Consider the following 121905-nt stretch of genomic DNA (forward strand, 5'->3'; position numbering starts at 1 on the left):
CCAAAACGCCCCCATCTTTTCAATCATACATATTTCAATCTCATACAAGTTATTGGAAAACCATTGCCTACTTGATTGTTTAAAGTCATATTATGAATCAGAGGATGCCGAGTATCGTTGTTTTTTTTTGGTTTCACGCTAAAACAATTTTTGAGGGTTAACAGCGAAACTTAAAATCCTTCCCTTGAAATAAAAATTTCAAGATTCACTCATTCGATTCCTTCAAAAAAAGTGCATAAGAAAAAATTTGCATGTATTTTTTTAAGGCTAAAATAATTTTTTTTCTTCTCCCATTGATTTTTAAGCTAAAAAAAATTGCATATTTTTTTTAAAGAAAACAATTGTAAAATTTAATGAATTGCATATTTATTCCTCTCCTGTTACTATTTTTTATACGACATATTTTATTTGGTTTCTTCATTATAATTCTGATATTTTCTTATATTTTTTGTAAACACACATTTTTCTACTAATCTGTCACAAAAAAAAAAGAGGATAGAGGAAGTAACCCTGGTCTTTTCTTATATCCAATTCATTTACAATAATTGCATAAAAAATAAATAAATTTGTGTATTTTCTTATATAAATAACGACAAATTAAAATAATCATCTCCATTTTAATTAGTTTTTGTTGTCATGGACATACATAGATGATGATGTTATTTGAGAAAGAGCTCAAGAATTCAACATAACATAACAGAACATGTGAATCCAACATAACATAAAGAAACCATATAAAAGTTTGATTCAAGAAAAGTTTTTTCCATACATTGCCTCAAGAAAAATTCTTTTAGTGTAGAAAAAAATATATGCAAATTTTTTCTTATGCAATTTTTTTGAAGGAGTAGAATGAGTGAATCTTGAAATTTTTATTTTAAGGAAAGGATTTTAAGTTTTGCTGTTAACCACTCTCATAAATTATTTTAGCATGAAACCAAAAAAAAGCGATGGGAGAAGAAGAAAAATCAATCAATTAAAACACATTTATTGTTTTATTATTTTGTGGTGATAAGTGTTGACTACAATAGAAAATGGAATTAAAGCCTACCATATCAATTAATCTAAGTCATTAATCAAAATTAGTATTAAAAGTCAAGATTTGGAGTAAGTTATTACACTTACTGTTGGAGTCAAAATATCCTCCCTCATAATGATATATATAATTAAGTGAATCATATTGGTCAATGGTCTCTTAGTAAGAAAAATGATTTTTCAAATAAATTAGTATTAACATGTGTTAATTGCGTTTTTTATAATTATTGACTATATGAAATAAACGACCATTAAGATGAGTCAACACATCCTATTTGATTGTAGTGTGTATGAGTTATAAATAGATCTTAAGTGATTTGATCACAAAACAAAATACCAAATACAAATTGCTCTAGTTCTCTTGTTCCACTACTCAAAAGTCGAGGGTCATAATTGATCTCGGTTTGGATACGTGTAGAGTCTTCACATCTTTGAATAATTTTTATGTTTCAAGAATTGATACAAAGGTACACTTTTAGTATCTGAATATTATTTTTATAATTTATGCACAAAATAGATCTATGAACATTATTTCTTACTACAAGATAGACCCAAGCAAGGAACCCTAAGCTCTAAGGAGAGTTCAAATTCAGGATTAACGTAACAAAGTAAAAGGAAAAATTATGAGGAATGGATACCCATTTAAGTTAAGAGAAAATTGCTATTGACACATTGCATAAGGAAAACGGCTGCAGTTAACTACCGAGGAAAACTTCGGCAGTTAACTCCCGAGGAAAATTGAAAACTTCGGCAGTTAACTGTCGAGGAATCCTCAAACCCCCTTTTTTTTTTTTTTTACAAAAACCATTAATTCTTTTTATTCTTTAAACTTAAATTTTCCTTAATTAAATTTAATTCATATGAATTTTGTTGCCATTAAATACACGATTCTTTTTATAAAGTTGCTGATTTCATTCATATGATTTTGTTGCCATAAATTAAAAAATATGAGATCATAGAATTACTACATATTCAATCACGTTTATTAATTAAAAAAATGTTTTTTTTAAGAATAGAAAAGTGGTTTTATTTGTACAAAAAAAAGGTATTATTGATAGAATAATTACAAATATAATTATTTGAAAAAGAGATGAATAATATCTGAAATATTATAATTTGTGAACAACAAAAAAATATCTTTAAAAAAAACATCATTTTAGGTCCATTAACTATTATAATTAATTACTAATAATTACAAATATAATTATTCTATCATTTGTAACGTTTTTTGTTGTTGCATTTTTTTTATTGAATTATCATTTTAGGTCCATTAACTACCGAATATTATTCATCTCTCATATTTCTTCATTTATGGCAACAAAATCACATGAATGAAATCATAAAAAAATTGTGTTTAATTTCTTAAAATGATTAAAGAATTAAATTTAATTAAGGAAAATTTAGGTTTAAAGAATAAAAAAAATTTATGGATTTTGTAAAAAAAAAAAAGGGGTTTAAGGATTCCTCGGTAGTTAACTGCCGAAGTTTTCAATTTTCCTCGGTAGTTAACTGCCGAAGTTTTCCTCGGTAGTTAACTGCAGCCGGTTTCATAATTCGGCAGTTAACTGCCGAGGGGGCAAAATCGTATTTTACATGTGTGTCACAGCCTTATGCAATGTGTCAACAGCAATTTTCAAGTTAAGAACTATCCCTATAAGTTCATACTAACTCATGCATTGAACAGTCATTATAGAAAATTCAATTAATCTAACACAGAGGTATAAAAATTAACTTCAATTCTTCAAACACAAATTAGATGTAAAATATATATCATCATGGAAAAAATGACTTTTATTTCTATTAATTATTTAATAAATCGCCACAGTCAAGCATAAATTCACCCCTTGGTGCAATCTGTTGGCTTAAAGGAGATAATATTCTTTTGGAGGTCAAAGCCAACCAAAAAGTTTTGTTGTTGTACATTACCAAAGATTGCATCAGGATAATTACCACCTGAAACAAAAGCAAAACAAACAACCTTGTTATCAATTGGATAGAAGGTATTCTGAGCATTCAAATGGACATCTACTCCACTAAAATGTGCAGTGATTATCGAAACATTCAACGTTTTTGATGTTGTTTCGTAGCAAAGGTTGAATTGTTGAGTTGGATCCTTAACACGCTTTAACTTAACCATAGATGCTACTACATATTCTAACTTAGAATAAACATCCTCTGGCAAAATAGTGAAAGTTGTTCCTGAATCAATAAGGGTATATACTTTGCTACCATTACTAGAGGAGGAGCTCTCAAGTTTTATAATGTGGTCTCCCACACTAAATGCTTCCAAAGTTACGAAATACCCAAATTTATATACTATGGGAGTTGAGACGGTCCCAAGACCAGAAACCACTGATTTATCTCCAAAGTGAAGCTTGCTTGAGATGTCTTTCTTTGAAAAAAATGGCACCAAACAATATGAAAATTTTCCACCTATTGAAGAACCTAATTGGGATATAAAAGACAAAGGTCCTTGTCCAAGACCGATATTTCCGGATACATAACCCTCAAGTGGCCCCTTATTTTTGTGCCCACATCCTATTACAATGTTTTCAAATGAGGTAGAAGAGTCATTATTAGAGTTCAAAGTAAGAGTGTCTATACTAAGATCTCCTTGGGAATATGATCCACCACCATATGTAAAACTATATTCACATATTTTTTTGTCATCGGAAGAGCAATGCACATTTTCTACATTTTTGCATTTGGGAGAAGAGCAAGGAATGGTTTTGTAGGTTGAAGATTTTGAAGGGTCAAACATTGATGAGGTTGTGTTGAAACATGGTTTACACGGTTTACATTGAAACCAAATATTATCATTGCCTGTATCAATAAGACCATAAAGTTGAAATGGTGGGGTACCAATTGAATAGCTTATCACATATAATTCACCCATAAATGGTGATATAGTGGTTTCTGGAATTTTATTTGCAGCCAAAGAAAACACATGGTTGAAATAACGGGCACGATTGATGGAATGATTTACAGTATTTGAAGTTTTTTGGAATTGAGTTTTTGTGGCATCGTAGAATGGTGATCTTGAAGAAGTGGAATGGATTAGTTCCACACTGAAGCTATTCTTTAGGCTCTGTTTGGTAAAAATAGCGGATAGCTGATAAGCTAGCTGATAGCTTTTAGCTGATAAGCTAGCTGATGACTGATGACTGATAAGCTAGTTGAAGTGTTTGGTAAAATAGCGGTTGAACTAGCTGATAAATGTAAAATTACATAAAAGGACATTATTAATTCATATAAAATTTATACTAAGATATTTGATAATTTAAATATTTTAAATTTAATAAATGTTTGTATTTTATTAAATTATTGTTTTTCGGTAAAAATTTATTTTCAATTTATTTCAATTCAGTTTTCAGTTATTATACATTAATAAAAAAACTAAAGTTTACGAATTTATTTTAAGAATAAAATAAAAAATAATCAATTCATAAGATTAAAAAATTGTTAAAAAAACGAAGGATAAAACCAAAAAAAAATAATAATCTATCAATAGGATTAAAAATGATAAAACAAATAAGTTTTAAAAGAATAGCAACAAAAACATAAAATACGTAATCTCTATCAATAGGATTCAAAATGATAAAAGAAATAAGTGTTAAAAGAATAGCACCAGAAACATAAAATACGTAAAAAAAAAAAAGTTGACGGGAAAATACGCAATCTATAATATATGCATACCTATAAAAATCATAGGTCATTTTTTTTTTAGGAAAATCATATGTCACTAGCGTTGTTGTGATACTGAACATGTTAAAGAGAAGCATGTACGCCGTCCAGCAGCAGTTGTTTTTAAGTATAATAAATAAATGATAAAGGGCAAATATGAATTTTAGTTAAAATAATAAGGGTAAAAATGGAACAAAAGATAAAAAGCTAAAAGTTATAAGCTCAAACGCTACTTGAAGTAGCTTCTGAAAAATAGCTTATAAGCTCGTGGAAATTCGTGAAATAAGCTATAAGCTCGTGGTAAAAGATCGTTACCAAACAGAGCTTTTTTTGTCAAACGAGCTTATAAGCTATAAGCTCATTTGGTGGGCTTACCAAACAGGGCGTGTCTCAATGAGAGAGACTCTCCAAAAGCAAAAAAGTAAAAGAACAAGAGTTGAATAAAGTCCCATTGTTGTAATCACACCAACTGGAATCAATTTTTTTTCGTTAGTGACCACCAATGCGTTGTTAGGTAGTATTTATAGGATGGTCATTCAACATATATATTATAGTTAAATTTTATTTTTTGAGGGATATATTATAGTTAAATATTTTTTTCCCTAAAAAAATAATTTTTTTAAGAGATTCTAGTTAAATATAATTAAATTGTAACCATAACCAATATAAAAGTTCTGACATAATATAGAACACTCTAAAATCATTTTTTAATGATTTTTCTATATTCTGATATTAGAAATACTAAATGTGAATATTTCATACAAGGATACATATCGATTTCTTTAATAATTTGGGATTTGATAAATCCTTTTTTAAAAACTTAAATAATTTTTTCATAAATATATCTCTTTATTAGATATGTCATACAAGGATACATATCGATTTCTTTAATAATTTGGGATTTGATAAATCTTTTTCTAAAATTAATTTAAATAATTTTTTCATAAATAGATCTCTCTATAAGATATTTCATACAATATTGACTTATTTTATTTTAAATGGAAGTTTTTCAAGAAACATACCTATATTTGTTATTTGCGTTTTTGAGAGGATATATTTCTTATGGGAGGGACAAACATTTGTTTATTCTTTGAAGGGGCAAACATTTGTTATCATTAATAAAAAAAAAAAATTAAGGCTTAAACGTACTTTTGGCCTCCTATATTTGTCATTGTAGCAATTTTGGTCTCCTAACAAAATAAATGCAATTTTGATCCTATAATTTTGCCATGTTTAGGGAAATATGCTCTTTTGCCCCCTTATTTTACAAAAAAGTTGCGATTATGACCCCCTTTTTGGGACACGTGGCGGCTTCTCAGCATAGTTGGGAAATTAGTGGGTCAAAATTGCATTGTTTTTGTTAGGGGGCCAAAATTGCTACGGTGGCAAACATAGGGGGCCAAAAGTGTGTTTAAGCCAAAAATTATTAATTAATTAAAAGCTTAAACACACTATTTTAAGTTTGCAAAAGTAGCGATTTTGGCCCCCTTTTAAAAAATGGCAAAAAGAACCCCTCATGTTTAGTCTCTTTTCCAAAACACCAATTTTGACCCGGTCAACGCTGAATGACATGCCACATGTGTAAATTTTTAATTAAAAATATTAAAATTATCACGCGCGTGTATATTTTGAATTAAAAGAAAAAAGAAAAAAAGAAAAAAAAAGGGAGAGTCACGTGGCACGGAGTCTCTACACTCTCTTCTTTCCTTCCCTCAAGCGTTGCCAATTCTTTCTTCCTCTTCCTTCCCTTTTTTCCGGCCACTTTGTCAAAAAAAAAAAAAAATACTTTGTCAAAAAAAAAAATACATAATATTTATTCTCTATTCCTTCTCTATCTCATCATAATTTTTCTTCGATTGACGAAATCGCTAGAGAGAACTTTAATCTTTTTCTTAACGATGACTAACTACACAAGGTGTTCCAATTTGTTTTCCATCCCTACAATTCTTGCTCCATAAATGTGTCTGTTCCACCAAGATGAACGTTGTCTTGTTCTAGAACTTTGTTTCAAGGTATTATAGATTTTATTTGGATTCACACTCACAGTCACACTCCAACTCAAAGTTCTCAACTCGAACTTCGAAACTGCACTCTGAGGATTTCATTTCTCCTTCTTCGGCAATTGATTTTGGAACCAATAACAGTTGCTCCAAATTATTAATAAAAGAATCCAGTTGGTCTCCATATTTAACCACTTACTATCCATTAGATCTCTATATGTTAACAACTATCAATCAATCTGGTCTCTATCTTTAACTATTTACTTTCAATTAGTCCCAAACATGTTTTCATCAGGACTAATATGAGTGAGATTTGACAGAGTTAAGGACCATTTTGAAATATTCATAAGAGAAACTTATTTTATAGTGGTGTATTTTAGAAAATTACATCATAATCTAAAAACTTAAAGTAAACATTTTTTAACAACCAATGCGATACTGGACTTCAGACAAACAGTTCAGCCGGATTTGTCTGGAATCTACAATCTGGTTGCTATCTTGATGAAAATTTATAAATTTTATCTTCTGCGTCTTTCTCATAAAATAGAAGTTTTTTAATATTTGATTATTTCAACTCAAATAGTATATGAAAGGATATACACTGAACTTAAGTTTACACTGTTATCCTATAAATAAAATTTAGCTACATCAACATGCTATATTTTAAAAATATTGACTAAATATTCAAAGTGGACCTACACAATTTTCTCATGGCCTAATTTAGTTACTAACAAAAAATAATACCTAAATAACTTGTATGAGATTTAACCCTCAAATTGAGTGATACGTTAGTGTAAGACTTAATTGAGCACTCGCCCAAAAGAAAACACCATTTTTTTAATCATACATGTTTCAATCTCATACAAGTTATTTGGAAAACCAATGCCTACTTGCTTGTTTTTAGCCATGCAATGATTTTGGTAAACGCACACCTGATTCTATGATGAATGTAGAATATCTAAGAGGTAGACTCATGTAAACTTCTTCATGTAAATCAGAAAAATCAGCACTAGCACAATTATTATTAACACAGATAGAAGCATCATCTTGTCCAGTTTTATGAAACATGAAAGGAAATATGAACATGGCATTTTTCTAGAAAAAAAAAAAAATGGTCTTTTTGGAAAAGTAGCGAAAATAACATACATTGTGAGTATTATATTTCACATTGGAAGTTGGAACAGTTTTTACAAATGCAATCAAAGACATCATTAGATGGATGACCAAATAGAAAATGCCATAAGTCAAAATATAAATTTTGAGTCTTAACATTTAAGACATAAAAACCATAACTACATGAAATAGTGACCTTAGGGAATTTGAAGAGGATATATACAGTCCACCAAGGAGATCAGAATGCCTAATCATCTGCAAGGTACTGTACTTTCCTTGGCATTGGCTTAAAATCCAGACTAGAGGTATCTTTCTGTCTGCTCTAATACTGTTGGCATTACCACACACATGCAAAAATGTTACAGCATTCATAGTTAACACAAAACTGAAGTTTTATTCACACTACTTGCTTCTGTATATAAATTACTCTATTTATAGTTTCACATTTCCCATTGGAAAGAAATATCAAGATCAAGCCATAATTCTATTCACACTACTTGCTTCGAATTCTGCTATATTCTTCAAATTTCCCTTTGGAAATATGAAGCCATAATTCTTTGTGCCTTTTAGATACCTCAATATCCTTTTGGTTGTTCCCATGTGTGAGATTCACGGACATCACCTTATAACAATATGAAAGTTAAATTGAGCAGTTGGAGTAGGTTGGTTTAATGCTTGCTTATTTTATAATATTAAGGTTAAATTGTTTGCACGGTATTATTGTGGTTCATATTTGATCTCAGAAAAATGGTTGTGATTCATATTCAAACCATAGTTGAAAATGGATTATGGTTTTACCATTTTATAGCATCATATTCAAACTGGTTGTGGTTCGGTGTCTGTCATAGTCTACGGGGATCACAACAAACTGGCTTATCCCGATTTAGCACTAAATTGTAAGTGGATTATGGCCCTTTTAGATAAATAGATTAAAATACTCGATATGATTATGTAGTTATTTTTCAAGAAAATTTACAGCTAATTTTGCATTAGTATACCGTGGAATTTAAGAATAGCTAGCTAGGAAACCTCTTGAACTATTTTGTGCTGTATAAGCCTTATTCACACATAAATAAGGTGTAGAGCTCACGGCCCAACTTTCTCCTGTTTTATCGAACGGATAAGAGTTGGATATCAAAGAACTCGATAACTAAAGAGGAGTACAATAAAGGGGTTTTAAGTTTTCTCAATTTTGCATTTGCTAACTCATCGGAAAATGGAAGAAAAAAAAATATTGTCCCTGCAAAAAATGTGTCAATTATTGTTACGAGCGTTCTCGGATGGAGGTCTATGAACACATAATCAATCATGGATTTCTAAGAGGTTATAGCCATTGGATCTTTCATGGTGAGAGAGATAACATCTTCTAACCCTCTATGTACATCTAAAGTAGAACACAAGTATGATCATGACATGGATGCATTGATTCATGATGCATTTCCAATGCATACAAATTGTGATAATGATGATGATGCATATACAAATATAAAGGATTGGGATTCTGAAGCATTCACAAACGAACATAATGTTCAACAATCTAAAAAGGGTGATAATTCAGATAAGTTCCTTAAGTTATTGAAAGAGGCAGAGCAAAATTGTATCCCGGTTGTAAAAAGTTCACAAAACTATCCTTCATCTTACACCTGTACCACTTAAGGTGCATGAATGGATGGACTGACAAAAGCTTTTCAATGTTGCTAGAATTGTTAAGTGATGCATTCCTGAAGAAAATACTTTGCCTAAGTCATTTTATGAGACAAAAAAATGTTGGTTTTAAAGGGATATGAGAGAAACAATATTATGGAAATGATATATTAGAAGAATGAAATATGTTTATAACATCAAGCACACATTACAAACACTTTAGTACTCTATAAATAAAGTTGAAACATAACTTAAAACAAAAAGAAACTCCCTAAAATTATTGTCTTTAAAACAAAACATAGCTGAAAAACAACTCACTAATGTTTCATAAAAAACCTATTAATATCATAACTGAAAATACTAAGGCATACTAAGGCCGTCTCTACAATTCTCCTCCTTGCCTTAGTTGTTGCAAAGTCCCGACTTGTCATTTAATATGTCAAATCTTGCTTTTGGTAAAGCTTTTGTTAGCACATCAACCTCTTGATCATCAGCTTTGAACTCTTTCACTAAAATCTCATTGTTTCTTCTAATTGGAACATCCTCTATGTCATCATCAGAATATTCATAAGTTTTTGGCTGCGCCTTCTTTTTTAGTTGATTTATAGCATAACCTTTAGTTTTCATTTTCATCTTAAATACATCTTTGCCTTTGACATCTTTGATCAAACACACATTCTCTACAAATATGACTTTGAAGCCCTTTTCAACAAGTTATGGGACACTAAGCAAATTTTGATCAATGTCAGGCACAAATAAAACATCAGAAATATTTTTCATACCGGATAAGCTTTCAATAGCAACCATCCCTTTTCCCTTGACCGAGATGAAATCACCATTTCCAATTTTTACTTTGGAAACAACCGTTTTGTCAAGCTCTTTAAACAGCTTATGATCATCGGTCATATAATTTGTGCAGCCATTGTCAATTAACCACGAGTAACATGAATTATTTCTTGTAGTAAAACATGTTGCAACAAAAAGTTGATCTTTTTCTTGCTTATCCATGGATATCTTTGTCTAATCTGATTTTGATTTTTTTTGTGATAAATGATTCAATATTTAAATGTAAATGTCGTATGTAGATTAAATGTTTAGATGTTTGCATGTTTATATTGTAGTTTTTAGTTTTAGGGTTTATGTATATTTTGCACTGCAAGTGCTTGTTCAAATGTTTGAATGAGTTTTTCATTGATTGGTTTTTAGGCTGAATTGATCCTTTGGTCCCTAACTTATTTCCATCGTAGATCTTATTAATTTTTTAATTTCAACCATTTGATATTTTTTTTCTTATAAAAAGGGGATGGCTAGATTATGTATGTCTATTGTATCTAACGGTGTATCATCAACATCTAATTTTTTTTAACATTTCTTCATCTTCTCCCCTCCTCATCTTCATCATCATCTTCATACATTCATCAAAAAGTACAAATAAACCCAATTTTTTTTCTCTCCAGAAAATATGATAATCCAAAAACAACAATAATAACTTCAACTTGTCAGGAATTCAATCAACCACTACAACAACTTTTTCATAATTCAACTTTCTCAAAAAAATCCATATATTAAATTGAATAATTGCTACAATGTAAATTTTAATAAATCTCTAATTTCCTTCTTTCATTCCATTCCCAGCAACACCAATTTTAACCCTAAGTAAGATTCAACAATTGTGCAAGGTTTTCACATGTTCAAAAGGATTCCAAAATCATTCTCTATCAACTTCCTATGACTTCTGAGAGAACTTATCAGGTTGTCCAAACTTAGCTTATCAAAGTATTTTGCCTTTTGTATGGCAACGACCTTTGGCCTAAACCTTGCAGGAAGACTCCTGAGAATCTTGTTTACGTGGTCTGGTTCATCATAACTTTTCTTTAGAACCTGAAGTCCAGACACAAGAGTTTGAAACCTTGAATCCATGGTTTCAATATCTACATCATCTTTCATCTTGAAAAGCTCAAACTGGTAAACCAGTTGGTTTGCCTTAACTTCCTTTACCTGCCGATATCATTAGAAAATGGCTTTTGTAGTAGATCTATCCTCAATCTTCATGTATTCAGCATGAGGTAAAACATCCACTAGAATCCCTCTCACTTTGTGGTGCTTTTTACAGATCTTCTTTTGAGTGGAAGTCAGCTTCTTCCTGTTTGTCACCATTCCTTCGTCTTCAACCTCAAAGTCAGGTTCATCTTCAATAACATTTCAGAGTTCATAATCAATCTCTATGATGTAACTATACATTTTTCTCTTCCACCAATAGAACTAAGTAGCATCTCCATTGAAGAATGGAGATTTAGCAGAATAACGGTTTTTCTCAGTCATGTAGGTATTATTGACTTCAGGATTGGAGGCTTCGCTAACAGAAGACATGTTTTTTGCACTGGATCTCTATCCGTGGCACGGTTGAGTGACATAGTACTAACCATGCTCTGATACCAACTGAAGGTGAGTAAAACATACAAGAAGGGAGGTTGAATTGTGTGGGTCTTTTGACGAATTATTTTTCTAAGTGTTTATAAAAACTGGTCAAAATCCGATGCTGCTGATTCTTACTCAAAGTCTGAATGCAACTGAATATAGAACATAAAGATAAAAGATAAAGAGTCATAGAGAGAGAAGACAAACACAGAGCAATTTATACTGGTCCCCCCCCCCCCCCACACACACACACACACACAACACATGAGTAGTCCATTCCCCTGATATTTCCAATGGATTTCACTACAATCACGCTGGATTACAACTTGCTTAAGGACACACTAAGAGACTTCTCAATGCTCAAGCACATCTACAAGAGAATTTTATGCTCTAGGACTCTCTACCTAAAGACTTCTTTGCTCAATCAGACCTGCAAGAGAATTCCCTTGCTTAATCACACAACTGCTTAAGACTTTACCCTGCTCAATCACAATGGACTGGGACTCCTAGGTGCGCAAGGTTTCACTAAGAGACTTTCTAAAATGTTTTCCCTAAGTGCAGACAAGTTAATTTGTTCTTACACTATTTCTAACAAGTTAGTGTAAACTGAACAAATGAATATACTCACTCCTTAGGATTTTTAAGATATAACCTTTATAATAAATCCTAAGTATTTCGCGCTATTAGATTTGACATAGTAATGACACAGTAAAATAACAGAGTATTGTTGCTTCTTTAGGTCTTCAGCTCCTTTTATAGGTAGTGATTTGAGAGACGTAGGAGAAGAGTCCTAACAGAAATAGATTCGTTGAGAAGCTTTGATCAAGAATGTTGGCCCTTTTCCTTATATGGATAATCTCGTTGAAAAGTCCTTTGAGTTTTCTTTGTTGAAAGAAGAATTATTCGTCGCTCTCTTCGTTCCTGATGTCCTTTGTCTGGTTGTATACGTAGGCAGAAGAAGACAAAATGACCGCTTTATCAGATATTAACATAGAGACAACTCACCAAATAAGATAAAAGCTTAAGTGGATTTTTTGTCCCTCAGATCCAAGTAGCCAGTCGGATTATGTGTCTGATGTCTTTCACATAATCTGTTGAGATCACTCTCCAGCTTCTGTGAAGCATACATCCTTTAAAAACGTTGACTTCTGGTTTACATTCAAGTAGATCTTCCACCATAGTCTTATACGCTTCCCAGTCCCTTTCTGATGCTCTTCATATGTCCTTTCTTGATGATAAACAAATTGTGCACACTTGAACATATGTTAGCATTCTAATTGTTCTTCAATACTTTGTTATCATCAAAACCCAAGAGAACTTGTATGAACCATTCTTGTTCTAACAAAATAAACTAGAATAACAATCATAATAATTCAGAGTTACAAATTACTAGTCAACAAGCTAAAATAGAATCATTTATGACCTAATCTCAAAGAACTTATCTACTACTGACTAAAGCTCAAATAACTATTACAAAAGTAGAGCTCATTACATGAATTTGATGACTGGCTATGAGTTTTGATGGTCTCCCACCTATTCTCCAGATCTCCAACTACAAAAAATAATACTATTAACCTATACAATTCTCACTCTGTTAGTAACTTGTTGGTCTATATGGCAAGATAGAATATGCACTGGGGGGGGGGGGGGGGGGGGGGGGGGTCAGCGTTTTAAATTTTTTATCAAGTTTTTAGTGAAAGCGAGTTTGAAAACAATTTAACCAATTGAATTTGTGCTCGAAACAATAATAATGACAACGAGGTTAAGACAATGTAATACACAATAAGATTTACTATTGAATTGAGAAATTCAAAAGCTAAATCTTAATACAATCAATGGTTAATAATTCTCACATAATATACAAAACTAGAAAATTCTCAAACCAAACATAAGAGCAATTAAATGATCTATAACTAATGAACACAATATATCTGTGTTTGAGGGATTGATATTAGATTGAATTCAAATGTGATCGATATGAATTCAAATAAAATATAATTCAAAAGAATTAAGCACAGGAATGTTGGCGCTATAAAAATTCATTACTTTAAAGACTTTTTTTTTCAAATATTTTTTCTACAAAATAATAATCTTTTATTAAACATTTACCACGTTGTGAAACAATAAAAAACCATATGGGTATATACTTTTTCAAGCTCTACAATTTCAAAATCTCTCGAATATATATTTACCACGTTGTATTAATGTATTAATTATATGAATAAATTATGTAGTGATAGTATATACTTTTTAATTTAATATTTTGTTTTTAAAATTAATTAAAAAATATTTTATAAATATCATTAACACGATTATCATTAAGAAAAAGAAAAAGAATATAACAAAAGGAGCTAGAAACTTTTTATATAAGAAAAAGGAGGTAGATATTATTAGAAAATAAAATCAATATGAATTAGAATGATGTTGAATTGTCGAAGAGGCACCATTCCTTTTGCCTATTTGGGACTGCCTATCGGAGGTGATTCTAGGAAACTCTCTTTTTGGAAACCTGTTGTCGATCGCGTTGTTTCTCGCTTGGCGTCGTGGAACCACAAGTTTCTATCTTTTGGTGGCCGTCTGGTCCTTCTCAAATCAGTCCTGTCCTCTCTTCCGGTTTACTTTCTTTCCTTTTTCAAAGCCCCTGCAGGTATAATTTCTTCTATTGAATCTGTTTTTAAAAATTTTTTTTGGGGGGGTGGTGAGGATTTTAGGAAAATTGCTTGGATAAGATGGGAGTCCATTTGCACTCCAAAGGAGGAAGGAGGGTTGGGGGTTAGGAGGATGGGTGTTTTCAATTTATCTTTATTGGGTAAATGGTGTTGGAGGATGTTGGTGGACAAGGAAGGATTGTGGTACCGTGTTCTAAAAGCTCGGTACGGTGAGGAGGGGGGTCGGCTGAAAGAGGGTGGTAGCCATTGTTCGGCTTGGTGGCGGTGTTTAAATAGGATTCGCGATGGGGTGGGTGAGGGAGTTGGAAACTGGTTTGATAATAATATTCGAAGGGTTGTTGGTAATGGTAGGAGTACTTCTTTTTGGCATGACATTTGGGTCGGGGAATTTCCTTTAAAATATAAATTTCCCCGCCTTTTTGAGTTATCTGTTGATAAGGAGTGTTCGGTGGAGGGGATGTGGAGAGTTTTAGGGGCGGTTGATGGGAGGGAGAGGGTGTGGCGTCGCCGTTTATTCGTGTGGGAAGAGGAGAGCGTGAGGGAGTGTCTTGTGTTACTTCATAACATTGTTTTACAGGAAAATGTCGAAGATTATTGGAGATGGATGCTAGACCCTATTCATGGCTACTCGGTGCGAGGGGCATACCGTTTCCTTACTACCTCGGCTGACGTGATGGACAGGTCACAAATTGTTGACATTTGGCATCAACATATCCCTTTGAAGGTGTCGGTGTTCGCTTGGCGCCTGTTCCGCAATAGACTTCCAACTAAAGATAATTTGGTGCGGCGAAGGGTTCTCTCTCAGGTAGACGCCACCTGTGTGACGGGTTGTGGGAGTCAGGAAACGGTAACACATTTATTTTTGGGATGTGACATTTTCGGATCCCTTTGGTCCCTGGTTTGCCTTTGGCTGGGTATATCTTTTGTTTCACCTAGTGATCTTCATCAACATTTCACCCAATTTATTGTTATGCCTGGATTGCCTAGATGTACGCATATGTTCTTCAAGATTATTTGGTTTACTTCGGTATGGGTTCTATGGAAGGAAAGGAATGACCGTGTGTTTAAAAATACGACATCAGCACTGTCACTGCTTATAGAGAAGGTCAAATTGACATCTTTTTCTTGGTTAAAGTCAAAACAGGCAAATTTTACATATAGCTATCATGATTGGTGGAATCAACCGCTCCTTTGTATGGGCGTCCACTAGTATTTTTGCTTGTTTTGTTGTTATAGCGGTGTTCTGGCTTGTTTAGCACCTTGTTGTTATTGTAAATACTTTTGGGTGGTTTCTCTTTTGCACGCCTTGTGCGGGGGAAACCATTGTGGTTAATATAATCCATTTTTGTTTGTTCAAAAAAAAAAAACATTTCCACAAAAAATGTTAGTGAGGGGATCGATAACAAATTTTTAGGAATTAAAAGAATATAACAAAAGGAGCTAGAAACTTTTTATATAAGAAAAAGGAGGTAGATATTATTAGAAAATAAAATCAATATGAATTAGAATGATTTTAACATTTCCACAAAAAATGTTAGTGAGGGGATCGATAACAAATTTTTAGGAATTATTTGATTGCCAAATTGCCAAATTTTCTATATTAATGTTGATGGTGTTGAAATTTGGGGCCTAACTCAATCTTACAAAACCGGCTTGTAAGGTGAGCATCGTCTCCTCTTTATCTCCTCTTTATAATAAAATCAATATGAATTAGAATGATTTTAACATTTCCACAAAAAATGTTAGTGAGGGGATCGATAACAAATTTTTAGGAATTATTTGATTGCCAAATTGCCAAATTTTCTATATTAATGTTGATGGTGTTGAAATTTGGGGCCTAACTCAATCTTACAAAACCGGCTTGTAAGGTGAGCATTGTCTCCTCTTTATAAGTCTCATCTATCCGATTTGGGACTTGGGTTTTTCCCAATACACCCCCCTCACGCCCAGCACTCTTTGGGGCTTGGTGCGTGAATAGGTAGGTGGCCCTTGAATTCGACAAGTTCTGATACCATGTTGAAATTTGGGGCATAACACAATTTGGGGCATAACACAATATCACAAAACCGACTTATAAGGTGAGCATTGTCTCCTCTTTATAAACTCTTCTCAAGAGTCTCATCTATCCGATGTGGGACTTGGGTTTTTCCCAATAGATAGGTCCTATATAATCCATTTTAATAGTTTTGAGTGCAAAGGTTTGGACTTCGAACTAATTGTTGATATGATTTACTTAAATAACACTCAAGCTGTTTTTCTTCAACCTTTTTCACAAGGGATTGTTTCTTTTCTTAATTTTTCTTCAAGGAGAATTTCTATCTTACACATCTATGTAGAAATTAATAAATACGTGAATCTTCTATCTAATAAGGGGTATTGCTTTATGATGTAAAAGATGGTCGATGTCTCACCACGTTCGGTGACATACAGAAAAGGTTAATTATATGTATTACTTTGAGTTTAACTCAATAATGAATTTTCAATTGTATATATTTAAGTTTTTATTTATGTTAATGTTTTAATTAATAATCTTATTTAATGGCAAGGTTATATGTTTCCCCCCACTTGCAAAATTGACTGAGATAATCAATATCTCACCCCATGTTTTCATTTATTTACAGTTATTCAAAGAACTTTAAAGTCAGTTCACACTTTGTCACACACTAATAATCTTTGAAGCCAAATACTGATTTTATATTTTATTTGTAAATATTAATTTAACTTTGAAAGTTTTATATAATATTTTAAGTGTATTAAAGAAAAGTCCATCAACATGTTTCCATTCCTTCAAAAGAAATCAACATGTTTCCACATCTACTAACTAATTATAAAAAATCTACCAACTGGTTTTCCAATTTTACCCTTTGAAGGACAGTTTTGTAATTTGATAAGTGTTTGAGGTTTGGTGTCAGCCACGCAATACACTTATTTGTATATATTGAAGTTCCAAAACCTTCTCACCAAACAACTTAAACACACAAATTTTATTTGTTTCAAAAAGGAATCGTAAAAACAAAATCTACCAACTAGTTTTCCAATTTTACCCTTTGAAGGACAGTTTTGTAATTTGATAAGTGTTTGAGGTTTGGTGTCAGCCACGCAATACACTTATTGGTATATATTGAAGTTCCAAAACCTTCTCACCAAACAACTGAAACACACAAATTTTATTTGTTTCAAAAAGGAATCGTAAAAACACCTTCGTCGGAGTCGTTTAAGTAATCTCACCGGTGATGACAGAGATTCATCTTCTCCAATTGGGAATTCCATCACAATTCCGTTTTTACATTTTTCGTTTTCTTCTTCCTCAAATTTTCGTTTTTGGTTTCATCAAAGGTAATTTCCTCTTCCTTTGATCAATTGAAAATCATGATCAGATTAATTTTGTGTTTTCTGTTTCATGGTTGTTATGTATGTTCGATTGCATGTCGAAGTTTTTCTTTTTCCAGCAATCTGATAATTTTTTTATTTTAATTGAGGGTTTGATTCCTTGGTTTTGTGTTGTTGTTTATTGATTCCGTTTTGTATACATTAAATATAAGTGTAAAAATTTGAGAGAAGAAATACGTTTGGTGTGAGAGAGAATTTTTTTTTGTTTTGTTTTCCTTAGAATAAAAAAGAAATAATTTGCTCATCTTTAATGCCAATTTGGACCATTTTTTATAAGTTGAAGAAATTTTTATTTTTGATGGGTTGAGGAAGTGCATGCGTGTGCGTACATAAATTTGTTTTTGTAACATCCAAATTTTAGTATTGAGAATTTAAAAATATTTTGGTCTAAATTTGAGTATTATGAAATTGATGAATTTGAGGAAGTGGAAAGCGGTGAGGTGTTGTCTGAAAGGCAACATATGCTTAATGTCAATTGATGGTTTTGGTCTAGATTATTGAGTTTTTTAAGCATCTCTAGTTTATTTTGATGTAGGTTGATGAACACCTTTATAACCTTAACTAGTTTTTTTTTTTTGGTTGATTTGGATCTAAAAGAATTTGATCAATCTAGTTTGTGATACTTTGTTGACTATAAGCACTTCATAACTTAGTTGTATGTTGGTTTTACTTCATTCAAGAGTTAAATATAATTTTAATTATGTTATTATAATTGTTTATTTTATTTAGATTCATGTATTGTATGCATGAATGCCTCTTTATATTTTAATTAATATTATTGTGTGGGAAAATTTTCCTAACTATTGTAAAAAAAATTAAATTGAACCCATTTTAAATATATGATAAATTCGTCCGAAATACATTTGAATTATATTTTGGATCGGTCTGAAATTGGTTTGAAAGCAACTCAAAATAACAAAAAAAAAAAAATGACATATTCAATTTGCAACGAGTGTTTTGAAGACGGGATCTGTCACAAATCCATTCAAAATTCGTGTGAAGTTTGTCTTTTATAGACATTCAACAATTTTTACCTTTGTCGAAAAAAATTAAATTTTTACCGCGCAATTTTTTTACCATAACTAAATTATCAACGACTCTTTCTGGTTGTTGTCCTCGGCTATATTTGAACATATTTTCTCTCCTTCTGCTTTCCGAGAGACATACCGCAAAAAAAGCACATGAATTTTGGCGCTATAAAAATTCATTACTTTAATGACTTTTAATTTTCAAATATTTTTTCTACAAAATTATAATCTTTTATTAAAAAATTACCACGTTGTGAAATAGTAAAAGCCATGGGTATATACTTTTTCAAGCTCTACAATTTCAAAATCTCTGGAATATATATTTACCACGTTGTATTAATTATATGAAGAAATTATGTAGTGATAGTATATACTTTTTATTTTAATATTTTGTTTATAAAATTAATTAAAAAAAATATTTTATAAACATCATTAACACGATTATCATTAAGAAAAAGAAAAAGAATATAACAAAAGGAGCTAGAAACTTTTTTATATAAGAAAAAGGAGGTAGATATTATTAGAAAAAAAATCAATATGAATTAGAATGATTTTAACATTTCCACAAAAATGTTAGTGATGGGGATCGATAACAAATTCTTAGCAATTCTTTGATTGCCAAATTCTCGATTTTAATGTTGACGACGGGTCCTATATAATCCGTTTTAATAATTTTGAGTGCAAAGGTTTGGTGAGAGATTCTCGTGGTAAGTTTAATGTGTTTTATAACAATGTAAAATCTTGAAATTCTGTTTGGGTGATCTCTTTGTGTTCAATAACACTCAAGTTGTTTTTCTTCAACCTTTTTCACAGGGGATTGTTTTTCTTCTTAACTTTTCTTCATGGAGAATTTCTATCTTACACATCTAAGTAGAAATTAATAAATACGTGAATTTTCTAACTTATAAGGGGTATTGCTTTATGATGCGAAAGATGGTCGATGTCTCACCTTGTTTCGCAATTTATGTGTCTATCTCTTTTTTTTTAAATTAATAAAATCATTTTGAAATGTTAATAACATAAAAATAAAATTTCCCTCAAAAAAACATAAAAATAAAATATAATTAAAATACATAACCCACATTTAAAAAATGAAAAAGAAAAGAAAGAAGTGAGTTAAATTAAATTACCTTTTAATACAATTTTCCTTGCTAAAAATAAATTAAAGATAATAGGTAACTTGTTTTTCTAGTGTGAATCCTTATAATTTGGGTTTGCGTGAGTCAGTAGATTTGCCATTATAGCTAGGTGAAAACGTGGTTTAATAATAATTGCTTAATATCTAAACAAGAACTTCTTCGTTTCTCTATATAATTCTTCTCATAGGCCTCCTGGTGGTGGTGGTGGCAACTATGAACTGAATAAGAATGCTGCTCCTGATATAATAATAAATAAATAACTTGATTTACTACTACTATTTGTAAACAAGTTGAGATGGAGTATTATGCATATTAAATAAAATTATCATATTATTACTCTCTTTCTCTCTTCTATGTTTATTTATTTATATTTATATTGTTTCACAAACTTGATTTATTATAACTAGTATGGAGCCCGTGCCAAGCACGGGTTAATAAATCGATGTTAATATATATATATATATACACACACACATGTGTATGGACGTGCGCGTGCGTGCGCGCGCGGGCATGCGTGCGCACGCTGGCATGCGTGTGGGTGTCTGTATGTATGCAACAGTAGTTTAGTTTTATATTTTTTACACATGCATCAGATCAAAGGGTTTGCTATAATTTATGAATGAATGTATTTTTTGTAATGGAGAATTATTTTTGAAAACTCACAAACATATTGGGAGCCGACAAAGATTGAATTCAAATCATGACGTTCGACTTTATTATAGGATATTTTCTAGTTCGGATAGGATAGGTGGACTTAGTTATTAATTATATATCGTAACAAATAATTTAGAATTTATTAAATAATGATGTATAAATCAGACAATCATTAGGATGATAATTCAATCTATTTCTAATATATTTGTTGTCCTTCTAAACATATAAACATTCATGTTGAATGTGTATAGAAAAACTAATTAAAAATTTGGTCCTTACGGAGAATCACTTGAACCTTTTTGGGTTTGTTTGTTGGTGTTGATTTGAGACGTTGGAGTATGATTTTGTTCCTCTCAATTATATTTTTATCAATTTTGATATGTTAGTTTGATTTTCTATTATGAAAAAATCATTTTGAGTCGAGACTTTGTCTGAAATCACCGCCTAAAACCACAAAAACACCTCCAAATAGTTTGTCTGTATTATCGACACCATCATAATTTATTTTGTTAGTTTTCAATTGTCAATTGTTTATTTATTTTTTATCTTAAACTTTAGTTATTGGATGTCATTCTCTTTCATGCTATATTTTTTTTAGGCAAATGTTAATTTGTGCCCTCAATTTGATTGGATGATAAGAAAACATTAAATGAGATGTAGAATGTGAAAATGCCACATGCACTTATGAAACGAGTCATGATCTATTTTGATTGGTTAATACAAAAATTATGAGTCATGATTCATTCTAATTGGTTGATAGAAAAACATTAAATGTACCTTTCAGTATAAGCTTCCCACGTGTACTATCAAAATAAAATAAGGGAAATGTTTATAATAGAGATAGAGATTTGATTTGGTTTTACCACGATTGCGACGGTTGTTACAATTTGTTGTTAAAATGTTCATGAAAATTGTTGTTCACACATATGCAAAGGCTGAGAAACACCAGTAATTTACCCAAATGCCCCTCGGCAGTTAACTGCGTTAACTGCCGAGTTTCTTCAAAACCGGTTGCAGTTAACTATCGAGGAAAATCTCGATAGTTAACTGCCGATGATCTTCTGCTACAAATCTGTCAGAAGCTCTCTCATCCATTATTCATCTCATCTTACAAATTTTTTTCCAAATCTCTCTCAAAAATCTCTCTAAAAAACCCAACCAAATTAATTCAACAAAATCACAAGTAATTATAATGCTATTAACTTACATTTGAGTTGTTATAAATGTTTTTATTTTTTAGTTTTTGAGTAGATTTATTTTATTTTAGTTTTTGAGTAGATTTACATAGTATAATTCATTTTTAGAGTAAATATTAGTTGATTAATTTAGTTAAAATGTTTGTATGATGTTTATGTTATAGTTTAAAATTTTAGGGTTATTTTTTATTTTGGTGTTTTATATTTATTGATTGCAATAGTTGTGGGAATTGCAATGTTTATGAACGCTAGTGTCGAGGGTGCAGCTGTATACACAACCACCACCACTACTATGGTGATCATATGGTCAGTATATAAACATGTATTAGTGTATAACACATCCAACGACTAAAAAGATCCAAAGAAATCCTAAACCTCAATTTCATAAAGAATTTACCGTTTCTCTCTCAAAAGACCCAAAGAAATACTAACCCCCAGATCCATAAAGATTTTACCGTCTCTCTCAATTTGTCAAGGCTAGTGTAATTTTTTTTATCCTCGAGAATCAAGAGGAGATTTTTTTTCATTTTCGTAAATACATCCTTTTTGCATTTCCGTAAACAAGTCCATTTTAATTTTTGAGGAATCTTGAATTTTTACTTGAGGACGTTTTTTAAGGGAGTTGAAGACAATGTTGGTGTGGATCTGAGACATTGTTGGGGAGTTTGACCGTCTTAATTTTTTTTATGATTTATGAGTTTTAATTTTCTAAGCAAGTTTATGAATATGAACGAAGATGGTGATGAAGATGAAGAAAAATGAAAGGGAAAAATAGTAGAGTTTTAACTTTATATATGAGGGTAAAGTAGGTATTTCATGTCAAATATAGGGGCCGGTGTGTGTAAAAGTAGGGGTGTAGGGTAAAACATTCCGTACATAAACCTCAATGTGTCTATGTTTGGGAAATTAGGTTTAGATTGAGAAATTGGGTTGGGATGATATTAAAAATAGTTATGGTATGAAACAATCTTACAGGTGCATGGGTTCGAAATACGGGTAAATACATGTACATAAAGCAAAATCCGATGTCCAGACAAAATCACATGGGTTTCAAAGATTAGGTTGGGTTGGATCTGTATAACTGATCAGATTTATGTAAGTTTTGGTTTGGTTTGGTTTAGATGTCCGGGTTCGTGGGCTTACCCGTACCTATGTTCACCTCTAGTATAGATAATTAGATATAGATTAATGGTGTGTTCTTAAGGAGTTTTTTTCCTCACACAATGATTCTTAAAAAATTTTCTTAGATTTTATTCAAATTTATCCGTTATAACGCGATAAAAAGAACTGTGTTTTTCCTTGTATAAATCTGAGGGGTTGTAAGTTTTAAGAATTGAGTGGATGGTTACAAATTAAAATAGCTCGTGTTTCAAAACACATGACTCATTTGTCATTAGTCAAGCTTTAACGAGAATGGCCAACGCGAATTTGATGATCCTATAGCTTAGTCTTGCAATATTTTCATAATCTATATATATTACACAGTAAAGATAACAAGGATATTAAACATGAAGATAACAATATGACTTGCAGTTCAAGTTACAAACTGATGCAGTACAATAGCTTAGTTTTAGTAGTACATTCAGATTTTATACAGTACAATAAACATTGTATATATACTTGATGTACCTCTCTTTACAAGTTAATGAATCATTTGTACTCTTTCACTAGATTCTTAATAATATATGAAGGAAAAAAAACACACAATTCTGTTTAAGCTAGTTTAATTAAAAAAACTGTTATAATTAAATTAAGACTAAATGTCATCTTTTGGATAATGTTATATATGTGCCCTAAAGACACATATGTTAATGATTTCATAAATGGTAACTATTTAATGAAAAACATTAATTTTAAACTGTTTGAGAATTAAATTGGCATAATTTCTAAGACATAATTTCTATTTAAGTTTCTTAACATGCCCTAACATATTTCCCTTTGTTTGGATGTATACATACACTTTGTTATATACAACTTTTTCAAACTCCAATTGAAGTCTGGGTTCTTTTAACTATCATTATGAGTGAATGCTAGCCAAACATTTCTTGATTTGAAATCATTAAATTAATAGGGAATAACTTGACACAGTCGAATATGAATATAATCAGCAACGATAAATATTCTCTAATTCACTGCACTTTGGATAATATTCTACGTGGTAGTTTCATGAAGTTCACATTGCAATCTATCTTTACGGTCAAATAACAAATAATCTAACACTAGCACAATCACTTATATAATTTGTTAAAGTAGGGTATCAAAGTGAAATTATAAGGTGTTCTAGATTTTTTTATTTTTTTTTAAGGAATGTATGTTCTTATTGTGTATTTACATATGAACCAGCAGACAAACAAATAAACCAGCAGCATATGTGCAGCAACCCTCTCATTTCTTTGTTTAATTACTTTCATGACCAACTTCAAATATGATATACATTCTTTTTGAACGATGCCTACTGTATAGAAAATATAATATACATTTTTACATCTTTGAATCACCAACAATATGAAAAAAATTGTTAAGAGATATAATTAAAATAATTAAAAAGTTATCATAAATTTATACTTCTCTTTGTATATAGTATAGATATAGATTAGTGTTACTAAGGAGATTCTTTCCTCACCCAATGATTCTTAAAAATCACTCTTGGATTTTATTCAAATTTACCCGTTATAACATGATAAAAAGAACTGTGTTTTTTCTTAGGGTTAAATATGTTTTTGGCCTCTATAAATATACCAACTTTTCATTTTAGTCCCTTTAAAAGATTTCTTTGATTTTTGGTCCCTATAATATTTTCAATAATCATTTTTGGTCCCTTTTAAGTCAATTCATGTGTAGCATTTGTATTTTTTTTAACGAAATTGCGTAGAATATTATAAAAATCTCTCTCAAAAAACAGGAATTAAATATGAATTTTTAACCACCAAATATATAAAAATTCATATTTACTTTATGTTATGTTAAAAGATTCTAACTTTTTTGGAGAGAGATTTTTATAATATTATAAATTTTTCTACAAAATTTTATTCATAAATATGAATTCTACATATGAGTTTACGTTAAAGGATAGACTAAAAGTGAAGATGAAAAACTTTTGCAGACTAAAATTGAAGGAAAACCTTAAAAAGACAAAAACGAGAAGTTGGAATATTAATAAAGCAAAAAAACATATTTAACCATTTTGCTTGTAAGTTTTAAGAAATGAGTGGATGATTATAATAGCTCGTGTTTTCAAACGCAAATTTGATGATCCTATAGCTTATAGTCACTGGCGGAGCCTTTCATGGGTTGGGGTGGGCCGCAAAAATTAAAAAATCAACGATTATAAGTCTATTTTATGAGATTTTATACAATTTTGTGTCGGTTTTAGGTTTCGGTTGATCCAAATTTCAGTGAAGTGGTGTAGTGGTTCACCCAAAAAATTTAAATAATTCAATTATACGTCTATTTTGCGAGATTTTATACAATTTTATGTCAGTTTTAGGTTTCGGTTGATCCAAATTCCCGCAAAGTGATGTAGTGGCCCACCCGAAAAATTTAAATAATTCAATTATAGGTCTATTTTGCGAGGCTTTAAACAATTTTTCAACGGTTAATTTTAGTGGCCCACCCTAACTTTTTTTCAAGTTCCGCCACTGCTTATAGTCTTGTAATATATATATATATATATATATATGAAAGAAAAAAATAAACAACACACAAGTCTCTTTAAGCTAGTTAAATAAATAAAAAAAAACTGTTAAAATATAAATTAAGACTTAATGTCATCTTTGACTAAAATTAGACTTTTGCATTGGTAATTTGCTTTTATATACATGACATTTTGTTGTATTTGCAACTTTTTGAAACTCCATTTGAAGCCTGGGTTCTTCTAACCATTATTATTAGTGAATGCTAGCCAAACATTTCTTGATTTGAAATCATTAAATTAATAGGGAATAAGAATATATTTTTTGACGCAGCCGAAAGGAATATGAATATAACCAGCAACGATATATATTCTCTAATTCACTGCACTTTGGATAATATTCTACGTGGTAGTTTCATGAAGTTCACATTGCAATCTATCTTTACGGTCAAATAAAGATAACAAATAATCTAGCACAAACACAATCACCAATTTAATTTGTTAAAGTAGAGTATCAAGAGAAAGTATAAGGTGTTTAATGTCACACGTGCGTTCTATATTATTATTATTTTTTTAAAAGGAATGTGGGTTCTAGCTGTGCATAAAAGCACAAAATGGATGCTCTCATGCAAAGGGATGTTCTAGTTGCATGATTTACACATGAAAAGATAACGTGTAATTTATCATCATTCAACATAAGGGAGAAAAATATAAAAAAACTGGATGACATCAGATAAGTAGGATCCGTGTTTCTCTCTCATTTTGAATGGTGAAAGATTGCACATTATCCTCTCATGTGTAAAAGACAATAATTTATAGAAATTTAAAAAAAAAATGCAAAATTACAAGACAAACAAATAAATCAGTAGCAGATGTGCAGCAACCCTCTCATTTCTTTGTTTAATTACTTTCATGACCCACTTCAAATATGACATGATTAAAATACCGATCACATTTTCGCCAATATGATCACTAACAAGTGTCAATATTGGTGTTGGGTTGAGGGTCACTTTATTCGAATGGAATACATAAGAATCTAACTGAATTTTCGAAAGTGTTCTATAATGACCAAAGAAAGAAGGGGGAGCAATGGGAGAGGAGGATAATTAAATATATTTAAAGGATAAAAAAATTATACCAAGTTATCATTAGATTCCTATAATCGAAGGTGTTATAGAATAAGAATTTATGTTGGTAGTTGTAATAGTTGGTCGTGAGAACTTTACGTATATGTGTTTTAATTCACAGAAATTTGTCAAGTTTATATTGGCTAAACATCAGTTGGACCATATGAGAAGAATATATCACATTCTTTTTTGAAAGAATATGTCACATATTCTGAAATTGGGTTTATCAGATTTATCGTCATTGTTTTACGACTGTAGAAATTAATATTAGTGTGTGTTTTAGATTTCTATCTTTATCTATATTCAGTTTACATGCACAAGAATTAACGTTATCTCAAAGTTTCCTAGCTTAGGCCTGTCGTCATGTGATTTTGCATGTCATCTCTACATTTTTCCTTATTTCGAATTGTGAGTATTTTTGTCGAATTTTTGTTATATTTTTTTATTTAATTACTTTGTTATTCTTTGAACTGTTTAAGATATTTCTTAAATAAATTCCTAAACTAAAAGAACCTGTATCAAGTATCAACTATCAAGTCTTAAACTAATATATGTTTTTTAGTTGGATTATTCTATTACATTATATTTTTTTTATTTTTTTGACAAACAAAAACACCCATTTATTGATTAAAATGATTTTCAGTTACATTATTCTTAGTCAACCGTTAATAAACGTTAACGTGATATATAAAGATATTTCATAATTTAAAATTTGCAATTGAATAGTTAGCTCCCTTAACTAATTTAAACAACATTGATAATCCGGCATTCTAGGGGAATAAAGATGTGGAATTTTTTTTTGTCATTCAACTCTCTTGAGGAAAAGAAGCATAGGGTTCTCATTTTTATGACTAACTACTTCTCGGTGCATTTTGTTGGATATAAATAACATTCTCTTCAATGGAAAAGTTGTTAACTTAAAGAGGTGATTGATAACGTTAAGAGATTGATTATCTTTGGGGGGTGTGGTTCATTAGTTGGGTTGGCTAAATTATGTATTTTTTTCAATTGGTGGAAATTGCCCTTTTAATATTATATACAAAATATACACATTAATTACTCTATAAAATGTACACATGTTTTTATAAGAAATCATATATTATTAAACAGCAGTGCTAGATTAAGCGAAAGAAACCGTTTCGAGGGCATAGCGATATTGAATGGACCAATAGAAAACCAAGGCAAGCGAAATTTATGGGAGTTGGGTTGAAAAAATGGGAGTCAATAAATAGGTGGAAGTGAATGAAATACATGTGGGAATGAATTCGCTAGATATGCTTTCGTGAGATACATCATTTCCCATTATTAAAAGCAAGCTAGTACAAGAAGTGCAAGACCGACAATTGTTGGAACACTAGTGCAAATGAGTGGAAGTTAAAAGAGTAAACATATGTCCTACATTGCATAAAATTAGTGTTGTGTGAATTAAAAAAATATTCCTCATAAGATATAGAACACACGTAGCGTTTATATAAAAGGAGGATCACTTCCAAGGATGTGTCATTGGGGTATCCTTTGTGAACGGAGTTAGCGCTAAAGAATATATATATATATATATAGGGGTTTGCTAGGATACACCCACTAGTTTTTATTAAGGTGTGTTTTAGCAAAGATATAACTAAAAAGTTGTTAAATACACCTTAAGGTGAATGTTGCTAAAACACTCCCACATAAAAACTAGTGGGTGTATGTTAGCAACTCCTATAGGCATTTGCTAGGATACACCCACTTATTTTTTAGAAGGTGTGTTTTAGCAAGTTATAACTAAAAAGTAGTTAAATACACCTTAAGGTGTAGCTTGCTAAAACACTCCCACATAAAAACTAGTGGGTGTGTTCTAGCAAATCCCATATATATATATATATATATATCACGCACGACAATGACGACGCCGTCCGGTTGGACAAGGGCCAAAAAGATATATATTTTTTATCACCTCAAAATGCTTCTTATTTGACGTTTGTTACTTGAACTGATTTGCGAGTTGCTTGATTTCTAAGTTTACTTAATTCTTAAGTTTCTCTATATCAGTTGCAAGCTCTCTCTATAAAAGGAGAAAGCTCGCATAGTTCATTCGGAACACCGAAAAAGAATTCTAAAAACTTTGAATATTTTTCTTCTCTCTCCCCCTTTCAACTTGTGTTAACAAGTCTTTCTTCTCTTCATCTTTTTGTTTTGTCTCTTCGGTTTTGAGTGGTATTCATATCATATTGATGGTAGTAATTCTCGACCGATTATCTACAATAATACAATAGGCCATAATCATATAGTTTGAATTGGGTTGTTTTATCTTGAAGGCGGAGCGATTGGTAGTCTGTCTTACACAACTTTTGGTAGCGCCGTAAAATGTGTTAAAAAGAACGAAATGATCGTGACTCAACCCAATAATCTCTTCGGTGATATATATTGCGATGTTACTAGGCTACAACAGACCCATAAAGCAAATTGACACAATACAAGGCATTCAGAAAAATAAAGATGATCCACTAAAGCCACAACAGTGCTTTTTTTCAAGTACTAGATTAATGCAATTTTAATCTTTAGCATGAACATAAATAGACGTTATAGGTAAGCTTCCATTTTTTAGTGGGTGTATATTATGACTAGTGGTTTAGGTTTGTATGATTTTAATTGTGTATAATCTTCAACCTTTAATAAAAGGTGTGAAGAACTAATGATGTTGAGCTTCATGATTGGCCTACTTATAAAAAAAACATTAATCAAAGAAGAACATGTTCATTTATCCAAGAAAAACCTTAATTTTGTGGAATTTATGATATAGAAGAACATGCCCATTTATCCAAATGTCAAATATACCATTAATCAACGAAATAGACACTTGCAGCAGTTTAGCTTCTAAGTAATACTAACACATATACCTTATCTATTTTAGTCAAAGTTAGCTACAAGGGATACCATACGACACACAAAGGAGAAAAGATTGAAAAAAAAATGCCGACGCTTAAATGGATAAAGGCCATATAGACCATAGAAAATTGTTCGAAAAAATTTTTGTCCCCTTACAATTGATTACAACAACCAATGTGGGACACCAATTCCCTCTTTTAGAATACAGTTTGTCAACATTGGATCATGCTAATATATCTTAAGGAGAGGACGCATCTTAAGAATTTCAATAAAAAAACAAATATTTTTGATATACTAATACTAACATATATGTGTTTTAAGGGTATACGTACTTTAGCATATTTTAGCATTTTCCATTAATTATTTAGTTTATATTAAATCGAGAAGGTGCTTACTGTTTTGAGGAGGTTGATCGAATCAAAAGGTCGTGGTTTATTTGTACGGAGAGATTGAACAAAAATTTATAAGTGTTAATTAAAACTAAATATTATTTGATGTGTTTTTAGAAATCAGCCGTGAAAACCACTCGAATCATATTTCGGATGGTTTTTTTGAAAACCTAATCAAACCGCATATATAAATCTTGTTCCTTTACAACAATATATCATTTTACTGTTAATTTTAAATTAAATTGTGGCTGATTATTTTGTATGAAATCTACCAAAGCTGTTTACAAAGTTGCTTGTTGGGACTATGTTAGTTTAGTATCGAAGTCAATACTAGCATGTTATTAATTTGTGATGCATGTGAACTTTAGGGTGCAATGTATTTTGATATGTGGCCTGAACTTTGAAGTAAAATTCTTTAGATTTAGATTTTGATGTGTTGTCTCTACAATTGGTTATTTAGATAACTGAAGATAGATCCAATTTCAACTGCATCTAATTGAATCACATTTTTTTTTAAAGAATCTTTCATAGCAACTGAGTCACATGTGTTTTTTATCATTGAATTGGATTGTTTAGTGTGTTAAAACCGAACCGCAATTTGACGGTTTTTTTTCAACTTAAAAAGTGACCGGCTATAGAGAGTCGTATTAAGAGGACCATGGATCGACCAAAAAATATAGGGTACATATTAGGGATGTCCTACGTATTTTGGTTATAAAACTAAAATATATTAAACTAGTTTTGAAAGGGAAAAAAAATGATCAATGCCTACGAATCTGTTGTTCATTTTATTCTTTTAGGAAAATAAATAAATTATCCTTTTAGAAGGGTTATATCCCTTCCATTCGTGATGATGTGATACCTTCCTATTCCTATAATAGTCATAAGTCGTAACAAATGTATTAATATACCTGTCTTTTCATGTTGTAGTTAGGAAAAAACCCGTGTTCTTTCTGCTTAGCTTTTACTCTTGATTGTGTGTTCTTTCTGCTTAGCTTTTACTCTTGATTGTCTCTATTATGGAAAACTAATGGCTTGTATTTCAATCTGTCCATAATGTGGCATGCATTGGATTGGTTATTTTGCTTTGTCAAAAGAGATAAGGTAGGCTCAGAATATCAAGTTTCTGGTTACTAAACACTTTGCAATTCCAATAGATAAATATTATTCATTATTTTGACATTTGGATATGAAGGATTTTGTTCTCCATGTTTATATTAATTAATGCATCATTCATTTCATCATGCGGTCATGCCATACTCATCATCAACGTAGGTTATACAGAATTTTTTTAAGTTTGACCAAAGCACTTGAATAATTATTAATTAATTAATTAAAACAATGGTTGGATCATTAGAGAATTGGACCACTCACTTGACCACGTGTGTGTATATATGTGAACTTACCAGCTTATATTGACCACTCACTTGAATACTAATCTGTCTTTTCAGAAGTGTGGGACAACTAAAGTGAAAATTACTAAACGCATATTTATCCCATTTGTTATGCTTATGGCTGAAAATGAGTAGAGTCGAACTAAACTTGTCTAAGCTCGACTTGATAAGAAATGGTTCAGCTCGAAACTCGATTCGAATTTGAACCGAACCTTTTTTTAGCTCGAGTTCGACTCGTTTAAAGTTCACGAGCAATTCGGTTCAGCTCGTTAGGTTCAACTCGTCTACTCAAGTCTAAAGTCAAATCCAATGTGCCCTAAAATATAAAAAATTGCACTAATACTCTTATGATAATTGCATTTGACATCCCTGCTTTTTTTTTATTTAGACCTCAGGAGCATAATCAAAACAATTAACATATAGCAGCGAGTCATTCCCTCAGCTAAAAGATAATGAAAGTTGACAACTCGCTCTTATTATATAGCCAAAGCATCCTCTTAACTTCTTATACCTGCTCGTATGCTCGATGTGGGACTATTTCAAATTGTTAGTTTTATAGCTTAAACAAAAGAGACTTACACTGTGTTTGGTAGGAGAGAGTTAGAGAAGAGAGAATAAGGGAAGAGAGAAGTATAAGAGAAAGTGAGAACTTCTTCTGTTTGGCAAGCGCAGAAAGAGAGAAGAGAGATCCAAAATGGGTGGGGTCCACAGCTTTTAACCTTCTCTCCTGGTATGCGAAAAAAGGGGGGAGAACCAGCTTTTTATTTTAAGTTGTCCAAAATACCCTTATTATATTATTCCAAGGATATGCTATAAGTATTTTATGTGTCTAACATAACATATTTATAAAATAAATATCGTTAAATAGAAGAAAAAAAATGCATGGTTTTAATTTATTATTATTATAGATAATAATGACGACATGGTTTTAACTAAAACCATTTCCATTCCGTTAGTGTTCCTTTGTTAAAAAAAAAGTTAGACGCATGTTCCTTTGTCAAGTGGGAGCACAAGCTTTGATTTAAATTAATAAGTTAAACTTGATATAAAAGTAAAAAGGTATTTAATATAATTAATTGAATAACTAAAAAAATAATCATGTAGTTAATTAAAAAAATTGAAACCAAGTTTAAAATTAAATAAATTATCTTTGATAGAGTCCTTTTTAATTTAAGGGTATATTTGTACTTTTAAAACTAATCAAGATTTCTTTCTTCTCTATTTCTCTTCTTTTTCTCTTATAACAAACAACCCATCAAATCTACTCTATTTCTCATCTATTTCTCTCTTTTCATACTCTCTCTTACCTATTTATCTCTTCTCAACTTCTCCTCCAAACCAAACACACCCTTAGTGACTAGGTAGTAATATGTTTGTTTAGAGAAAGTGGCCGGTAATAAATTGTTGTATTTATTTGGTTATTGGTATAAAAACTATTCTTAGTTGCTTATTTTTTTTATTTTATATACATATACATACAATCGAGTCAACTCATGAACCAACGAGTCGAGCTATATATAGTTCAAGTTTAGCTCACTTAGTTAACGAACTTAACTTTCAGCTCAAGTTCAGGTCGTTTGGTTCATGAACCAAGTTCAACGAGTTAATTGCCGAGTCAAGTTCCAAACTATTTTTGAGTTGTCTCGGTTCATTGTCAGCCCTATGCTTTTAAGAAATATTGTTTTTTCTAAATTGGGAAAGGGGAAATCCTTTTACAATCGTTTTAAGGGATTTAAAATTTATCCTTTAAGATGTATTACAATTACAATAGTAATTACACTGATTAGTGACCACGGATGTTGAGCAACCACGGATATACGGATGTTGAGCAACATATAGTGTGAACTAGAGAGTATTTATAGGGGATAAGTAGTGTTTTTTGTTGTCAAGCCTTCACCTGGATAGATATTCCTAGGGGACACTTGTAATGATCTTGGAAAACCTCTAACATTGGATCTAGATTGAACGGTCTAGATTGAGGGTTCAGACCATTATACAGTGGAAACTAAGGAAATTCCATGTCATATACCTGCTTGGCTTCGGGTCAAGTGGACTCGAGTCGAACCCGGATTGGGTTTTGGCCCAGTCCAAAACATAATGATATGTTTCAATTAGAAGGATATATTAGAATATTAAATATTCATTATATCATTATTAGTATATTTCATATTTAGTAGTACATTTATGAATATTAAATGGTTATAATTTTGAACAGTCAACCATGTGTTTACCGGTGTGTTTGGTTAACAAGAAGACTAGTTTTAAAATGTTATTTGCAGGATCAAACTATAAATCTTAAGACATGTTGCGCAATGATTCTCAGAAAATGTATGAACATTCATCATATTCATGAATTTATTTATGAACAAAATGAAGAAAATTGTTTTATGATGAAGATAATTGTCTTTCGACATGAATCAACGTGTTCGAAGATTAAAAATTAAAGGACTGAAAATTCTAAAGGCAAAAAAAAAACTTAAAGAAAGATAAATTGCATTGTATTGAAATGTAAGTGGTTCATCAAATCTTTACCTAAATTCTATGACTCTTTTCTCTCTACGTTGTGTACTTTGAGTTTTAGAATTATGTAAGAGTGATTTGTGACCCGTTTTTCCTATGAAAAACTACTATATATACATAAGAGAAAATAACTAGTCAAACTAACGGCTAGAAACTAAATCTTTTCGACAACTTTAGCATGCTCTCCACGTGTCTGAACCTTAAGCTTGCATCTTCAAAGAAATTGAACCCTTCTAGTCGAAAACCCCATACCTGTCAAAATCAACTGGATGTCGAAATCTGCATGTTAATCTGGACTTAGAGAAATTTGTAGCTTTAGCCACCATCTTATCTGTCGAAATACATAAAAGAAGATATAGTCTAACATAATGACAAACGAGAAGATATAGTCTAACACAATGACTAATACATTTAGAAGATACTTTTGAATCCCACCAGATATCATGTTTCTCCTCATCACCCTTAAGGTCATATGTGCAATACGGATAAAAGGTCGTCACTCCTCTAGGTTCCAATACACATTGGTATCGTTATTGTCTAAGCCCTAAGGATGGAATCTTGAATGCAGAAAACAAGATTGTAAATGTAAGATTAACAATGATGCATTTTATGCATGACTCAGTAATGATTTGGAAAATCATCCCATAACAATGAAGAAATTTGCCTTACATTTCCGAAAAGCATCATACTTCTCACAAATTTGCCACACATTTCCAAAAAGCATCATAATTTCCGAAAAACACCAACTTGCAACAAAGGTCCTCCCATTCATACTACATGATGCATGCCTCAATGCCATGAAAACCATTTTTCTCAAAAGTATAATATTGTAAAAATCACTTTCTTCAAAATAGTACCATGATGCATGTATATTAAATATTTATTTTCTTTCAAAACCTTGGACTTATGCCAACAGAATCACATATACCTTAACAACATCGTTACAAGATACTTAATAACCATACAAAAAAAAAAAAAAATTCAAACAACATGAACTTTAAGGGAAAATATTCTTGTTACTCTTAGGGTTTATGCATAAAACAATAACATAGTCAAAATAAATAGTTTTGTAATTTTTTAATGGACAAGAGACTTTTAATTATTACCCTTTTACAACACTTTTAATGATGTGGGGAAAAAGCCCTTACCTTACGCGTTTTTCTTCCTTGCACATTCTCAAGCACGAAGATCTACGGACCCACAAATAATTTTCGTAAGGATTTAGATTTGAATCTTCAAAAGAACAAACCTTAATATTATAGACAAATTATAGGTATGAGGAGAGGACATATAAGTTTATTGATCTCTCTCTTTCACTTATATTTGATTGATATTTATATGTATATGTTGATTATTATCTAAAAATAATTTTACAACAGATTTTACTACAATTTTCCGTTTGGGTTGATTCAATTTGCGATTTTTCTATCGGGTTGATTTGATTTTAGACACTCTTACATGACTCTACACTTTTGTATATATACACTTTTTGTATAATAAGAAAGTCACAACAATTATTCTATTAGGATCTTTATCAATCTTTTAAAATTCTTTAAAAAAAAAACTGTTTTCATCATTTAGATTTCGAAATTGTTCATTCCAATTGAAGGAAATTGTAGCGAACTACTGTGACATAGGGTTTCCTTTTTAACTCACAAAACACAAGCTTGTGAAATTTCCTGAAGTAAATATCCGCTACATAAATCATTGGAGAGAAAACAAAAGTAATGGGAAAGAAAACAAAAGTGAAGGGACCCAAATATTAATCTTTAGATTGTGACTTCTTCTTGGTGGTTAGGTTTTTATCTTATGACTTTGATTTTATATGGTTTTGACACTTACATTTAAATGTTTATTTGATTTGATTTGATATACAATTGTAATGCCAATCCAAGATGAAAGTGTTGTGAACTACTTCCTACATGTGGGTAGTGAAGATTTTCTTAAAAGCAAAATGTAGGTCCTAGATTGGCTTGATGAGCTGTCTAGTTTAATTATATTAATTAGTGTATTAAAACTCCAAATCAAATACGTAGTGATATGATCAAATGAATATTTTAGGGTTCTTACAAGGATATGGACTTTGTGGCACCCAGTGCCGTTAGTGGAAATGCATGTAGGTGTAGGCGACAGTTAGGTATGAATGTCCTAAAAAGATGAAATGTTGACTATTTGTTGTGGTTATACATATGATACGTCACTTGCTATATATATCTATACATCGATTATTTTATTGTTACATTAATAAATAAAATTCTATTCAAATTATAAGTGCATTGGTAGATCATGACTCTGTTTGTTATAAATGCAACAGACAAGAAAGAAATTAGAGGGAGAATAATATGAAAGACAAAATTATAATATATCACGTACTCATGCAGAGAAATTAAGATGGCTTATGCAATTTTTTCAATATCTCATGGTTGGAAACCTATTGTGAAATGGCAGAGAAATAGTACGTCCTTTTGAAGTAACCACATTATTTCCAAATAAAAAATGTTAATATATTTATATATTATTCTACTTTTGATTAGAGATCTCTTTTTTTAAAAAAGAAATTGTTTTTTTCATGATAAAAAAAGAAATTGTTTTTGTACAAAACAAAAAATTGGATATGAATAAATCCTCCTTCGTTAGTGGCTAGATGGTCCGACGCAGATCCAGGGCCGACCTAAGGGCCAAGCAACCCAAGCAAGGGTTTTAGGCCTCAAAAATTTTGGTGGAAAAAAAGACCTCTAAAAAATTAATTTAGTTAAGTATATTATATGACAAAAAGGCCTCAATTACTCTTGGTCATGAATTCAAATTTTGGTCTCCATAAAATTGATTTTATATAAATATTTTATTAAAAAAATATATTTTTAAAGGCCACATTAAATTTTTTGCTTTAGGCCTCTTAATCTGTTGGGCCGGCCCTGAGCAGATCATGGTCATTCAAACACTCTTGACCGCATGTGGTAGCAAAAACAAGTTATTCTTATTAAAACAAATTGAGCAACATGAAAAATAGGGTATGAGAGGATCTATATTCCCAAACAATGACATAGTCAATATTTTTGTTGGCCAGAACTAATGAACTCCACAATTCTCTTGTACTAGCTGGATTCTCAATCTTTCCAGTTCCATTATTACCGGTAGCTGTAGTATTAGTATGCCTAACTAAATTTTGTATACAAATTAAGCTATTCACCAATTATTTTGATTACAAATTAATTGGGGACAAATTTATGTATAATGCATGTGTTCTTTAGCCCTCTCGATTCCATGATGTGTAGGGCAACTTTACTTTGTATTGTATGTGTTCTAATAGGTGGCATTTAGCATGCACACAACACAAATTTGTGTATATGTACAAAGTAACTTCTTCAATGCACAAGTTTTATGTGAACCATTGGATCATGTTAAGAACACAATATTACAACAGTCACTCAACACTTGATAAAAAACTTGGCTTTCTCTCTCCGTTTTTGCTTTTGTACCACATGAATTACATTTTATTTTTATAAAAAAATCAACATTAAAGAAAAATGTTCTTCAATCTTCATTATCACAATCCCAAAAAGTTCTGATTGCATCATCATCCTCTTCGTTGTCATCATCTTCTCCTCCACTCACAACAAATTCATATGTTCCTCAATTGTAGTTGTTTGAAATCAAAGTTCCAATTAGATTTTCTGAAATTAATTTGTTACTGTTTTATAGTGATGTGAGATTTTCTGAAATCAAAGATCGAATTTGTAATAAATCCATTAGATATTCTGAAATCAACACATGCAAAAACCAATAACTCAACCACACCAAGAACATAAAAAACTCAGATCTGAAATTTCTTGAAAGCACACATTTGTTGATGGTTTTGAGCAATTAAAAGAAAATATTGATGAGGAAAGTAGTGGTTATTTTAACCAATTTAATCTGAAACTGCTGCCACCGTCGGAACCGTCGTCGGCGCCGGCGTCGGAGAACTTGTTTGTTGAAAAACAACTGTCGGAGGAGGGACAAGGTATCTAAAACTGGAGATATCGGAGACCATGGAGAGAGAGAAAAGATGAGGCAGGAGATTGCAACGGATGAGAGAAGGAAGGAGATTGACAGCAAGAAGTGGGTGAGTGGGGAAGAGAAGGGTGGTGGAGGAAGATTTTATATAAAAAAAACAGTGTTGAGAGTAAGAAATGGTTGAGTTTGGTGGTGGTGGTGGTGATGAAAAGTGGGAGGTTGAAGACAAAATGAAAAAAAATATAGTGTAGATAGACTATAATAAGATCAATGTTCCTCTTCAATCTAATGGTTAAAAATAACTTTTCTATAACTTGTGTATGCTACACAAATTTGTGTAGTGTGTAGGCTAAATGCCACCGTTCTAATATGTTGCCACGCGTGTTACCGGATATAGAGGGATCAATTAATTATGACTCCAAAATAAAATACTAAAAAAAGATATTAATTAACTATCTTGTAAAAAAAACAATAAAGACGAGTAAAAAAATTGATGAAAAAAGAGGGATAATTTATTTTATTATTATTACTATTAGGGAAAATTACACTCACCTCCCTTAAGGTTTGCTGAAATATCACCAACACCCCCTCTAGTTTCAAAACATACACTAACCTCCTTTAAATTCTCATCAAATAGACAAACATCCCCTTCGCTACTAACACTGTTAAATATTCTGATAACTTTTTTTGAGTCAGCCATTGTTTAATCCATCATTGATAGTCAATCTACTGATATTCCCTAAAAAAAAAAAAGTGAATCTACTGATATTTTCAACCAAAACCATTGTTCAGTTCGTGTATTGTATGAAAATAGTATTTGTTTGTTGTATTCAATGAAAATCTTTGTTTGATCCTTAAAATCTTTAATTTGCGTAAACTTGTGTTTTGTCTCAGCCTTGTGACACTCTTACGTGTATCAATTCAGATTTAGTTCTGAATTGTTTTGACTTCGCAATTTCCAACCATACAAATTCTCTCACAACCGTTCCATCTTCTAAATTGGATTAAAGCAACTTTTCGTTTAATCTTCATTCTTCATGTTTTGGTTTGGAGGAATTCAAGAATTGGGTTGTGATTTTATGGCTAACGGGTCAAATGAGTTTCTTCTAAGTTCCTGGATTTTATTGAATCTGAATTTGAATTCTCATATTCTCATACGGAGTATTTTTTGGTTTTGATTGATGACAATATCTATCAACGTGGACTTGAAAAATAAAATAAAAAGATAACAGTAAATTAACTATGTTAACAAGAAAGGGAGGTCTTTATCTATTTGATGAAAACTTAAGGGGGTTACTGCAAGTTTTAAAACTACAGGGGATGTCAAAGTCATTTCAATAGACCTCAAGGGAGGTGAATGTAATTTTCCCTTACTATTATTATCACCATTGCTAATAGTGAAGGCGAGAGATCATGTTAATGTCATTGCATAACATATTATGTGGTTCGAGTCATTAACTGACTCTATATATACTAGTATCCTTTATTATAAAAGCTAGACTTGCTTGGCTATCATGTTTGCCCTAATTCACCCTTCTTTGCCCTAATCCCTAGCATTTTTCCCACCTAAACATGTACTAATGACTAATATAATCTCATCCGTTCAACCTCTATTTTCACACTTGATCACACCCGTTGATTGAAAGTCTACAAATTTTCTCTCATATTACTTAGTTAATGCAATTGAAGACGTATTTAATGCAAATAAAGTCGGTCAACAATCCCCTAACTAATTGCTGATCAAAAGGTGTTCTTCGTACTGACATTACAATGTTTCACACATACATTTTTTAAATAAAGTCGAAATTATATGCCATTAACTATAATTAAATTGCTATAACTAATTGCTTTAAATAAAATGATATGCCACTGTCCAAAAAGTATTTCGACTAAATAGGAATTACTTTAAATATTTCTATAAAATAGGCTGTAATTAATTGCTTTTGATTTTCACAATGAATGAGAATTACTAGCAATAGAAGCACAATGGTCATTCACATTAATTAGCATTCTATAAAATGTTGTCTTCTCCTTATAACTTTGGTGCATATTTTCGAATCAAAGCCTTAAAAAAAACATATGATCCTGTAATTCTATGATGTCAGACCTTACGACAGCAAAAAATATCATGGATTTCGCTCTATACTCATGCTCATGTATATTTTGTTTAATACAAACTTTATGTTAATATCATCTGATTACTCTTATTTTTTGATGAGTGAAATATACCGTAGCAATGGAATAGCAATAATATATTAACATTGTTCCTTCGCAGATGTTGCACTATGGGAGTATCACGTTGAAGATCCTGCATTTATGCAACTGCTGAAGCTAAAGTGGCGCACATATCATGTGCAGTACCACCCAGACGAGGTATTTTATACAAAAAATCCTGGAACTCAATCATACTGTTAGAAAGTAAAATAGAAGAAAGATAATATTTTGCTATTTAGTTGTTATAAAGAGCATAATTGATTAATTTTGATATATGTTTCCAATACAGACGCATTTGATATTGGGTACAGCTCTCAACAAGGAGATAGGCAATGAGTTGAATAGGTATGTCACTTTAATCGATCCAGGACTCAATCAATTTGAGGTTGTCGTGGATAAATATGATGGAAAGTTGTATTTCTCTCATGGAATAGAAGAACTAAACAAGACCTATAAATTAGAGCATATGGTGGCTGGATATCTCTGATCTATGCTTTCCCTCAACTTTTTGTGATTCAGGTTCACGATCGCAATAACTATTAAATCAAGTATCCGAGTTATCTCCCTCCTTTATGTTTAAGGCTAGCACAATTAATTTACGGTCCTAATGCAGCACCTGGATTTGTCCAGATCGACTACCCCGCTCCTTATCCCCACATATGCGACTGTTTTAAATTTAGTGTCACCAAATGGTTAACACTTGCAGATGTAACATCTGATCAACTAATATACAATGTTTATAGATTTAGTCACATATTTCAGTTTGTTATCTGTCAATGTCGATTTATTTATAAGATCTCATATGTGTCTGTTTTTTTATTTTACACAGACTTTCTCCTATGCTAAAGTATTTGATAGCATCGTTGACAAGAATTGCAAAGAATTGGCAATTATTGACGATAGCGGACATCATTGGTTGTTGAATGTGGTCATTCTTTTTGACAAGGACGAAATCAAGTTTGGAAGGGATTGGAAAATGTTTTGCACCGCAAGGAATCTGTACGAGTGGAAGGCATTAAGGCTTGGAGTAAAAACTTTGGCCCCCAATGCATTCCTATTTTGCACATTTGATTTTTAGTTGTCTGATGGTTTTGCTTACGTGCTATCTAATGTCATGTAATTCCTATTTGATATGTTTTTATTATTTTCAATTGAAGGATGCTATGTTTTGGTTGATTCATTATTTTCATCTATTGTAGACTTTTATATATTGCGATTGAAAATCAGATTAATTATATTTGCTTAAAGAAACCAGAATAAGTTCATCTATTAATCTTATTGTTGCAATCTAAACAAATACTAAAACTAGAATAAAAATAGTGAAAAAAATACAGTCACCGATTTGTAGAAATAATAATAATCGTCATCATGGCTCTTTGATTAATTATGTAGTGATCAAGTCTCAAACCATGGACGATAAAGGCCATTTGATTTGCAATATAAGGTCTTAAGAGATCAACATATTTATTTCTTAGAAACCGACAAAATAGGTATATCGTCACATGAGAAATCAAATTTGAATTACTCCATGAGAACGTAGTTAATGCTAATTAAAAAACGAATAACTTACTTAATGCTAATTAAAAACGAATAATACACTTTTAATGCAATTAACAACGAATGACGCACTGTTAATGGCAATTAAGAGCGTAGTTAATGGCTTGAAAACGTAGTTAATGGCAATTGAAAACTTTTAACTTGCATATTTTCCTATAAGAATTGCTGTTATGCATTATGCACTAATTACTCTACCAATTACTACTTATTAAAAGCATTTATGACGTACTTATATCAATTGGTCACGAAAAACTTAATACACGGAGAAGTTAATCGACTATGCTATATATGCTATATATCAAATATGCTCCAATAACAAAAAATAACCACGAAAAATATATTAAACACATTTGCCACGCTATATGGAAAAGTTTTGCATCAATATGCACAGAAAATTTAACAACAAATATTGCATCACGAAAAAAATTGATGCAATATATTTTTTGTTAAACTTTCTGTTTCCATTCTTTACGGTAATGACACTTTTTTTGATGCTCTCCGTTTTTCTTTATGATGTGACTTAAGATCGAGCAGTGCAGGGCTATGTGCAATTTTGTTAACAAATATTCAATCTTTTTCAATTTTGTTAACTACCATTTCATTTTGTTATGTATGATATAAAACTTCTATCGGCTATGTATGATTACATTATTTTCATTGATTCGATTAACTTCTATGTGGTATGACCCGTGCGGTAGCACGGGTCAATAGTCTAGTAGAATATAATTTTCTCCATTTTGTGGTACACGATACAATGTACAATCACCGGTCGATAAGGTAAGTACCGTATTATGTGCCTTACCAAACGATCAACACAATTTGATACATTACCAATTTCGTAGATAGTAATTATCAACCAATTTACTATTCTATAAATTCACATTTCCACATAATGGCAAGTGTAACACTTCATTTTATTTTATTTGTTATTATGTTGTAGTCTGTTATTATGTTGTAGTCTAAATATCCACTAGAGATATACCTTGTGATATGTATTACATATTTTTTGATTTGTAACTTTATAAATTTAATATGCTTAATATTTTGATAAATAAACTTAGAAAACAATAATTTGGTTGAGTTAAAATTATATATATATATATATATATATATATAATTGTTAATAATTAAATTATCTATAATATAATAATTTTTTAAATGATAGTAAAATAATTGTTAGTTTTTTTTTTTTTGACAAAAGTAAACAATATTCATTCATTCAAATTGATAGAGTACATTGATACAATACAAATCCAATTTCGCTAAAAACAAAGAGGATGAATATGTGAACAAACTCACAACATCCATGTTAATAGCATAAGAGCATCCACAATGGGAGAGTCTTAAACATTTAAGACCTGATACCTAATAGGTACCCCCATTGTGGAAGAAAAAAAGTGAGGGTCTTAAAAGATGCAAGGTCTAAATTAAGACCTCATTCTTAAATGGGCCCACATCACCTTTTTATTAAAATAATAATTAAAAAGTGTATTAAAATAGATAGTGTATTAAATAAATAATATTGGTGGGATCCAATTAGATATTTTGTTAGAGGGTCTCCATTGGAGTGGAATAGTACCTATTAGGTACTATTATTAAAAAAATTATTAAAAAGTGATGTGTCAATGTGGGATTCATTTAAGACCTCAAAGATGAGAGTCTCCATTGTGGGTGCTCTAAAACGGCAAAGTATCTATGCCTACAAATATGACTATATTCAAATCTATGGAATACTCATGTCTCCGGATCTGCAACGTTGACGACGCCAAAGTCATTGTCATTGTCATTGATCGGATCTGCACTTGCTCAAAGCTAATCTCTCAACCTGAATCAAAATAAACATCGCACTAAGACGGAAAATCAAAAACACACCGCACAAAGACGGGAAATCAAAACAAACAGAGTCGTCCAGAGACGACGAAATCACAAGAAGAAGAAGAAGAAGAAGAAGAAGAAGAAATGGGTGACGGCTAGGGTTTGAGAAGGAGAGAAGAGAGAGAGGAAGAAAGGATTGAATACCACATAAAATAATTGTTAGTTAAAAATTTAATATATAATTTTCAGTAATAACTTGTCAAAAAATATTGTCAGTAATAAAATATTAATAATAAAAAATTATAATATTATACTTTTCAAAAATGTTACTAATATCACTTAAAAAAATGTTATTAATATAATTGTATTACTTAAAATAATATATATAATTGTTTTTTTGACAATATTTTAAAACATTTTCTTTCAGTATCAAGTATATAATGCTATTTGTCCAAAAAAAAAAAGTATATAATGCCTGATATTTTTTTTATGTTATAATGTCTAAGGTTTAATTTTCACTCAAGGTCCAACTTAGATTATGCGATTTGCACTCTTTTTATTTTTAAGATAACATCTATATTTTTACTCAATAAAAATATAATATATATTTCTTCTTAATTATTTTTCTAAACTCTATCTAAAAAAGCTCCTAGAACCCTCAACAAAACAAAATCCTAGGAACCCGATTCTAGCGTGGTAGAATCATGATTTCTTTTTGTACAAATCATGATTCTTTATATTATGACCATTAATTGACAACCACAATAAAATGTACGAAGACTTTATTTGAACTATTAAAATTCTTAAGTGAGGTTCCTCAAAAAAAAAAAAAATTTAAGTGAGGTATCCATACCATTGCATAGTATATACTATGTAGGGGTCGAAGTTTAAACTCAGACACCTGCTTATTCATCTTATATAGTAAATTTTTAGCACTAAACTATTTCAAATAAAATAAAAAATTCTCAAGTGTAATAAGGATTTGTAACTTTAGTTTAGTGACTTTTGTGAAATTGCTCATATCTTTCTTTTAATCAATAATTTTTTGTCATCTAAATAATTTGTTTTAATCATTTATTCATCATTCTTCCTCATCTAAAATATATGAATGTCATCAAAAATTAATGTCCTCCAAATAAAACGTGTGTAATCATATGCGGTGTGAGATGAGTCATAGATGAATTTGTCGTTTGAATATCTGATTTAGATTCAAATTTTAGAGTGATGTGTGTATATATATATATATATATGTGTGTGTGTGTGTGTGTGTGTGTGTGTGTGTGTGTGTGTGTTATAGGAGATGTCAATGAGTTTCAATTACTTTGAGTGATTAGTTTTTTTTTTTTTTTTTATAAAAGTAACAGTTTTACTTTGGAACCGATACTTCAAGGCTCTTTAATATTTTTCTTAAAAAAAAAAAAAAAGGAGTAAAGTAAGTGTGAAAAGAAAGACTGATTAGTGTCAATTTCATTTCAATAGTTAAATGAAATTTGTGTGATGACTATTCTGCCCAATTTCACACCTTCCTATCTCCAACTCCTTATTTAAATCTCTCACCATCCTCTTTTAACCATCGATACCTTTCGATCAGTATCCAAAACAAAAGCAAGCAACCATAGTGATGGTGAGTTCAGTTCCCTTCTTTCTTGTACAAAATTTTTTCTCCTCTTCATGCATTCACCCCCTTTCTTCTCTTTTCCTTTTTTCTTTGAAGAGAACTTCATTTTTTCCTATTTTCATTTCTTACAAGTATGTATATCATTTATGTTTTCAATAACAATTGAATAATACAAATTTTTTCAGGAACTAGAAGTAGCTCAAATGACAAGATGGGAAGGTTATGTTGACTGGAGGAACAAGCCTGCTCTTAGAGGTCGCCATGGAGGCATGGTTGCAGCCTCCTTTGTTCTTGGTAGGTTTCAAATTTCTCCCTTTTCTTTTTAAACTCAAATCATGAAAAATGATAAAAAAAATTTACTATAAAAAAATTACTTTTTACTCTAATATTTTACCGAATAATCTTATATTTTGCCAAGTTCAACTGCGGACTGATTAATTCAAGTCAAGATGTTTGATTTCATAATAGATCAAGTGATTGAGCTAAGACACTCGAAAGAGTTTGAAAATGAGATACATGATGTAGATTCTAGTTATTAACATAATAATATATTAATAACTAACATGTATTTATATAAGAAGTAGAAAAAAATTAAAGAGAGTTTGTTTATATGATATACAAACACGAATAAACTTAAATACAATTTTGACCTTTGAAATATTACGATTGTGTAATTTTAAACCCCATTTTTTTATTGAGCGATTTCAACCCATTATATTTATTTATTTGTAATTTGAGATTCAAGATCGAAAAATCACAACACCTAGGGTTAGTTACTTAGGGTTAAAAACACAAGGGAAAACATATACTCCACATGTATATGTAGATATTTGTAGATATTACCAATACGAAAATTATGATTTGCTCTACCATAACCATTTTTTATTGTCAAGTCCATAACCATTTATTATTACCTCTTTTTATTAAGTTAACACGTGATACTTTTTATTATTTTTTGTATTGTAACACGGATTACTCTCCTACTAGTAAGAACATATACGTGTCACTGATTTTGAGGCTATTTTTGTGTATTGTGTAGTTGTGGAGATATTGGAGAATCTAGCATATTTGGCAAATGCAAGCAATTTGGTTTTGTATTTGAAAGAGTATATGCATATGTCTCCTTCTAAATCAGCCAACAATGTCACAAATTTTATGGGAACATCCTTTCTCCTTGCTCTACTTGGTGGTTTCTTGTCTGATGCATTTCTCACCACTTATCATGTCTACTTGATAAGTGCAGTTATTGAGCTCCTAGTAAGTCTCCTCATTATTATTACAACCTTTTCTTTTTGTTGATATAAAATCTTTGATATTATTATTACTTACACTACCCTTCTTTTTTCTATATGTCATCATCACTTTTGCTACCACTTCGTGACTTTCTCTCTCTTCTTATTTATGCTCTTTTTGTTACCATGCATATATGTGCCTCTTATTTTGTTTTTCCTTTATAAAGGAGTGGGATTAGGGCTTGCACAGTTCTTTTTTGACTTGGATGGTTGAGTCTAGGAGAATTAAAGATTATATGCAATATAAATATATTCGATTAAGATCAAGACAAAATTAGTTTGATTTTAACTTTGATAAATTTTAATTTTAATAACAAACTAGCAAATAGAGCATTTTTCTACATCTAAATTTTGATCTAACAATTTTGAATTGTTGAGTGCATAAATATATGGAATCTAGAACGGGGAATTCAAATTGAATATAAGAAGGATGAAAGGAGGTAGAGAGACTAAATATAAAAGGGAAGTTTAACCATCTTGTATCATTAAACTAAACATATATAATGAAATGCTATAAGCTTTTTGCCTTAAAAAAAATAAAAAGGATATTTAATTAATTCGATATCGGGTCGCAAGGAGGACACACACATATTTTTTTGAAGAAGAGGACACACACATATTATTAGAAGATGTGACTTATTATGTAGAAAAATCAAAGTCCATCCCAAAAATTTGCAACTTGCGAGTTAGTGTTGAATCAACGCTTCAACCAAATCCACAATAATAACAACAAAAATAACAATCAAACTTTATCCTACTAAATGGGGTCGAATACATGATCAAATTATGTCATAATATTGTATATGAAACCAAACTACGCCATAGTGTTCTATGCTTCAACCAAATCCAAATCATAGAATTAAAAAAAAATAAAAATTACACAATCAAAGAATTAATTTATAAAATGTGAATGATGTTTAAAATTCTTATCCATTTCTTGATTCCCTTTCTTTTGCCTCATTCCCACTGCCACTCGTGCTCGAACAGAACTGCCCATGAAAATATCTGCTCAATTTTGTGAAGTGAATTTTTTTTTTAATTCAATAATCTATATTATATATTCCACTTTACATTAATTTTAGTAAACACAGGTAATAAGTAATAAGAGACTTATAATATATTCAGTCTGGCCTCTTAAAAAAAATACTTATATTATATCCTCTCAAACAAAAACCTATATTATAGGGCAATTTCTACGGTACACTCGAAAATTTTGAGTGTACCGGTACACCCGTGTATTTAAATGTATAGGATAATGATTTTTTTTCTTTAGAAAAAAATATTTTCTATCATTTATAATTATAATAATTATATTTTATTTATCAAAAGTGTCGGCAAAGCAAAATTCAATTTTTTTTAAAATTTTTATTACTCATAATAGTGAATATTGATTATTTTTTCAATAAAATGTTAAAAAATTTAGTATAATTCTTATAAAGAATGAAATGATGCTTTATTTTTATGGGATAATATTTTCTAAAATATAAAAGTCGATAAATATCTCTTTATCACATAAAAATTATCGTTAACTTAATTTAAGGGTGTACCGTATAAACTCCCTATATAGACATACAAGATTGAGAAGCGATATATTTTAGAGGGGTGCACACACACTAATTTAAATAATTTTGCTAAAGAATTACATTAAAAATTCAGAGGATAATGTCAACTCTCTAACCCTTCTGAAAAAATGATAAAATACTTTCCCTAATTCAAAAGAAATGAAAAGTAAAATAACTAGTTTCTATTACATATAGGAGAATTCTGACAAATGTTCTTTAAGATCTTTAAGCCATTGATTATAGAATTAAAAGAGTAAGTTTTGTATACAAATTGACGTGTTTTTTATTTTTACAAATATTTTATTTGTATATTCAGATAAAATTCTTTTTACTAATGTTCCTAAAACAGCCATTAACAAGATTCTTTAAATTTTGTGGATTTCTTTTTTGGTCTTAACCAATTGGTTTCTTCTAATAAAATGAGACTTTTATAATCTAAAATTTGACAAAAAGTAAATAAAGTTCGACCTATGACTATTTAAACTAGAATTCTTCTTAAATTCTCAAAAATGATTCATCATAAACCGGTTCTCATTAACCATGGTTAGCTCGATCTTTTGGTACTATAATTATATATTTAAGCTCTCCACTCAATTAATTATGTCATGTCAACTTTAGAACCTTGCAAAGTGCATGGTCCCCATTATCTTGGATATGAGTTTTAGTATTCCATAGATATGGTTTTATTCTTAATCAATCTATATATCTATTTCTGGAAGGTTCAAAGAGCATACTAATGTATAGTAGCTTTGGCAAAAGAAGTTCATTAGAACCACGTGTGTGGTTGTCATTTTGATTATCCATTATCAACACCCCTTCCTCACAGGCACATAGATACCATATGATAAAGCCAATATATAGTGACATTTCATAATCATATATAACTAGCAACTGTTAATAATGGATTACAATAAATCATTGTCTATACTACGGTCCAAAGACCAGTAATGATGTGGGATCAAGTGATAAAACACGTGGCATATACACCTTGATTCTTTTTACACTTTTCTTTGTATAAACACATGACTAGTCATTATTGGTCAATATTTGAGGTAGTATATGGTTGCAACATTGTCTCTTCTTATTTATGTGTAATCCAAAAGTAACCATATCTATCCGGTCCTATGGCCAAATTTGTGATATGTTATTGGTTTACTTTCATTTTCTAAACAAAATTGGAGGGACTAGGGAGGAGAAAAAGATGGGTAGGTGTCATTTTGTAATCAATGCAAATCCATGTGCTTTTGCCATTCATCAATCGGTTCTCACTAATGGATATTTTCATGGAAGCAATTCTTTACAACCACATTTAAATAACGACAATATTACATGTTTTATGAAAGTTTCCTTTGAAACATTTATTGAATGATGTATATGGTCTACATGATAGACCACGTACATCATTTATTAAATAACCCTAAAAAGTTAATCTTGTTTATATAATCATCGAAGTGTGTATTTACATATAATAAAAACTCATGTTTTTTTTCAATATATCAAAAAGATATCCAACGTGGTAGTTTTCCTTCTTTTATTTAGATAGTTGCTCAATAGATTCTTCAACTTCGTTTCTGATTAAGTCGTACATTTTAATCAATTATTCTTGTGTGCAAAATTTATCAGATTGTAACTTTATATTAATTTTTTTATAAAGGTGTGCAATTTTAAGAGACGTATCAAACAACAATCTTTTACTTAGTTTCTTTGGCTCCATTTGATATAATGGAACAAACTATGGACTTTTTATTTTTATTTTTGAGGGGACAAACTATGGACTATGTTGAGTGTTGGTCCCATTTCTTGCCTACTATTATAAAGGCCTTTTCACCTATATGCAATCAATTCAATGTTTCAGGTGTTTCCATCCTATTGGTGCTCAAAAATTTATATTTTATTATTGCAATTAATTATCAACATTTTCATTTTTTTTGTCAAAATTTATTATTTAGTATTGGAACAAACATGTGGGTTGGGTGCTGGACCCAGTTAAGGCCTTCTGTGTGGCCCATTTCAGAATAATATAGGGCTTTAGAAAAAAAAAATAAAGGAGAATTGCTTTGTAGGCCCCCTACATTGCTAAAAGTTAGTGAAAACAGCTATATATGTTCAATTCAAAAACTTTAGAGACCTATAAAGCAATTAACGAAAAGAAAAAAAGACTATATTGACAAGAATTTTAGAAAAGCAAAAATGAACCTGCCCTAAAAATCCTTTTGGAGTCACTCAACCATTTGATTATGATTGAATGATTTAATTTATGACTTCATTACACTAAAATACATGTAACATTATGGTTAATGTATTTGAAATTGTTGATGCAGGGTCTAATTATACTAACAATACAAGCTCATGTACCTTCACTAAAACCAACAAAATGTAATGGATCCACTCCATGTGAAGAAGTTAATGGTGGAAAAGCAGCAATGTTATTTGCTGGTCTATATCTAGTAGCACTTGGAGTTGGAGGAATAAAAGGATCTCTACCAGTTCATGGTGGTGAACAATTTGATGAAACTACACCAAATGGAAGGAAGCAAAGATCAACTTTCTTCAACTACTTTGTCTTTTGTCTATCATGTGGTGCACTTATTGCAGTTACTTTTGTTGTTTGGGTTGAAGATAATAAAGGTTGGGAATGGGGTTTTGCAATATCTACTATTACTATATTTGTGTCTATTCCAGTGTTCTTGGCTGGTTCAACTACCTACAGGAATAAGGTACCTTCAGGAAGTCCACTTACAACCATTTTAAAGGTAATTTATGGTACATTTTTAATCATAAGTTTATTTTTAATTAGGGCAGTAACGTTATGGTCTTGTCGCGATGTTTGATATTTGAAAAAAATTGCGATCAAATGTGGTCAATGCATCCTTAATGAAAACCACATTGCGAATTTGGCATCATCAAAAACCTTTATGTGCAACTAGGTCGCACAATTATTTAAGACTCTCTACTTAATATGTAGGCTTAAATATGTTTCTATTTTTGATAATTTTCATTTTAGTTCCTCGAAAAATTTGTCTTATTTTAGTCTTTTTTTTTTTACAATGTGCCCATTCGTAGTTCACATAGATAACACTACATGAATTAATACACTCAACGACACACTTTTGATCAAAAATTATATGAAATATATTTTATGACCAAATGCAAAAATGATCTTCCAACTTATCATTTTTTGTGTCTGATTGGTTTGGTTTATTTATGTAATCATCTATTAGATGTACTTGGGAGATTGTTGCGAAGAACTTCCGGAGCTTATGACATGTTCATAAACTGATTTGAACTTATTTCCATAGGCTATCCAAAATAACTATGAAAATAACTTATAGTTTATATGAAAACACTTTATTTTAATAGGCCTAACTAAGTAGTTTATCCAAACATGGCTTTGACTAATTCAATATGTTGTGTTTTCTTGTTTTGAAAATGATCAGGTTCTTATTGCTGCAACACTTAATAGTTGCTGCACCAACAAAAACTCTTGCAGTGCAGTTGTAAACATGTCATCAAGCCCTTCAAATCCAAGCTTACAAACAAAAGAACAAGAACAACAACAAACCCTAAAACCAACCACATCATCTCAAACACCATCAGAATCCCTAAAACTTCTCAACAAAGCAATCACAAACAAACCACTTCATTCATCACTACAATGCACAATCCAACAACTAGAAGATGTCAAACTAGTCTTCAAAATACTCCCGATTTTCGCGTGCACAATCATGCTCAACGCTTGCTTAGCTCAACTCTCCACATTCTCAGTCGAACAAGCCGCCACAATGAACACAACCCTCTTTTCCTCCTTCAAAGTTCCGCCTGCTTCATTACCGGTTTTCCCGGTACTCTTTCTCATGATCCTAGCACCAATCTATGATCACATTATAATACCTTATGCAAGAAAAGTTACAAAATCAGAAGCAGGAATAACTCATCTCCAAAGAATTGGAATTGGACTAATACTCTCTATAGTTGCAATGGCTATAGCTGCAATTGTTGAAATCAAAAGACAAAAAATAGCTTCAAACTCAAATGAAAAAAATCCATTACCTATTTCATTTCTTTGGATAGGTTTTCAATATTTATTTCTTGGTTCAGCTGATCTTTTCACATTGGCTGGATTACTGGAATTTTTCTTCTCAGAAGCACCTTCAAGTATGAGATCATTAGCAACATCACTCTCTTGGGCTTCTTTGGCAATGGGATATTACCTTAGTTCAGTGATTGTTTCTATAGTAAACAGTGTTACTGGTAATGGTAGTCATAAACCATGGCTAAGTGGGTCAAATCTTGATAACTATCATTTGGAGAGATTCTATTGGTTAATGTGTGTGCTTAGTGGGTTGAATTTTCTTCATTATATGTATTGGGCTACTAGGTACAAATATAGAGGGAGAGGGAATATTGATGAATCATGAAGGAAATGGAAAAAATTTGAAAATGGCATGTATATGAAGAATTGAGCACTTGGTAAGTGTTCATACATGACATTTTAGGCAAGGCAATGTTAGGAAGCAGTTGTGTGTATATGTGACTGCAAATCTCCAAAAGTGTGCATCAACATTGACTCCAATAGAATTTAATTGGTGTACACTGTTAATGTAAAAAGTTATACATATGCATCCAATAACATCTCATTATCGTGTCATTTTTTTTTTTTTTGGTACAACATTATCGTGTCATTTTACTATGTTAGTATTTAAAATATCTCAACAATTATCTACTTAATGAGATGTAACGGGATGCATGTGTGAAAGTTTTTTACTCTAAGAGTGCATACCAATTAAATTGATGTATGTATTAGATCCTAATATATATTCTATAATAACAGAAAAAGAAAAAAAAAAACATAAAAGGTAAATGACTTGTAATCATTCTAGCTCTTTTGTATACTATTATTAGTGAAAGCAAATGGTTTTCATTCATCTTGTGGTGTTTTAAAGATTGTCATGCTTTATGTTATTGTAACCATCATTGAGTTGAAGAGTAAGTTGGGCGATTATAAATGTAACTATGATAAATGCAATCAAGCAATATATACATGGAATAATACGTCTAGCAGATGTAGAAATAATCATCATTATGTATCATCTATATCTATCTATAACTATCATCCTACAAGTTCTTTCTAAAACTTTTCCCTCCAAAAAAACTCTTCATCATATTCCTATTTCAGTAAACATTCTTGTATAAATAGCATTGTTATTCTTTATTGGAAAAAACTATTTCTCCCGAGAAAACAATTCACGACAGTATCCCGACCGTGTTAATTTCGGGACACTTTGTATGTCATCCACCAATGTATTGTGATCTAACGGTGATAGCATATTCTAGATAATTTCGGGACAAATTGCTTCGCTAGAAATAGCAAAGCTCTTCTTTATTCAACTTAATTCTTGCTACACTTCAATAATAGCACCAGCCTCATCTCAAAAGGAAAAAAAAAAAAAAAACACAACCTATTAACTCCACTAATTAATAACATCCAGGCTGAAAAGATCGAGAGGAACTCCGTTTGTTGCCTCGGCCATAATTCAAAAATTCATTTAAGACAAACAGTTTAGAGATGATCTTACTTGATGGAAATTTAAGAAATCAATCATCGTCATTATTTAAGTCACTAATACTTTAATGTTATTTTTCTTTAAAAAAAAATACTTTAATGTTATTTAGGTCACAACAAATTCAAATTGATATGTGTTCTTCACAACAAAATCACCTACTTTTTGTACATAAGAATTAAAAGGAATATTTTCATGGTGAATTCAAACTTATACAAAGGATTTTCAAAATTAATGTCCATGGTTTGTTTAACGGTGCATGACTTGTGGGCTAAAAAATCATTTTCACAAAGTTTCTATGATTGAAAAATCATTACATTGTCGTACTCAAACAATTTCTTATATGCTTCCAATGTGTGTTGTTATTATATGTCCTAACAAATAGAAAAACAAACTAAATAATATTTTCGTTCTAAAGTTAACTCATTAATGATAGTGTGAAAAGATTCATGTCGCGGTGAAGAAAGGACTTATCAAAGAGTTCAAAGGAAAGCTCGAAGAAGGTTCAAGTTACTTGAGTTAAAATGTTTTTTTGGGCTAGAAATGATGTTAAATTCAAAACAAAGGACAACATTAGAGAAACTCAAAAGGATGTCAAAAAGCACAAACTTATTGACATTGTGTTTGAGAACTTATAGTAAGCTTGAACTGTCTTATAAATATATTTACAAATTGACAAGTATTTATATTTTACTTTGTAATCACATACGCAATAGGGTGAATTAAACTTAAAGGGATGCTTATGTTGACTAGATCATCAACATCTTCAAAACTACTCCCTCCGTCCCGGAATATCTGACTCATTTACTAAAAAAAAGTGTCCCAAAATAACTGACTCATTTCAATTTTCAATACAACTTTCATCATTCCCAATACAATATAATTCTAATTAATACTACTTTCATCATTCTCAATACAATATATTCCACTTTCCCCTTTATTTATACATTTTTCTTAATCTGTGTGAAAAACCAAATTGGGCCAGATATTCTGGGACGGAGGGAGTATGTTAAAACTGGACCTATCATACTTATTATGCAGTCGGTCAAATTAAAGAAAATGAATGGTAATTTTTAAACAAATTTGTTAAGACATCGTTACTATTCACTAATGCAACTATTCAGTAGTTCAACTACGTAAAATGTTTCATGAAAAGAAGAAAAATCACATAGCCTATTAACTCCACTGATAACACCAACCTATTTGGGTTGGCATGGTGGTGTGGGTTTGGACCTTGAAGTCTGCTCCTCTCAAGGTCTCGTGTTCGATTCTCTCTGGTGTCAATTTTGATGAGTTAATTTAGTTTCGTCAAGAAACAAAAAAAAAACAACTCAACTAATAACATAGTTATTACATTAAATGATAATATCCAGGCTAAAAAGATCGAGTGAAACTCCATTTGTGGACTTGACCATATATAATTCAAAAATCCATCTGAGAAACAATTTGGAGAAGATCTTACTTGATGAAAATGTACAGAATCAATTATCATCTTTATTTAAGTCACTACACTTTAATGTTATTTACGTCTCGACAAATTCCATTCATGTGTTCTTGATCACAAAAAAATACCTACTTTTTGTAAATTAGAATTAAAAGGAACATTTTCATGGTGAGGTCAAGCTTATACAAAGGATTTTTAAAAGTATTGTTCGTGGTTTGTTTAATAGTGTATGATTTGTGGTCTAAAAAACCATTTTCACAAAGTTTCCATGATTGAGTAAAAAAATATTACAGTGTACTACTGATAGATTTCTTTTATATGTTTTCATTATGTGTGTAGTTATTATATGTACAAACAAATAGAAAAACAAACTAAATATTTTCGTTCTTAGTTTAACTCATTAATGATAGTGTGGAAAGATTCATGACACGGTGAAGAAAAGAGCTTGAAGAAAAGCTCAAAGAAGATTCAACTTACTTGAGTGAAAATGTTTTTGTGGCTAGAAATAAGGTTAAATTCAAAACAAAGGACAACAATGGATAAACTTAAAGGGATGTCAAAAAGTACAAACTAATTGACAGTATAACATTGTGTTCGAGGACTTATAATAAGTTTTAACTATCTTATAAATATATTTACAAATTGACAAGAATTTATATTCTACTACATAATCACATAAGTAATAGCGTTAACTTCACTTTAAGGGGCTCTTATGCTAACCACATGCATCAATATATTCAAAAGTATGTTGAAACTGATCTTATCATGCTTATTATGCAGTCAGCCAAATTAAAGAAATTGAATGGTAAAATTTTCAAACAAATTTGTTAAGACAATTTTACTATTCACTAATACAACATTTTAGTAGTCAAACTATGTAAATGTTTCCTTACAGGAATAATGGAAATATCAAATGTGGTTTTTGGTATAAAGTTGTAGTTGAATACTGACCTTAACGAAGTCAATGAATACAAGTTGAAGTATATAACATTTTTTTAAGTAATTGTTTCAATAACTTCTTTAATAAACTATTGTATAATTTATTGAAAAACTTTCATCATAGATTGGAAGATACTGAAGTTTTACTCACTCATCTGATGAGTCAGATGAGTGGTCATACTAGCCCAACCTTAAGTAGAACTTGATGCAAATTCAGCAAATGAAAATATCAGATTTATGTGAGACTAGATTTGTATAGTTTAGTATTGTACATACAATTTTATTATATTCTTTAACCATGAATATGTTCATTAACTCATGTTTAATTATATTTTTTAAAAAATTCCAACATAATTCAATATTATAGAAGTGCTCTGGTTCAATTCTTGCAAATTTTATGGAGAATGATTTGGATAATGGTTCGTGCTACAATTCATGCAAATGGTTGGAGAATGATTTTGCTAGAAGCCACCCATAAAGGTGTCTTTTAGCAAGTCACACCTCAAGGTGTGATTTCCACTTTTTAATTATAACTTTGCTAAAAGACATCTTCATAAAAATTAGTTGGTGTCTTTTAGCAAATGCTCATAGAATAACTTGTTAAAAGACACCTTCATAAAAGGTGTCTTGTAACGCCCCGGATTTTCATCCAAGACATTAATTAAAATTATTCATTTTTTAAAAAAATATGAGACTATATTTTTTTTAACAAGTTGTTTGAACGAAACTAATAGAAATAAAACACTAAAAAAAATTACTCTTTAAGATTTATTATTTTCTAACGGAAGAAATAATAGAATACAAAAATATTTTAAAAGTCACAATACAAATTAATAAAACTAATATTCTTTTTCATTGAAAACCCCAATTTTGCCCCGTAAGCGTTTCATCACACATCAAGCTTCATATTTCATCTTTGATACCTACAACATTATATTAATGCAAGGGTCAATTTCCTTATCCAAATTGGTTCATACTCAAACACAAGAAACAATGCCTTAAAATAGATAGTATAAAAATCTTCTCGATCAAAAGATACAAAAATAAAACCAAGTCATATACTTTAAGAAAAGTCAATACAAATCTCTTTTGTAATATAGGAGTTTAATCAATTTTTAAATCACAAATGTATAACAGACTCTAATGCAATTATGCGCAAAATGCATGCTCTTATTTACTAGATGATCCGGATATCATGTCACCGGGCACTAAGGCACCACAAAGAAGTAAAAATCACCGGCCACTTAGGCACCACAAAGAAGTAAAAATCACCGGCCACTTAGGCACCACAAAGAAAAAAGAAAGTGTATAGAAAGGAAAAAAAAAATATATCTGAGATTTCTATATTGTGTAGTAAAAGAGTTGTATTATTTATGTGTGGAAATTTGTACTTTTGATTATTTATTTTTTCTTGATTGAAAATGATTTAGGCGTAATATCTTGGACCAAAATCCGGAGCGTTACATCTTCTAGCAAAACCCATATATATATATATATATATATATATATATATATATATATATTTGTCTCCCTACTATTTTATTTCATTCTTTATTTAACTTTTGGATAATAGTTCTTAAGCACCTCATAGGCCTGAACAAATGGGCTAGATCCGTCAAAATCCGCCCAACCCGTAGGTCAACGGGTTAACGGGTCAAACGGTTGAGAATGACGGATTGTGTAGGTTTGTAATGGATCGCTTCGTTTGGAAGGTTTGGAGCCATATGAATCCGAGCCCGACCGATTGAAATGTCAAAGTCCTTTTTAATAGGGATGGCAAAATGGATGGATTGGATGGATATGGATTTGGATCCTAATGGATGGATCAAAAAAATCCATTAGTCCATTAAAATCCACCAATTTTTTTTTGAAAAAAAAACCATACAACCATCCATTAGGTTTTATGTCCATCCAATCCATCCGTTATTAAATTTAAATGGATGGATTATCCATCTGATCCATTTAATGAAATGTATTATTTATTTTTAAAGTTTGTTTTACATAATTTTTTAGTTAATTAATTGGTTTTACATAATTATTTTGTTAATTAATTGGTGCAGATAGTAATGACATTCAGAATTCCTTTTTTAATTAAGCCCAATGCTTATTTTTGTCTAAGCCCAAAACATATATTTTTTTTAGTCCAAAGCTGAAATAAACTAAATAAATAAATAAAAGGTGGTGGTGCAACGGCGTTGACCACCAGACACCACCGTTGACCGACAGTTCTCCGACGACCGGCACGACGGCGGACGGCGGTGATATGGCCGGAATTTAAGATTTTTCGACGACCCACGGCGGAGCTCCGGTGAGGTCACGGTGGTGGACGGTGGCTGTCCGGCGAAGCTCCAGTGGCCAATTCTGTTGACTTTTTTTTTTAAATGGACTGTTTTTTTTTAATTGAATGGGCTGAATTTTATGGGCCAAACATTTGAGGAAAAAATAAGAATATTTCTGTTTAGACCCCCAGAATTAAAAACATAGCTTGTTTTTATTTATTAACAAAATTAATTTAAATCATGTTTAAAATAATTTTATATCCAATGGATTATTATTAATATTTTAAGTGATCCAATGGATTTTTAAAATAAGGTGGATGGATTGGATGTATCCATAATTTTAAATGGATGGATTAAATCCAATCCATTAACTACTTTTTTTGTTTGGTGGATGGATTGGATGGATATTATGGTGGATGGATTGGATGGATATGGATTTGATGGATCCTATTGCCACCCCTACTTTTTACTATCCAAATCGTAGCTTGCACGCCTGCTATTTCTCAATGTCTCGTCCAATCAATAGTAGAGATATGGAAAAAATACGGGAAGCACTTCAGTGCCATAGTCATATGGTGCCATTGTGCCATAGGACCTATCATATTTTGACACGTGTCAAGGCTTATTAAAATAAAATTAAAAAAAAAAAAGAAAATGCAAGTTTAAATGAAATAAAACACAAAACGCATATGCAGAAAAATACAAACACGATTGCCGCTCTTTCTTCTTGCCACTTCAAAGCAACAGCGGTGACACTCACCTCAACTAGTTTTCATGCGTTCGCCTCCGATGACCACCTCTGCCGGGTCGTCCGTCGCTTGATAGTCTGGCATCGTAAGGTTCGTTTCTTTCTTCCTTATCTTTTTTTTTCCATCATCTTTTGAATAGTTATGGTCATGAGAACAAACAAAAACCAAAATCAAAATTAAAATAGGAATAACTACACTTGATTAAGGAAAGAAAACAAACCTTTTGAACCAATTTCAATTCTGTAGGATTAGATTTTAAGAAATTTAGGGTTTTATTTTAGGATTGAAGTAAACCCATTGCAAGGGGTAAATATGCTCTGTTTTTTAGGAGCAATACATGTGCTCTGTTTAATAGCTAAACATTAGATGAATTAGGTTTGTGTAGCTTTTGTTGCGTGTTATCGAGTATGCAGGTTAGAACTTCACTTTTGGAGCTGTTGTGTTTTTTATTTCTGTTTGTCTGTCATATCAGTGGTGGTGGCTTAAATTTGGTCTGATGTCTGAGTAGGTACCTTCATTTGCATGTATTGTTAACCTGTTTAGTGACACTCCTTGTTCTTACCTCTTTTATTTACCTGTCAGGTACCTTCATTTGGGTATTTGACATGACTTCTTCAAATGATGATTGGAAGCCAAGACATGGAATGAAATTTGACACTAGAGAAGAGGCTGAACAATTTTATCTTGCTTATGCTTTACGTGAGGGCTTCGGAGTTAGAGTACGCTTTACAAACAGGAAGAAAGACGTTAGTGTATCGTCATGTAGGTTTGTTTGTTGTAAGGAAGGAATACGGAAGAAAAAGGATAAATGTGCATATGAAGGAAAAATTCGGAGAGGCGAGACTAGAGCGAAATGCATAGCAAGAATTACACTTTCAAGTGAAAATGGAAAGTTGGTTATCAATAAGTTTGTAGCTAACCATACCCATGATCTACTAAATCGAGAGACAACGCACATGCTTCGATCACATAGAAAGATAACTGAAGTACAAGCATATGAGATTGATATGGTCGATGACTCTGGATTAAGGCAGAAGGAAGTGTATCAACTTATGAGCACACATGCAGGGCATAGCGCTAATGTTGGATTTACAGAGGTGGATGTAAGAAACTACATCACTACAAAAAGACAAAGAAGTATGGTGTATGGTGACGCTGGATATCTTTCACAGTATTTTCAACGACAGTAATTGGAGAATCCGTCCTTCTTTTATGCATATCAGATGGATATAGATGAACAGATTACAAATGTGTTCTGGTGTGATGCAAATATGATCTTGGATTACGGGTATTTTGGTGATGTTGTTTCATTGGACACCACATATCTTAGTAAGCTTTATTTTCTCATTTCTTTCTTTCTCTCCCCCACCAAAATAACAACCTGAAAAGGCTAGCATATCTGGTTCAAATCTGCAATAAAAGAATCATGAAAGATTGTTAATTGCAATTACAAAGGATCCCCTGCGCATCCCAAACTCTTATTTCTAACATTGGAATGAAACAAGAAAATGTGTTATTAATGTATTGTTGTTATTGAGTTGCATGAGAAAGTTGATTTTGAGGTCTCATTCTATAGCACCACAAGCCCAAAGTATAAGTAAACAAATACTCGAAAATACTTCACATTTATTTTCATGATTAAATGACTTTCATTCAATTTCAAAACATTGTAAGGAAGTTGTGTAGAAAAGCAAGTCCTAACTCCTAACCAACTTTGGAGTAACCTAACTGATTAAGAGACCAATGGACAAAACCAGAGGATCCCAGCCACAAACACAGCCGCATAAAGGCACAAGCGCAGCCGCATAAAGGCACAACAAAGCACCAAAAACCTCTTAAACCCAGCCTAGTATATCCCAGCCTCAAAACCAGCCCCCAAGTTATGGATACTGTGCACAAAAAACACAAACAGCAGACCAAAACCAGTCGCGCAAAAAAAACAAACACAAACTTGTTATATCAGTGTACCATTATTCTACAATTGATTCAAAACAGCACCAATACCATTGTTTTCAATCAAGAGTAACCAATGTTATGAAGAAATCATGAGAAAACATAATACTAACAAAAAAATAAATTGAAAAAAAAATGATTTCATTGATGGATAAAACTTAATTTCATATACACATTGAGATCCAAATTACATAATAGCTTAATCTAAAATACATGTAATCAAAATCATACTTAATTGAATACCCATAATGATCTAAGCCTTCTTTGGAGACTTTCCATCCCAGTAGCAGTTGTCCAGTCTTCCTGTTAAAATTGATGTTCGACGGTGCGGTGGTTGTAGGTCATGGCTGTGGACGGCGAAGAAAACCAATGGTGGTGCCTTTGGGATGAAGAGGCGTCGCGAGAAAGAAGGGGGAAGACTGTTTGTGATGTGTTGCTATGCGTTTTGCTTTCTCTCAATAAAACTTCCATTTTCTGTTTTTTTTATTACTTTAATAACCAGTGCCACGTGTCAAAATATGATTGGTCCTATGGCACAATGGCACCATATGACTATGGCACTGAAGTGCTTCCCAAAAAATACAAACCATTTTGAACTGTTTATTTTATATTATTATTAATTAATGTTACTAGCTTGGATGAAACAAAAATTATTTTGACTACTTTTCTATGTGGTGTCAGTAGTTACTAATACGTGTAATTACTATTACCACTTATCACATGTAGTTAGAAACTTCAAAAAAAATTATTCAATTGTTTTTGTCACTCCTTTCTCAATAACCCAGTATTCAAGATTTACAATCTTAAAGCACAAACTCCTTTCTTTACTCTTTGATTAGCCTTAGACATTCAATGATTTTTTTTTCTCTTTCACACAAACTATCCCTCTTACTATGTTTGGATTATTGTGTGGTCTCCCTCATTTTCTCTTTACAAATCCATGAGCTTTCCTTCTCAGATTTTTCTTTTCCCAGTCACGTAAGAGTGCCTCTTCCATACACTCCTTCAATTGTCTTTATTTCAGATGCAACATCTTTTCTCATTATGTAGTTGCAGCCGCTGTCTCAGATCTGAGCTATATAAGAAGGTTATCGCATGTTTTATTCTCGTTTCTTGCCAACCGAGTTAACCCACCCATTCAAACCGAGATCCGTTCAAACTGTCACCCGCATAACCCGTGTGCTCCAACGGACGAAATTGGGTGGCTATATATCATCTGTGGGTCTACTCGGATTTTGTTTTTTCGGCCAATTCCGACCAGAACCGGCCGTTTGTCCACTCCTAGCACCTCATACTAGTCAATCCTGTTATCTTTTTTATTATTATTATTATTACAATTTTTAGTCTTTACTCTAAAGGTTTTTTTTATCTATGATTAGTAAAAATGTAGAGGGTATAATATGTATAAGAAACCAACTTCAACACAATTATACTTTTAATGTATTAGAGTAAACACAATCTATTATTATCCATTTCTATGAACTAATGTGTTAATAAATCTATACATCTAATAGTTAACATTACTACATACATACCTAGAGGTCAGGTTATATATTATGTCAATACATCCTTTACACACACATTCATAGTAAAGTACATCTATAAATGCCATAAAAAAAAAAAATTAATTCATGATTAGTGTAGATTGTAAGAGACAGATTCAAATTAAAGAGAGTTAGCGTTACTTTTGACTCAATTGATTCTACTCTACTATCATTGTTGAGATTCCCCCCCCCCCCCCCCCCCCCCCCCCCCCAAATACTTTAGGAAATGCTAACAAGTGTTTTTAGGGCACTTGGTAAGAAGTTCAAAAAAAAAAAATCTTTATCTTAAAAATTGTGCATTTAACACCTCTAAACTTTAAAATTTGACTTTTTTACCTTAAATGTATCACTTATTTCTATCTTTATCTAATTAACAAGTGTTGTGCCAAATTAACAAGTGCCCTTAGCATAACCCTAATAGTTTCTCTTCTTTTTGGTTGAAAATTATAAGAACCTCATTTAAAATCTTCTCAACTCTAAACACTCTTATTAATTATAGTTAGTGGAGTAATTAAGTAAAGTGGAATTCAATAAATAAGAATATATTAGTAGAAAAAATCATTAATGTTTTACAAGTATTTTAAAATGATAATTTTATTGAGACATAGAAAAAATGTTAAAATGACATTTACTTCATTTAATTTAATATCTTACACTTTGATTATTAAATAAATTGATGTTACTTTTTGTATTTGAATTAAATGTTGAAGTTTGTTTTAATTGAAAAAAATGTTGAATTTTAAATATAATAACTATTAAGACTAGGAGAGGGTTTTTTGTTGAACCAACATCGTCATCCTTCCCAAATCCAAAGGTAGAAACCCTAATTCTACCGCGGTAACATTGCAATCCTCACTTGTACCGCAGTTCACCACTTTTGTTACATCTACTGCGCAACACCACCACCACCAACACCACGCTTTATTTCTCCTCATCACATTCTCAAACTCATCCCATTCTCCACTGCACTCGTTTTTCCACACCATTCTAGTTCCACTTTTCTTCTTCTTCTTACTCATTTTTGTCTTCTTCTAATGCCGACGATTTTCTCTTCGGTGAGCTCAATTTCCAGCCTCTCACCAGATTCAAAAAAATTTTTGTTACTCTCAAGACCATGGCAGCATTACCTTCGGAGCGCATTCAGCATGGAAATGTATTAAAAATCACTTTGGATGGTCAGATATTGGATCAGCTCAAAGTCTAAAGAAAAGGAAAGCAAAAATATAAGTAATAATATAATTTGAAGAGATGAAAGTTTAAAGGTGGTACTGATTAAAGAGGCTAAGGAAGGTGACTACATCATATTTAGTTGTTAGCTTACAGAGTATAATATTTTTGGTTTGTTGTGTGAGTAACTTAAGCCAAGTGTGTAAGTATTTATAGTGAAAGTGAAAGAGTAAAACGGTCATCTCATTTGTTAAAATTAGTGTAAAGTGGCATTCAATTAAACTAGACATGTAATTAATAGAATAAGATCAAATTTACTATTGGATAGATTCATTGCACATGTGCCAAATAATTACATTATATTATTCTAATTGCATGCATCTAGTTACTACCATCGGTTCATGCTAGTTTGTAAAAGAAGTCTAGTATTTTAGTTATATCAAATGTATCTACTTGTTTTAGTTGTATTGTACCCTTACGTCATATTATTTTAAATTAGTTAATAAGTTTTATATGTTCTTTTTAACAAACTCTTGGTTACTATGTGTTACACACACACACACACACATATATGGCTAATGAAATCTCGTATCTTAATATACTACAAGTTATACATATTTTAAGTTAATACTAATTAATGTCATAATGTATATTTTTTATTTACTCAAACATAATTGATTTTTTTTTGTAAATAAAATATCAATTTCTAAAAATAAGATGTTACAAATATCACCAGATATTTGGAATTGACTAACCTATTTGTTTGTTTAGGAAAACCATCAATAACAACCTTGATGACGGTTCCAACCCATATCCTTCTCTATTTACACTTTTGTGCATAAATTCAAATAATCTCTCAAAACTAACCTTCTGTAAAAACGCATAATCTAATGTGATCAAGATTAGATTGACTTTATAGTTAATTTCAACCATAACAATATATACAATAAAAATTTACCATTGTATTATCTAGATATTGTTGATCTCCATTCATTTCATTATGAAATGAGTACAACACAAACAACTTTGTCTTGCTTTGGTCAAATATATAATTATTATTTTTTGTATATATTGTTATGTTTGAAATTAACTATAAAGTCAATTTAATCTTGATCACATTAGATTATGCGTTTTTACAGAAGTTAATTTCAAATTTCAAATATATAACATGTCCAATGATTTTTATATACAGTTGATGCAATATCTAAAATAGTTCAAACAAATTATTAGTTACACTTATCAAATTGCACAACCTCATCTCTTGAACTGACTCAAAACTAAATGATTTGGCTACATTTTTTCTGCAATCAATCACACGTCATCATCCTCGCAACTAAAGTCGCTACATAGAATATTACACAAATCAAACCAAATAATGGCTAACGAAAAAAATCATAAAATCCAAATAAAAACATAATAGGTTAATACATCATTAAAACTATAGTGTTAACTCAATTCTTCGGTCTCATGCATGCAAAAATTACTTTGTAATACGTAGATCATCTAATGTAAATAACAAAATACAAAAAAAGTAACAGTGCGTTAGTCAAATGTGTAATAACTATATTTAAAAAGTTGAAACATGGTTACAAGAGGTTAAAAACATTAACTAATTATACACGTACGTTGACTTTACAACGGCATGGGTGCAAAACTCATGAGTGTTTGAGTTATTGTTGGCGAATTTTAATATTTTTCTCATCATCTTCATTATCTACAAGGATAGCAACAATATTTTTTTTTAGAAGCATCATCATTTTCTACCTTTTGCAGCTCACTTTTCACCGCATCATTAAACACATCATTCTTATTAACCTTATCCCCTTCCATATCTATTCAAATAGCATATCAAATTAATGTAAATGAAATTGAACATATCTTTATACATAATTATAAAAACAATCAATATAAATATATTAAATATTTCTAACAAAATATGAAAACCAATTACATTTTCTATACCTACAGGAGGGTTACACATCCTGAAATATGTATAATATCTTTGTTCTTTTGTTGATGGTATTTGGCATTCGCATGACTAATATTTTTAATTAAAGTGTCGTACATAGCTACACCTCAATTATATGTTTGCAGAGAGTTTAAATCATCTAGCAACTTAAATGGAACATTTGTGACTTCATTATGTATTTTAGGAAAATATAACATCCACTAACAATATATAAAAGCAAAGTACTACCAAAATTTCTTTACTATCCATCCCTAATTTTTAACCATTTGAAATTACAATTTTACTACAAAGGTTAAAATAAACATTTGTGCTATTAGAACTAAATTTTACTTCATACTCTTCTTACACCCTATTATCCTCTGTGTAACACAGCCTACTCCCTATTACCCACTTTTTTCTTCATTGAGAAGCTAAATATTTGTTGTCATCATTTCACAATGTCTATCCCAACTTTCAATTCATTTTTCATTTTAAGAGCTCTAAACTTTCCCTATTCTCTCCTACCGAGTTCCTTCTCTCCATCACAAAATCTCTGCTTCAGGTACTCTCTCAGCCATTCCTTTCGATTTTTTCCTGTTATCACTTGCATGTTATTTAATCGGTTTACGGGTTTGGTTATTCATAAATATTTATTTGTTTTCAATATTATTACAACTTTAAATGTTGCTTTCAATGTTGTTTTGAATGCACGTTGCTTTGAATCACTGTTATCTTCAACTTATTCATTATATTATAAAGATTATAAAACAAAAGCATTGATTTCCTGCTTTTAGAGTGAAGTTAATTTTGCATGTGTTGATTTTGAAATGATATTGGTGATATTTTAGTGGTAAAAGAAGCAATTTTTCATGATTTTGTTAAATCAGTGTCATATTCATGTTCTACATCCTTGAAAATATATACTGTGCTTTTTTCATCTTTTTCATAAAACTTCATCATTTTTCATGTTGTAAATCTAAAAATTTGTTCTCATAGTAAAAGAACTAAAACTATATTGTTTTACATGTTTCTATTGGTACTGAAGCTTAATCTCTTAGTCACATTGTTAATATTGTGTGTAACCACCTTGTTACTTATACTTGAACATGAATAAGAATAAACAATTTTATAAAGGTGGACTCATTTGTGGTTTATGTTTTAGGGGTTGTGTTCATACCATTGTTGTTTGGTAAAACTATATAAACTTTGTTGTTTTGGCTTTAATGATAAGCACTTAAATATACTCTCTTAGTCACATTGTTGATATTTTGTCTAACTAAGTTTGTGCATATACACTTTTAGGTGCTACATGGATAAGAAGAAAGTTGTTTGTCGTCCCTATGACAACATCAATGATGTGAATAAGAAGAAAAATGTTTGGACTTTTGATGTTAGGGTTGCAGATGCTTGGTCTGTTATGGATAAATTCATACAAGAGCATTTCGATATGGTCGTGGTTGATAAGCAGGTCAATCTACTGTCAAGTAGTCTACTTATTTTGACATATAACCTAATTAAAGTATATTGTTAATGAGTGGTAATAATTTTTTCTTTTTCTATCATACTTTGTGTATATAGTAGTATGGACACACTTAAGAGGGATGTTTCTACTAATCCTCCTTCAACTAACGATGAGGTTCAAAGTTCCAAAGATAGTTGAAGGGATCTTCACGAAATATTTTGTCAAAGCATGTTTGGATCAAGTTACTAAGGGTGAACGCGTTGGTACTTGTTTTACTAACAAAGGGTGGCAAGATATTATTTCTCAATTTAATGGACTAAGTGGAATGAAGTATAACAACTCAAAGTTGAAGAATAGGTATGATAACTTGAGCAAGGAATGGAAAGTATGATATAACTTATTTGAAAAAGGTGTCAGTTTGTGGTTGAATGTTTTGAAGAATATCGTTGATGCATCCAATGAGTGGTGGGAGAAGAAACAATTGGTATGTAAATCGCAAATATCTTTTTTTAGTAATAATCTTAGGTTTATATTTATCGTAGTTTTATATGTTAGGTTATGAATATACAAGAAAATTCTCAATATGAAAAATTTAGAGACAAGAGACTTCCATATGCTTACCAACAAACCACAATTTTCAAGGATGTAGTGGCTAACGAAGAGCATGTTTAGGCACCATCAAGTGGTATATTACCTAATGAGAATTCGGATAATGATGATAATGATGTTGTCTTGGATGTTGAAGAAGGTTTAGGTGATAGTGAAGATGCAAGCATTGGAGCAACAACTTATTTTGAAAATATTAACTTGAATCCATCACAAGAAGCTCTTAGCCAAAGTAGTTTACATAAGAGAAAGAGAGTTATTGGTGTTGAACATAAAGAAAAGAAAAAACAACTTCTTCATCAACAATCGTTGAGGATTTTAATGTGATTGTGGAGACTTGCAAGTCGCAAAATGAGGTTATACGTTATAAGTAATGCATCTATTGGTGAAGAGATGGCTAAGATTCAAAGCATGGAGGAATTTAATTCTGATTAGAATTTCATACAATGTGTTGTCAACTAATGATGTTTAAACCATCGAGGTATATGTCTGTATCACTACGAGGTTTTGAGGAAAAAAGGTTTATTTGGCTCAAATCTTCATCATTTAACCCTACTTCATTAATGATGATGTAACTTGGCTTAAATTAGCTCAAGAATTAGCTTAGTGATGTCACTTGGATTTAGATTATGCTTTTGGACTTAGTTTATGTATTTGGTTGTTTAGTTTATGTGTTTAGATCTTCATTATGTCTCCTTATGTGTTAGAACTTTCCTTTAGAAATTACTATTAAGAACTCAAGTAGAATGTATTATGCCTTTGAGATTTGAATGAAGTGAATTTCTTACATGGTTGCTTTTGTTAATTGTTATATGCCTTATGCCTTAGTGGTTATGTTATTAAATGGTTGTCTTATGCCTTTGTTAATTGTTGAATGATGTAGACTTGTTGTGATGATTAAGACAACAATGATGATGATATGTTTGAAGAATCTTTCTTTTTTTATTGCATTACTTGGTGAGCATGCAACAAATAATTTATGCAAAGAGCCATGTAGAACTAGTGAGCTCACATATCATGCATGTGTTTAAGAAATATTGCAAGGGAATCCCACTTGTTGTTATGAGATGTTTCGAATGGAAAAATATATTTTTCATAAACTTTACAATGAATGGGTGGAACATGATTTAAAGTTTTCTAAACATATAGGGGTTGAAGAAATTGTTGTAATGTTTTTTGTCGTTATAGGTCACGGTGTAGGTAATATAATGATTCAAGAAAGATTTCAACGCTCGAGTGAGACTGTAAGTAGACATTTCTATCATGTACTTTTTGCATGCCTTAAGTTGTCCTTCAAATATATTAAACTTGAAGATCATATGTTTCGTGATTGTCAAGCCAAAAAAAAAAAAATCAACCTTATTGGCCTTTTTTTAAGAAAGTTATAGGAGTGGTTGATGGTATGCATGTGTCATGTGTAGTTAGTATTAGTGAGAAACCAAGGTTTATTGGAAAAAAAATGATTGGAATATGTGTTTCAATTTTGTATTAGCTGGTTAGGAATGTAATGCCCGTGTTTTTGACAAAGCTCTTACTAATGCTAACCTTAACTTTCTGCATCCTCCTCAAGATATATTCTATTGTCTTACTGAAAATGATTTGTTATATTAACAATTACTTTATTTTTCATATTTTAATAATTACTTTATTTTTAGGTAAGTATTATTTGGTGGATTCTGTTTATCCAGCACCAATAGAGTACATTGGTCCTTATGGATGTGAACATTATCACCTTCCTGATTTTAGGCGTCTAAGTGGGTTTGAAAATCATAATGAAGTATTCAATTACTACCACTCAAGTTTAAAATGCACAATTGAAAGATATTTTGGGGTATGGAAGCATAGATTTGCTATTCTACAACGCATGCCTAAGTTTAAATACGAGATATAAGTTTATATAGTTGTCGCAACAATGGCAATACACAACTTTATTATAAGGAATGCTAAATTGAATGTTGATTTCAATCTTTATGAAGATGAAAATACAGTCAATCACCGTGATGATTATCATAGATCAAGTAACTTGGATCAATCACAAAGTTTTAATGTAGCTTCTTCGTTAAAGATGGACCATACTCGAGACTTAATTCGTGATCAAATTCTAGAGTATAAGCTAAATAATTAGTTTGTAATAACATTTTAATATTATACAGCACTTTACATTATATTATCTATTTGTAATTAAGTTTAGAGCCTTGACGTTTTATTATGCTAATTTAGAAATTTACAGTGCACTTGGCTTAATTGTGCATTGAAAATTTATATATAAATTTTTATTTACTGAAACGATGGAACTCGTTGGACAGATGTCCTACCTGATGTTCTGGACAACAGGTTCAACAAGAGTGATGTCCTAAACAATAGGTACGATAATGTAGCACAATAAACAATAGACAAAAATAAAATAAAGTGCGATAAATAAGAACACAAGAGATTTGGTAACCCAGTTTGGTGCAACATCACCTACATCTGAAGGCATTCATGCCAAAAAAGGAAATCCACTCTCAATAGTATCAATTTCTAGTCTTATGTGAATAAACCTTGTTCAGTATCTTTTCACCTAATACTACCCGTGAATTTTTATATAAGACTCCCCATAAATATGAGATCCCCTCTCACTTTCTCTCAACCACTATTCCCAGTGATTGACTCAATCACAGTTACAATAATATTAGGAAAACAGCTCCAAACACAAACCAACTCTTAGGGTTGCACTTGTGTACCATAGTGGGTTTTAATGTTATATAACATTGACCAATAAGGGTGTGCCATGTGACACCCCCTTTTTTAAAAATAAAAAAATAGTCATAATAAAACTACCAACACGTGAGAGGGGAAAAAACTCATAAGCTTCACACCTTTTTCTTCTTCTTCCTTAATCCCCTTCAAAACAAAACCCACCCACCGCCTCCGTCGTCGTCAAGGATATAAAACTATAAATAGTAATCGAGACAACCATGATAATGGCTGAGGGTAAAAGGCCTTGTAAATCAATAAGAGTTAGATCCATTTGATTTCCTATATTCTTAATGACACTTGCATAATCGATTGGGTGATGTACTATTGATTCGAGCTCTGGGAATTTGATGCCATAATTGTCGCGAATAAAATTGTGCATGACAAGAATTTCATTTTCAATGTCAACTAACAAAGCATTGCATTCCACAATTGATTTTGAGACATTTGAACTCGCTTCCTCCACTTTCCGTTCAATACCCATGTATCTCTGCGAATTGGAAACATGTACCAACGCCTACGTGGGTAATATTTATATCCTCGATGGAGGCGGAGGCGGCGCCGACTGGCGGTGGGTGGGTTTTGTTTTGAAGGGGATTAAGGAAGAAGAAGAAGAAAAAGGTGTGAAGCTTCTGAGTTTTTTCCCCCTCTCACGTGTTGGTAGTTTTGTTTTGACTTTTTTTAAATAAAAAAAAAAGGGTGTGCCACGTGGCACACCCTTATTGGCTAATGTTATACTCCCTCCGTTTCAAAATGAGTGTCGTTTTAGTCAAAAAAATTTGTTTCAAAATGAATGTCACTTTCAGTTTCCAATGCAATAATAACTTTTTCTTTTCAATTGTACCCTCCAATTAATACTCAGCACACTACTTCCAAAGTACTATTACTTTTAAAACTAACCAATAGTTAATAAGGATAATTTAGTAAAATAACCATTCTCTTTCTTTTAATCATTGTATTTCTTAATATGTGTGTAAACACTTAAAACGACACTCATTTTGAAACGGATGGAGTATAACATTAAAGAGTAATGATATTTTGACATCCATTTGATACAACATCATGTGAGTATGAGAGAGAAAGTTGTCCAAAAATTATCAAAAAGTGGTTGTCAAAATATCATTTCTCTAAAACTATTCTAATCAAAATAGGAAAAAACAGGTTCAGGCTAGCTAGTTATAACATATGACAGCCACCAGCCCCACCACCGTCAATGGTACCAATGGAAATGTGTTCATTGCTGGAATCAAAACACCTAAAAGCCACATTCAATACATATAGCTAGCTACACCCTCCGGTCACTATTATAAGCAAAAAACAACATTTTAGATTCATTCATTTAATGATGTATTTGGTCTTTATTATAGACCACATACATCATTAAATGAATGAATCCAAAATGTTGTTTTTTTACTTATAATAGTGATCGGAGGGTGTAGACTGCAAAACTTGTAACGTTGACCTCATTAACATGCAGAAGCAGCAGCACGTTAACCACTGCATGCTCCTCTAACTAGTCAGTACATTTCCACCCCCACCACCTTCACAATTCACAGCCCCACTCACATTCACTCACTCAGAAAATCATAACTCCCACCTTCACTTTCAATCAATAATTACATTAACTGTATATATATACGGCATATGCAGTACTCATTTATTACATTCATTAATTCACTGATTTAATAAATATTTACACTCATGTCAGGTTAAGTTTTAACTCACCCTCTTGTGAGTCACTTTGATCACCAAACACAAACTCACCTAACCTTTTTTGTCTCTTTTTATTTACCGAGCTTTCAATTAACCCACACATTTTATCTCCAATCTATTGACTCTTGATACCTCATAAATCTACATATAACTGTTGGTAATTCTTTATTTTTTTATGATCACAAATTTGAGGCGAGTTGAGTTCCGAAGACTCATAAAAAACAAAACAAAAACAAGAACGCTTGTAAAAATACTTACAAATTACCCAATAGAGAGGTCTAAGTATTTCTTTTTTGATTAGTTGTTGATTAATCTACTTACCACTGTATTAGCTTCTAAAATATTCCACAAATATACATATTCCCTTGTGATATATAATTGACGGCACAAGTATACATTTTTTTTTGTAGTGACCGGAGTTTGAACCCCGACCTTGCATATTTTATGCATTGTCCCAACCAATTGAGTTAAGCTCACGAGGACGCACAAGTATACATTTTCACAATTTACCAAGTATATAACCTCTTTATACATAGAACTCATATTTAGCGTATGACCGCGTAGTATAAAAAAACCAAACAAATCTTCATTATGCATGCAAATGCAATGCAAAAAACCACTATTACGTATCTCAAAATTTCGCTTCCATCGTTTCTTAACTTTTCTTTCCTTTTCACAAACCAAGCACCCTTCATCTTCATTAATAACTCATGTGCTAGCTAGTGTTTTCACTTTTCACAATACACCTTCTCTTTACTGTGTTTAGCTAAATATACAGTCAACCAAAACAAAACTAAACCATATCCATGGCGTTCAAGATCAAGAACGTACATTCTTTAATCATCTTCATCATCATCATCACCATATCCCAAACAACCGCATTAATCACTACACAAACTCCCATAACAACAACAACAAGCAACACATTAGGGCACTGGATCCAGCTCCAAAAAACCATAGGCATCTCAGCCATGCACATGCAAGTAATGAAAGACAACAAAGTAATCATCTTCGACCGAACCGATTTCGGTCCCTCCAACATCTCTCTCTCAAACAACCGTTGCCGTTACAACCCTCACGACATGGCTCTCAAACTCGACTGCACCGCTCATTCCATCCTCTACGACATCACCACCAACACCCTCCGTCCTTTAACCCTACAAACCGACGCTTGGTGTTCCTCCGGTGCAGTCTCCCCCACCGGAACCCTAATACAAACCGGTGGCTTCAACGACGGTTACACCAAACTCCGAACGTTTACACCTTGTCCTCATAACAACACGTGTGATTGGGAAGAGCTTCAACAGAATCTTTCTTCAAGTCGTTGGTATGCTTCGAATCAGATTCTACCGAACGGTAGAATCATTGTCGTTGGTGGTCGTTCATCTTTCTCGTATGAGTTTGTTCCCAAGAGATTAAACGACGCGTCGTTTTATCATCTTCGTTTCTTGCAACTCACGCGAGATTCAAATCCTGGTGAAGAGAATAATCTTTACCCGTTCTTGCATCTTTTACCGACGGGGAAGCTTTTCATCTTCGCTAACCGTCGTTCTATTCTGTTTGATTATGAACGGAATAGGGTAATAAGGGAATTTCCTATTATACCTGGTGAAGAGAAGAGAAATTATCCAAGTACAGGTTCTTCTGTTATGTTGCCGTTGAATTTAACGGGGAAAAATGGGACGGAGTTTATTGAGGTTGAGATTATGATCTGCGGCGGCGCGTTTCCCGGCGCGTTTGATTATGCGAGTAAGAAGAAGGTGTTTCTAGAAGCTTCTAGTAGTTGTGGGAGGTTGAAGGTTAGTGACGTGGAACCGGAGTGGGTTATGGAGGTTATGCCGGTGCCACGTGTCATGCCGGATATGTTACTTTTACCGACGGGGAATGTGATTATTTTGAACGGTGCGGCGAATGGTACGGCGGGTTGGGAAAATGCAGCGAACCCGGTTTTGTATCCGGTTTTGTACAAACCCGGTTTGGATAACCCGTTTATGAAATTTGAGTTGTTAGCACCAGCGAGTACACCAAGGATGTATCATTCATCAGCTGTGTTGTTGCCAGATGGCAGGATATTAGTGGGTGGGAGTAACCCACATCGGCTTTATGACTTTCGGGCCAAGTATCCGACCGAGTTGAGTTTGGATGCGTATTATCCGGATTATCTTCGGCCGGATTTGGACACATTGCGGCCCGTGATTGTTGCGGTGGAGGTTGTTAATAATACATCATCGTATGAGAGTTTGTTTTCGGTGTCGTTTATGTTGAGGGAGGTGAAGGAAGTTAATCGGATTCGTGTTTCGTTGGTGGCACCGTCGTTTACTACTCATTCGTTCGCGATGAATCAACGGTTGCTGTTTTTAGAAGTTACCTCGTTGGAGGAGGTTGTGAATTCTATGCAAGGTCAAAATTTTGGTGAGTTTGGTTTCGGGAGCTCATTAGGATCGGGAAAGATTGCGAATTCGGTTTATAAGGCTATGGTCCGTGGGCCCCCATCTCTTAATGTGGCCCCACCTGGGTATTATATGCTTTTTGTTGTCCACGCTGGAATTCCCAGTGTTGCTACTTGGGTTCATGTTCACTGAGTATGGTTTTGGGTTTTTTGAATCTAAAAGAAAATTATTTTGAAAATTGGTTTCTGAAAATAAAAATGAAGCATGGAAAAGAGTCATGCATTCGTTCATTCAATTTTTGAATTCCCATTTTGATTTATAATGGGAATTTTTCATTCTATTTAAGTTACCAAGCAATTTTGGTAAATTTCATTTATGGCTGGGTTTGTTGTTTTACTTACCTCATTTACATATGCATTTATATATATGTACGATAGTTCAGACATGTCCTTGCAATGTTTTTGTTGTTTTAATATGCTTCAGTTTTTCTCAAATGAACTAAGCAACAACTGAGGGTTTCTAATCTGAACGAGTAGATGTTAATGCATGAGTTAGCAAGTTTGCATATACTGTGATGATATGTACTTGAATGAATTGTCCAGTATTTAAAGCCACTCTTAAAGTTCACTCTTAATGATGCCTGAATTTAGTTAAATTTTAATGTTTGTCAAACTAATTTTAAATTGAAAATATGATCAAATTTAATATGATAATGGAGATGGTATATTTGTTTCTCTTAACCATTGAATAAGTCTAAATAATTCATAGTTGGACAGAGCTAAGTAAAGTAATTAAACATTAGAGATTGGACACAAGCTAGTGATTGGTTAAGTGAAGTTAATTAAATTATTTGAGTGTAATAATTCTGTTAATAATGCATGATATCTGACTCCTCTAGAAAAAAATTGTATGTTAAATTAGATAAACAATTATTCTTAGTATTGGTTAAGGAATTAAAAGAACTAATTTTTTTTGACTAAATAGTCTAGTGGCTAGAAATACACTTCTTAAAATGAACAAGTGAGTGTTTAGGATTCAAACTCTGCCCCTTGTCTCTACCAACTGAACCCCTTGTCTCTACCAACTGAATTAAACTCAGGTGACAAATGAACTAAAAAGTGAAATTTAATATTACTTAAAATCTAGTAATTTAATCAACTGGGTATTACTATATTTACAAATGGATGTGTTTTGAACCTTAGAACTCATACATACCATCCAATCTAGAAATCGAACTTCATGGTTTAGTTAGACATGTTACACTTGATAAGAAAATCAACTACAATTATTATTTTATTATAACATATTTATGAATTATGCCAAAGTGTATATTTAATCAACCATTAATTTCTTATTGAAATGAATATTAAAAAGACACTGCAAGTCAATTTTATCAACATCCTGTAAAAACAAAGTTAAGGTTGCATTGTCACTTCAACTATAGAAAGATGAGATGTGGTGAAGTCAAGTACAAGTCTTAGTTTTTTTGCTAGAAATAGAGCATATTTTATAGACTTCCAACAGAGAATGTTTAGTTTTTTACAAGTTACAATTACAATTGACAATGTGGATATTTTCTTTCATAAGTCAATCTTTCAGCCCTCTATCATCTCAACGATAACTAGTTGAGATTGATGATTTTTCTCGATGGAGCAACGTTTTTTGGGGAAGCAAGCATAATATATGAAAACCATATATTATACGTGCCAAAGGCAAAAAATCCACCATCAGTAATCCTATGACTATGTCTTTGATGAACCAGCAGACATGGATAAACTCCTCACTGCAACCTTGACTGCACCAACCACACTAAGCTGTTTCATATCAGGTTTCCAACACTGTCTATATTCCTCGTTTTTATAGGCGTCTTCTATTTGAACTCCCACAAAGTATGCTACCTTAACAAACAGAATTTAGCGACGTGAGTACTAATTTTCCCGACACTGTTACCGAAATTTCCATAAAATATGGAGGACTGTCACATGATGTATGCAGAAGTGAAACCCATATATGGCACTTAAAGCTTCGCTTCCCAAAATGCATAAAATGGATCCGTGAACAAATTTAAACAGTACAGATCCATACAGACAAAAGCATGAAACATAACCATATATGGAAGCTAATTCAGCCGATTAACTTGTAACAGTTGAGAATTAAAACTACAAAGCCAGGGAGAAAAGAAGAGTGATGGACAAGCATGGTTTAGGATAACAAAATATCGAAGGCTTAAGTGTAAGTTTAGGCAGGCAGAACAATGGAACATGGAAATCATCCAAAATAACTAATAAGGATGGAACAATTGACATGTTATCTACAATTTCAGCTACTGCTCTTCACCACAACGCTTAACTTAGTAACCAGATTACATCAACTCTATTCTTCAAATGATAATTTATACAAAAGTTAGAATATGATGATACACCTTTTAAAATTACACGGTGATCACATATGCAACATTAGTATAGCTGTCAATCTTGAATACAATTGGGGAGAGCAGGGTTATTTCCAAAAACAACCAGTAAAAACAAGCAAATATGATTAGCGTCATCACCTTCTAAACAACCAAGCCTAGAAATGATAGTTATAATGAGATTTTGGGACTAATTATAAAAACTAGTAAAAACAAGCAAATATGATCAACTTCATCACCTTCTTAACAGCCAAGCCTAGAAAATAGAAATGATAGTTTGGCTTAATTCTACTTTTAGTCCCTCAAGTCTTGTGATTGGGAGATTTTGATCCTCCACTTCTCAATTGCTTGATTTTTGTCCTTAATATTTTTCCCTTGTACAAAAAAGAAGTCCTGTTGATTTTCTCCAACTTTTAGTCCCATATGTATTGTGATCATGTAACTTTAGTCCTCCACTTCTCAATTGGACACAACCACGATGGTTGGGGACTATAAGTGAGGGACCGAAATAGCATGACCATATAACTTATGGAACTAAAAGTGGAGGGAATTTGAGGGAAAATCAAGGGACCCTTTTATTGCACAAAGGAATAACAAAAGTGACCAAAATCCTGCAATTTAAAAATGAGGGACCAAAATAGCACAATCACGATACTTGGGGAAACTAAAAGCAAGGTAAAGCCTAATAGGTGCCCCAACTACTAACTCTTTCTGTTTGTTTGATTTGAGTAAAAAAATAAATTCTGCGTTCATTTCTTTCTTGTTTTCACTTTTTTTTTTTCAAATGGTGAATATATAAATATATATGAAAAAGAAGGGGGGCACAAAGATCCACAATACAAATGAAAAGCAGAGTACAGGAAGTACTCCAGAAAAAAGCCTTTAAGAAACTACAAAGCCAAAACTAAACCAAAAAGCATAAAACACTCGTAGTGAGAACAAGGAGAACCAGAGTCTCATCAGGATATAAAGAGAATAGCTCTTCTAATATTTTCATTGTTTCAGGAACTATAAAGATAATGGTTTGTTTCAAGAGTCTCTTTTCCCTATTAATTTGAGAAATGTTTTATGCTTTCACTTTTAATAGCACAATAGTCACGTTTCCATTTTCTTTCCTATTTTCATGGTTTTGTATAAGAAACGAGTGTTTTTTATCACACTTTTCTATACAAATCATTGAAAACAAGAAACAAAAACGTGTCAACTTTGTAATTAAAAATGAAAACAAAACATTTTCTAAAATCAAAAGAGAAAAGAGACTATTGAAATGAACCATTGTCTTACATTTCCGGAAACAATGAAAAATATCAAAAGAGCTATTCTCAATATTTCCTGAAATAAATCATCCCTGGCTAGGATTTTAGCTTTTCTCCATCACAATGACTCGCTTTAAAAGTATATTTTATCCTTGTTAACAAGTAAAACTAACGCAAATTTTATGAAATGGAAATAGAAAATGTTTTCACAAAGTAAACGAGACCTTAGCTTTCCCAACTCTTGTATCGGTAAATCATTTACCCAGACCAACAAAAAACTATTTGTGCTCAAGGAATACGAGAAACTTCATTTAAAACCATAAAAGCAGATACTTCAACTACTAAAATAGACCGATGCCTGACAGAAAATAAATCATAGACATTTGAGGTTGATAGTTCAACTAAGAAATAGCTGGTCAAAATTACCTTTCCAGTAGCATCCCGAACAGGTGATATGTGAAGAAGATTCCAAAATGAGCTTTTATCCTTCCTGTTAAATGTTGTGTGAATTGATTCAGCATATCCAGTAAACAAATTCAAAGCTTTGACCGCAGAGATAAAAATGAATGGAAGTATTAACCTGTAATTCAAAATACGTACTGTGCATAGTTTTTCAGTTTTGATGCTCTCCCTTATCTGTATAAGCAATAAGGCAAAGACATAACCACATAGTCCATTTACATTGATCTAAGTTCCCCAAAAAAAAAAGTGTATTACCAGTTGTAGTGCTGAGTCGTCGGTATTTGTTCCACCTAAAAATCTACAGTTGCGGCCCAATACCTCGTCTCTCGTATAACCTATTCAGACAACATGGTAATTTAAAACATAATCTGAAATTCTTGGTAAATATGAGTTATTGGTTTTAAATCCTTATGTCAAACACCATAAAATTTGCATGGCTACTATAATTAACTTTTACAAGTAAAGTTTTAGTACCTGTCAATTTCATGAAGGCGTCACTGGCATAAACAATAGGCATGTCTGGCAAATGTGGATTAGTTCTGCGAGGAAACTCAAAAACAAAAATATAAACAAATTCAGGGTCTGCAAAAATCATAAAGCTTGTGCTTAAGTAAGAAAACTAGACTTTTTTCAATAACTCACAATACAAAGCTTTGTTTGATTCTACCAAGAGAAATAATCAAGGAAGAGCTAAGAAGACCCACGTCAGGATTGCTGCATCTCTTTCTACACACCAATCTTCCCGTCAACTGGCTATAGTGGGTTAGCACAGAAAAGATGTTGTCCATGGCAGTCACAGCACTTCTCCTCTCATCATCACTTGCCTCGCGTGGCTCTTCACTCTCCAAATCTGTATGATATTATGTAGCTAACAGATCAGCAAATACCAAATAGAACCAAATCACATGGACAAATGCACAATCATTGGACAAGAGACCAAAAGGGACCATAAAAACTAACATAATGAAATTTGAATAAAGAAATGTTCCATCTATTGATTCATAGTTAAAAATCTTTACACGTCTTATTGGTTAAAAAGATGCAAAGATTATCAACCAACCAATAGTCTATTATTTTCTACTTTAAAAAATATATAGATTGTTAAGAGGACAGATAATCAATTAATCCATGGACCAATCAAATCAAATCACATTGTAATTAATAATCACTAAGTCAGTATTCAAATTTAGTCCCTCAAAGGGGCAACTGGTGTTGCTTCGGTGAAAGTGTACATACAAATTAATTCCCAAATGTGTGAACTTCTTTACAAATCAATATTTTGTCTTCACATTAACAACAACAACAACAACAACCAAGCCTTATCCCACTAAGTGGGGTTGGCTACATGGATCAAATGACGCCATAGTGTTCTATCAAAAACCATATTTGGATCCAACTCATTGACCTCTAAACCATATTTTGTCTTCACATCCTTTTATCAATTATCATTAACTATCATTCTATCAATAGTGTGCAGCAGAATAGCATAAAGGCACATTTATTATATGTGCACGTCATTAATGCCACATAAGTTGCTTACATGGATGTCTACACAAGTGTCATGCATTGCCTATACAAGTGGCATGACACATGTGTTGCCTTATAGACAGAAAGCGTAATATCGAAGACATAAAAATATGAAATTGTGAAGAAGCTGATCTATTCAAAAAGTAAGGAGTGCATTCAAAACCAAAGAAAAATAAATTGTCATTTCAATAAACCAAAACACTAAATCAAATATAAACTACTGAACTCAATAATCACCTAATAAGTGTAGCTTTCCAAGTGTAGTTGGGAGCTTAACTGTATTAATAACAAAGATTAAAGCACTAATTCATGTTTGGACTTTGGATTGGCATTGAGTTTAGCCAAATCACAACTGCACCGTGATTTAGTTAAAACTTCAAAGTGTAACTTTTACCAAAATCGCAATGAATTCACCGTGGTTGTGCCAAACTCACCACGAACGCACCAAGTGCATGTTTGTATTAGCACAAAATCACGGTGCATCAGATGATTTTATCAAAAAGTACAATTTGAAACTTCAACAAAACCATAGTGCACATAACAACGACAAAAGCACCGAGTGAAGTTCTGCGGCATTGTGATTTTGTTGAAGCTTCAAAATGTAGTTTTTGCCGAAATTGCAAAATTCCACAGCATTACTCGTCATCAATGCACTAAGTAAATGTTTGGATTCGCACTGACTTTGACAGAATCACAGTATGCCACGTAATTTTATTAAAAGCTACACTTTTGAGCTTCAATAAAATGAAAGTGCTACTTCGTCAAACTCATTGCGAATCCAAACATGTCAGAATACTAATCAATGCATAAATTCAATTCAATGAGAGAAACACAAAAAACAGAACAAAACAAAGAAACAAAACCAACCAGTGACATCATCATCATCATGTTCCAAATCCAACACTTGATTCCTGGAAGAAGAAGAAACACGTCGAAGTTCAACCAAACTATCTGAACAAACTTCTTTCCGACAACACCGAAACATAAAATCATGATTCACCACAACAGAACCACCACCACCACCACCATAAACCCTTAATTTCAACGGAACTTGAACAGCAACAAAATGAACAACAGCACCACTTTTAACACAAAAAACCGGACAAACAGTTAAGAAAACCCAAAACGGCGTGCCGTTTTTTCTATAATTAACCAAAACAACGTTCGTTTCTCTCTCTTCTCTAACAGCTTCACGAATTTCCATCACCGACCTACGGCATGTCGCTGGACCTTGAAACATGGAACCACTTCTACCAAGAACTTCGTCGCGCGTGAAGCCAGTGATGTTGAGAAACGCGTGGCTAGCGAAGATTATTGGGTGGTTTGAAAGTGATGGGTCGGTGATTGTGAATGGTATTTCTTCAGATAATTCTTCGAGTGATTCTCGCGCGTGGTGTGAGTAAAATTCGTCGAACGATTTCTTTATTGATTCCATTAATTATGTTACTGATTGTGTTTGTTCTGCTGCTTCTTCTATTGGTTGTTCGCAATCCCATGTGAACTTTTTGGACTCTATAAGTTGATTTTTGAAATAAGTGCTTAGTTGTGGATGGAAATTGATAAGAAAGAAAGTGATTATTTGTTTAGTTTAGACCATAGGAATGAGGTTTTTGTCAAGTTGGCATGGTTGGAAGGTGTTTTTGCTTTTGAGTATGGGATTGGGGTGTGATGAGGAAAATGGGGGGGAATGAATAATAACAATAATAATATCTGGTGAAAGTTGTGGTAATGATGATGATGAATATTGAATTGAATATGGGAAAATAGGGATTGTGTGAACTAAGAAGGGAAGACGACAAGAACAATACAGTGTGTGTGACTAGACTACCAAATGGAGAAAGGTGGGGAAGGGAGGGAGGAAGAAATTCATGACTGTGGCATCTATTTTGAGTCACACAATACTCAAGATATTTTTTATGGCATTTTTTTTTTTTATTTTCCTAAAAGTTAAACAAAAATTATAATTAGAAACAACCAACATATCTTAATCATCAAATTCAATCTTATCAATGTCAAAAAAAAATTCAATCTTATCTTTTTTTATAATTTTAATTCTTGTTTAATGTTTTGTGTTTCATGATAAAGATTTGACAATTGAGAAAAGAATGAGAGAATTGCAATAGAGATAATCTATTCTAACTTCACGACATAGACATTTTGATCCAACTATGAAATTGATTATCGAATTAACAATGAAACATGTTTTTCTCTTAAAATAGATATTGGATTGCTCTCAAATAGACAACTTCAAATATTGAACGCATGTTCTTGTTTTGAAAGGGAGTCATGTTACTAACTCTTTAAACATTGTGTTTTTTTTTAAGGAGCTCTTTAAACATTGTGTTATTGTTTTTTAAAAATCTTTATATTAGGTTAAAAAGGTTTGATAATTTAAAATTCGTTAAAAGAAATAAAATAGAATACAGTCAAAGATATAAATATAATTTAATCAACAAAATTATATCCTATTCTATCTAATTAAATTTGTCTTCAGACAAAGTGTATTAGCTCTTCCCTTACTTTATGGATAGGAGTTTATATCGAATTAGAGCGAGTCTTTATTAGTCACAAACAAAATTAAAAATACTTAGACGCATACACATAGATAAGATAAATTAAAAGATAAAAGTGAAAAATGATGTGATGTGATTAATATATTTCTCTTTTAAATTTTCTTCATTTGTATGTGTGCGTTCAAATTTTTTTTTTTATTTCGAGTTGTGACTAAAATTAAGCCTTGCTTCTTGAATCGAACCAAACAACTTCAACATATATTGATCTAGATATCATTTTTTACGTCATTTGATACTTATCAGTCTAAACTCGAACATAACTTTATATTTTATTATTAAAAGTTTTATTAATCTTATTCAAAACGTGTCAGATATTAAATATGAATACCTCTCATGGTTGAAATGTTAATTTTAGTTCGCTATGTTGTAGGCGTCTAACCCCTTATATTAGACCCAATCTCCGTTGGTTATTTTTAGCTCTTTTATTTTATTTTTTATACTTATGTGTTCTTATCTATTATTCTTTGTATTATGGTAAAAGAAAACCAACTATTGTTTCAAATTTTTATTTTTATTTAATATTTTGATAATTTTCTTATGTTTCATTCTTCATTGGTTTCATTTGAAATTTGTAAAACTGTATAGGAAAAAAAAAACGAATCAATCCAACATGTATATGTTGGAAAAGATGTTCTCCAATACAATATCCACCTCATTGCAAGGAAACTATTATGCATATGAATTTTGTGGATCAATAATTCATGTGCGAACATTTAGGTAATGTACATTTCAATTAGGTAATGTACTTTTCTAATTTTAGGCTAAGCCATTCTCTTTTTCTAACAATACTTTTTCCTAATGATCAACTCATTTAGGTAATGTACTCTTGATTTTGAAATTTCTTATACAATGTTTTTAATGTTAAAAATATATAAAAATCCTAAATCATCGAGTTGAATAAAATTTCCTTGGTTAGCATTACGGGAACAAAACTCTTTCCTTTTTTCTGGTGATTGGTACAAAACTCCTTCTACCTATATTTTTTTCTATACAAAAATAAAAACACCATAAAAAGAAATCAAATTCATTTCTAATTGAATCAGTTGTTGAGATGTAACACATTTACCTATACATTGAATGTTTGTTAATTAGTAGCATCATACTTTTGTTGAGTGTGAAAACAAAACAACAAAATTTTTGAGGTTATGAATTTTCATGGTAAATAAAGTGAGATATTTTTTTGTCTATTATTATCATGATTTATTCTATGCTTGTGGTCATGTAAATGGACCAGTGAAGAACATGTACAATGCATGCGATAGGAAAAGCGGAACCACTTGTTTGTCTGATTTGATTTTGATTTTGGATGTTTGGAAGGTGAAGTTAGGATACGAAACCGGGAATTTCTCATAAGTCATTATCTATTAACAGTGACGATTTGAAATTTGCCATTGAAAGATAGGAAAAATATAAAAGTAATTCGAAAGAGCTTACTTATCCAAGGATTCCAAACGTATATTTGTTAAGGATGATCACTAATCGCTTAGTGTGCAGCAGAATAGCATAAAGGCACATTTATTATATGTGCACGTCATTAATGCCACATAAGTTGCTTACATGGATGTCTACACAAGTGTCATGCATTGCCTATACAAGTGGCATGACACATGTGTTGCCTTATAGACAGAAAGCGTAATATCGAAGACATAAAAATATGAAATTGTGAAGAAGCTGATCTATTCAAAAAGTAAGGAGTGCATTCAAAACCAAAGAAAAATAAATTGTCATTTCAATAAACCAAAACACTAAATCAAATATAAACTACTGAACTCAATAATCACCTAATAAGTGTAGCTTTCCAATTGTAGTTGGGAGCTTAACTGTATTAATAACAAAGATTAAAGCACTAATTCATGTTTGGACTTTGGATTGGCATTGAGTTTAGCCAAATCACAACTGCACCGTGATTTAGTTAAAACTTCAAAGTGTAACTTTTACCAAAATCGCAATGAATTCACCGTGGTTGTGCCAAACTCACCACAAACGCACCAAGTGCATGTTTGTATTAGCACAAAATCACGGTGCATCAGATGATTTTATCAAAAAGTACAATTTGAAACTTCAACAAAACCATAGTGCACATAACAACGACAAAAGCACCGAGTGAAGTTCTGCAGCATTGTAATTTTGTTGAAGCTTCAAAATGTAGTTTTTGCCGAAATTGCAAAATTCCACAGCATTACTCGTCATCAATGCACTAAGTAAATGTTTGGATTCCCACTGACTTTGACAGAATCACAGTATGCCAAATAATTTTATTAAAAGCTACACTTTTGAGCTTCAATAAAATGATAGCGCTACTTCGTCAAACTCAGTGCGAATCCAAACATGTCCGAATACTAATCAATGCATAAATTCAATTCAATAAGAGAAACACAAAAAACAGAACAAAACAAAGAAACAAAACCAACCAGTGACATCATCATCATCATGTTCCAAATCCAACACTTGATTCCTGGAAGAAGAAACACGACGAAGTTCAACCAAACTATCAGAACAAACTTCTTTCCGACAACACCGAAACATAAAATCATGATTCACCACAACAGAACCACCACCACCACCATAAACCCTTAATTTTAACGGAACTTGAACAGCAACAAAATGAACAACAGCACCACTTTTAACACAAAAAACCGGACAAACAGTTAAGAAAACCCAAAACGGCGTGCCGTTTTTTCTATAATTAACCAAAACAACGTTCGCTTCTCTCTCTTCCCTTACAGCTTCACGAATTTCCATCACCGACCTACGACATGTCGCTGGACCTTGAAACATGGAACCACTTCTACCAAGAACTTCGTCGCGCGTGAAGCCAGTGATGTTGAGAAACGCGTGGCTAGCGAAGATGATTGGGTGGTTTGAAAGTGATGGGTCGGTGATTGTGAATGGTATTTCTTCAGATAATTCTTCGAGTGATTCTCGCGCGTGGTGTGAGTAAAATTCGTCGAACGATTTCTTTATTGATTCCATTAATTATGTTATTGATTGTGTTTGTTCTGCTGCTTCTTCTATTGGTTGTTCGCAATCCCATGTGAACTTTTTGGACTCTATAAGTTGATTTTTGAAATAAGTGCTTAGTTGTGGATGGAAATTGATAAGAAAGAAAGTGATTATTTGTTTAGTTTAAACCATAGGAATGAGGTTTTTGTCAAGTTGGCATAGTTGGAAGGTGTTTTTTCTTTTGAGTATGGGATTGGGGTGTGATGAGGAAAATGGGGGGGAATGAATAATAACAATAATAATATCTGGTGAAAGTTGTGGTAATGATGATGATGATGAATATTGAATATGGGAAAATAGGGATTGTGTGAACTAAGAAGGGAAGACGACAAGAACAATACAGTGTGTGTGACTAGACTACCAAATGGAGAAAGGTGGGGAAGGGAGGGAGGAAGAAATTCATGACTGTGGCATCTAATTTGAGTCACACAATACTCAAGATATTTTTTATGGCATTTTTTTTTTATTTTCCTAAAAGTTAATCAAAAATTATAATTAAAAACAACATATCTTAATCATCAAATTCAATCTTATCTTTTTTTATAATTTTAATTCTTGTTTAATGTTTTGTGTTTCATGATAAAGATAAAGATTTGACAATTGAGAAAAGAATGAGAGAATTGCAATGGAGAGAATTTATTCCGACTTCACGATATATGAGATTAATGATTAAGTTGACAATAAAACATGTTTTTCTTTTGAAATTGATATTGGACTGCTCTCAAATAGACAACTTCAGATATTGAACGCATGTTCTTATTTTGAGTGGGAGTCATGTTACTAACTCTCTAAACATCGTGTTGTTGTTTTTTAAAAATCTTTATATTAGGTTAAAAAGGTTTGATAATTTAAAATTTGTTAAAAGAAATAAAATAGAATTCAATCAAGATCAAGGATGGATACAAGTTGTAACATGTGTGGGTTTGTGCCTACACAAAAATTTTAGTAACACTTTTTTTTTAGGAGTATAATGTAGCAATAGTTGACATTTTGACTACATGACTCACACTTATCACAAATTATTTCTCCTTTGGACCACACATATCATCATATAGCTCAAATCATTTCTTGATAATATGAATATTATCAATCGATAATAAGATAATTATCAAGAATCAAATGCAAAATCGAGTGGGAGATATGTCAAGATTGTTTAGTTATTTATATAGAGAAAAATATTTTTATTGATATTGAAAATGAGAAATCATTCAAAATTTGCATAATATAAAAAGTGGTAGATGACAATGTTATATATGGTGCCCCCACTATTCAAAAATCTTGGATCCGTCACTGATCAAGATATAAATATAACTTAATCAACAATTTTTTTTATCCTATTCTATATAATTAAATTTGTCTTCAGAACAAAGTGTATTAGCTCTTCCCTTACTTTATGGATAGGAGTTTATATTGAATTAGAGCAAGTCTTTATTAGTCACAAACACAAATTAAAAATGCTTAGACACGTACACATAAATAAGATAAATTAAAAGATAAAAGTGAAAAATGATGTGATGTGATTAATTTATTTCTCATTTAAATTTTCTTCATCTGTATGTGTGCGTTCAAATATTTTTTTATTTGGAGTTATGACTAAAATTAAGCCTTGCTTCTTGAATCAAACCAAACAACCTCAACATATATTGATCTAGACATCATTCTTTACGTCATTTGATACTTATTAGTTTAAAATCGAACATAATTTTATATTTTATTATTAAAAGTTTTATTAATCTTATTCAAAATGTGTCAGATACTAAATATGAATACCTCTCATAGTTGAAATGTTAATTTTAGTTCGCTATGTTGTAGGCGTCTAACCCCTTATATTAGATTCAATCTTTGTTGTCCTCACGAGATTAGTTTAGTTGATAGGGACAATGCATAATATATGCAAGGTCCGGGGTTCGAACCCTGGACACCACCCAAAAAAAAAGGCCCAATCTATGTTGGTTATTTTTATTTAGCTCTTTTATTTTATTTTATTTTTTGATTAGTTTTTTTTTTTTTTTTTAGTTTTAGCTCTTATAAAATATGTTATACTTATGTGTTCTTTTCTATTATTCTTTGTATTATGGTAAAAGAAAACCAACTATTGTTTGAAAGTTTTATTTTTATTTAATATTTTGAAATAATTTCTTATGTTTAATTCTTCATTGATTTCATATGAAATTTGTAAAACTGTATAGTAAAAAAAAACGATCAATCCAACATGTATATGTTGGAAAAGATGTTCTCCAATATAATATCCAACTAATTGCAAGGAAACTTTTATGTATATGAATTTTTTGGATCAATAATTCATGGGCGAACATTTAGGTAATGTACAATTCAATTAGGTAATGTACTTTTCTAATTTTAGGCTAAGCCATTCTATTTTTCTAATAATACTTTTTCCTAATGATCAACTCATTTAGGTAATGTACTTTTGATTATGAAATTTCTTATACAATTTTGTTAATGTTAAAAATATATAAAAATCCTAAATCATCGAGTTGAATCAAATTTACTTGGTTAGCATTAGGGGAACAAAACTCTTTCCTTTTTCTGGTGATTGGTACAAAACTCTCTCTACCTATATTTTTTTCTAAACAAAAATAAAAACACCATAAAAAGAAATCAAATTCATTTCTAAATTGAATCAGTTGTTGAGATGTAACACTTTTACCTATACATTGAATGTTTGTTAATTAGTAGTATCATACTTTTGTTGAGTGTGAAAACAAAACAACAAAATTTTTGAGGTTATGAATTTTCATGGTAAATAAAGTGAGATATTTTTTTGTCTATTATTATCATGATTTATTCTATGCTTGTGGTCATGTAAATGGACCAGTGAAGAACATGTACAATGCATGCGATAGGAAAAGCGGAACCACTTGTTTGTCTGATTTGATTTTGATTTTGGATGTTTGAAAGGTGAAGTTAGGATACGAAACCGGGAATTTCTCATAAGTCATTATCTATTAACAGTGATGATTTGAAATTTGCCATTGAAAGATAGGAAAAATACAAAAGTAATTCGAAAGAACTTACTTATCCAAGGATTCCAAACGTATCTTTGTTAAGGATGATCACTAATCGCTGCTGTACTATGTTGAATTACTTACTCAAATGCATCTTGGTGTCTTTCACCACAACAAACACTCAGCATAAAAAATTCGTGTATAATTTGATTTGGTGTGGAGTTATACCGTCTAACTCTAGTCTTTGTTTGTGTGGTTGTTGGAAGGAGGAAAGCGTTGATCATATGTCCGTGAATTGTGGGATGTGATTTTTACGGTGGAATATGATCCTCTTATTCGTCAACGGTTAGGTATTTATTCAACAGTCAGGTTGCATATTTACGATCATTCTTATTCATTTTGAAAGTTTAGGAGGCAATTCTAGAAAGAAAAAAAAAATTTGATTTTTCCTTCTTTTAATTTGGTTGGCTTCTGTTTGAGTTGAAGGAAAAGAATTGTCGCACTTTTCATCATATTTTTCGTGAATTAGTCAAATAAATATTTTTTTTTGTACAAATTTAAATGAATAGTTTTTAATATTAACTAAATAATCTTGTGTCAATGAGAAAAACCAAATTACTCAATCCAATTAATCATAAAATTAATTTAGAGTAGAAAGAAACGGTACAGAACAAACAACCAAATAATATAACTACAAAATGTCATGCTGGCTCATACTCGATTCTTATCCAATCCGAGTCATCTCTTATTCGTCATATTTTTCCTACAAACTATATAATTTTAAATTTTTTTGTTACAATGACGAACAAGACAATTCATCAAACTCGAGTGGGGTATGTGAGTGTTAGGTTTGGATTTGGACTGTTGTGTGTAGGAATTAAAAATGATACCGACCTCAAAGACCTCAAAGATAGTCCTAATCATTGGGGCTTGAGTTCACCAATTAATACCGTGCGACATTAGAAGTTAATTTAGAGAAGAAAAATAATGGGCAAAGTTACACTCAATTGTTCATCTTATACACCCTCCATCCCAGATTAACTGAGCCAAAAGTTCATTTCACACGTATTAAGAAAAATGTATAAATAGAGGAGAGAGAAAAATAGTTTTAAGTGCACTTGTTAAGTATTAGTGCATTCTTCACTATCATAAATGTAAAGTGGAATATATTGAATTGTGAATGATAAAAGTAGTATTAGTTAGAGTTATAAAAGGAAAAAAGTAATTAATATGTATTGAAAAGTGAAATGGCTCAATTATTTTAGGACACTTTTCTTTTTGCAAATGGCTCGGTTATTATGGGACGGAGGGAGTATTAATTTTTTTGTTACAATTCATCTTATAACAAAAAAATCTAATTCTTTAAAAAAAAAACAAAAAAATACTCCCTCTGGTCACATTTATAAGCAAAAAATCACTTTTTAGGTTCATTCAACACCTAATGTATTTGGTCCATAATATATACCAAATACATTAGGTCTTTAATGAACCTAAAAAGTAGTTTTTTGCTTATAAATGTGACCGTAGGGAGTATCTAATAATTCATTTTTTACGCTATACTTATAGTCATTTTTGTAGAAAATTTATAGTTATATTTTTCTTTTGAGACGGTTTGTATTGTCTCTGCAAAATTGTAAATAGTTACACTATTGAATTTAAATTAAATTAAAAAGATATAATATGCTTTGTTAACACGTTAAATTGTAAGGGATGCGAGTCTTTGGATAAACCATGGTATCAGATGATGGTATGTAGCCACCTTTACAGTGGAGCCACTAATTTACGAGTGCAAAGGATACCACCTAATACAATACTTTTTACACCTATAAATCTTGAGTTGTATACTGATAATCTCAATTATATTGACTACTATTTCACTGATGTGAATTTAAATAACGATACATACTTGAAAAAAATTAACATAGCAGGTTTGGATCCCTATAAATTTAATAGCAGAATTTGATAAAGCCGGGATTTTAACTGCAATATTCAAATCATACTAGATGTATTCGAACTTCATGTGTTGTTGAATTGTAGGGTGACAAAATAAGCGAGGCGGAATTGCATCACATTTTCTATTCAGTTTTCTCAAATTGTTGGACTATATATTTCTAAATGCGAAGCAACTGGATGACTATATATTTCACGAAGTAGACATTCCGGCCATTCAATCAAGCAATATCTGATTTCCACTTCTGATGGGTCTTGGTCATGTTGGCATTCAAAACAAATATCTTTTTGTATATGCAGAACATTAGACCTGCAATGCATATCTCTTTTAAAACAATTTTGATGGAGAATATTCTTCGGAGGGAGGCAAGAATTTTGACAAAGTATATTTTATAATGTGATTGAGAAATGGATAGAAAAATATTGATTTAATTTACTTTTGGTTCCTCTATTTTCACTGATTCACAGTTTTAGTCCCCCGATTAAATCATCTTATTTTATTTTCCATATCATAAAAACATATTGTTTTAAAAAATAAAAACTTGAATGAAAAAATGTAAAAAAAAAAAATAATCATCTTTTTTTTATTTTCCTTTTCCTATAGATCTATGTCCCCCAAAATTTTGTCTTTCCTTTTTATTTTTATCCACTTTTAGCTTATAGATTGCGTTGTTCAGTTAGCTAAGTTAGCAAATCTGACTCAAACCCTATGTTTAGTACTCAAATGAATTATTTTTCTTTATTTTATTTCAATATATTTACTAGGGTGTTGTAAATAGTAGGTGGTTGCCTTGAGATCGCAACACAGTCGAGATGTTTTTACTATATGATGTCTTTGCACTTCAATCTTTGTCTTAAAAAAACTTTCAACTTGTAAAAAAGACAGAAAAAATCAAAAAATAAGTCCAAATTTCAATGGTGGAAAAAATTCAGAATTTTTTTAAATCAAGGGACTATATTTTAGATTTTCAAAAAAAAAAAAAATACGCATTGCTATATCATTCCCGATTTGTTAGATTAATATTCAACATGACACATCAATAAAAATAAGTCTAAAATTTAATTATGGAAAAGTTTCAGAAATAGGGGGGCTATACTTTAAAATTTAGAAATTGATGACTAAAAGTCTAAAACTTTGTATCACCAGAAAATAAAGGGGCCAAAAAATGTATCTAAGCTTGTTTTGAACAAACAGAAAAAGACTTATTGGTGAAAAATGGCTCACGGAAAATACACATTTACATTTTATCTGCTTAGGAGCTAGTAGTATGACTAGTGGTTACTGTTGTTTATATGGGTGCAATGTCCCTACCCTAATTGTGGGATGGATGTTAGCTTTCACTTGGAGACCCTATGTTTTGCTTTCCCCTGAATTGCTCTCAAATGCTTTTTATAATCTTTGTGGTAATCTTCTCACCAACTCTTGAGCATTATGTGTGAGATTATTATGGGTGTTGAATTGAATGAGTTTGATATATTTACTAGTTTATTGAATGAAGGAGAAATATGGAATGGAATTTCTGCTGTCGAAGCTTCAACTACTTTATACAAATATCACATCATATTTTGAATGACTTCATATTTTTACTTTTGTTTTCTTTGTTCTTTGTTTTTTTTTCCTTTCCTAGTTTTCCTTTATTTTAACTTAGGCATAAGTTACTCATGTGTGATGTGGGCCTCTTTTAAACTTACATTATCCAGCTTACTTCTGTATACTGAGATTTTGTCAATTGTAGACTTCTAAAACTGAATGCAACTTGAGCTGGTCTTTTATCAACAAAAAATGTATAAGAATATTCCTTAATAATTTTATCATATTTTATCCTCAGAAATCTTTCTAATAATTATCCTCAGAAATCTTTCTAATAATTATGTTTTGAGTTTTTAAAACAATACTAATATTCTCATAAAAGAAATCACACACTCACATTGATTTTCATATATAGTGATTTTACATGAAATTATTTTTCCATGAAAACCCATAATTTGTTATGGAAATTTTTCAATAATTTTTTAGCATAAAAATATTTTTATCATGCATTGAAAACTGCTAGTATTATTCTCATCATGGCCTTATCAAATTATATATGGCTTTAATGTCTATGAATAATATTTCAGCATATATTTTTTATAGTAGAATAATTGATTGCAAATTAATTATTTTGGCTATGTAAATTGCATATAAAATACAAGCTGGAGTATTGGCTTACGTGTTTTCAAAATCTACACATAATTGATCATGCCATTTCACTTTGTATTAACGGCTAGTTACTATATATTTTTTTCCCGTTGGCTAACAAGAAGACTTAACGGTTAAATCATTGTTTTGCATGAATTAACATTAGGCATGGCAACAAAACTCATACCCGCGGTTACCCGCCCGAACCAAACTCAATTTGACGCGTTTTCCCCATTTTGACTGGGTTTGGGTATGGGTATGGGTTTTCCCCGATTTCAAAACACGGGTATGGGTATGGGATGGGTAACGGGTTTATAGGTACCCACCCCAAACCCGTCCCAAATGTAAAAAAATTACTTTATGTTGATATGTCATGTTATTTTGTTTGATAATTGTCATGTTAATAAAAACTACCATTGATATTTAAAATCAACTAAATCATTCCGTCTAACAAATGTTAAAGTGAGCACATTGTTAGATAATGTATTACAACATTGCTCTTGGAGATGCCAAAAAACTTCTATTTTTTAATAAAAAAAATTATTCAATGCGGGGATGGGGATGGGGCGGGGATACCCGAACCCGTCGGGGACGGGGATGGGATTCAATTTCTCATCCCCGTTGGGTATGGGTAGGGTAACGGGTAAGTATATGGGAATCAGGTATGGGGACGGGGAAGGTAAAACCTGTCCCCCACCCCGCCCCATTGCCATGCATAATTAACATTACAACGGCCGTTTCTTTAATTTAATTTGGCAACAACAATTTTCTTTTAAAAAGTAGCAATGCCTCATGAATATCTTTTTAGCCTCTATAAATTCAATTGAGAATCAAACAAAATAAAGACAACAACTTTCATTATCTCAATTGACATTTTCAATATCAATTGCTTTCAAACTTTCATTCAAATTGTTTGGAAAACTTTGTCTACACTTTAACATTTATTAAAAAGTTTTCTGAGTACTAAGTCCATTTGTTTAAGAGTGATATTGATAAGATTATACAGCCATACACATTTGATATTCTTCAATTACTTTGTTGTAAAGTTTCTCACCATTGTTGGTGGAAATTGTTGTAAAAGATAGTGGAGTGCTATCTTGTTTGTTTGTGAGAATTTCATCATAGGTTTGGTGAAGATTCTTATTGTAAAGATAGTAGGGTGCTATCTTGGTGTGCAGAGAAATATTGTTAAGGGGCCTTGGGATTAAGGTTCCTTTGTAACAAAGATTCTTTACATAGTGAATTCCTCCGCGGGGTGTGAAGGGAGTGGAGTACCCTAAGGTTTATAAGGGAACCACTATAATTCTCTTGTGCCTTTTGTTCTTCCCTTGCTTTTTTATTTTTCCACATTCATGTCTCCATCATTATTTACCAGAAAAATTATCAACAACGCTAAACTAAGAATTGACCAATATTCCTAGAAACCTAGTCCCCCCCCCCCCCCCCCCCCCCAGGTTACAATCCGAACTTACAATCGGCATCAAAGCAAGAGGAAAGATAACTTGCTTCTTTGATCCAGAAAATGGCTTCCGCTAAACCGTTTCTTGTAGAAGGTCCTAATTCAAACCGACCACCATGTTTCACCGGATATGGCAAAGCTTTATTTGTGTTTTTCTTGTGCTGCGATTTGATTTGATTTGGTTTAGTTTGATTCAGTTGGTAAAATAAAAACTGCAACATAATCTTCTTGTGTTCTTTCTCTTTCCCTTAGGGTGTTTTTGGATGGAGGGTTTAGGAGGGGAAGAGAGGGGAGGACTTACTTTTCTTTTTTAAATTACAGATATTATAAAATAATATTTAGAAAATTGAATTAACGACATGATAAATGATCATATATTACTTCAAAAACATGTAATTATTTTAAAAAACATTTTACATTATTCGTAGTTTAAAAAATAAAAGTGATCATCCCCTCTTTTTCCTTCCTAAACCCTGAATCCAAACACACCCTTACTCTCTTTATTTTTCGGCATCTCCATTCAAACCTTCATGTTAACTTTTTGAAAAAATTATCAAAAACAAACTCTAAAAAAATTATCTAATATTAACTTTCCCTATTTTATAAACATTTCCATTTAGTTTTTATAAGTGTTGGTATAGATAACAAAAGTTTAGTTGTGTTTTTCATGTGTTACGATTTTTTCATTCGGTTGTTACGATTTTAAACACTAATTTCAACCGTGAGACTATTTTAATCAAAATGATTACTTGTTATTCATTCGGTTGACCGTTGCATTTCCGTCATAGGCAAGGCCAGGTACCTCTTTCTTCTCCTTCATCCGATTACTACACTACTCATATATCAATTTTATTCTTTCAGTTTTTTTTCCCTCCAATTTCACTTTTATGAACCCTAAAACCTAATTTATTGGTTGGTTTAGTTTCGATCTGTGCAGAAAAAATCATATAAGTGCTTATGCGTAAGCCATTTTTACAACAAAAGAACAAATTCAATCAGCTAGCTTATCCTCTATCAGCTATAAGCTAGCTTATAAGTCTTCCTCAATAAGCTCATCCGCTATAAGCTAGCTTATTAGCTATCGGCTATTTTTTACTAAATAGAGCCTAAGTCAATCTAAACAGGCCATGAATGTGACGTTAAGTCTCAAACTACTCTAAAGTGAGTGACTTGAAATATGCTTTAATCTTCTCATGGTTCTTTGTGTATGTTAAGCAAAGAGTCAAATAAATGTTGAAAGTAAGTTAAATTGGGTGTTAGTGGTAATGATCATTTGCTTGTTGATAATGCAATGATTGAGGAGGGGGAGTATGTTGACAATCTTTCACAACAACTCTAACTGTCTGAAAATTTGCTTGTTGATACTAAAATATCTTTCCGTGTAGTAATTTGTTAAATCTTATTCTAAAACTCATGAAGGATAAATAATAGAATAAAGATGTAAAACTCATGTATAGTTTATACTTTATGATAAAGGTAATGAATATCTGACTAGTTCTTAATTTGCTTACTATAAGTTGTCGAGCTTCGCCTGCCTTGCATCATCAAGCTGGGGAACTTTCATTTTGGTGAGTGATAAGTGAAATTCTTATTTAGAACTAATTCCCCAATTTTACTCTCTGATTTGGTTATTGGAGGAGGCTTAGATATTAGATTTGTGAGATTTTTATTTCCTGTTCTCTCTATCTTTTGTAGTATCAATTTTCAAAAGCCTTTCCCTGGGTTTGTAGCAGCAATACATATTCAATTTTTCTAATTTTTTCAAGTTTTGTGTTGTATGTGTTCTCTGAAGTTGATCACTTAAGTATTTTCAATGTGTTACTCTGAAGTTATACTCAAGTCTTTGTATTATGATTCAAGTATTTTGAAGTCAGACCATAACACATGATTTTCAATAATGGTGCAAAACATCATATGCGCATAATAATCTGAAGCATGAATCATAGTTAAAAAAACACAACAAGTTTATGACTTAAGATCAAATATAAAATCTGGTATTCTGCAAGTTTACTCATTTCTTGATTTCACATATAGGGAATTCTTTTCAATCGATGAATTGATTATAATATCAACAGCGTGAACTATTATCTCAGCATCATTTGATTATTTAATTTGAGTTTACCTCTTCATGTTTGTCTTTATAATTTGACTGTAGTCATTGTTTAAAGCATTAATTTCTATCTACTAGTTGAATGATGTGGGTAGTTTTCTACACATGAATTCCCATTCCAATTGTTGAATATGGGTGCAGTTTTTTTTCTTCTTCATAATATATATTAACTCTTTTGCTTGAATTTGTAGTTCACTTATGACTCTGTCTAACAAGAAGGCCAATTGCGATGATCACCTTGATCGAATTAGTGATCTACCAAGTAATGTCATTGATGGCATCCTACAACACTTGAACATCCGAGACCTAGCCAGAACCAGTATTCTGTCTAGAAAGTGGAGGGATATATGGATTTCATTCCCACGGCTTGAGTTTAACCAAGAATTTTTTGATTTCTACGACTTGGAGGATTTTAAGGACCATACCCCTGAGGTTTGTATAATTATCACGGAAGTTCTATTCCTCCACAATGGGCCGATAAATAAGTTTACACTTTTTGTTCCTTCTGGCTTCAACATCACATATGGATACATTGTTAAGTGGATTCTGTTTTTGTCAAGGAAAGGTGTTAAATTTATTGAACTTACGACCAACAAATGGCAGCCCTGTCGAATGCCATCTCATTTCTTCTCTTTTCAGGAATTGACTCATGTTCGATTATGCAATTTTAAATTGTTGGTTCCGCCTAATTTCTGTGGGTTTAAAAGTTTGGTGCACTTTCACTTCGAATGTATTACATTTGAGTTTGGTGCACTTGAGAGTCTTATTTCTGGTAGCCCATTACTTGAAGAGCTCTACATTGTAAGTTGTTTTGGTTATGACTGTATTGAGTTATCTGCTCCTACTCTCAAGGTCCTTGGCATAGAACATATTCAGGCCAAGATCATCGGCATAAAACAGATTCAGGCCATCAAATTAATTTGTTTGGAGAAAGCAAAGAATCTTACTGATCTTACACTTGTACTTAATCAGGATGGAGCATCTAGTTTGAATAAAATTTTTCCGAAAATTCAGAGGCTTACTATGGGATTCAGTTCCAAGGTCAGTTAATTTGATTGATCATCCAATCCAATATTTCCAATATTTACATTGAAAGTTATGTTATGTTATTTTCACTTTGAAGTGTTGTACAAATATATCTCATAGCTTGTTGTTTGTATGCATAGATGTTGTATGCAGGTATCATTCATCCATCACAGCTGATAAACCTGAGGTTTCTGAAATTAGATCACGTGAATTTGGATGAAAGAGGAGAACTTTTGTATATTGTTAGTGTACTCAAAAGTGCTTCTAACCTGGTGGAACTTGTTTTAGAGGTGATCATTAATACCTTATGCTTCCTAGCTTTGCCTTTTTTTTTTTTGGTTCTAGACTTGGCTTGTCTTTTTATTGTCATAATGACTCTATATATTTTATAATGTAGACTTATCATGAGGAAGGTTATAAGACACAAGCGGCGGGTCGTGCGGAAGAGTTAGAGTGCAGTAGTTGTTGCCTTAGTCAACTTATGACAGTGAATATCAAAGTTCGAACCAACTTTAAACATGTTATGAGTTTGATTCGGTTCATACTTGCAAATTCCTCATCGTTGAAGACTCTTACTCTGAATGTTCAACTTGGTTTTCAGAAATCAGATGTGCCTATATTGTTCAACATTTCACAAGACTTGTTATGGATGAAACGTGCTTCACAAGGAGCACACATTGAATTCCTCCACCGAGGGATTTAGATATCTAAGTTTGGGCTTATGAGTGCTAGTCCAAGACTTGGATTCAGAAACTCTGAAAAAAATGTTATTTTAATTTTAATTTCTTTCATGTTTGAAATTTGTCATGTTTCTTAAGATGATAACTCATGAACGGCTATCATGTTGAATAGTTTACTAGATGAAATATCTTTCTGGAACAGTCAATCAATGAAGAAAAAATGTTTTATTTTCTAGCTTAATTTTTCCAATTGAGGTAGAAATTTTCCTAACAATTTGGGTGGAAGAGGCTTTGACAATGGTTTTTTTAGTTACACTTTGACAATGGTTGATATTGTGCAAAATTAAATTTTGATCTTTTGGGTGTTAGTAACGGGTTTAATTGGCTAAGAAGCTAAAGCACAATTGGATCTTCAGCGAGCTCGTAATTATGAGGAGGGATTTTGGACGGAAAAATCTTGGTTACGTTGGCATTGTGATGCGGATGGCAAAATTAAATATGCTTCTAAATCCATTTTTTTTTAGAGGATGCTTTTAAATCCACGTCAATTCTTAAATGTGGTGATTTGATTATTGATAATCAAGAAGGTATTGAGCAACATGACCTGTGTTATTACTCTAATATTTTGCTTCCAATATGCTGTGTAGCTAATGATTTGATTAACCAAGTTGTTTTGTTTTTATGCTCATAATAATAATAATAAGCTTCTTTTCCGCCAACTTTTGAAGATTTTTTTTTATTTAAGAAGCTAAAATGAAATATATTACCAAATTAAAATGTCATTTTTGGCACAAGGTGTGCTAAGGAAAAATAGAAGAGTCTAAACAATATTTACAAGCTGGAAAATTGAAAGAACAAGTAAAGCAAGAAAAGAAATAACAACTTAGCCGATGCGCAAAACCGTGAAAGGACTAAGCCACCAATTATGATAATTGAAAGGGAAAGAAACAAACTTCGCTTTCAACCACAAAAAGGAGAATGACTTAATCTTATCCACTAACCGCAATATCGATCATTGTTTGCCATTGAAGATCCTATTTGATCTTGAAACAAATAAAATATTTAATCAATAATCATGAAATGTGCTCGATGTTTCTCAAGTTTCTTGTGCGGCCCTTTGTGGTGGGTTAGAGGACATGGATTACTTGTTTTTTAAGTGCGACTACTATGGTTGCATGTGGCTTTTGGTTTCGATTTGGCTAGGAATTGATACAGTTTTTCATGGAGATATTATTTCTCATTCAAATAAGTTTAGCGGTCTTGGAGGTTTCTCCAAAAACTCTAAGACAACTTTTACCATTATTTGGATTTTGGTTTTATTTGTTATATGGAAAGACCGAAACAGGAGGATTTTTCACAATAAGATGGATCAGCTTGCGTCGCTTGCAGAAAAGGTTAAACTCCAAACGTATTGGTGGTTGAAAACGCACTACATTATGTTCGATTTCGACTATCCCTTTTGGAGGCTAAACCCATTACTCCCTCCGGTTACTATTATAAGCAAAAATCAACTTTTTAGGTTCATTCATTAAATGATGTATTTAGTCTATATTATTGGTCAAATGCATCATTTAATGAATGAATCTAAAAAGTTGATTTTTGCTTATAATAGTGACCGGAGTATGTTATTTACAGGCTCTTGAGTAATTGTTTTTTTTACCCGGCTAGTTTGTAGCCTAAGTAATATTCACTTTTCAGTTTCTCCGGCACGTCTTGTGCTTGAGAAACTGTTTGTTGCCTTTTTAATTTAATTTCGCTTAGTTTCTTAAAAAAATAATCATGAAAAACTCACAAACACATAGATGAATTTAGATTTTAATCACGATACAAAGTTTGATCTACGAATTTCAACATTTTTGTCTAGAACTTGTATAAAAAGTAGTATTTATAACATACACCCTCCGGTCACGCAAAAATTAATATTTTAGATTCATTCATTAAATGATGCATGTGATTTATAATAAAGACTATATACATCATTAGTTGAATGAATCTAAAATACAGACTTTTGCTTGTAATAGTGACCGGAGGAGGTGTAATTGAATAATTTTATTTTGAGATGGATAATATTTATTGAATAGATACATAATTAATTCAATCAATTTGACTAAAATTTATTCAGTCAATTTGACTAACTTTATTTTGAGATAGATAATATTTATTGAATAAAGAGAAATGTTAACTTGAATAAATTATTTTAAAACATAATGTATATATTTAATGAAGAGAGAGTAAAAAATAAGAGAGAGAAAATTGTTAACAGTTGTCACCTTTGTGCCAATATCATTTCTCAGTGATAAATTTTCCATTTTGACATAGGCTTTTTGGTTTGTGGGTTGAGTTTCAGTGGCGTCGTGCGCACGGCGAGGGGACGCCGGACGTTAACCGTTGCATTTCCGTCTCAGGCCGGGCAGGTACCTCTTTCTTCTCCTTCATCTGATTATTACTCTACTCCTATATCAATTTTATTCTTTCTGTTTCTTTCCCCCCCAATTTGGCTTCGGAACCTTAAAATCAAATTTAATGGTTTGTTCTGTTTTGATCTATGCAGAAGAAATCATTTAAGTGCTTATGCGTAAGCTATTTTTATAACAAAAGATTAAATAAACTCAAATGGTTTCATATTAGTTATAAGCTGTTATCATGGTTAGCTTGTGAAAATAATCTGAAAACAACTTATGGACATGTTATAAGTTGTTTTCATAAACTCTCTCAAACGGTATCACACGTGTTTATGCTAATAGATACGCTCAAATAAGTCAATCTAAACAGGTCATGAATGTGAAGTTAAGTCTCAAACTACTCTAGAGCTATGAAGCACAACTCAGACACGGACACAGTCACAGACACGTTGACAATGATAATAATGCGAGAAAATGACATAATTCAATGTACTCATGTATCGGTGTGATGTTGGCGTCAGACACGATACATATCCGACACTGGAACACGCCTAATCCGAGAAGTCTCTGTGCTTCATAGCTCTAGAGTGAGTGGCTTGAAATATGCTATGTTCTTCTCATGGTTCTTTGTGTATGCTAAGCAAAGAGAAAACAAATGTTGTCAGTTAAGTTAAATTGGGTGTTAGTGGTAAGGAGCATTTGCTTAAGATGTCTTAAATGTTTAAATATTATGATTATGATGATAATGCAATGATGGGGGAGGGGGAGTATGTTGTCAATCTTTCACAACAACTCTTAGTGTCTGAAAATTTGCTTGTTGATACTAAAATATCTTTCCATACAGTAACTTGTTAAATTTTATTCTAAAACTTATGAAGGATAAAAATAAAATGAAGATGTGAAACTCATGCATAGTTTACTTTATTATAAAGGTAATGAATAATTGGCTAGTTCTTAATCTGCTTATTATAATTTGGTTATCAAGGGATCTCATGTAAGTAGTGGAGCTTCACCTGCCTTACATCGTCAAGCTGGGGAACTTTCAATTTGGTGAGTGATAAGTGAGATTCTTATTTCCTGTTCGTTTTTTTTTCTTTCTTTCTTTCTCGTTCTTTTATATCAATTTTCAAAGCCTTTCCCTTGGTTTGTAGCAGCAATGCATATTCAGTTGTTCTAATTTTTCCAAGTTTTGTGTTCTATGTCTTCTCTGAAGTTCCTCACTTAAGTATTTTCAATGTTTTACGTTGAAGCTATACTCAAGTCTTTGTATTATGATTCAAGTCTTTTGAGGTTAGACCATAACACATGCTTTTCAAGAATGCTGCAAAACATAATATACACATAAAAATCTGAAGCATGAGTCATAGTCAACGAAGTACAGCAAGTGTTATGATCACAATATAAAATCAGGTATTCTGCAAGTTTACTCATTTCTTGATTTCACATATAGGGAATTTTTTTCAATCGATGAATTGATTATAATATCAACAATGTGAACTATTATCTCAGCACCATTTGGTTATTTAATTTGAGTTTACCTCTTCATTTTTGTCTTTATAATTTGATTGTAGTCATTTTTTAAGCATGAATTCCTATTTACTAGTTGAATGACGTGGGTATTTTTCTACGCAGGAATTCCCATTCCATAGTTGAATATGGGTGCATTTTTTTCTTCATAATATTTACTCTTTTGCTTGAATTTGTAGTTCACTTATGACTCTGTCTAACAAGAAGGCCAATTACGGTGATCACCTTGATCGAATCAGTGACTTACCAAGTAATGTCATTGATGGCATTCTACAACACCTGAACATCCGAGACCTAGCTAGGACCAGTATTCTATCTAGAAAGTGGAGGGATATATGGATTTCATTCCCATGGCTTGAGTTTGACAAAGACTTTTTCGATTTGTACGACTTGAAGGATTTTAAGGACCATAGCCCTGAGGTTTGTACAATTATCACGGAAGTTCTTTTGCTCCACAATGGGCCGATTAATAAGTTTACACTTTTCATCCCTTCTGGCTTCAACATCCCATTTGGATGCATTGTTAAGTGGATTCTGGTTTTGTCGAGGAAAGGTGTTAAATTTATTCAACTTGCGAGCAATGAATCGGTTCCCTATCGAATGCCATCTCATTTCTTCTCTTTTCAGAAATTGACCCACGTTCGGATATGCAAATTTAAATTGTTAGTTCCGCCTAATTTCTGTGGGTTTAAAAGTTTGGTGCACTTTCACTTCGAACGTATTACATTTGAGTTTGGTGCCCTTGAGAGTCTTATTTTTGGTTGCCCATTACTTGAAGAGCTCTACATTGTAAATTGTTCTGGTTTTGAATGTATTGATTTATCTGCTCCTACTCTCAAGGTCTTCAACATTGAACATTTTCAGGCCATCAAATCAATTTGTTTGGAGAAAGCAAAGAATCTAATTGATCTTACACTTGTACTTAATCAGGATGGGGTATCTAGTTTGAATAAAAATTTGCCAAAAATTCAGAGGCTTACTATGGGATTTGTTTCCAAGGTCAGTAATTTGATTGATCATCCAATCCAATGTTTCCAATATTTACATTGAAAGTTCTGTTATTTTCACTTTGAAGTGTTGTACAAATATTTCCAATATCTCATAGCTTGTTGTTTGTATGCATAGATGTTGTATGCAGGTATCATTTATCCATCAAAGCTGATAAGCTTGAGGTATCTGAAATTAGATCACGTGAATTTGGATGAAAGAAGAGAACTTTTGTATATTGTTCGTGTACTCAAAAGTGCTTCTAACCTGGTGGAACTTGCTATAGAGGTGACCATGAATACCTTATGCTTCTTAGCTTGTATTTTGATTGTCTTAATATGACTCTATTTTATAATGTAGACTTATCACGACAAAGGTGGTTATAAGACACAAGCGGCGGGTCGTGTGGAAGAGTTAAAGTGCAGTGGTTGTTGCCTTAGTCAACTTTTGACGGTGAATATCAAAGTTCAAACCAACTTTAAACATGTTATGAGTTTGATTCGTTTCATACTTGCAAATTCCTCATCGTTGAAAACTCTTACTCTGAATGTTCATCGTGGTTACAACAAATCATATGTGCCTATAGTGTTCAACATATGGATGAAACGTGCTTCACAAGGAGCACACATTGAATTCCTGCACCAAGGGATGTAGATTCTAATTTTGGGCTTACGTGTGCTAGTCCAAGACGTAGATTTAGAAATTCTGGAATAAATGTTAGTTGAATTTTAATTTCTTTCATGTTTGAAATTTGTTATGTTTCTTAAGATGATGACACATGGACGGCTATCATGTTGATGAATTATCTTTCTGGAACAGTCAATCAATGAGGAAAAAATGTTCTATTTTCTAGGTTAATTTTACTAGTTGCATAGTAGAAATTTTCGTAACAATTTGGAGCTTTCATTGTTGCACACAATCTCTCCAGTGGCAAATTTCACCATCACCCACCTCATAATGGAAGTGTTTTTGATCGATATAGTTATGAATATCCAAGCTACTACAACAACTACCAGCAACAACCTCAAACATTTCAAAATGCACAAGTTTTTCATAGGTCTATGACTGAATTGTTCCAAGCCTCTCAAAACCTACAAATGACTTGATAGTAATAAGAAGCCTATGTTGTTAAAGGTGCTTTGAAAAGCAGGAATAAGTTTGTTTTGGGTGATATTCATATTCGGGTGGAAGAGGCTTTGACTAATTGTTTGATATTGTGCAAAATTAAATTTTTGATCTTTTGGGTGTTAGTGATGGTTTGATTGACCAAGAAGGTAAAGCTCAATTAAATCTTCAGCAAACTCTTAATTATGAGGAGGAATTTTGGAGAGGATGCTTTTAAATCCATATCCATTCTTAAATGTGGTGATTTGATTATTGATATTCAAGAAGGTATTGAGCAACGTGTCCTGTATTATTACTCTAATACTTTTGCTTCCAATGTGCAAGTGTGTGGCTAATTTTTTGATTAACCAAGTTGTTGTTTTTTTTTTTTTTTATGCTGATAGTAATTTGCTTCCTTTTCTGCCTTTTTTTTCATCATGATTGGAATATTATTGGTACTGATGTTTGTAATTTGTCTTGTAATTCTTCTTTCAAAGTTGGTTATTGCTGAACTTAGTGGTTTTAGGGACAAGGATCCTTATGTCTTTTTGGAGGGAAAGGTAGAGCGATTTTAAGCAAAATTAGGATAAAATAGGAGACACGGTGTTATTAAAAATGGAGGGAAAAAAATGTGTGAACGTGATAAATCAAATCAAAAAAGATATAGAGAGAAAGACGTAGGAATGAAAGTTAGAGGATCCAAATATATATATGATTTGGCTAAAATATGGTATTGGTCCCTGCAAAATAGGTCAGTTTTGGTTTTAACCCCTGCAATTTTTTTTTATAGTTTTTAGTCCCTGCAAAAATAGGTCAGTTTTGGTTTTAGTCCCTGCAATTTTTTTTTATAGTTTTTGGCCCCTGCAAAAATTTTTGTTTTTGGAAATAGCCTCTGACCCCAGTTATGTGATGATTTGTCACTTTTATAAATAAAAAAATAATTATTGTATCTGTTTTATTATCATTTTTTAATAAAAAAATAATTATTGTTATATAAATTATAAAAAATAATATTCTTTTTATTAAGTAAGCACATATACCACATATGCACAAAAGTGACAAATCATCACATAATTGGGGTTAGGGACTATTTCCAAAAACAAAAATTTTGCAGGGACCAAAAACTATAAAAATAATTTTTGCAGGGACTAAAACCAAAACTTGCCTATTTTTGCAGGGACCAAAAACTATAAAAATATTTGCAGGGACCAAATCAATAATAAATGATATATTTTTATAGATGGATGAAATGACAATAATCATTAGAAACTTTCATATTGTAGTTTGAACCACGATCATATCAATTTCAACATTTTTTTTGTTAGATTTTTTTTGAATAAGTCGAACGAGCTAGAACCTGAAGACTTATCAATTTTACTATTGACACACAAAATATCCTGCCAAAAAAATAAAACTATACCTTATGGATTGTCAAAATTAGTATTAACAAAAAAAAAAAAAGATTTTGGAAAAAATGCAATTGAGGCGAAGGAATACGAAAACAAGATAAAGAAGAGATTATCCTCACTAATCGAAATCAATTACACCTACATTACATTCATCAGATAACCTTATAATCACTAATTCAATTTCCGTTACTTCCAATTTCACTGAAATCGAATCCTTCAATTTTGCAGAAAAATTTCATTCATTTTCGCAATGAATTTCTTGATTCGTTCTACAACGAGCGTGTATTCAGAACGATCACAGATTCCAGAACCTCGTGTCGATACTCATCAAAGATCAGCATCCGCAGGATCTTCTTACGAGGCTCATAAATCCGATGTTCCTTATCCTTCGAGGTACGACTCGAATGTTGAATTGAATTCCAAGAATCGTGATTTGCCGGACATTGCTGTTGTTGATAAGCATGTTGATGTTGATGAAGATGACGGATGGATCACCATTCCATGCAGTATGTTTTTGCCTTCATTAATCATTTTCATGTTTGTTACTATTTTGATTTATTATTCCTCTGTCCAATATGATTTTGGTTTAATGCCCCATTTGGATTGAGCTTATGAAAAATAGCTTATGCAAATAAATAAGCTTTTATATTAATTCATAACTTCTCACTAACGAAAACTTTATCTTATTTTTTCATTAACTACCTTAACAAGCTCATGAATAATAAATAAAAGGGAAATGTTAACTAGTGCCCTAAATAAAAACTTATTTATTTGCATAAGCTGTCTTGCATAAGCTCAATCCAAACGGGCCCTAAATATGATTTCATCATTCCAATTATGCAATTATACAGTTTTTCGGTTGGTTTGGATACAAATTCAGACTCAGTTTGGTAAAAAATATGATATATTTAATTAATATTTAATTTTTTCTCAATTAAGGCTACAAGTGTAAAATTAGGATAAAAATGATAAAACATAAGCTACTTGAATTATCTTATAAAAAACGCTATAAAGCTATAAAAATAAGTTACAAGTTCGTGATAAAGTGACGAATACCAAACGAGTATTTTTTAGTCAAATGAGCTTATAACATAAGCTATAAGCTCAAATATGTGGCTTGCAAAACAGACCCTCTCTAACCCAGTTGCTTTTAGTCCTTGATGTCATACGTGACTCAATGAAATCACGCCATGTGTCCGAATAAGCTGACGACAGGGACTAAAGCAGATATTTTTAAATTTTAATGGGCTGAAGTCAAACAAAAAACTTACAACAACAACAACAACCAAGCCTTATCCCACTACGTGGGGTCGGCTACATGGATCAAATGACGCCATAGTGTTCTATCAAAAACCATATTTGGAGACGAAAACAAAAAACATAGAGAGACGAAAATTAAAAAGCACTATAAATGCGAGGACTAAAATCATATTTAAACCTAGAATTTTTGTCTTGGTTATTGAGTTCGGACGTGACGTCTGACGTGGCATTTCTTGTTAGGATTAATTTGTGTTTGAAGGATTTAGCTTACTGAGTAATTTAATAGTGAATTGTGATGTTATTAAACATTGATGAATAAATCAACCATTGAAAATTTGGAACTTCTATGATTTATTATGCGCGTGAGCTTGAGTCATTATGCATCTGATTTGCTCGTAATAATCAAAAGTTGATTTATTCGTCAATTGGCCAGACTACATTATTATGCGCGTGAGCTTGAGTCATTATGCATCTGATTTGCTCGTAATAATCAAAAGTTGATCTATTCATCAATTGGCCAGACTACATACTTTACTCTTTAAAGTGAATTACTCATGTCAAATTGTCCATGTTGTTGGAAATGACGCTTTTTTCTTTTTGTTTATTGTGCTTTTTAACGATATTTTATATTTGAGCATTTTGAATGGTGAGAAGAAATTATTGTCATGGTTGTTGGTAGAAACTGGGAGGAAATTGTTGTTCTCTTGCATGTTAACGACTTGATGTGATCTTATTGTAAATGCTTAATCTTTAATTGCAATGTAGTGGTTGATAAGGGTTGCAAATGCTATAAACATGATATCGGCTTCAGTGAAAAGCTTTGTGTGGGAACCAACAGTGGTTATGTCTAGCGAAAGAAACTAGTTCTCCATAACGTGGGGAACTTTGTTTCGAATCATCATCAGGAGAAACACGTACGTTTAGTGTCTAACAACTCCTCTAAAAGGATTGCCTGCACTGTAAAAGGCTTATGTTTGAACTTTGAAGATGTTATTTCTACTTGCTGCTGCTCATCAATGTGTAGAAGAAGAAAACATTTATAATATGTTTTTCTGTGAAATTGTGCATAAAGTGAAAGAAGCACTGTGATAGGATCCCCCTCTCCTTTTCGATGAGTCTTTCTAGTGCAAGTGCAAGTGCAAGCACTTGATAAATGGGGAATGGAATTGATAGCCAGATGCGGTATAATATATATGTTGAATTTTTCAATAGTAGCAGTTGTAGAAAGTTAGCTTGTTTTGATTGTCTTTTTCTCTTCTAGCTCTAGAGGCAACTTGTTAATTTTGATTGTTATATGCTTTATACAGGAATGAAATTATATCATGGCATGATTGTTGTTGGCATTTAGTTCAATTGTAGAATTAAGCAAATCATTTTATTTTCAGAGAACTCTATTAGGTGATGCTATTGTTTTGGGCCTGGTTTCTCTGCATATATAATATAACGCGATACATATTATTCTATTTTGTAGAGGAACTTCCTGAAAACTGGGACCATGTACCAGATATACAGTCACTGCGCTCTCTTGATCGTTCCTTTCTTTTTCCGGGTATTAGTTTGTTTCATTATTTAAATATGCTAATCTCAGTTTGGCATATGTCATTTGGTCAGCTGGCTTCCACAAAAAGTTGAGCAGACCTAATTTATACCCATAATTCAGGTGAACAAGTTCATATCTTGGCATGCTTGTCTGCATGTAAGCAGGACACACTGTTTACTGCACCATTTGAAGTTGCTGCAACGACAAGTAAGAATGGCATAGATCACAGCCACGAGAAAGAAAGTGGAAGCATTGAAAACAGACTCAATTTAGTCTCTGAAGAAGGGGAACCGAGTACCAGTGGTGAAGAGCAGCCGGCAGATATTTTTTATGGCGACTCCCTTCGTCACAGGGAGGTTCACAAAAGACAAACTGCTCTGTTGTTGCAAAAATTTGAAAATTCCCACTTCTTTGTGAGGATATCCGAGTCCAACGAGCCCCTTTGGTCCAAAAGAAACTCTTTAGAAAAAAATTTCATTTCTTCTGAAGCAAATAGTCAAAAGGTCTCAATAATTAAAACTAAGGAGACGGCATTCCCTTCTACTGGTGCAGTTATTGATAGAGGAAATTTTGATGCAACTACTTGTGGTGGAACGGCGAGAAATTTTGTCAAGTGTTTTGCTTTACAGAATGGAGACATAGTGGTATGTACCATAAAACTTTTGGAAACTATGCACATGAATCTAATTGCTCTGAAGTTGGTAGTGAGACAAAAAAAACTGTTTGCTATCTTAAAATTCATTGTCAGATGGCATACTCTTTGTAGTGAATTTTGAGATAGACACGATGTCCTTTTGAGGAGGATCTCTACCTAGAGCCCACATTTTAATTCCATTTCCAAAGGCATTATCTTCCTCTGTCTTGTATCTAGTGGGTTGCTACTAAACTTGTTACTGGATATTATTAGGTTTATGGCCTTTCTTTGGTGCTCAGCTCATACTTATTTTAAAGGGTTTGCTCGTACTGACACGCAGAGAGATTACACAGCATTGTTTCTTACATGTTTTTATAGTTTTTCTTTTGGAAGACATCTTGTCCTTACACTAGTTGTATATTTCCTCTTCTTTGTAATGAAAGTTCCTTTTTTCCATAAAAAATATATTCCCATTCGTACTTTGTCCTTATGTAAAAGTAGCTTTTAGTGGACCAAGACTTGGGGTGTGTTTGTTTCAAGGTTTGTAATATGATTCCCGGGAATGTGAGATTGGAAATGCAGTTTTGAAAATTTGTTCCCAGGAATGTTATTTACACATGATTTCTTCTACTGTTATTCCCATGCTTAAAGGATGGGAATCTAACATTCCCATGGGAATAAAACTCAACTTGCTATAAATTCTCACTACCACTAACATTTATTTCCATTTTTATTTTTTAATTAATTAATTTCTAAAACATTCCAAGGAAATCTAAATTTTTACCAAACACATGGGTAGGAGGAATGACATTCCTAAGAATGTCTTTCCAAGGAATGTAATTGCTTGCCTCGAAACAAACACACCCTTGGGATTTTACAATTCAATTCTCTCGTTCATCTTGTTAATGTTAGTGATACTCGTGGTGAATCTTTGAGTAAATCTGTAACGTTTAGTGCATCTAGATGAGATTATTTGATGACTTTATTGTATGCTATGCTTTGATTCACTATGCAACAGCCGTATCAACATTATAATAATTTTATCTGGTGCAGTTTCAAGCATAAAATTTATTTTATGATAATTGGGCCTGCGATTGGGTAGTATATTTTTTAATATAATTACATGATCATGAATGGCTTTTCTAGATCATATATTTTAGACTGAGGAGTTCGTTTCTTCAGACTTCTCTTTCGCATGCAACCTTGGTATCTTCTTTTTATTGAACTTGTGTATTTGTTAAATTTTATATTCTTCTAGTGGTGTTTGCACTGCTTCTTTAATTCCGCTGATAACATTCATGAAAGTTCCCTGGTAAATCTTAGTTGATCAGGAAATGCTTTTTATATGACTACATCTTGGCTCTTAGGTGTTTTATCCTTCAATATGCAGAACCTTCTTATTAATGATTGAGTAATGTCAATTACTGAGTTCTAATCTAATTATTCTTTCCTGCTTGCAAGGATGCAGGTTCTTTTACAAGCGAATGTTGGTGTAAGTTTTCTCAAAGACCCTTGTATAGAAATTCTCCAATTTGAAAAGGGCCGGGAGAGAATGCTGTCTGATGACAGTCAGGTGGATGAAGTTTGTACCGATCAAGATCCATATGCAGAGCTGTTAAATTGGATGCTTCCATTGGAAAATGGGAGGCCTCATCATTTAACTTCAAATTCAGGACTAGATAGCAATTCTAATAGGTCCAACTTTGTAGCATCAACTGGCTCTCAGTTATTCTCTTTTGGCAATTTCAGAAGTTACTCCATGTCATCATTACCCCATACTACAATCACACCCAGTGCTCCCGTTAAAGCAGCTAGTTCTAAGCCAAACTTTGACCATGAGGATTGGGATCAAATTTCATCTCAAAAAGTTTTTTGGAAAAAAACTGGGAAGGAAGAGCTTCTATCTTTTCGAGGTGTCTCATTGGAGCGAGACAGGTTTTCTGTTTGTTGTGGATTAGAAGGTGTCTATATACCTGGTAGAAGGTGGAGAAGGAAACTTGAAATAATTCAACCTGTTGAGATTCATTCTTATGCTGCTGACTTTAATTCCGAGGATCTTCTTTCTGTTCAGATAAAGGTTTGAACTATGACTTAACAGATCAAATTATCTGACTAATGATTTTTAATTTTTTTTATACTATATGTTATAATTATATTATGCTTCTCTTTTGTGCCTTTGTACTATCACTTGTTTCCTTGTTCTTCTTTATCAATAATTTTCGATTTGTTCTCCAGAATGTAGCTCCTGTCCATGCTCCAGATATTGTGATATTTATAGATGCCATAAATATTATTTTCGAGGAGTCTACAAAGAATGGAGAAGTGTCGTCATTGCCAATTTCATGCGTTGAAGCTGGAAATGATCATTCTTTACCAAATCTAGCCCTCAGGTTATTTCCTGAATAAATATATTATCAGATAACTAACAGTGTTTATGATCTTTCTGAATGTAAGTATATATCATGCTATTCTACATTCCTGGCTACTCAATTGCATATGCATGTGCCGAGGGACACCCCCAAACACAAACCCTGCAAAAGAGAGTAAAGGGTGTTTCATGATGAAAAGTAAGCTATACAACTACATGACCATATGAGTTCAATATGAACTTGAGAAAACCAAAAATATTCATGCTGCAAAATATAGGTCTACCCAAAGAGATTTATGTACTCATTAGCTTCCATTTTTCAAGGCTGAAAAATTAGTTTTTTATGTTAATATACAACCATTTGGTGGAAAATTGTAAAATCATTTCTGTCAATTTTTAGAGATTAAAGTGATTATTCTTGAATTGAACACTTATCTAGTTCTGCTTTTTCTCGACTTTAGTAAACTAGCTGTTTGAAAGCTTTCATGGCTCAACTGATGTTTTTGTTAATTTTGATGAAAAACTGGTTGTTGTTTTGAGAAGAACTGGAATAATTATTGAACAGAGGGGAAGAAAAGAAAGGGGATTTTGGATGTTAAAAGTCAAATAAGGAAAGAGGGGTGGATTTGGGCAGTAAGGGTTGTTTTTTTTTTTTTTTTTTTTTTGAAGAAGCTAAACTATGAAGCAAAGTAAATGGATCAAAGCCAAACTCCTCCTAGATGCTCTATTCTTCAACTCACCAAGAGGTTGACCGAACTATCTGTTCCAATCTCTCTCATTTTGTTTTTAGTGTGGCAGGATTTATGGTTATGAGGAGTGCTAGAAACACCCTCTTTCCGACACCCACCCTCTTATTGAGTACAATTAACGCGGGCCCCACTCTTCGGACGTGGGGCCCACATAAAATTGGTGAACTCACATTGATTTTACCCAATAAGAGAGTGAGTGTTAGAGAAAGTGTTGGAAAGATAGTGCTCCTAGTACTTCTCTTGATGGAAAAAGTAACGAACTTTGAAGATATAGATAAATTGTGGTTTGAAGAGATTAAGTTAATCTGAAAGATTTGAGGATATGTGATAATATTACTGCGGATTTTTATAGGTTTAAAGGTAAAAGTTGTGAAAAACTTATAAGTGAGGCCTATGATGATGCTGCATCTACTCTCATTGGCTGGTGGTTTATAAAAGTATACTACTCTATATTGTAGTTGTAATGATACCTCAAAATTGCTTTACTTGCTATTCCTACTCTACCATATCAGCGTTTAAGTGGATGCGTTAGTTGGATTAATGCAATCAAGATTCAATGGAATAGGCCAACCATACTGTTATGATGTTTTCGACAGATTATTATCAGCTCATATAAAGTGAAGGCAATGTTTGTAAATTTTGTATTGAAATCAATCTGATTAGATGTTAGGAAATAAGGGGAGAAGTAACTGTGCTAGTAAAGTAATAATTTCGTTTATGTTATTAGCTCTAATCTTCTATATCTTAATTAGTTATCTCTGCTTACAGGCGAGGCGAAGAACATTCTTTTATTCTTAAAGCAGAAACTTCTAAGTTGAAGAGTCTCAAGGCTCAGCATGATAGAAGTTCCCGTTTGTCAAAGCTACCATATGGAAATAAAATATCAAAATTAAGTCATGATCAGTATGCAATTATGGTGTCATGTCGATGCAATTATACATGTAAGCTTTTGCCTCCTTGTTTTGTTGTTGTGCTATCTAGTGAAATTAAGGTGTTAATTAGTTGTTTTCCTGTGATTTTTTCAATTAATCTAGCTTCAAGGTTGTTCTTTAAGCAACCAACTAGCTGGCGACCACGAAGCTCGAGGGATATCATGATCTCTATTGCATCTCAGATGTCAGGAAAATCTCATGGAGCTTATGATAAAACTTACCAACTTCCCGTGCAGGTTAATATATGTTTAACTCTTGTCTGTTGAGCTCATTTATTTTGGTTTGATTATGGCCCAACTGAAGTTACAATTACTTTTATACTTTACCAGCAATCATTATTAGTTTAACTTCATTGATTCAATTTGATCAGATCTTAACTCTTCAAGCTTCAAATTTGACATCTGAAGATCTAACTTTGACAGTGCTAGCTCCAGCTTCGTTTACTTCCCCTTCAGTGGTTTCCCTGAATTCACCGACAACTCCAAAGAGTCCTTTTGTTGGTTTCGCAGAGTTTTTAGCGAGAGTAAATGGTGAAAGAAGTATTGGTTCCAAATGGAAAAGGGGCTTCAATTCTATTATTAAAAAAAAGGTGGAACAAAGTTACGATGGCAAAGCTCAGGAAGTTTCTTTGAGTGATGATGTCATTCCCAGTTCCGGTATCAGTTGTACACATCTATGGTTGCAAAGCAGAGTTCCACTTGGGTAATATATAAAATCTAATTTTTAATTCTATGAACTGTTTAACTGATCTGATTAATTTAAAACCATCTGTTTCTCAAATCAGATGTATTCCATCCAAATCCGTAGTCACTGTCAAGCTTGAACTACTTCCATTGACTGATGGCATAATTACATTGGACTCTCTGCAAATCGATGTCAAGGAAAAGGGTAATGATCACTGTTCGTTTTAGCCAAATTTTTCTTCTTAACTGCATGTTTGAGCATCTTGCCAAATAAATAGATGATCTTTTGCCTAAAGATCTGTTACTTCAACAATTGCATAGTTATTTTGAAGTGTCACTCTGTCGGCAGAACAATAAAGTGTACTGAAGTATAGGACTTCTTTTTTAATCATTTCTCCCATCTATTGTACTTTTAAAATTAAATTGTTTCTTCAACAAAAAATAGGTTCTCAATTTAACAAAAAAAATTCACGATTATTGTTTTACTAAAGTTTAACCAACACAGTCAAAATCCATAAAAAAAAAAAAAATTAGTTAAATATTTTGTCAAATGATTTATAACAAACAGACTTCAAGTCAATTCATTTATAAGGTCTTCTGTTTGCTTTCCCTAGTTCTGAGGCCACTCAAACAAGTGGCAATTTAGTTCATAGTGCTGCCTGGATCTGGTCTTTTGTTTCCACACTCATCCCTTTAGATATATACACATGACGAGCATAGGTTCCTTCCAACATGTGTTATGTGTACCACCAATAAATGGGAAGCATATAATTGAGAACATTATGTTGTGCATTCTGTTTCATTTGTCATCATTGAAAAGAGTTTTTCTTTTCTGTAAATGGTCAACTGCAAATCTTGATGCAAAATGCAAATTAGCTTGGGTCCTCACATATTTATATCTTGGTGTAACAGGTGTTGCCTATATCCCTGAATCCTCCCTGAAGATAAATTCAACTTCCGGCATGTGCAAGGGGATTATGTAGAACGGACGATTAACTGTTCGCTTTTCCTTCTGCATTTTCTCTGGTGCACTGTAAATAAAAATGTATGCGTTGGTTCAAGTCATTTCAGAATTGTTTATGGAACCTACTCTAGGTGGATTTGCTTGGAAAAAAAAAATGAGTATTTGTTTTCCTGAACTTTAAAGGTGCTCTTGCAACTTAATGTCATCGGGAAACCGTAAGTCACTTGGTATGGAATTGTGATGAAGTTGGCATTTCCAATTTGTGTTGACCATGATATCACACTAGCTTAAGTAGTGACTTCTTACTACCCCACCCACCTTTTTTAAGGGGAATAATGTTATATTTGTATGTGAATTATTTTGACTCTTCTAACTGGAAAAAGTGAGTGCCTCTTGATGCATTACACTGGAGAGCTGCAACTGAGTGCTTGCCGACTGACCAAGTTTTTCACATTTTATAATTTATGGTTGGACAGAGAAATAAAAGAAAAAGAAGGATGGTTAAATACTTCAAATTTGAATGAAGAGAAAAAGTAACGTTCTTCTAGAGAAAATGTTGGATAGTACATAAAAAGCATAATGCTATCTTTTGTACAAAATTTATAATTGTAAGTGAATTGTTTTTTCGTCCTTTTCTTTTTTTTTTCTTTTTATATTTTCTTTTACACATATTATCTCTCTTATATCACTAATTTGTATTATCTGTTTCACACCAAATACAATACTCGTCTCATACTTGTAAACACGTTTAAAATGAAAAGAACAACATAAAAGATTACTTGTACAACTCCATAATTTAGACTACCAAAATCTTTCTTTCCCTTTCCTTCACGCCTGTCCATCTAAAGATATCCTGCTTCCTGTGTACCTGTGATTTCCAATATTTACCTTTAAGCAAATATACTCTGTCAAAAGAAGAAAAAAATCTTTAAAGCAGATACTGAACTAAAGTGGAATTCAGCGATAGGCTAGGTTAAAATGACCAATGGAATTTATGATGATGATATTTTTAAGCATTGGTTCCCAATTTCCAAGACACAGCTGTTGGAAGTTGCTAGTACAATATTCCAAAGCTGAAATTTAGTACATTCTTGTATTTAGGCACAAATATGTACTCTCTCCGTTCCTTTTTAAGTGTCACTTTTGGAGAATTTTTTTGTTCCTATTTAAGTGTCACTTTACATAGTTCACTGTACTCGAGCAACGCGTTGTATAACTCGAGTACAGTGTCAAATGAGCAAGGGCCGCTATCCAAATATGGTTTTTGATAGAACATTATGGCGTCATTTGATCCATGTAGCCGACCCCACTTAGTGGGATAAGGCTTGGTTGTTGTTGTTTTTGTTGTTGTACCCTTATTTATTATTGTGGAGAGAAAAATATACTATGTAATGAGATATTAAATAAATAAGGTTATTATAGTAAATATTGAAATTATTGTATCAAAAGTAGCAACATTTATTGATTATCTTGGTTTGTGTAAAACGTCAAAATGTGACAATTAAAAAGGAAAGGAGGTAGTACTACAACTTACAAGTGAGCAACTATTCTCTGATACTCCATTTGTCTCATGTTCTCAATGGGTATATTAAGTTAGCCAATTTTTTTTACCAAGATGATTATTTATACTGTGAAATGCAAGGAGTAAGAGAGCTGAATCGGAAAGCAACATACACGGCTTGCCTTGTTTTGGGTGAAGCACGTTGCATGCATAGCAATCGGTTGACAAATTTGTTGTGAAATTATTTGAAAATAATGGGCAAGGAACCTAAAGAGAAAGTTGACTTTTTAGAAGTTTTTCAAAGTTAAATTCACAATTTTAAATGAAATACTACTATATTAAGTTTTTTAACAATTGTCCTTATGTTACGAAAAGATAACCTAAAAACATTTGTTAGTATTTTGCTAAAAATAATTAAATGGAGCAACTTGAACTTGAGTAAAACCAAAGGGATGAGCACAACCAAACTACGAACATATCGATTTTTTGCAGAGAAAATCGATTATTATTTTTGAATAAATGACATATCTAAATTGTAGAAGTACTGGATTATTGTGACAACATCAATCATATTCAATATTAAAATCAAATTCATGGATGTGTGACATTATTGGTAGGTAAATCGTGACCGCGTCCCTTAATTATGTGGTCATGAGTTCCATAAGCTTACTATTTCTATTGACAAGAATGTTCCTCGTGACCTAGGTGACTTATTTCTATTGACAAGAATGTTCCACGCAACCTAGGTGACTTAATAGATCATTCACTATGTGTGACCTAGAACATTTGTTTAGTGAAATGCTTAATTAGGCCTTCCCATTCATGGTAAAACATTTGCAAGAGGGTCATGTACAGTTGAAGCATTAATTCAAGCGATTTAAACTAAGGGTTAAAAGAGTTGAAAGTCTCAAATTTAAATTCGAAATAAGGAGAAAAAAAATACCGTTCTATGAACTAAATTACTAACATTAGTCATTTAAAAAAATAATTGAAAAGATAATGGCCCAAGAGATCCCCTTGACCCCCTTCATGTTGAATGATAGCTTTCTGAGTGATTTAATATGGAAGACTACTTTACCTCAGTTTTCATAAAAACCACGTGTAAATATGGAAACACGACATTTTTTTTTCTTGTTTGGATGTGAGTAAGAGACTTAAATATAAATAAAAAGTCTCTTACTCACATCCAAACAGGAAAAAAAAACGTCATACAATTGAGATGACTAATATATCTAATACATTAAAGTTTTGGGCTAAATTGTGTTGTTTAATTACTTTAAAGCATAGACTCAGACACATATAATGGACACGACACATACATGGACACATCGATACCGATAATAATTTAAGAAATTAACATAATTCAATGTAATTATATATATCGACGTCAGATACTGGAATCATATCCGATACCGGAACACATCTAATTTAAAGAGTATATGTGCTTCATGGTTCAATTACTTGCATAATTTTTAAAATTTAATGTGATGGTCACTAGACTCTCCTCATGATCAAACAAATCAGTGTATGCTCACATCTTTCTATTCGGGTTCTAGAGAAATAGTAGCCTAGGAATGAACCTTTGATTGGGGTTACTTGGATGATGTTATGGGTAGGATGGCTTTCCCAACTTTGTGGTGGAAGTGGATGAAATAATGTGTGAGATCAACATCTGCTTCGGTCTTGGTTAATGGGTGTCCTACAGATGTATTTCAATTGAAGAGGGGGCTGAGACAAGGTGATCCGCTTTCACCTTTTCTTTTCCTTCTGGCAGCGGAATGTTTGAACGTTATGATGACGCCGATGGCGGAAGTAAATTTGTTTACCGGTATAGTGTTGGTGCGCAGACTCCTACATTCATTTGCCATCTGCAATTTGTTGATGATACGTTATTGTTAGGCGTTAAGAGTTGGGGAAATGTTAGAGCCTTGAGTGTTGTCCTCGTCCTTTTTGAAGCTATGTCGGGGCTGAAAGTAAACTTCCATAAGAGCATGTTGGTCTTATTAATGTTAACGAGTCCTAGTTGCTTGAGGCGGCCTCAATTTTGTCTTGTAAAATTGGTCGATACCATTTATTTACCTGGGCCTCCCCATTGGTGGTGATGCTAGACGTTTGATTTTTTGGGAGCCAATTATCGATCAGATAAAGGCTAAACTGTTTGAATGGAAGAGTAGAAATTTGTCTTTTGGTGGTCGCTTAATTGTCTTCCAGTCTGTCCTGTCTTCTCTACTTGTCTGAGCCATTTCTTTCTTCAAATCTCCCGCATGTATAATCTCCTCTATTGAATCTATTTTAATTAAAAAAAAAATTGTGGTGGGGGTGAAGACCATAAGAAAATTGCTTGGGTTGATTGGAATTATATTTGCACGAGTAAGGAGTTAGGTGTTTTGGGGGTCTGGCGGTTGAAGGAATTTAATGTTGCACTTTTATGCAAATGGTGTTGGAGGTGTCTAGTGAATAGAGAGGGTGGTTTAAGGTGTTGTTATGTCGTTACGGCGAGGAGAGAGGACACATTAAAGAAGGGGGGAGGGAAGGTTATGCCTATTGGAGGAAGATTGTGAAAATCTGAGAGGGGATTGGTGGAGAGGGAGGGAGTTAAAGTATTCAGTGGAAGGTTGGTAATGGTTTTACTACTTATTTTTGGACCGATTGCTGAGTGGGGGCGGTTCCCTTCCGGGAAAGGTTTAGGCGTCTTTTCTGATTTATCTGTTCATAAGGATATGATAGTGGCATAGATGTTTTCCTTAGGCTGGGGTGAAGGAAGGGAAGCTTGGGGGTGGAGGCGGCATTTGGTAGCTTGGGAGGAGGACTTAGTGGGGGAGTGTGGGTCTTTGCTTTCTAACGTTTATTTGCAGGATAATGTAACAGATGTTTGGCAGTGGTGTCCTTCAGTGGGTGATGGTTATACCGTCCGTGGTGTGTATCAAATGCTTATGAGGCAGGAGATGCATAACTACGATAAAGATTCAGAGGCTGTTTGGCATAAATTTGTTCCTCTGAAGGTTTTGATTTGTGTGTGGTGTCTTTTACGCAACAAATTGTCTACAAAGGATAACTTGGTGCGTCGCGACATTATTCCAAATGAGTCTTAATGGTGTGTATTTGGATGTGGTCATTATGAATCAGCACACCATCTTTTCATCCATTGTCCTATTTTTAGAGCTCTCTGACAACATGTTAAATCATGGATTCATGTGCATTCAGTGGATCCCCGGTTTATTATGGATCATTTTACTCAGTTTGTGTACTCTTTAGGTGACGTTAAATCTCGTCGTTCTTTTTTGCAACTTATATGGCTTTGCACGGTTTGGGTGTTATGGAATGAAAAGAATAATAGGCTATTCTCCAATAAGGTTAAATCAATTATGCAACTTTTGGATAAAATTAAAATGTCTACATTATGCTGGCTGAAAGCTAAAAATGTTTATTTTCTTTTTTGTTACAATATGTGGTGGCAGCAAACCCCTGATTTGTTTGAGGATTGGTTGACTCTTTTTAATTCAGAATTCGTTATTGTACTCTTGCTCCGCTTTTTCTGCACACCTTGTACTAGAGAGTAGACTTTGTCCCGGATAATATAATTCGTTTTGGCTTGCTTAAAAAAAAGTTTGGAAGATCGTCACATATCAAAATTCATAGTTTCCTCCCGGGATAAGCTATCATGCGGGCTCCACTTTGTTACAAAATGTAAGGAAATATGACTCTCAAAAGTTAGTTTAATCATATTTACACTAATTAAGAATATTCACATATTCCTTAAGTTACATGTAAAACAAGTCAACAAGTGCCGATAAAACAATATAAAAATACATAAATTTTGCACTTATCAGTGTCTCAATCAAAGTAGAGAAAACTTTAGGGCTCAGAGAACCCCTATAAAGGGAATTACATTTACCTCATTTCAAAATCAATGATGGGGCTTGAACCTGAAACCTCCATGTCCAAGATATGTCATTTTACCACTAGATCAACTTTTAGAGTTAATATTAAGGATATTTAGAAGTTAGTAATTTAAAATTTATTAATCTAATATATCTTTCTTATTAAATTAATTTTTTGACATAATCATTAATTTAATTTTTGCTAATTACAATTTTATATTAAATTTATGTTAATTTTTGTTTGTGTATTTTTTTTATGCATGTACTTATTTATTTTTTTGTTGTGATCTCACAAATATTTATTTTTCTATTTGAATCTTTCAGATCTTTGGTATGCCTTATAATATCAAGGGTTAAATATGTTTTTGATGCCTACAAAGTTGGGACCTTTTATGTTTAGCCTTACTTTATTTTCATAGTGTTTTTTTAGTCCCTACGAAGTTTGTTTGCACCTAGTTTCAGGGCCTGTTTGGTTCAGCTTATTACCACCCAAAAGCAATTCTCTACAGTGCCAAAAGCAATTCTAGCCAAAAACAACGTGTTTGGTTCAGCTTTTAAGAATTGCTTCTATCCCCCAAAAGCAATTATCCTTGAAGCTACAAATCCTAGCTTCTAGCTTTTCTAGAATCAATTTTAAACAGTAAATTTTATATTTTATTATTACAACCTATTATTTTCCTTTATTGCCCTTTATCAATTATCCTTCTTTATCAATTCTCCTTTAGCTATGTCTATTTTAGTAATTATACATTCAAAAGCAATTCTACATAATTGTATCCAAACATAAATCAGTTTATTTAATCAATTCTACATAATTGTATCCAAACATAAATCAATTCTCTCAGAATCAATTCTGTCAGAATCAATTCTATCAGAATCAATTCTGTCAGAATCAATTATATTCAAAGCTGAACCAAACACACACTCAATCCCTTATAAAACTAAACTTGTCTAATAATTCTATACTTCTAAATTTTTGAATGATTTTTTTCATACTTTTTTAAAACATTATAAAAAGTTCATTTACAAAAATTTAATTTTTTTAACTTGAAATGAATTAAACTAACTAAAATTTGGATCTCGAAAACAAATTTGGATCTTATTTTTTTGTGCGGGAACTTTTTATATTGTTCTAAACATGTGTGCCAAAAATTGTTCAAAAATTTTAAAATAATTAAATAAATTTGGTTTTATCATAATAAAGTTGCATATAGAAATTTTTGCAGGGACTAAAACAGCTCTTAAAAGTTAGTAAGGACTAAACTCAAAAGATCCTTATTTATAGGAATCAACACATTTTATGGTTATCGTAAATTCATTCTACATTAATATTTAATGAAAATTTAGTGCACCTTGAAATATATTTATGGTCCCTACAAAAGGGACTAACAACTCATTGAAAATTCCAAGACATTGTCACCATTACTAAACATTTATAGGTGCTAAAACAATAACATTCAAGACCTCGTTGATCAAGATAGGTGACGCCCCTTGAAATTTAGAAGAGGTAACAAACCTAATCTCTCTCATATTGCTTTGATAGAGCTACTCTTTGCATAAAACAAAATGATGACTTGGGAATCTATCTTGGAGCCCCTCCCCTCCATCAAATAAACTACACTGCTGCTGGGTATGCTAATCTTGAAGAACAATTTGGCCCTCTTGTCCATCCTAATGAAATAAACTACACTGCTGCATTTTATGGAAATAATATGGGAATGTGATGGTATTGGAAGAGAATTTTGAGACATATTTCCACATATATGAGAGAAGTTATTGATCTTGCCAAGTCTCCCTCTCTTGGTGGCCCAGATGTGCCCCATTCGAATCTAGCTTCCAGAGGCGCCTAAGGAAAAACTACACTATGCTTCTTGAGGAAAAATTGGATCTCCTCTTTGACAAAGATTGGAAGTGGAAAGAAC

At 32.0% G+C, this 121905-nt stretch overlaps 7 protein-coding genes, 1 long non-coding RNA gene and 3 pseudogenes across 31 annotated transcripts; 9 read left to right on the forward strand and 2 right to left on the reverse strand.

Annotated features, from left to right (window-relative positions):
* Window positions 1-2784: 2784 nt before the first annotated feature.
* Window positions 2785-5168, reverse strand: LOC146921349 (aspartic proteinase CDR1-like). The gene is made up of 2 exons (XM_085710770.1): window positions 5097-5168; window positions 2785-4111 (listed from the first exon to the last, which is right to left on the reverse strand). The coding sequence occupies exons 1-2, from the start codon at window positions 5166-5168 to the stop codon at window positions 2870-2872; spliced, it is 1314 nt and encodes a 437-aa protein (XP_085566896.1). The 3' UTR covers window positions 2785-2869.
* Window positions 5169-40163: 34995 nt separating this feature from the next.
* LOC146921350 (uncharacterized) lies at window positions 40164-41289 on the forward strand. The gene is made up of 3 exons (XR_015012122.1): window positions 40164-40265; window positions 40396-40451; window positions 40936-41289. It is a non-coding gene; the product is annotated as an uncharacterized LOC146921350 (long non-coding RNA).
* Window positions 41290-45050: 3761 nt separating this feature from the next.
* LOC146921351 (protein NRT1/ PTR FAMILY 4.6-like) lies at window positions 45051-52875 on the forward strand. Its single transcript, XM_085714766.1, has 5 exons — window positions 45051-45102; window positions 45282-45390; window positions 46136-46353; window positions 50272-50703; window positions 51388-52875. Exons 1-5 carry the CDS (start codon window positions 45100-45102, stop codon window positions 52366-52368), a joined length of 1743 nt encoding a protein of 580 aa, XP_085570892.1. The 5' UTR covers window positions 45051-45099; the 3' UTR covers window positions 52369-52875.
* A 6652-nt stretch (window positions 52876-59527) lies between these two features.
* Window positions 59528-60112, forward strand: LOC146921352 (protein FAR1-RELATED SEQUENCE 5-like). The gene has a single exon (XM_085711291.1). The coding sequence runs from the start codon at window positions 59528-59530 to the stop codon at window positions 60110-60112; it is 585 nt and encodes a 194-aa protein (XP_085567417.1).
* A 7004-nt stretch (window positions 60113-67116) lies between these two features.
* On the forward strand, window positions 67117-68177 carry LOC146921353 (uncharacterized; annotated as a pseudogene).
* Window positions 68178-68555: 378 nt separating this feature from the next.
* LOC146921354 (uncharacterized) lies at window positions 68556-69727 on the forward strand (annotated as a pseudogene).
* Window positions 69728-72565: 2838 nt separating this feature from the next.
* On the forward strand, window positions 72566-74817 carry LOC146921355 (aldehyde oxidase GLOX pseudogene; annotated as a pseudogene). The gene has a single exon (XR_015012123.1). The product of XR_015012123.1 is annotated as an aldehyde oxidase GLOX pseudogene (transcript).
* Window positions 74818-75829: 1012 nt separating this feature from the next.
* On the reverse strand, window positions 75830-86031 carry PLPB (PAS/LOV protein B). Of its 10 annotated transcripts, none has more exons than XR_015012124.1 (8): window positions 80964-81837; window positions 80334-80372; window positions 79212-79419; window positions 79044-79108; window positions 78825-78904; window positions 78708-78743; window positions 78534-78597; window positions 75830-76339 (listed from the first exon to the last, which is right to left on the reverse strand). XR_015012124.1 is itself a non-coding variant. In XM_085714768.1 (8 exons), the coding sequence occupies exons 1-8, from the start codon at window positions 85640-85642 to the stop codon at window positions 76184-76186; spliced, it is 1230 nt and encodes a 409-aa protein (XP_085570894.1). In that variant the 5' UTR covers window positions 85643-86031; the 3' UTR covers window positions 75830-76183. The 10 variants fall into 10 exon arrangements, 9 of the variants coding, with proteins under 9 accessions (XP_085570894.1, XP_085570897.1, XP_085570893.1 ...); XM_085714768.1 differs by lacking the exon at window positions 80964-81837 and adding an exon at window positions 85081-86031 and having other exon boundaries at window positions 78688-78743; XM_085714771.1 differs by having other exon boundaries at window positions 78688-78743; window positions 79044-79119; window positions 79274-79419.
* An 8891-nt stretch (window positions 86032-94922) lies between these two features.
* On the forward strand, window positions 94923-98283 carry LOC146921357 (F-box/FBD/LRR-repeat protein At1g13570-like). Of its 3 annotated transcripts, XM_085714777.1 has the most exons (5): window positions 94939-95024; window positions 95744-95794; window positions 96528-97377; window positions 97503-97652; window positions 97760-98283. In XM_085714777.1, exons 3-5 carry the CDS (start codon window positions 96535-96537, stop codon window positions 98063-98065), a joined length of 1299 nt encoding a protein of 432 aa, XP_085570903.1. In that variant the 5' UTR covers window positions 94939-95024; window positions 95744-95794; window positions 96528-96534; the 3' UTR covers window positions 98066-98283. The 3 variants fall into 3 exon arrangements, with proteins under 3 accessions (XP_085570904.1, XP_085570903.1, XP_085570905.1); XM_085714778.1 differs by lacking the exon at window positions 95744-95794 and having other exon boundaries at window positions 94923-95024; XM_085714779.1 differs by lacking the exon at window positions 94939-95024 and having other exon boundaries at window positions 95657-95794.
* Window positions 94994-103816, forward strand: LOC146921358 (F-box/FBD/LRR-repeat protein At1g13570-like). 7 transcript variants are annotated; one of them, XM_085714780.1, is made up of 6 exons: window positions 100308-100456; window positions 101430-101494; window positions 101695-101854; window positions 102151-102970; window positions 103097-103246; window positions 103319-103816. In XM_085714780.1, the coding sequence occupies exons 4-6, from the start codon at window positions 102158-102160 to the stop codon at window positions 103610-103612; spliced, it is 1257 nt and encodes a 418-aa protein (XP_085570906.1). In that variant the 5' UTR covers window positions 100308-100456; window positions 101430-101494; window positions 101695-101854; window positions 102151-102157; the 3' UTR covers window positions 103613-103816. The 7 variants fall into 7 exon arrangements, with proteins under 7 accessions (XP_085570912.1, XP_085570906.1, XP_085570908.1 ...); XM_085714782.1 differs by having other exon boundaries at window positions 101706-101854; XM_085714784.1 differs by having other exon boundaries at window positions 101726-101854.
* A 1785-nt stretch (window positions 103817-105601) lies between these two features.
* LOC146921359 (uncharacterized) lies at window positions 105602-115231 on the forward strand. 6 transcript variants are annotated; one of them, XM_085714789.1, is made up of 11 exons: window positions 105602-105977; window positions 107497-107913; window positions 108203-108280; window positions 108392-108915; window positions 110374-110982; window positions 111141-111295; window positions 112791-112963; window positions 113057-113190; window positions 113325-113656; window positions 113739-113842; window positions 114550-115231. In XM_085714789.1, the coding sequence occupies exons 2-11, from the start codon at window positions 107892-107894 to the stop codon at window positions 114618-114620; spliced, it is 2202 nt and encodes a 733-aa protein (XP_085570915.1). In that variant the 5' UTR covers window positions 105602-105977; window positions 107497-107891; the 3' UTR covers window positions 114621-115231. The 6 variants fall into 6 exon arrangements, with proteins under 6 accessions (XP_085570915.1, XP_085570914.1, XP_085570917.1 ...); XM_085714788.1 differs by lacking the exon at window positions 107497-107913; XM_085714791.1 differs by lacking the exon at window positions 107497-107913 and having other exon boundaries at window positions 108436-108915.
* Window positions 115232-121905: the final 6674 nt, after the last annotated feature.

The sequence above is a fragment of the Medicago sativa genome, chromosome 5 (genome assembly GCF_051527215.1).
Source record: "Medicago sativa cultivar Bolivia chromosome 5, Bolivia_mono, whole genome shotgun sequence".
In the NCBI taxonomy this organism is placed as follows: domain Eukaryota; kingdom Viridiplantae; phylum Streptophyta; class Magnoliopsida; order Fabales; family Fabaceae; genus Medicago; species Medicago sativa.

Excerpts from the sequence above, each read along its gene's own strand:
- LOC146921349 (XM_085710770.1), bottom strand. The coding sequence starts at position 5,168 with ATGGGACTTTATTCAACTCTTGTTCTTTTACTTTTTTGCTTTTGGAGA. Across the intron at positions 4,112-5,096 it reads CTCTCATTGAGACACGCCCT|AATAGCTTCAGTGTGGAACT; the intron begins GTTTGGTAAGCC and ends CAGAGCCTAAAG.
- LOC146921351 (XM_085714766.1), top strand. Across the intron at positions 45,391-46,135 it reads TGCAGCCTCCTTTGTTCTTG|TTGTGGAGATATTGGAGAAT; the intron begins GTAGGTTTCAAA and ends TGTATTGTGTAG. Across the intron at positions 50,704-51,387 it reads CACTTACAACCATTTTAAAG|GTTCTTATTGCTGCAACACT; the intron begins GTAATTTATGGT and ends GAAAATGATCAG.
- LOC146921352 (XM_085711291.1), top strand. The coding sequence starts at position 59,528 with ATGACTTCTTCAAATGATGATTGGAAGCCAAGACATGGAATGAAATTT.
- PLPB (XM_085714767.1), bottom strand. The coding sequence starts at position 81,531 with ATGGAATCAATAAAGAAATCGTTCGACGAATTTTACTCACACCACGCG. Across the intron at positions 79,109-79,211 it reads ATCAAACAAAGCTTTGTATT|AACTAATCCACATTTGCCAG; the intron begins GTGAGTTATTGA and ends GTTTCCTCGCAG. Across the intron at positions 78,744-78,824 it reads ACGACTCAGCACTACAACTG|ATAAGGGAGAGCATCAAAAC; the intron begins GTAATACACTTT and ends TTGCTTATACAG.
- LOC146921357 (XM_085714778.1), top strand. The coding sequence starts at position 96,535 with ATGACTCTGTCTAACAAGAAGGCCAATTGCGATGATCACCTTGATCGA. Across the intron at positions 97,378-97,502 it reads CTATGGGATTCAGTTCCAAG|ATGTTGTATGCAGGTATCAT; the intron begins GTCAGTTAATTT and ends TTGTATGCATAG. Across the intron at positions 97,653-97,759 it reads TGGTGGAACTTGTTTTAGAG|ACTTATCATGAGGAAGGTTA; the intron begins GTGATCATTAAT and ends TTTATAATGTAG.
- LOC146921358 (XM_085714786.1), top strand. The coding sequence starts at position 102,158 with ATGACTCTGTCTAACAAGAAGGCCAATTACGGTGATCACCTTGATCGA. Across the intron at positions 102,971-103,096 it reads CTATGGGATTTGTTTCCAAG|ATGTTGTATGCAGGTATCAT; the intron begins GTCAGTAATTTG and ends TTGTATGCATAG. Across the intron at positions 103,247-103,318 it reads TGGTGGAACTTGCTATAGAG|ACTTATCACGACAAAGGTGG; the intron begins GTGACCATGAAT and ends TTTATAATGTAG.
- LOC146921359 (XM_085714788.1), top strand. The coding sequence starts at position 105,722 with ATGAATTTCTTGATTCGTTCTACAACGAGCGTGTATTCAGAACGATCA. Across the intron at positions 105,978-108,202 it reads ATGGATCACCATTCCATGCA|AGGAACTTCCTGAAAACTGG; the intron begins GTATGTTTTTGC and ends TCTATTTTGTAG. Across the intron at positions 113,191-113,324 it reads CTTACCAACTTCCCGTGCAG|ATCTTAACTCTTCAAGCTTC; the intron begins GTTAATATATGT and ends CAATTTGATCAG.